At 45.5% G+C, this 129902-nt stretch overlaps 3 protein-coding genes and 1 long non-coding RNA gene across 4 annotated transcripts; 1 reads left to right on the forward strand and 3 right to left on the reverse strand.

Moving 5' to 3' along the window:
* The first annotated feature begins 31237 nt into the window (after positions 1-31237).
* Positions 31238-71620, forward strand: LOC138638419 (dysbindin domain-containing protein 2-like). Its single transcript, XM_069727677.1, has 4 exons — positions 31238-31367; positions 32078-32213; positions 51002-51139; positions 70828-71620. Exons 1-4 carry the CDS (start codon positions 31350-31352, stop codon positions 71025-71027), a joined length of 492 nt encoding a protein of 163 aa, XP_069583778.1. The 5' UTR covers positions 31238-31349; the 3' UTR covers positions 71028-71620.
* A 17647-nt stretch (positions 71621-89267) lies between these two features.
* LOC138638420 (uncharacterized) lies at positions 89268-90822 on the reverse strand. Its single transcript, XR_011312497.1, has 3 exons — positions 90314-90822; positions 90058-90208; positions 89268-89977 (listed from the first exon to the last, which is right to left on the reverse strand). It is a non-coding gene; the product is annotated as an uncharacterized lncRNA (long non-coding RNA).
* Positions 90823-96240: 5418 nt separating this feature from the next.
* Positions 96241-101475, reverse strand: POLR2D (RNA polymerase II subunit D). Its single transcript, XM_069727678.1, has 4 exons — positions 101116-101475; positions 98820-99000; positions 97741-97836; positions 96241-96997 (listed from the first exon to the last, which is right to left on the reverse strand). Exons 1-4 carry the CDS (start codon positions 101186-101188, stop codon positions 96919-96921), a joined length of 429 nt encoding a protein of 142 aa, XP_069583779.1. The 5' UTR covers positions 101189-101475; the 3' UTR covers positions 96241-96918.
* An 18236-nt stretch (positions 101476-119711) lies between these two features.
* On the reverse strand, positions 119712-123004 carry LOC138638422 (uncharacterized). The gene is made up of 2 exons (XM_069727679.1): positions 120797-123004; positions 119712-120322 (listed from the first exon to the last, which is right to left on the reverse strand). The coding sequence occupies exons 1-2, from the start codon at positions 121214-121216 to the stop codon at positions 119795-119797; spliced, it is 948 nt and encodes a 315-aa protein (XP_069583780.1). The 5' UTR covers positions 121217-123004; the 3' UTR covers positions 119712-119794.
* Between the last annotated feature and the right edge of the window lie 6898 nt (positions 123005-129902).

The following is a 129902-nucleotide window of genomic DNA, read 5'->3' on the forward strand; positions in this document are numbered from 1 at the left end:
AATAAGAAAATAAAGTGATTTGAACAAACGATATGGGAAAAAGTGGCACCCATAGCTACTCCATATAAAATATGAAAATATCTAAATAAATCAATTAATAAATACCATGTGGCAATTTAAATGATACCATCAGTATATGCAAAACATGATAAGGTAATGACAGTCTTATTTAATTTGATGATAGAAAATGAAAAAAGTGAATATCATCATAAAAAATTAATACTCATGCAAAGTAGCTAAAGTGCACATTAAATAACAACCATATGGCCAGCCATAGTAAATCTTATAAAGTGCAATTAGTAAAAGTGCAACAAAAATCCCATATCAACCAGTCTGACACTCCACTGCCCCCACACACACCACTCCAACGCGTGTTTCACTTCCGCTTCGAAGCCTTCCCTATAATCTCAATGTACTGTAGTTATGCATAGATTTATAGTTGTATTTTACCCCCTGTACTATTTGTATTGTATTTTTTTGTACTTTCTAAACATAAAAATAAAAAACTTGAATTTGGAAAAAAAACGGAGAAAAAGATGCAAATTGGACATAATTTCACACAATGCCCCAAAAATGGGCAGGACAACATTGTTGGCACCTTTAACTTAATATTAGGTTGCACACCCTTTGGAATAAATAACTGCAATCAATGGCTTCCTAAAACCAGGGCTGTATTTAGCACTCATGCTGCCCTAGGCACTTTTAATGCACACTGCTCGTAAATCAGCATACAGCCTCATTCAGTTTGTTTTTTTAATACAAGAAAAACATTTTTATCAGTGTGCCTGATTTTCATCTATTTGTGGTCCAGGCATCAGTTTTTACCATCAGTGCTGAATCCATTTTTTCTTGCAATACAGCAAGACAAAAAAAAAAAGATCGACAGTAAAAAAATAAACAAAAAAAAACAAACAGCACGTGGATGAACAGAGCAGAGTTAGAAGTGGAGTTTCAGGGCAGAGTGACAGGGAAAAGTGACCAGATTGCAACACCTGCTAGGGCCGTGGGGTACTCGGAATCGGGTTGGACAGCTCTTAAAGGGGTGGTCACGGCAGCAGTGACCCGGTCCGTGGCCCTGGGCGCGCAATAAAAGGGATGAGAGAAATGTTTGTAGAGGATTATTCGTGATGCAACCTGTGATGTTCGGCTAGAGATGGCCGATGCTGCTTAAAGGGACTGCTGGGACCGGTGGTGTTGCAGCTGAGATGGTTTGACTCCCCACAGGTGGAGTGGAGCCCCAGGGCTACCAGAACAGTCTATGAGGGGGATGTAGATGTTGGGGTGCAGGAATAATTGGAGGACACAGGGACTGTAGTTTCTTTACCTTGGTGGTATTGGAGATCCGGGCAGCCTGGAAGCAGTTCAGAATTCCCCTAGCCAGGTGGGGTTGGAAGCCTCCCTACTGCACTGATCTTTGGGTTCCTGATGCTTGTAGTTCTCCTCAAGTCCCTCTCTCAGTCTGTCGACTTAGTGAAATGCTACTCGCATGGCAGGCAGCTTAAGCCTTTTCCAGGTGTCACTCAATCGTGGTGACTCCGGGCTCTGGTATGCTGCTGTGCCTTCGGGTGTCAGTTGTGGCCAGGAGACCTGCAATCTCCTGGCCTCCCGCAGCTGCACTCCTAGACTCTCCTCACATGCTTCCTCTCCCTTCACTGTCTCACACTGAAGTCTTTAACCCTGCCTCCAGGCCAGAACGTATAGGGAAGCTCCCCTGAAATATGTCAGCGTACCTGCTAAGGGAATCCCTTCTTGCTTCCAGGCATGGCATCACCCTCTGTGAGGGAGGCAATGTCACTGTGGCAACCAGACTTCTGGGGTGCCACATGAGCATTGTGGCAGGGAAGAGTGACCAGGCAGAGTAATAGAACAGTGTCACAGACTTGCATATCCCGGAACTTCCCCTCCCCCACCATCATCGTTCATGACCACTAGAATATAATCGTGCCCTCATGCAGACTTAACTAAAGAACCTACAGTACTTGGTCCCTGGTAATTTGCTCGAATGGGATCTCTATTACCGGTAATGGGACTAGAGGACTTTGGAAGTGAGAAAAGGGGGTGATTATCTGGCAAGTGGGGCAAGACCTACAATAATTCAGGATCTCCTGGTAACATTCCGGCCAATAGAACCTCTGCAATATACTCTCCTGCATTTTCCCCACCCCCATATGGCTCCCCAAAACATGTGAATGGGCCATGTCTGGAACCCTCCGCCGGTATAGCCCTGGAACCAACAGCTACTCCACTGTTTCTCCTCCCCTCAGTGTAGTCACTCGATACAATAGTTTGCGATTGACTGATAAGTGTGAGTACCTGGTGTCAGCCCCCGGCTCTTGAGCAACCCCATCGATCACAGACACATTTTCAAAGGCCCCTTTTAGGGTAAGATCCCGCATTTGAGCAGTCCCAAAATTTTCCCCAGACACCCTCCAGCTCAGGAACTTCAGCCTCACTGGTCACCGATTCATCTTCATCGTGCCGGGGATGCATCAGGGTGCGCTGGCTCCTGCCTGAGTCATTGGGCACCCCTCCCTTTCCCTACAAGTCTCAGAACAGGCTGAAGTCCTGCCCGATTATCACAAGGTGCAGAAAGTCTCTAACTACCCCGACCTCATGAACTCCGTACCACAGCTAATTTTAATCAACACTCTGGCAAAGGGCAGTCTTTGGCATCCCCGTGGATACAGCAGATGCCCAAATGTTTCCCAGGGTTCAACTGGTGGGGAAGCGTGGCCGTTTCTCACGATCCATTTCTGGATCTGTGGCAGATCTGGCTTTTCATATTTAATACTTTTTTCCTTTCAGGTCATCAGGGGTTAATGCAGTTTTCCCTGGTGGCCTGCTGGTGTAATTGCATTGCTGCTGGGTCAGCTGATGTGGGTGGTGAACACTCCCACCATCCTTCAAAAGGTCACCTGATGCATCAGCTGACTGTTGGTTATACAGGTCCTTTCGGATACCAACTGTGCTGAAAACTGGAGGTTGCTGGTGCGGTGGTGCTTCAGTTGAATGCTGTAACTTGGTGCCTTAATCTGCTGTGTGGTGCATTTCAGCAGAAGAAAGCTAAGTGTTGTTTTGTGTTTCCTTTTCCCATGGTGTTTGTCTTACCTTACCATGTGTTGTTTTAGTGCAGCGGTGGGACCAGTGTCTTCACCTGCCAATTCCCTACTTAGGGATAGGAGCAGGGCAAGTGAGGGATTAGGTATCCTGCTCAGCGACGGGGTGAAAGAACCTGTATAGGGACATTAGTAAGAGCAGGGCACATCTTCAGATGAGTGCAGGAGGTGTCCATTTCCCCGTTCTCTATTGTCAGGGACCACCGTTGTTATTGTGTCCCCGAAGTACCCTTGTGCGTTTCACCGTTTTGTGACCGTCCTCTCGTCACATTGGGTCACGCTAGGACAGTCTCTTCGTGACACCCTTATCAGGGTCACCAAACTCCGGGAGTCCAAGAGTCTTGACAACAGTACTCCGTTTATGGTCGCGGGACATGACGGCGCCGCCTCTCCAGGCTCATAGGCCACACTGCAGGGTAGGTAGGCATAGTCCAAGCACCACCTGCCTAGGCTACAATCCATCTGCTCAAAAGACATAGGACAACAGGCCGCTATGTGTCCAGGACCATGACTCTGCCAGCCGATTAGATCTTTAGCAGCAGCCTTTGGTAGCCTCCCTGGGGCTCTATACCCGCTTCTCTGTGCATCGTTTGGACTTCCTTTTTGCTCACTGGAAAACATCCCTTCATAAGATTTACCCTAAATAATTGACAACATAAGTCTGAAGAAGGTCAATATGAAAGACGGAAACGTCAAAGATTTTGGGATCTCTAATAAACTTATTGCACATGCAACAAATTGAGTGCCAGATTAATTTAATTAGTTTGGTAGCCTCTCAGCAGCTCCTGGGGACCGCTAACTCTCCCCAGTGGTGTCTCTGTTACCTCTCTTTTGGGACTCAGGCTTCTGCTGGGTACCCCAGTATGGAGATGTACCACCCCCAGCTTCCTTAGGGACCTCTCGACCTAGGCCTACCAAGTCATCCGCATTCCGGCGGTCTCTCTGAGCAACTCAGGTCTGCACGGGCCTGGGGAGGGATTGAAAAAACCTGTCCATAGCCACTCGCTCAACCATTTGAGCTGGAGTGGAGGACTCTGGCTGCAACCATTTCTGGACCAAATGCAATAAGTCAAAATTTGTGAGCGGGGAGGTTTATCCCCATAACACGCCCAGTGATTAACCCTTCGGGGTCTGACAGACATAGTGACCCCTGAGCGTGCCAATATCTCTATTTTCAACATGGCATATTCCTGGGCATCTTGTAATGTCAAATCATAATAGGTCTTCTGAGGCTCACCAGTGAAATAAGGAGCCAGTACCTCTGCCCACTGCTCTGGTATTAGCTTCTCATGCTCCGCCACCTGCTAGAACACTGTAAAAAATGCCTCTACATCATCCCTTGGGATCATCTTTTGCATGGCTCATCTTACCGCTTTCCGGACACAGGATTCATCACCTTGATGTGGGGGAGGGGCGGTTTCTCTGCTGTGGACATCTCCCGCCAGGAGTGCCATCTGCCTTTGTTGCTGTTGAATTTGCTGTATTAGGAGTTTATTAGTTTTCTGCTGTACCTGGTGCTGCTGCTGCTGTTTGCTCAGGATCGGCTGCTTGAGTAGCTGCTCCATTTTGTCTGACTGCTGTCACATCCCTGTAGCTGCCTTCACCCAGGACATATGGTTTATCCACCACTGCTACACATGTTCCTGGGCCATTGCCTGCATTCTCCACCAATTGTGAAAAGTCAGCTCACTTACCTGCTCCTCGAGGTAAACACAGGCACACGTGTCGTTACAGTCTCTGGGTTGTTTATTGCATCATAAACCAAAAACCCAAACTGGTAACAAAAAAGCAGCCTGTCCGTCTCAAATGAAAATTAAAAGTTCACATACAGTCCTGCCCAGTTCCTCTGGGACAACACGTATAGCACCTTTCGCAGGAGCTAGCAGTCAGGAGACTTCCTTTCCTCCACATAAAGAGAGGACAAACTGGCTGGAAATTTAACTCTCTCCAGCCACACCCTGGAGGTGAAGATATGGTGGGTAGGCATCCCTCCCATCTCTGACCTACCCACCATATGAGCCATACCCATATAGCGACTGGATTGCTCTCAGCCAGGGTCGGACTGGCCTGGCGGGATACCGGGGAAATGCCCGGTGGGCCCCAATGAAACAGAATAGGTGGTGGGCCTTTTAAAAGCGCGTCCGAAGTTAATGCAGGGCTGCGCGCACGTACCATCAGCTTGGACTCTGACCGCAGCGACGCTCCCACTGTCTCAGGATTGAGGAGATTGACGTTCTTTGTGGGCGGTGACACACACCGCGCTCCGCTTTCCCGCTTTCTCTGTTGCTGCCTAATATAGCAATGGTTGCGCTGTGCTCTCCCTCCTGTCTTGCCCTGTAATGCCAGCTGTGTGGTGTGACACCCTCCCCGGAAGCCTCAGCAACAGCTCTCTCTCCCTGCTTGGACTGCTGCCTGCTTCTCAAGTGCAATACATTTTTTCTAGGTAAGCATAGCTCCCAACCGTCCCTCATTCTGCGGGACTGTCCCAATTTTCAGGCATTGCCCCGCAGTCCCGTACGGGACTCTGCTTCTTCCATAGACAGCAGGAGAAGCAGCCGACACGCCCCCTTGCATGAGGCCATGCCCCTTCCCCTGCAGACTGTTTATCTTCCAGTGTGTGCGGTACAGCTCAGAGGGAGAGAGAGGGGACATTTTTGAGGTACATGTTACGGAGGGTGTGTGTGTGTGTAGGTGCTGAAATCTTTGCCTGCATTGTAAGCAGAGCTGCTGGGAGTGGGACACATCTACAGCCGGGAGCCCCGCCTGTACACTGGCATCTAACACCAGGGCTCTTACCTACCAGACACAGCCTGGGCGTCAATGTAAGCAGCAGTGGCACTAATGCCTGGCTTATCCTGCGTGGAATGAGTGGAGATGAGCATGGTGGGATGGACACTGAAAGCCTCCTCTGTTACTGGCCTCTGCTGCTGTGATTGAAAGACGGACGTATCAGGTATGGAGAAGTCTGTGCAGTTAGCCATGTGTGTACGAGGTGTATGGAGCAGAGATGAATGTGTATGGGGTGTATGGAGGGGAGCTGAATGTGTACGACTTGTATGGAGCGGAGCCGTGTGTGTAGGAGGTGTATGGAGTGGAGCTGAATATGTACGAGGTGTATGGAGCAGAGCCGTGTGTGTATGAGGTGTACGGAGCGGAACTGAATGTGTATGAGGTGTAAGGAGCGGAGCCGTGTGTGTACGAGGTGTACGGAGCGGAGCCGTGTGTGTACGAGGTGTATGGAGTGGAGCCGCGTGTGTATGAGGTGTATGGAGTGGAGCTGAATGTGTACGAGGTGTATGGAGCGGAGCTGAATGTGTACGAGGTGTATGGAGCGGAGCCGTGTGTGTATGAGGTGTATGGAGTGGAGCTGAATGTGTACGAGGTGTATGGAGCGGAGCCGTGTGTGTATGGAGCAGAGCTGAATGTGTACGAGGTGTATGGAGTGGAGCCGTGTGTGTATGAGGTGTATGGAGTGGAGCTGAATGTGTACGAGGTGTACGGAGCAGAGCTGTGTGTGTACGAGGTGTATGGAGCGGAGCTGAATGTGTACGAGGTGTACGGAGCGGAGCCGTGTGTGTATGGAGCGGAGCCGTGTGTGTATGAGGTGTAGGGAGCGGAGCTGAATGTGTATGGAGCAGAGCCATGTGTGTACGAGGTGTATGGCGCAGAGCTGAATGTGTATGAGGTGTACGGAGCAGAGCCGTGTGTGTATGAGGTGTATGGAGCGGAGCTGTGTGTGTATGAGGTGTATGGAGTGGAGCTGAATGTGTACGAGGTGTACAGAGCGGAGCTGAATGTGTACGAGGTGTATGGAGTGGAGCCGTGTGTGTACGAGGTGTATGGAGCGGAGCTGAATGTGTACGAGGTGTATGGAGCGGAGCGTGTCTGTATGAGGTGTATGGAGCGGAGCCGTGTGTGTATGAGGTGCATGGAGCAGAGCTGAATGTGTACGAGGTGTATGGAGCGGAGCCGTGTGTGTATGAGGTGCATGGAGCGGAGCTGAATGTGTACGAGGTGTATGGAGTGGAGCCGTGTGTGTATGAGCTGCATGGAGTGGAGCTGAATGTGTACGATTTGTATGGAGCAGAGCCGTGTGTGTACGAGGTGTATGGAGCAGAGCTGAATGTGTACAAGGTGTATGGAGCGGAGCTGAATGTGTACGAGGTGTATGGAGCGGAGCCATGTGTGTATGAGGTGCATGGAGCGGAGCTGAATGTGTACGAGGTGTATGGAGCGGAGCCGTGTGTGTACGAGGTGTATGGAGCGGAGCTGAATGTGTATGAGGTGTATGGAGCGGAGCTGAATGTGTACGAGGTGTATGGAGCAGAGCTGAATGTACGAGGTGTAAGGAGCGGAGCTGAATGTGTACGAGGTGTATGGAGTGGAGCTGAATGTGTACGAGGTGTACGGAGCGGAGCCGTGTGTGTATGAGGTGTATGGAGTGGAGCTGAATGTGTACGAGGTGTACGGAGCAGAGCCGTGTGTGTACGAGGTGTATGGAGCAGAGCTGAATGTGTACGGGGTGTACGGACCGGAGCCGTGTGTGTATGGGGTGTATGGAGCGGAGCTGAATGTGTACGAGGTGTACGGAGCGGAGCCGTGTGTGTATGAGGTGTATGGAGTGGAGCTGTGTGTGTATGAGGTGTATGGAGTGGCGCTTAATGTGTACGAGGTGTACAGAGCGGAGCCGTGTGTGTATGAGGTCTATGGAGTGGAGCTGAATGTGTACGAGGTGTACGGAGCAGAGCGGTGTGTGTACGAGGTGTATGGAGCGGAGCTGAATGTGTACAAGGTTTACGGAGCAGAGCTGTGTGTGTACGAGGTGTATTGAGCGGAGCTGAATGTGTACGAGGTGTATGGAGCGGAGCCGTGTGTGTATGAGGTGTATGGAGAGGAGCTGTGTGTGTATGAGGTGTATGGAGTGGAGCTTAATGTGTATGAGGTGTACAGAGCGGAGCCGTGTGTGTATAAGGTGTATGGAGCGGAGCCGTGTGTGTACGAGGTGTATGGAGCGGAGCTGAATGTGTATGAGGTGTATGGAGCGGAGCTGAATGTGTACGAGGTGTATGGAGCAGAGCTGAATGTACGAGGTGTAAGGAGCGGAGCTGAATGTGTACGAGGTGTATGGAGTGGAGCTGAATGTGTACGAGGTGTACGGAGCGGAGCCGTGTGTGTATGAGGTGTATGGAGTGGAGCTGAATGTGTACGAGGTGTACGGAGCAGAGCCGTGTGTGTACGAGGTGTATGGAGCAGAGCTGAATGTGTACGGGGTGTACGGACCGGAGCCGTGTGTGTATGGGGTGTATGGAGCGGAGCTGAATGTGTACGAGGTGTACGGAGCGGAGCCGTGTGTGTATGAGGTGTATGGAGTGGAGCTGTGTGTGTATGAGGTGTATGGAGTGGCGCTTAATGTGTACGAGGTGTACAGAGCGGAGCCGTGTGTGTATGAGGTGTATGGAGTGGAGCTGAATGTGTACGAGGTGTACGGAGCAGAGCGGTGTGTGTACGAGGTGTATGGAGCGGAGCTGAATGTGTACAAGGTTTACGGAGCAGAGCTGTGTGTGTACGAGGTGTATTGAGCGGAGCTGAATGTGTACGAGGTGTATGGAGCGGAGCCGTGTGTGTATGAGGTGTATGGAGAGGAGCTGTGTGTGTATGAGGTGTATGGAGTGGAGCTTAATGTGTATGAGGTGTACAGAGCGGAGCCGTGTGTGTATGAGGTGTATGGAACGGAGCCGTGTGTGTATGAGGTGTATGGAGCAGAGCTGAATGTGTATGAGGTGTATGGAGCGGAGCTGAATGTGTACGAGGTGTATGGAGCGGAGCCGTGTGTGTATGAGGTGTATGGAGTGGAGCTGAATGTGTACGAGGTGTATGGAGCGGAGCCGTGTGTGTATGGAGCAGAGCTGAATGTGTACGAGCTGTATGGAGTGGAGCCGTGTGTGTATGAGGTGTATGGAGTGGAGCTGAATGTGTACGAGGTGTACGGAGCAGAGCCGTGTGTGTACGAGGTGTATGGAGCAGAGCTGAATGTGTACGAGGTGTACGGAGCAGAGCCGTGTGTGTATGGAGCGGAGCCGTGTGTGTATGAGGTGTAGGGAGCGGAGCTGAATGTGTACGGAGCAGAGCCATGTGTGTACGAGGTGTATGGAGCAGAGCTGAATGTGTATGAGGTGTATGGAGTGGAGCTGAATGTGTACAAGGTGTACAGAGCGGAGCTGAATGTGTACGAGGTGTATGGAGTGAAGCCGTGTGTGTACGAGGTGTATGGAGCGGAGCTGAATGTGTACCAGGTGTACGGAGCAGAGCCGTGTGTGTATGGAGCGGAGCCGTGTGTGTATGAGGTGTATGGAGCGGAGCTGAATGTGTACGGAGCAGAGCCATGTGTGTATGAGGTGTATGGAGCGGAGCCGTGTGTGTATGAGGTGTATGGAGTGGAGCTGAATGTGTACGAGGTGTACAGAGCGGAGCTGAATGTGTACGAGGTGTATGGAGTGGAGCCGTGTGTGTACGAGGTGTATGGAGCGGAGCTGAATGTGTACGAGGTGTATGGAGTGGAGCGTGTCTGTATGAGGTGTATGGAGCGGAGCCGTGTGTGTATGAGGTGCATGGAGCAGAGCTGAATGTGTACGAGGTGTATGGAGCGGAGCCGTGTGTGTACGAGGTACATGGAGCAGAGCTGAATGTGTACGAGGTGTATGGAGCGGAGCCGTGTGTGTATGAGGTGCATGGAGCAGAGCTGAATGTGTACGAGGTGTATGGAGCGGAGCTGTGTGTGTACGAGGTGTATGGAGCGGAGCTGAATATGTACGAGGTGTATGGAGCGGAGCTGAATGTGTACAAGGTGTATGGAGCGGAGCCGTGTGTGTATGAGGTGCATGGAGCGGAGCTGAATGTGTACGAGGTGTATGGAGCGGAGCCGTGTGTGTACGAGATGTATGGAGCGGAGCTGAATGTGTACGAGGTGTATGGAGCGGAGCTGAATGTGTACGAGGTGTATGGAGCGGAGCTGAATGTACGAGGTGTAAGGAGCGGAGCTGAATGTGTACGAGGTGTATGGAGTGCAGCTGAATGTGTACGAGGTGTACGGAGCGGAGCCGTGTGTGTATGAGGTGTATGGAGTGGAGCTGAATGTGTACGAGGTGTACGGAGCAGAGCCGTGTGTACGAGGTGTATGGAGCAGAGCTGAATGTGTACGGGGTGTACGGAGCGGAGCCGTGTGTGTATGGGGTGTATGGAGCGGAGCTGAATGTGTATGAGGTGTACGGAGCGGAGCCGTGTGTGTATGAGGTGTACGGAGCAGAGCGGTGTGTGTACGAGGTGTATGGAGCGGAGCTGAATGTGTACAAGGTTTACGGAGCAGAGCTGTGTGTGTACGAGGTGTATGGAGCGGAGCTGAATGTGTACGAGGTGTATGGAGCGGAGCCGTATGTGTATGAGGTGTATGGAGTGGAGCTGTGTGTGTATGAGGTGTATGGAGTGGAGCTTAATGTGTACGAGGTGTACAGAGCGGAGCCGTGTGTGTATGAGGTGTATGGAACGGAGCAGTGTGTGTATGAGGTGTATGGAGCAGAGCTGAATGTGTATGAGGTGTATGGAGCGGAGCTGAATGTGTACGGAGTGGAGCCGTGTATGTATGAGGTGTATGGAGTGGAGCTGAATGTGTACGAGGTGTATGGAGCGGAGCTGAATGTGTACGAGGTGTACGGAGCAGAGCCGTGTGTGTACGAGGTGTATGGAGCGGAGCTGAATGTGTACGAGGTGTATGGAGCGGAGCTGAATGTGTACGAGGTGTATGGAGCAGAGCTGAATGTGTATTAGGTGTATGGAGCAGAGCTGAATGTGCACGAGGTGTACGGAGCGGAGCCGTGTGTGCATGAGATGCATGGAGTGGAGCCGTGTGTACGGAGTGGAACCGTGTCTACGGAGCAGAGCCATGTGTACAAAGTGTACGGAGTGCAGCCGCGTGTGTAGGAGTAGCTATGTGTGGCCATTATACGGTACGAAGTTGGAGCACCCCCAGACGCAGGGCCGCGGGTTACTCGGTACCGGTCCTCTCTGGCTCAGTTCTGGGGTTGTCACGGTGGCTGGACCCGGTCCGTGACCCTACTAAGGGGCATCCAATAAAAGGGATGATGAAAGTCGGCTAAGGTTTCGTGACGCCACCTGTGGTATTCGGTCAGGGTGACCGACGCTGCTTGGGGTCCACTGGGGTGATGTGATGGCAGCTAGATGGTATACCTTCCCACAGGTGAAGTGCTTCCCCAGGGCTTCCCAGTAGTGTAGGTGGCGATGATGTGAGGCGCAGTCAATAACGAGGACACAGGGTTGCAGTCTCTTTACCTTTTACTGAAGGCTTCGGGATCCTCAATCCAGAGCACTGTCAACAGGGCTGTCTGAGACTGGCCGGTCCGAAGGCACATCCAGAGTTCCCTTTGCAGGTGGAAATCGTTGCCTACCACTAGCGCCTGTCTGTTGTAGTTCTTCCCTGCTGAGCATTCGGGATAGTCCTCACAACTTCTGTTCACGTTCTTTCTCGTTCTCTCTTTCCGTCCCCCAAGTTTGTTATGGCTGGGACGCACCCGTTTGACGGGAAGGCTCGGAGCTATTCTGGGACCCTAGAGACGTCCCTCTCCACGCTTGCCCCCTATGTCTGCTTAGGTTGATGTATGGTAGACAGCCAACCTATAATTAACTGTCCTGCGGTATTTGAAGTAAGGTATAAAGTCAGTTACTTCCTCAGTGTTCCGGTCACCGGCTACGCGCCTCAATAGGATGTTGCTGTTCTCGGGGCACTACTCCTACTGGCTCTCCTTTGTGCTTGATCTCGTTTCTCACTGTCCACAATATCCTTCGCTTCGTGTCCTCTCTTTAGATGCCGCCGCAAGGTAGTGCAGGCGCGGCTCTGTAACGATCTGTCCTTGTCGCTAAGTCTCTGCCAGGTTCCCACGCCTGACAGGGACCCCTCTGAAGTCGCCCCCGCAACACCCCCTGCCACGGGATGTTGCCTGGGCAAAACCGAGTCAGTTTCTGCCTAACTTCCTATCCAACACCCAGTTTTACCAAAGTGTGAGGAGTGGCCTAATAAATAGAACCTTTTGCTCCCCCTAGTGGCCGAAGTGTGAAGTGTAATGTGTGCTTGTGATACCTGGTCAGGTGAACTCCTTTAGTGCCATCAGACGTACCATCACTCCCCTTAGTGGCAGAGCGACACCACTGCAACGACCAGGTCTCTGGGGCGCTGCAAAGTATCATGTGCGGCCAATATACAGTATGGAGCATCATGTGCAGTCATTATACAGTATGGAGCATCATGTGCGGTCATTATACAGTATGGAGCATCATGTGTGGTCATTGTACAGTATGGAGCATCATGTGCAGCCAGTATACAGTATGGAGCATCATGTGCAGTCATTATACAGTATGGAGCATCATGTGCAGTCATTATACAGTATGGAGCATCATGTGTGGCCATTATACAGTATGGAGGATCATGTGCGGTCATTATACATTATGGAGCATCATGTGTGGTCATCATACAGTATGGAGCATCATGTACAGCCAATATACAGTATGGAGCATCATGTGCAGCCAATATACAGTATGGAGCATCATGTGCAGTCATTATACAGTATGGAGCATCATGTGTGGCCATTATACAGTATGGAGCATCATGTGCGGCCATTATACAGTATTGAGCCTCATGTGTGGCCATTATACAGTATGGAGCATCATGTGTGGCCATTATACAGTATGGAGCACTGTGTGGCCATATTTTTTTGTTTATAATTATTCTTTATGAAACAGTGTGATCAGCAGTGCTAAATGGGTGTGGTTGGGACGTGGATATGGGTGTGACTAGTTATGAATGGGTGTGGTCAGAGGCGTGGCCTAAAATTTGCCGTGGCGCGCATTGCGTGCCGCAAACTCTATCCCTTTTTCCCATCTTCAAAAGTTGGGAGGTATGGGTAAGTGTTCAGCAAATGTGTGTGCATGCATGCCTATGTGTATGTGTGCATGCATGCCTATGTGTATGTGTGCATGCATGCCTGTGTGTATGCATGCCTGTGTGTATGTGTGCATACATGCTTGTGTTTATGTGTGCATGTCTCTATTTATGCATGCCTGTGTGTATGTGCATGCATGCCTGTGTGTACAGTATGTGTACATACATGTGTGTGCGTGTGTATGCATGCCTGTGTGTGCATGCCTGTGTGCATACCTGTGTGTATATGTGCCTGTGTGTATGTGTGCCTGTATGTATGTATGCTTGTATGTATGCCCGTGTATATGTGTGCATGTATGTGTGTGCATGCCTGTGTGTGTGCATTCCTGTGCATTTGGGCATTCCTGTGTGTGTATGTGTGCATGCATGCAGGGTCGGACTGGCCTAGCGGGGCATCGAGGAATTACCCAGTGGGCCCTTGTCTCTGGGGGCAGGAGAGGAGGAAAAAAAAGGAAAAAAAAAAGTCTGCGTTTTTTAGGGGCGCGGGCCCTTTAAAAGCGCAGACAAAGTGCAGGGCACGCGCACGCAGCAGTCATTAGCTGAACCGCTGCGGCCCGTGCCCCTATCCTCTCTGACGACAGGTGTGCGCCCATCATCACCGGCGTATGACATCAGTGTCATGCGCCGCATGTGACGGGCGCACATCAGCCGCCGGCCTCTGCTATGTCGGCAGCCATTTTATTATGTGCGCGCCCACCTGCAGAGGAGGAGGACGACGACGCCGGGAGCGCAGGAAGGTAAAGGAATCTTCTGTCTGTCTCCGTCTGGCTGTCTCTGTGGCTGTCACTGTCTCTGTGGCTGTCTCTGCTGCTTTCTCTGTCTCTATGGCTTTCTCTGTCTCTGTGGCTGTCTCTGTGGCTGTCTGTCTCTGGCTGTCTGTCTGGCTGTCTGTCTCCAGGAATGGATATATGGTAGAGCCAAGATGCATATATATATATATATATATACTAGATCAGGGGTGGGCAATTAATTTTGCCATGGGGCCGCATGAGAAAGTGGAATGGTTTTAGAGGGCCAAACTAATATAATTACCGTATTTTTCGGACTATAAGACATAAGGCGCACCCCAAGTTTGGGGTGAAAATTGCAGAAAAAAATATTTTTTATAAGAAGGGGGTCCGTCTTATTGTCCGAATTTACAGTATCTTACGGTAAGATTCTTACCTGAGGGCTGGCGGTGGCAGGGCAGGGTCACAGGAGGCATGGTGTCGGCAGAGGTGGGGTGATGCGGTGTGGCGTGCACCCGAGCAGGGTCCCTTCCTGCTTAGGCGGGCGACGCCATGGCCTGGTGTCCATGGGGGGGTTGCAGCAGTGGTGGTGCGGTGGCAGAGGTGTGGTATGGCGTGTGCAGGGTCCCTTCCACCGGTGAGGTGATGCAGCAGCCAGGAATGCAATGTGAGCAGCAGAGCCGGGTTGAATATCGGTGGCGGCGGCCATCTTCCCGAGGCCGCATGTGCGCAGATGGAGTGCTCTGCTTCATGGGGCTTCAGGAAAATGGCCGCGGGAGGCCGCGCATGCGCAGATGGAGATCGCGGTGGCCATTTTCCTGAAGCCGAGATCTAAATCTGCAAACTCGGCTTCAGGAAAATGGCCGCCGCGATCTCCATCTGCGCACGCGCGGCCTCTCGCGGCCATTTTCCTGAAGCCCTGTGAAGCAGAGCACTCCATCTGCGCACGCGCGGCCTCGGGAAGATGGCCGCCACCACCGATAAACAGGTAATCAACCTGGCCTTCACTCCAGCCACCAGCGGTCCTCCTCAGAAGCGGCTGGCGGCTGGCCGAGCGGTGCCAGGGGAGGCTGTCAGAAGTGACAGCTAGCTGGCGGGCGGCTTAAAATCATCAGGCGGGCCGGATGCGGCCCGCGGGCCGCATCTTGCCCAGGTCTGTACTAGATGGTGGCCCAATTCTAATGCATCAGGTATTCTAGAATATGTATGTAGTTTATTTATGAAGATTTCAGAATAATGCAATGAATACACAGGATTCGGTCGGCTGGGCGCGACCAATTAGCAAAGTGTGGTTCAAATCACGCGCCAATTCGCGACCGGACTGTGTCTGTCGCTGATTGGTACCAGCCGGCCGCGCACAATCAGTGAAGCCAGGACCAGCTCCAGGTTTTTGAGGGCCCCGGGCGAAAGAGTCTCACTGCCCACGTAGCATAGAACACAGCCCACGTAGTATATAGCACAGCCACGTAGTACTGTATATAGCACAGCCATGTAGTATATTGCTCAGCTACGTAATATATTGCACAGCCACGTAGTATATTGCACAGCCACGTAGTATATTGCACAGCCACGTAGTATATAGCACAGCCCACACAGTATATAACACAGCCCACGTACTATATAGCACAGCCCACGCAGTATATAACACAGCCCACACAGTATATAACACAGCCCATGTAGTATATAGAACAAAAGAGGAGAAAACACCGAACTGTGAAGACAGAAAATGAACACAGCTGCACATATGTAATACAAAAAATATATATTTATTGATGATATGTATGAACAAAGAAAAAAAGAAGAAAATGGCAATATGGTACTAGTCACACAGTGTGTATCCGCCCATAAACAACCCACACCAACCAACGTTGCAAATGATGGATAATAGACACAGTAATGAGTAAATAAGCCTATGCACAGGCACAATATAACAAATATCCAAATAATTGATTATGTGTCCGTATCAAAAATGACCCAATATATATGCACTGCATATATATACAGACCCCTGAGGAAGCGGTGATAGACAAATGCGAAACGCGCGTTGGGGTAGTAAATTCAGGATCCAGACGGGTACTACGGACACTTATGGGTAATTAACCCTTTTACCTTTGTACTAATTCTCTATATGTTGCGGGGTGCTTTGCTTGTGATGCGGGATATGGTTAGCGCGATTGTGCTATTGCAACATCTACTTTAGCTGCTACGCATCAGCTGTAATTGCACATATGCAGGGACTACAGGTATTCACTACCGCAATACTTAGTTCACTATTGTCCCGTCTTGTGAACCTGTAATTTTGGTTGCACGTATGGATATAGTCACTATTCATTGTTTATAACATAATTTTCTACTATATATGATATTTTATGGTGGTAATTGACTTTTCAATAAAAATGTTTCTATGATTTATCTGGCTAGTTTTTGACTCTTGTTTCTCCGGTGTTAGCTATTCGTTATTGAGTCGCCGTATATGTATGTGATTGAACTGACGTTTATTTTTTCACAGCTGCACATATGTAATACAAAAAATATATATTTATTGATGATATGTATGAACAAAGAAAAAAAGAAGAAAATGGCAATATGGTACTAGTCACACAGTGTGTATCCGCCCATAAACAACCCACACCAACCAACGTTGCAAATGATGGATAATAGACACAGTAATGAGTAAATAAGCCTACGCACAGGCACAATATAACAAATATCCAAATAATTGATTACGTGCCCGTATCAAAAATGACCCAATATATATGCACTGTATAACAAATGAAAAGAAAGCTCATATTCAAGTATCAAAAAAAATATATAAAAGACATCCAATGATAACTTAGGGCATATAGATAAGAGTATGGATGAAAAAAAACAGTGTCAAATGCACTCTATGACAGGTAATCCAAATACATTGAGCTGAAAAATAACTACTGACTAGCAGGAGTGCATGTATATACAGTATATATTGTAGCGTGGCTAAAGGTTGTATAGTTGGCGGGAGGTATGTGTCACATAGGTGGCTTGTCGCTGTAATGTAACCTGGAGTGTTTTCTTTGATGCACATAAAGCAATGAGAGGGTCTGACTACCCATATACCTCACCCCTGGGTAAGGCCTCTTTCACACGTCCAGATAATTTCGGTACCGGAGAAATCGGTACCGGAATTATCTGTGTCCGTGTGTCTGTGTGCTCACGTAGCACATCAGTGTGGCACACGTGCGGCAGCCGTGTGCCGCCCGTGTGCCAACTGAGGACCACACGGACCGTGCAGGAGAGACAGCTCTACAGTAAGCGCTGTCCCCTGCTTTGGGTGCTTAATCCAGAATTCATTCCTTCCTCCCAGCAGCGTTCGCTGGAGAGAAGGAATTAAAAATCTTTTTTTTTCTGTTCCCCTAAAAATAAAGTTTGTGGCTCCCCTCCTGCCTCCCATCCCCTGTGCGCCAAACCCCTCTCCCCCCATCCTGGTTGCCAGGAAATACTCACCCAGCTCCTGTGATGTCTCCTCTCAGCGCCGGCAGCAGGTCCTGTGTGAGCGGTCACGTGTTACCGCTCATTACAGTGAGGAATATGCGCATATTCCTCACTGTAATGAGTGGTACCACGTGACCGCTCACAGAGGACCTGCTGCCAGCGCTGAGAGGAGACATCGCAGGAGCTGGGTGAGTATTTTCTCGCAAGTTTGGGGGGCGCACAGGGGATGGGAGGCAGGAGGGGAGCCACAAACTTTATTTTTAAGGGAAAAGAAAAAAAAAGATTTTTCATTCCTTCTCTCCAGCGAACGCTGCTGGGAAGAAGGAATGAATTCCGGCTTCAGCACCACACGCAGGGGAGACAGTGCTTACTGTAGCGCTGTCTCTCCTGCGGGCGGTACGTGCACACGGAGGAGAGTGCACACTGTTCTCCGTGTTCACGTGTGCGGGACGCTTTGCGGACCGTGCTGCCGGAGGAAAACGGACATGTCTCCGTGTTTTCAACACGGACACACGGTCCGTGAAAACACGGAGACATGTGCATAGACCCATTCATGTGAATGGGTCTACGTGTGTCAGTGTCTCCGGTACGTGAGAAAACTGTCAGTACACGTACCGGAGACACTGACATGTGAAAGAGGCCTAAGAGGCATAACCATGCCTATCTATATGTGTTTCAGGACCTGTGGTGATGTCATAACCACATGTCTAATCATGTGATGGGTTCCTGGGTGTGGTTAGATCTATAAAAGAAAGGCTAATGCTTAACACAGGAGGTGTGTGTGTGGAGGTGGAAGCCTCCAGAGTGTGTTAAGGCTCCAGGACTGAGCCTGAAGGACTGGACACTTGTATTTTATTTTCCTGAGCTAAAGGCTATTTGTTTTCTGTTATTTACAATGTGGTTTATGGAGCAATAAACCCTGTGAACTTTTAATGGAACGTGCCTCCTGAGTGTCAGCCGTCGCACCTGAGCGAGTACAACCCCTACAATCGGTGGTAGACGTGCAGGCAGCGTTCCCAGCGGAGACATAAGTCTGTTATTGAATGTCTTGGGTCAAGTCTGTTGCAAGCCAGCAAGCATTGCCAGGGAAAATGGAGGACCTTCTGAAACACTTGGTCCAGTCGCAGTCACAACAGCAACAGACCAACAGGCTGTTGCTGCAGCAGATACAACAGAGCCAGCAGGAGGAACGGCAGCAGATGCAGCTTCTGGGAACCGCCATCCAGGGCAGGATGAGCGCCCCAACCCCAGGTCTGGCTGATGACACCCACATCTGGAAGACGGTAAGACGCGCATTGCAGAAAATGACCCCCGGGGATGATGTTGAGGTCTTCCTGACGGTGTTTGAGAGGGTCGCTGAGAGGGAAAAACTTCCACCAAAGCAGTGGGCAGAGGTACTGGCGCCATACCTGACGGGAGAACCCCAGAAGGCGTACTATGACTTGACCTTGCAGGATGCCAAGGAGTATCACAAACTGAAAGCTGAGATTCTCGCACGTTTGGGGGTGACACTGACTGTCAGGGCACAGCGAATTCACTGCTGGGCCTATCACTGGGACAAACCACCTCGCTCCCAAATGTTTGACCTGTTGCACCTGGTCCAGAAATGGCTACAGCAAGAGTCCTCTATGCCTGCACAGATGGTAGAACGAGTGGTGATGGATCAGTTTGTGCATTCCCTCCCGAGGCCCATACAGGCTTGCGTTGCCCAGGGTGATCCCCAGAATGCCGACGAACTGATCGGACTGGCTGAGAGATACCAAGGGATGGAAGGCTCCTTCGGGAGGCAGCCCATTCTGTACTGGGGGTCCCAGAAGGGCGCTGAGTCCCAAAAAGGGGTGGGGCATCCAAGGTCACAAAGGGTGGGGGAGGTGGTGTCCAAGGTCCCATCGGGTGATATTATTTGCTGGAGGTGCCACGGGCCAGGATGATTTATGTAAACTAGAAGCTTGGGCTGATAAATGGCAAATGAGCTTTAATGGGGATAAATGTAAGGTCATGCACTTGGGTAGAAGTAATAAGATTTATAACTATGCGCTTAATTCAAAAACTCTGGGCAAAACCATCAATGAAAAAGACCTGGGTGTATGGGTGGATGACAAACTCATGTTCAGTGGTCAGTGTCAGGCAGCTGCTACAAAGGTAAATAAAATAATGGGATGCATTAAAAAAGGCATAGATGCTCATGAGGACAACATAATTTTACCTCTATACAAGTCACTAGTTCGACCACACTTAGAATACTGTGTACAGTTCTGGTCTCCGGTGTATAAGAAAGACATAGCTGAACTGGAGCGGGTGCAGAGAAGAGCGACCAAGGTTATTAGAGGACTGGGGGGTCTGCAATACCAGGATAGATTATTACACTTGGGGCTATTTAGTTTGGAAAAACGAAGGCTAAGGGGTGATCTTATTTTAATGGGTCCTTTCAACATTGCAACCACCGGAAATGGAACCTAGCAGCCTGGGTGCTGAAACCCAGGTCCTAAAGGTGGGGGACTATCGGATGCAGTGATTTCAACCTTACAAAGATCCAGGAAACCTGTCACAAATGCAATCTACAGTAAGGTGTGGAAGACCTTCTTCACCTTTTGTCTTCCTAGTACTCCTGATCCTCTCCGTCCAAATATATAAAAAATATTAGATTTTTTCTTCAGCACGGTTTAGAGTTAGGGCTTAGACCTAGCACATTGAAGGTTCAAGTCTCTGCTCTCAGTGCTGTTTTCGATCAGGAGCTGGCCAACCATCGTTGGATCAAGAGATTTATGGTATCAGCTCTCAGATTGCAACCTGGGAAACAACCAGTTGTTCCCTCTTGGGATTTAAACCTGGTCCTCAAGGGTCTCACTCAAGCACCATTTGAGCCCCTGTCTTCTTGCTCACCTCAATTTCTATCATACAAAGCTGCCTTTCTAGTGGCAATAACCACTGCAAGAAGGATGGGTGAGCTTTAATCCCTATCAGTAAGAGAACCCTACTTGATAATAACAGACAACTCCATAAATCTCCGTCTGGATCCCTTTTTTCTACCTAAAGTGGTGTCTGATTTTCACCGATCTCAAAACATCATCCCTCTCTTTCTGTCAGAATCCGACAAACGCTAGAGAGGAAGAATTCCATACTCTTGATGTTAGACGTATCATCATACACTACCTTGAACAGACAAATTCTTTCAGGACTGACCAAAACCTGTTTGTCCATATGTCAGGTCAGAAACAAGGGAAGAAGGTGGCAAAAAGCACCATCTCTAGCTGGATTAAGAGGGCTATTCAAGAAGCATATCTAGCCCAAAAACTAACACCGCCAACTGGAGTCAGGGCTCACTCTACAAGATCTACATCAACTTCATGGGCTGAAGAAGCGGGCGCTTAGATCGAGCAAATCTGCAGGGCCGCAACTTCGTCTTCACCACATACATTTACCAAACACTGTAGATTGGACTTATTGTCCAACCGGGATCTAGTCTTTGGCCGGAAAGTTCTCCAGGCTATTGTCCCCCCCTAGTGCTGAATTGGTTGGTACTCCTCCTATGCTGTCGTGGAAGGTGACTAGAGAAAATAAAATTAGAACTTACCGGTAATTCGGTTTCTAGGAACCTTCCACGACAGCACTAATTCCCTCCCTTCCTGGGTTTATTAAGGCAGCTAGTGCTGTGGTATCCATTATAAGTCACTGGCAATTTGGAGGTAGGAGGGGCTTTTAACCTCTTTGTGCTTCCTGCCCCCGATTAGGGAATGGAGACATCCTCCTATGCTGTCGTGGAAGGTTCATAGAAACCGAATTACCGGTAAGTTCTAATTCTATTTATTTTTCTAGCCACTGGTTATTTATAGATGGATCTAGGTGACAGACAATTCCAGAATATCTAAGTAGTGGTATAAATAAGATCTATGGTAACTGTTAAAGTAAGAAATATGATAACCGACAGGGAGCAAATTAACATACAAGCATCAAAATACTGTAACATTTTTCAAGCAGATACATACGAGGGGTATTGATACACAGTTGGCCTAGGCTAGAAAAAAGCTACATGTTTTTGAAGTAATACTAATTTATTAAAAAAAAACACCTTTCAACTCTACATGGGATGCATCAACCAAAAAGTATTGCATTTTGAAACTAAAATGTTACCTGTTCTACAAACCACACGTCCACAGCAGCAAAATCCATCTTGTTTGTCGTAAATTTTCCATATTTCAATAAGTTTTTGTTTCAGAAAGATATACCATAATACATCAGATAGGGCCAAATCGGGAGAATATGGAAGATGATTGACAATTTCAAAGCTGATTTCAATGCGTTTTTGAAACATGGGACAGGCACATTATTCGGCAAAAATAAGACGTATTTGGTGAAGGTCCGATCATCACGTGATGGGGTTAATTTTTGTTAACCACAATTTCAAAATGACGTAACCTTTTCTAGCATGTTTTTTTGTCAAAGTTAATACTTGTTTCCATAGGATCAGCAGGATTCATTTTTTTTGTCAATGGCAAACATTTATCAGTACCTCCTGGTAAGAGCTAATAGTAGCAAAAATGGTAATCGAGGAAATGGCTATGATCCCTGCTGTCCTGTCTGTGTACTCTCTTTTGCTTCCTCACTGCCCGGGAACTGTGGTATGATTAGACCATGTTCCTGCACGTTCAGACATGACACGGTACACAGCAGGGGTACAATTATAAGATTATCTCAGCACAGGAACATTTTATTTCATCACATCCAATCGTGGAAATTATTCCAAGATCTATTAATTAAAATGTACTTTGATAGTAGGAAAACTCCTTTAAATTTTAAATGAATCTTGGCCCGAATTGCTGATTTTGACTATTTTCTGCAATTATTGATTGGTCAGATTCTTTAGGACACACGGCTGATTTTACAAAATACAACCCCCACATGTACTTATGCTGGCTAACAGATGTAAATCATTCAGCTGCGGCAAGAAAAACTAAATTTCCGAGTACTAAAAAATATTCGGAGGACCCCCGAGCATGCTCGAGAAATTTAGAGTAACGAGTATATTCGCTCATCACTAATAGATATCACAATCAATAGTTTAGAATACGACTATCCAATCAGATGTTAGACATAAAAAAACTATTCTGTTCCTCGCTGCATTCTGATATTTAATTATATGAGGTTGCAACTATGTAGGAGGGTGGTGCTGTTATGGACAGTAAGGAACACGCTGCTACTTTAAGAGACTGCACCCCCTTGTCTGGCTGGATGGAATGTTCTGCTTCTCCCCTGCAATAGACTGTGTGAATGAACTGGAGTGCAGATGGCAGGGGTGGAGCCTGAACAGCATGTGTGATCTGAGGCTGCTGCACAGAGAACTTTGTGCTGATAGCTGCAAGAGAGGAGAACGGTGTCCTAATTTAGCTGCAAGAAAGGACCCCCAGCCTGTAACAGAGTGGACTTTTGAGATTTGACAGACTTTTCCGGTTGCAGCGAGGGTGCCTGTCCTGTGTTAGTTCGAGGAGCCACAAAGATACTGAGAAAGGGATTTACAGTTTCCAGGAGCACCTCCAGGACCCAGAAGCAAGGAGAAGACCACGTTTCAGGGAGCTGGCAGAAAGCCATGCGCACCACCGTACTAGACTGTTGGGGGCCCCCAGGACTGGATCTGAGTCCCCAACATCACCGTGAGTTTGTTCCTGTTTTGTGCACATGTCAGCGCCTAGTGTAGGCTTCAATAGTCAGAACATGGCAGCCGTGAGACATACTTAGTAAAGGCCAGGGAGGTTATACGTAGAGTAGCATCATTCTTTGTTTATTGTTTGCATTTACTTGTGTGACGTATATTGAGTCTGTAACAGATTGGAGCACCGTGCTATTTTACGGACAAGCTAAAGAATATAACTCTTGGAAATTATCTTTGGCCATTGCATACCGCTGTTTGCATCTTCCTCATCCACTTCATTCCTTGCCTTCCAATAAATCTACCCTTTGTTCTTTGCACCTCATCTTGTGTACAGTAGTCTTCCTGCACCGTGGTGGTCCCCCGACCATCGCTTCAACTATTTGCAGCAATATGGGAAAAATGGACATTAGATGCCACTGAAACTTCACCCATTGTGATGTCCAATGAGTACAACGTTTTGAAATAAAATTGTGCAGCCGTTGGACATCACCGATAGTGGAGTCTCAGATGTCTGCTATTAGCGTCACCCTTACCCATGAGTGCTGACGCTCATATCACCTAATTGATTATTTTTGTTTTCTAATCACTTATCATTTTTATCTTGTGATATTCGTTGCTATCTTTTCCAAAATGGCACACATGACTTCATGAATTTTGTGCAGAATAAAAAATGCTCTTTGGGTCCAATTTATTATTGCATTTGCAGCTAACTTTCGTGTAATAAACGCTGTATTCCCATTTTAAAATAAAAAAAACAGATACATAGCACGCTGCTGCTGTTTAGTGACGAATGATGACTTGGTCACAAACATCTGGATTATAAAAAATCATGCTCATAATGACGAACTGAAAACAACAGATGAACAAATAGAAAATAGACTTCAGAATACCAGCAACTTAAAGTGATTTTCCATTACTTGGATAATCCTTTTGGTCGGTTTTACATGTCTGTTTTTTTTCTTGTACAGGAAAAAAACTGTATCGGAGATGTCAGTGTCCATGTGTGTAATACTTGCGGCAAACGTGTGGCAACTGTGTGCTTCCCGTGTGCTGCATCAGTACCACATGCACTGGTGCCTGAGAAGCAGCGGTACAGTAAGCGCTGTTCCCAGGTGCCGGGTGCTGAAGACCGCTCTAATCATTATGCTTTCTTGGCAATCAGCACGAGTAGGGGAGAATGATGAGAGTTATATTCAACTGATAATAGTGACAGCAGGCAGCGGCTGATAGGACTGTTACTCCCATCAGCCTACACCTGCTGCCTCTAATAACAGCGAGTGCAGGCGGAGACTGATGGGAGTATTCATCACCTGCTGACTGCGCTATAAATAAAAAAAATCATTAAAAAATCCAGTGTGGGTTCCCCTGTATTTTTGATAACCAGCCAGGCAAAACTGCCAGCTGGGGGGGCTGCAACCCTCAGCTGTCAGCGTCAGCAAGGCTGGTTATCAAGAATAGAGGGGTCCCCACGCTGTTTTTTTTTTAAATTAAATAATTTAAAAAATGGCATGGGGTCCTTCCCATTTTTGACAACCAACCTTGCTAAAGCAGACAGCTGGGGGCTGGTATTCTCGTGCTGGTAAGGGCCATGGATATTCCCCCCCGCCCCCAGCCTAAAAATAGCCTCCCACAGCTGCCCAGAAAAGGCACATCTATTAGATGCACCAATTCTGGTGCTTTGCCGACTCTTCCCACTGGCAAGTGGGGTTAATATTTGTGGGGTTAATGTCACCTTTGTATTGTCTGGTGACATCAAGCCCACTGCTTAGTAATGGATAGGTGTCAATAAGACACCTCTCTACTAATCCTATTGTTGTTTTGTAAATAAAGACACTGCAAGTATAAAGTCTTTTATTTGAAATAAAACAAAACTCACTTTTCCCAGGTCGTAATCCATGTCTGGGGGATAAATAGGTCCTACACTTTCCTTTCCTCGCTGAGAATAAACATCTTCATCTGAATTTCGTCTCAGAAGAGGTTTCACAGGTACCCATTCAGATGAAGACGTTTATTCTCAGCGAGGAAAGGAAAGTGTAGGACCTGGTATACGAGAGATGCCCTAATGTGGCTACCAGGTACACATGAATTGGCCAATTTATGTGCTAAACGCTCTCATTTTTTCATATTTCTAGTGCAGTAATGCAGTTCAATTTTCATGTTTCATGTTTGCATGTTTTGGCGCCGCAGTGTGCTGCCTTATTTATTTGACTGTATATGAGTTGGCGACTCTAGGTTCAGCATCTGTTCACACTTAGTCTATGTTTGGATGTGACGGTCAGTTTTTTGAAACTTATATTCACTACAGTTTATAACGCAGAGCCGTGAAAATAACAATTCTTTTTTTTTTCCACAAAAATAATTTTGTAGCCCCCAGTTTTGTATTTTCCTAAGAGTAACAGGAGAAATTGGACCCCAAAAGTTGTTGTCCTATTTGTCCTGAGTACGCTGATACCCCTTTATGTGGGGGGGAACCACCGTTTGGGCACATGGCAGAGCTCGGAAGGGAAGGAGCGCCGTTTGGAAGGCAAACTTAGATGGAATGGTCTGCAGGCGTCACATTGCGTTTGCAGAGCCCCTGATGTACCTCAGCAGTAGAAATCCCCCACAAGTGACCCCATATTGGAAACTAGCCCCCCCATGGAACTTATCTAGATGTGTTGTGAGAACTTCGAACCCCCAAGTGTTTCACTACAGTTTATAACGCAGAACCGTGAAAATAAAAAATCTTTTTTTTTCCATGCAAATTATTTTTTAGCCCCCAGTTTTGTATTTTCCCAAGGGTAACAGGAGAAATTGGACCCTAAATGTTGTTGTCCAATTTGTCCCGAGTACGCTGATACCCCATATGTGGGGGAACTACCGTTTGGGCGCAAGGCAGAGCTCGGAAGGGAAGGAGCGCCGTTTGCAATGCAGACTTAGATGGAATGGTCTGCAGGTGTCACGTTGCATTTGCAGAGCCCCTGATGTACCTAAACAGTTGAAACCCCCCTACAAGTGACCACATATTGGAAACTAGACTCCCCAAGGAACTTATCTAGATGTGGTGTGAGAACTTTGAACCCCCAAGTGTTTCACTACAGTTTATAACACAGAGCCGTGAAAATAAAAAAACCTTTTTTTCCACACAAATTATTTTTTAGCCCCCCGGTTTTGTATTTTCCCAAGGGTAACAGGAGAAATTGGACCCTAAAAGTTGTTGTCCTTTTTGTCCTGAGTATGCTGATACCCCATATGTTGGTGTAAACCTCTGTTTGATTTACTTTTATAGCGGGGTTTTTTTGTGGATTTTTATGATTGGCAGCCGTCACACTAAAAGATGCTTTTTGTTGCAAAAAATAGTTTTTGCGTCTCCACATTTTAAGAGTTATAATTTTTCCATATTTTGGTCCACAGAGTCATGTTAGGTCTTGTCAACTCATCCCACAAAAAACGTTTTTATTGGTACCATTTTCGGGCACGTGACATTTTTTGATCGCTTTTTATTCCGATTTTTGTGAGGTAGAATGAACAAAAACCAGCTATTCATGAATTTCTTTTGGGGGGGCGCTTATACCGTTCCACGTTTGATAATATTGGTAAAGCAATTTTATTCTTCGGGTCAGAACGATTACAGCGATACCTCATTTATATAATTTTTTTATGTTTTGGCGCTTTTATACGATAAAAACTATTTTATGTAAAAAATAATTATTTTTGCATCGCTTTATTCTGAGGACTATAACTTTTTTATTTTTTCGTTGATGATGCTGTATGGTGGCTCATTTTTTACGGGACAGGATGACGTTTTAAGTGGTACAATGGTTATTTATATCCGTCTTTTTGATAACGTGTTATTCCACTTTTTGTTTGGCGATATGATAATAAAGCGTCGGGTTTTTTTTACGGTGTTCACAGAAGGGGTTAACCAGTGATACAGTTCTATAGGTCAGGTCGTTACGGATGCGGCGATACTAAATATGTGTACTTTTATTGTGTTTTTTTTTAATTTAGATAAAGAAATTTATTTATTGGAACAATATTTTATTTTTTTCTTTATTTAGTAATTTATTTATTTTTTTACACATGTAAATATATATATATATTTTAACTTTTTTACCTTGCCCCAGGGGGGGACATTACTATATCTTATCAGATCGCTGATCTGACACTTTGCAATGCACTGTGTCAGATCAGCAATCTGACAGGCACTTCAGGGAGGCTTCCCGGCACCTGCTCTGAGCAGGCGCTTGAAAGCCACCTCCCTGCAGGACCCGGAAGGCCCCCCGTGGCCATTTTGGATCCGGGCCTGCAGGGAGGAGGAGGTAGGAGACCCTCGGAGCAACGCGATCACATTGCGTTGTTTCGAGGGTCTCAGGAAAGTGTTGTGAATTCTGCTTTTGGGTTCCCCCCAGTGGTTGTAGGTGGGAATGCAGTTGTCTCTGAGTCGCAGTCCTGGCTAGGTGTTTCTGCTGATTGCAGTTCTGACTGGGATATTTAGGTATGCAGGATTCATTAGTCCTTGCCAGTTGTCAATGTTTCTTGGGAAGTGTTGGATCACTTTCTGGCTTCTGCTTAGCTGCCAATTCAGCAAAGATAAGTGTCTGTTTCTTTTTCTGTGGCACACATGCAGTGTGCTTATATTCTGTGCTATTCATTTGTTTTTCTCTTGTCCAGCTTAGACTGTGTCAGTGTTTTCTCAGTCTTGTTGGATTCTCTGGAGTTGCAGATATACGCTCCCCATCTTTAGTTAGATGGTGGAGTTTTTGTATTTTCTGCTGTGGATATTTTTGGAAGGATTTTTAATACTGACCGCTTAGTATCCTGTCCTATCCTTTCCTATTTAGATATTGTGGCCTCATTTGCTGGATCCTGTTTTCTGCCTGCGTGTGTCTTTTCCTCTACTACTCACAGTCATTATTTGTGGGGGGCTGTCTATTCTTTGGGGTTCTGCTCTGAGGCAAGGTAGAATTCCTATTTCCATCTATAGGGGTATTTAGTCCTCCGGCTGTGTCGAGGTGTCTAGGTTTTGTTAGGCACACCCCACGGCTACTTCTAGTTGCGGTGTTAAGATCAGGGTTTGCGGTCAGTATTGTTACCACCTACTCCAGTGAAAGTTTTCATGCTGCTCCAAGGTCACCTGATCATAACAGGGAAGTACGGGGGGAGCCCGCCCCCTCCCTGCGCGATGCTTCCCTATGGCATGGGAACGCTGCGATCATCTTTGATCGCAGTGTGCCGGGACTTAATGTGTCGGGAGCGGCCCGTGACCGCTCCTGGCACATAGTGCTGAATGTCAGCTCCGATAGTCAACTGACACTCGGCCGCGCTTTCCCCGTGAGCGCGGCCGATCCACTATGACGTACTATCCCGTCACTGGGAATTAAGTCCCAGGTCACCTCGACGGGATAGTATGTCATATGGGTAAAGGGGTTAAGCGTTTTTTCAGAGATTTTCACCCATTGAAAGCATTGGGTGGTGCAAAAAACGCTTATAAGTTTTGCACTAAACTTTATCAGCATGCACATGGAACGCCCACCAGGGCCTCGGGGTACTCGGTACTGGGTCCAGTACTTAAAGGGATGTGTCACGGCGGCGGTGACCCGGTTCATGGCCCTGGGCACCCATGTAAAAGGGGTTTGGAATGGGAAATAAAGTTTATCGAGAAATGTTCGTGACGCCACCTGTTGTATTCGGTCAGAGGGGACCGACGCTGCTTAAAGGGGTCCGCTGGGGTGATGTTATGGCAGCTAAGATTATATAAATTCCCACAGGTGAAGTTGGGTCCCCAGAGCTCCCTGTGTGTAGATTAAGATGGTGGATGGTGCAGTAAGAAACGGAGGACACAGATTTGCAGTCTCTTTACCTGGTTTACTGAAGGCTTCAGGCAGCCACAGTCCAGGGCACCAGATCACAGGTACATGCAGGGTCCGGCCGGCATGCAAGCGAGTTCAGAGTCCCCTTTACCAGGTGGAGTTAGGAGCCATCCTACTAGTGCTGTGGTGTAGTCCCTTGCTGCCTATTGCTTCTGTCAAGGTCCTCACTGTTCTCTCTGTCTTCCTTAAAGGTGGGACACCAAGCCCTATGACAGGTGGCTTGAGCCTTTATACAGGGTCTCTATCATGACCCGGGCTCTATGCGCCACTGTGTCTCCAGGTGTTAGGGCAGATAGGTGACGTGTAGTTCAGCTGTCCTGCCGGTTTCTGCTGTGCCACTTTGAGTACGACACAACCCCGGTCCTCCGGCTACCGGTATCTGCACTCTGCAGGGAGGTAGCTCAGCCGCAGCTCTTCTCCCCAGGTCTCACTCTCCTGTGCTCCGCTCTTCTACATGCTCACTACAATGCGTTCTTCTTTCTATATTATCTCTATCCAGGAGCTGCAGCACCTTCTTGGCTGCACGGCCCCCTCAGTCCTTCCGACACTCACTGTCTGACTGCTCTCTTCTCTGTCTCTCTGACAGACTGTCTGAACTTCCCTACAGACCTGAATATATATAGGGATCCACCCATAAGCTGGATCAGAACTCCCCCTTCTGGCCTGGAGTATGAACATGTTGTATGCTTGTGGTTACCTGTTAAAGAAGATCCTCCTTTGCTTCCAAGTGTGACATCACTCTCCCCATGAGGAAAGCAATGCCACTGTGACAACCAGGACCCTGGGGTGTCACACACCCTGACAAAAGGGCAGCAAAAAAAAAAAATGCACCAAAAACTAAGCAAAATCTGATTTTTTTTTTTTAAGGCATGTTTTTTACTGCCAAGAGAGGTTTTTCTTTATGAAAAAAACGCATCCAAAATGCAACGTGTGAACATAACCTTAACCCCTTTCCGACATCGGGTGTATATTTACGCTGATGTCGGACTTCCTCCCTTTGATGATGTGGGCTCAAACGGTGAGCCCACACCTTCTGGCACATGACAGCTGTTTTGAACAGCTGACATGTGCCTGGAACAACCATGGGTGGAATCGCGATCCACCTGCGGCTATTAACCCATTAAATGCCGCTGTCAAATGCTGACAGCGGCATTTAACAAGCGCTTCCGGCAATCATGCTGGAAATCCGCCCACCGGTGACCCCGTCATGTGATCGAGGTCACCGATGAGTTGGCATGACAACCAGAGGTCTCCTGGAGACTTCTATGGTTGTCACTGCCGGCTTGCTGTGAGCGCTGCCCAGTGGTTGGTGCTCATAGCAAGTGAGGAATTTAACTACATATAGGCGAACTGATCATCGCCTGTATGTAGCTGAGCCAATCGGGTTATGGCAGCTTCTAGTCTCCCATGGAGACTATTGAAGCATGCCAAAAGTAAAATAAGAAATGTTTTTAAAAATATTAAAAAAATATAAAAGTTCACCCCCCTTTTGCCCCATTCAAAATAAAAAAAATCAAACATACACATATTTGGTATCACCGCATTCAGAATCGCCCGATCTATCAATATAAAAATTAACCTAATCGCTAAACGGCGTAGCGAGAAAAAGTCAAAACGATAGAATTACTTTATTGATTGCCACGACATTGCATTAAAATGCAATAACTGGCGATTAAAAGATCGTATCTGCACCAAAATGGTATCAATAAAAAGGTCAGATCGGCATGCAAAAAATAAGCCCTCACCCAACCTGAGATCACGAAAAATGGAGACACAACGGGTATCGGAAAATGGCGCAATTTTTTTTTTTTAACAAACTTTGGAATTTTTTTTTCACCACGTAGCTAAAAAAGAACCTAGACATGTTTACATGTTTGGTGTCTATGAACTCGTAAAGACCTGTAGAATCATAATATCAGGTCAGTTTTAGCATTTAGTGAACATAGTAAAAAAGCCAAAAAACAAGTGTGGAATTGCACTTTTTTTAGCAATTCCACCGCACTTGGAATTTTATTTACCCGTTTTCTAGTACACAAAATGGTAAAACCAATGGTGTCGTTCAAAAGAACTACTTGTCCCGCAAAAAATAAGCCCTCACATGGCCATATTCACGGAAAAATAATAAAGTTATGGCTCTGGGGAGAAAGGGAGCGAAAAACGAAAACGCAAAAAAGAAACTACTTCCTGGGGTTAAGGAGTTAAAGAAGAGGTTGGCAAACAGCCACAAGACAAAAAAAAAAAAACAGGTACAAATGCAATGATGAATAGCGCTATCACAATGTTATACGAGAACTCCATATAAATCTATTACTTTATCTTACCCAAAAGAGTTAAGAACAAGCCCTAAAGAGTTCCATGGCACATTGAGCTCTGCTCCATCTGTATATATAGTCAGCAGTGTGTGACACTCCATTCTCTGCAGATGAGTAATAAGACGCGAATGTTTCCGCCCAGCTCTGCGCACACATTGTCCTGAACTCCTGACAACTTGTGTACTAGGAGGGAGCTGCCACACTGCACAGCGGCTCAGACATGACAGCCAGATCCCAGGTATGTTCATTCCCCCATATATTGTGCTTTATACGCCATCTCCCGCTCTGTGAGTGACCACCATACATTTATCTGTCCCCCCAATAGCAGCATGCATGAGCCTGGCGGTGACAGTGGGGGCTTCCTGTGTGACTTCACATGACGTTTACTTTTGGAACCATTGTCTATAATCCAATGACATTTTGCTATAAGGATCGTCTGTATTTTTCCATGTAGGAGCGATTTTATTTTTCAGTTTTACGTTGCTCTGAATTGGAGAATCAGCAGAAAGGCAATGACTGACTTTTTAGGCATTTTTTGTATATTTTTCCGACTAGTCGAGATAATTGTTTTATCATAGGTGCTTGGATTACCCGGTATTGGTGGTTGACTTATGACTAGTGATGAGCGAGTGTACTCGTTGCTCGGGTGGCCTCCCGAGTATTTGTAACTGCTCGGAGATTTCGTTTTCGCCCCCGCAGCTGCATGATTTGCGGCTTCTAAAGTAGCTTGAATACATGAGGTGATACCCTAGCAACCAGGCAACCCCCACATGTACTCAGGCTGGCTAGCAGCTGTAAATCATGCAGCTGTATCAACAAAAACTAAATCTCCAAACACTAACAAATACTCGGAGACCACCTGAGCAACGAGTACACTCGCTCATCACTACTTATGACCTTAAAATGTGCATCTCCTGTAACCCCAATTTCCCCTCTGTCTTCTTGCAGGGTCATCCTGTCTTCCAGAGCCAGAACTCCGGCACGCAGCACCTTAGGGATCGTCAGCGCTTCTTTGAGGATGTCCTGGCGCATGATGTAGACATGTACTACCCCCATATCCACGTGCTGAACGAGCGATGGAGACGTGAGTGCAGGGTGGTGGGCTGCGGCTGGACTTCTGACGTGGTCCTGTAGGGTTAGATGACACATAACTTCTGCTTTTCACTTTTGCATTATATGTTAATGATTGGCTACATAGAGTTCATAGTTTGGGTTTTATACCTGATTTTTTTTAACATATGTATGCATACAACTATAGTCGAAATCTTCTTCTCCACCAATATACAATGCTGCACATTGTGAGAAAAGAAAAGGAGAGATTGCAATTCCCAACACCTCCCATGTAGCACTGAATTAGTAATGCTGCTCCCAGGAATTAGATCTGGAAGGAAGAAGTGCAGAATAGTCTGAGAATACGAGGAATAGGGTGATATACGGGAATTTTACCGAGGAATGAAGAAGAGCAGGCGAGAACAAGCCGGAGTTTCCAGTCAATGTGAGGTATAGAAAGATGCTTGAGAGCAGGTTCATGTATGATGGCCCTAAAAGAAAAAAATATGGAAAGGAGCATCTCTTAGGTTAGGGAATCTATAGCTTATCCTGTAAGTGTCTATGTGCACCCTCCCATAACAGAATTAGGATCTCATGACCTCCATCCTGCCGCCTGCGGAAACTTCCAGGCTGGGGGTGAATGGAGCAGTGGTCACGTTGAGGGGTAAATGTCGGCTTCCTAATGTAATGGATTTACATGGAGAGGCCATGGTAAGGTATGAATGATATATGAATACTAGTAATTACTGCAATATTTCTGTAAAATGAGAGGTGTGGAGTCGGGATTAGTGGGAGTGGGCAGATGGTGGGGGAGGTTGTCGTGTGGGATAGACATTGACATGAAGGTTACAGTAATTACTATTCTTATGAAATTTCCATCAATTTGAGCGAATGTCAGTGTGTCAGGTTTATGGGTGGGTTAGAGAGCACTGGGTGGAGAGAGGACTTGTAGGACAAAGACTCCTGTACCCACTTTACTCTCGGGGTGTGTCTGCGCTCATCACCACTGTTATACCATAACAGCGTGTATTGTTTGTTTAGAGTCACATTCACACCTTAATCACCACATCAGTGAAATTACTGGATGACTTTGAGTCTTGTTTGAAGGGGTGGTCCAGAATTATAACAATGTTTGCCTATTCCTAGGATAGGTCATCAATGTCTGATCGGTTAGACCGCCAATCAGCTTTCCTGGTGGAGGCCGAACTGCTCAGTTACGGAGCTGCACAACAGCTCCGACGAGGGAATGGTGGCAGCGGCCAGGTACTGCACATTCACCCCCTATTGACCTGAATAGGTAGCAGATGTGCAATACCCGGCCGCGGCCACTATTCCATCGAAGGAGCGGTGCAGCTCCGTAACTGAGCAGTTCCGGCCAGTGCCGACACTGAGAACAGCTGATCGGTGAGGGTACCAGGTGTTGCACCCCACCCATCAGACAGACATTAATGACTTATTTAAAGGGTAGGTCAACAACATTAAAGCCGTGGACAACCCCTTTAAGAGTTTTTTTCTCTTAAACGGAATTTGTCATCTAATTTATGTTACCTAAACCACAGGCAGCATGAATCAGAGCCGAGCTTCATGATTGCAGACAATATATATTTTCCTCTGAACCACACCAGCATTTCAGAAAAGGTACTTTACAGATCTGGCCGGGGACCAAACGGTGAGATGAGACTAGTCCGGCCGTGTTCTCCCAGTGCTGCCTTAGGTGATTGACAGATCTCTTACGATGACAGTGATTTGTCCGTTACCTGCAGTGGTGCTGGGAGAAGTGGGATGGGGACGGCATCTGACTATTCAGGTCTCTGACTATCGTCCTCGGAGAAAATCAGGGGAAAATGTACCTGAATGCGATCGTGCAGCCAGGTTGTGATCATGCTGTCGCGATATGGGCAGCATGTATTGCGTGTCAGCTCTCTATTGTATTGTCTAGTTTAGCAAAATGGAATATTACTCAGCCAAGGGCACATTCAGCTATCCCCCCGACCCTTACCCCAATTCATGTGTTTAAATCCCCCACACAGTTTTTTCGATATTGGCTTTTTAATTTCATGTTAATTGTTATGGTCTCTAGGGGGCAATGCTCATAAGGTAATTATGCAGAGCAGCCTTTAAAACATGCCCTCCCCCGAGAATCCTGTGAGCCACACCCCATTGTAAAGACCAAAAAAGTTATGACTAATCAAAAAGGGCCATATCTTTGAAACCGTATGGCGCATTTAAAACGTTGGAATAAAATAGTAGCAAAAACTGTCTAAATGATCTGGTCTCAGGTCCTCTTTAAAGGCAATCTGTCAGCAGCTTTTTGCTGTGTAATCTGAAAGCAGCATAACGTAGGGCAAGAAAACTGTTTCCAGTGATATGTCACCTATTGGGCTGCTTGGTGCAGTTTTAATAGAATTCCTGTTTCTTCTGTTGTAGATGTAGCAGTGGTCAGAATGCTGAGCTCTGCATATCACCCCAGATTGACAGCTTCCTGTGTGCATTGTACATTGTCAACAAGCTGAAAATCAGTGGTTGGGGCAGGGCTACACATATTAGCTGGACTGGTTTGCATGTGAGACCTAGCAAGGCAGTGATAATCTCCTGCTGATAAAACATTGATTGTATTGAAACTACACAGAGTACAATAAGTGACACATCACGGGAATCAGGCTCATGCTCATTATTATGCTGACAGATTCCGTTTAAGTGTATGTACTGTATATCATACAAGGTATTCGGATAAATACTGTACTGCTCTCAACTTTGCTGCCAAAAGAGACAAAAAAATACAGAATGGAATGTTATATATTCCAAACATCACTGAAAAAAATGTGCAGTACCTCAAATTATGCTGAAAATGTGAAAACATGCAGGGTGCTCCTGAGGTGTAGATCTGTAAGGAATGCCTGTAAGATCAGCTGCTCATACATTACTGTGATATAATGCTGAAACCACACGGCGTTCACCTGTGGAGGCCCAGCGATGGTTTTCAGATGAGCAAAGTGATAGGAAGAGATAATATTCCCTAACTCAAATATGTCATATCGAACACTGGATGACATATTCTGGAGCTCGATATGTGATGCTGATTTACTTACTGTTTTGTGGATAACAGTCAATATCAACTGATGAGCACACCGGGTGGTCCTGCTCCATGACGGACAGCTATGTCTTTATATGTGCCAATTTTTTTTGAAAATTTTCAATGTCTGGTGTCACCCACTGAACTCATCAATTATAAAGAGCAGCTACAACTTAAACCTAAAAGTGTTTCCCTATAAGTGCAAGTTATCTCCCACCCATTGGGGTCCATCTGCTGGGAATCCCAGTGATCCCAGGTCCATGGCTCTGGAAAACAGTGAATGGAGCAGAGGGCACATCACCGCGAATGAAGGTAAATATAGATCAGTGACCTACATTACCTTCATTCGCTGGGGTTTTACAGCCACGAGCACAGCTGCATTAGCAGAGCTCCTGGCTGTAAAATATTTTAACCCCTTCAGATGGATTTACATCGTGGGACGTTACAGATCTTCGGAAGGTATGTATATTGTTGGTTTATTATTTTTTCTTTGTTACAGAGCGAGGGTCTTCAGGTGGATTGAGAGTACAATAAAATATTACAACAACCTTTGTGTTTATTTCATTAAAATACTTTTTAATTATGTGTTTGTGTTTTTTTTAACCCTTTACTACTATTGGATTAATAATGGTTAGGTGTCATATTTGACGCCTCTCCATTATTAATCTGGCTTAATGTCACCTTACAATAGCAAGGTGACATTAACCCTTCATTACCCCATATCCTACCGCTACACGGGAATGGGAAGAGAGTGGCCAAGTGCCAGAATAGGCGCATCTTCCAGATGTGCCTTTTCTGGGGTGGCTGGGGGCAGATGTTTTTAGCCAGGGGGGCCAATAACCATGGACCCTCTCCAGGCTATTAATATCTGCCCTCAGTCACTGGCTTTACTACTCTGGCGGAGAAAATTGCGCGGGAGCCCACGCCAATTTTTTCCGCCATGTAACCCTTAAATTTAATAGCTAGAGCGCACAAACTTTGCACATACACACTAGTAACATTAGTAGTGTAGAATATGCAAAAAAAATGGGGATATGAGATGGTTTACTGTATGTAAACCATGTCTCATATCATGTCGGGTTTAGGAAGGAGATAGCAAAAGCCGGCAATTGAATTACTGGCTTTAAAGCTATCTAGCGCTGTATGTGTCTCAATGACATATATATATATATATATATATATATATATATATACCTATTCTATGTGTACACATTTATTCTACCTATTCTATTGTAAGCTGTCAGTGTGATTTTACTGTACACCGCACTGAATTACCGGCTTTTCTCTCTAACACCGCTGCGCATTTCTCACAAGTCACACTGCTGGTCCGTGTGTAATCCGTATTTTTCTCGCCCCCATAGACTTTCATTGGCGTATTATTTGCGCAAAACGGTGACAAACGCAGCATGCTGTGATTTTGTACGGCCGTAGAAAGCCGCATAATACGGATGCGTTATATACGGCTGATAGGACCTGACCCATTGAGAATCATTGAGCCGTGTGTAATGCGTGTTTTACGGACGTATTTTATGCGCTCATACGTCCGTAAAACTCGCTAGTGTGACGCCGGCCTTAGAGTGAAGTCCCCGCTGGGGCTCTTCCATGGGTGTTAGTGGAAAATGGCGTTCCATTTTCCATAGCACCACGGATGGCATTGGGTACGCCATTGTCCACTAACACCCATGGAAGAGCCCCAGCGGGGACTTCACTCTAATTCAGTGAGGTTTGACGAATACTCGAGTAGGGTCGAAACGTAACCTTGCCTTTGCTTTTTTCGACTCTCTGTGGTGTTTTTTTCCTGTATGTATAATAAACACAGATACTTTTTACAACCTAAATCATTTATTGAGTGCGGCTGTTTCCTCTCTCGTTCAGCGGAGAGGTGTCCTAACCCGAAAACAGCAATCAGGGTTACCGAAAGGAAACAGCCGAACCATCAGACTTCACTCTGTAGATACAAGCATTTCTTTCATTTCCTCACACTGAGCCGAGACTAGGAATAAGGAATTGAAACATAAAGTATATTAAAGATTTACATAAATTGTCACTATGCAATGATTAAGCTTTCTGTATGGAAACCCCTATTTGAAAACACTCGGAGTTTCCCTTTTCTTTCATTTACTTTGTTTTTATACAGGACAAAAGAGTGGAACATTTTCAAAATTTAGTAATGTAGTGCCCTCTAGAAGTTTAAGGTTTTGTTTTTTTCTTAAAGGGAACCTATCATGTGAAAAAACACTATTAATCTGCAGATATGGGGTTAATCTGCAGATTAATAGAGTTATGAACCTGCCCGGCGCCCGCACTGAGAGCCCCATTGCTGGGAGGAAATTAACTTTATTCCTCCTGGTGACTGTAAATGTGCAGCTACAGCCATCGCTTCTATACACAGACCGGAGACCGAGCTCGCGCCAGCATCACCCCTATAGCTGGAAGCCCAATGCTGGGGGGAATAAAGTTACATTTCTCCTGGCAGCGGGGCTCTAAGTGCGGGCACCGGGCAGGTTCAGAACTCTCTTAACCTGCAGGTTAACCCCTTATCTGCAGGTTAATAGCGTTTTTTTTATGTGACAGGTTCCATTTAAGAAACAGCTCAACCCTTTCTATAGGAAGTGCCTGGTATTCTTCATCAGTGGATAGGAGTCAGCTGCAAGACCATTGTCTGTTACTTCATATAGATGGTCTACTTTTGGATATGTCATTAGTATCACATCGGTGGGGGTATGACAGCCCGCGTATTCAGATGAACGGGAGTGGATCTTCAGTACCCTCTGCTGCCAGTATACAGTTGAGAAAGCTGTGTAGTTTCACAGCTACGCAAATCTAGCCGATGGCAGGACCAAGATCAGCTCATTGGAGGGAGTGTCAGGTGTCGCACCTCCACCAATCTGATCTTGATGACAAACCCTTTAAATTTCGCCTTTCTTTTTAACCTCCTTCCAGCTCCCGTATTTTATACAGTAAAAAGTAATAAAGGGTCTTCTGGGGGTTGCTGCTGTTCCATTCTATCCCCTTTGTTTATCTGCCTGCGTGATAATGTAGATAATGGTAGACCTGACAGTAAAGAAACACTGACCAATCCAACTTTATTTGTTATATATATATTTTTATATATATATATATATATATATATATATATATATATATATATATATATATATATATCGCAAAATAGAAGAAAGGAGCGCACTACCTGGACATCCGATGCAGTAAAGCTTTATTCCAAATGCATAAAAAACATCTTCACGACCGGGGGTGCTGTGAAAGGAATGCGGCTAGGCTTGACGACGGCCGTTTCGCGCCCGGCTGGCGCTTCAACGGGTCAGTAAAGATGTAATCAGTAACGCCAGAAGAAATAGGGCCAGGTGAGACTTAAGCTCCCCCTCCCCACTTCCTCCCGCAATAACCGAGCACATCCCACTGCATGACGAGTCACTTAAAAGCAAAATTAAAAACATGTCAATAAACATCAGACGAAACAAAAAGAAACTAGAACCTATACGGAAAGGAAATTATCGCTAACATTACTTTGTCACATAAATAGATATTTAACGCCAACATAAAGATCTAATAAAGAGCTAATATGCAAAGTTACACGGAGGTGACTACTGAGTTGAAAAAAGCTCAAAATGAGTTAAGAAGCAGATTAACAGACAACCAATAGTCACAGTTGAGTAAAAAAATGGACACTAAGATAATCCCATTCCAAGCTGAGATTAAAGCGCGGAAAAGAGACAAATTCATACGCGACAAGAATGATTTTGAAAAGGGGCAAATCTTTACCTGGAATAAACAACAAAGTGGGGCGAATAAGGGCCCCCAACAGACTGGTTCGAGGAGAAAGTTTTTCAAAAGACGCAAGATAGGGGCCAGGAGAGACTATTACACAACGGACTCCGATTCTAGTCTTAGTGATGGTGCAGCGACTTCCGTGGATGCAGAGATTGACTCTATGCTCATAGGTGACAACCAACCAACAGGTATCCCTTTAGAAGGAGAACGAGAAGAGGGGGCAGGAGGAGGGGACAATTACGACCTCCGCCGCAAACGGAAGACAGTATCATGGAGGGGGAGACGTCAGTTATAAACTCTGAACAAAACGTATTGAACTTGACTAAGCACCATTTGCGTCCGGAACATTGTACACTACTGAGCAGAGGTTTATCATATTGCATTCCTGAAGAGTTCAACTTTATTGATTTTAAAGTTGAACTATTTAAAGCTGTTCGTAAGATACATCTATTTAAGACCTTTTCGTCTGATAAGTCCACCTCTAGTAATATCGTTAGGGAAGGTGAAAAACCAGTTAGCATTGGCCCTTTGGGCTTTTTAGCATCTGCAGAATGTCAGTCTTTAGCTAACATGAGACAGGATGGGGCTCTGTTGTTGAGCTTATCTGAGAATGTGGCGGAGGCTGCGGGGTCGTCTAGTTCCACCATAACTCCGTTCATGGGGGGTGTTCCTTCCCAATATATGCCACCTACGTCGCCGGGGAATGTGATCGACTTGTTCGAGACACTGGTGATTAAAGACGTGGAGGCGTTATTATATACTAAGGCACCGTCCAATTTATCCGATATTGAACGAATGGCATTGAAAGAGATTTCAGGTTGGTCAGATACCATCGTTAGACAGGCCGACAAAGGCGGAAAAATTGTGCTGATCCCCAAAGAGATGTATATAAAGGAAGCGGAGAGACAATTAACAGAGGAGAACACTTATATCAGGCTCACACAGGATCCAACTTACAAGTACAAGGGAGCCCTGCAGGCATTGCTTAAACAAGCAGTAGAGAAAGGTGTACTCTCTCGAAACAAAGCGGAGAAGCTGCTGCCGGAGTTCCCCCTCAAACCTCATTGGTATTACGTACCCAAAATACACAAGTCCATAGAAAACCCCCCCGGGCGCCCTATTGTTTCCGGTGTGGGTTCACTAACTGAACCATTGTCTAAGTATGTGGATTGGTTATTACGTCCAATACTGAACAGCATACCGTCGTATCTGAAGGACACTGATGCATTTCTTAAGAGTATAAAATACTTTCAATGGCAAACGGGTTTTGCTTTAGCCTCAGTGGACGTGACCAATTTATACACGAGGATCCCCCAGCAATTGGGTGTTGAATCCGTTAGGTACATTTTGGAGTCCACTGATCGGTCTCAGTCCTTCATTGATTTCGTCTGCGATAGTTTATCATTTATATTAACACACAACGCGTTCACGTTTAGGGATTTGTGGTACAAACAAGTTACTGGTACCGCGATGGGGACTCCGGCAGCATGCACCTTCGCAAATTTGTTTCTAGGGCTTTTTGAGGAGAAATATATCTATGCTGACCAGAATCCATATTTTAAACACATTAAACATTACGGTAGATATGTCGATGACATGTTCTTCATTTGGGACGGCAATGCCGATATGTTTTCCTCTTTTGTAACATACCTAAACAATAACACCATGAACATGCTTTTCACATCTGAATATGGGGATCAGCAACTCGATTTCTTAGACGTGTCGGTCGAGGCTAAGAACGGGACATTAGTGACTACACTTTTTCGTAAGCCCGTGGCCACAAATTCAGTTCTCCACTATAATAGCTATCATCCTGCTCATGTAAAACGTTCTCTACCTTATAGCCAGCTGTTGCGGGTAAAAAGGGTGAATAGCACAAAAGAGGGGGCTTTGTCACAAACCAACGAATTATGTCAGAGGTTTAAAAGAAGAGGTTATCCCGAGGAGGTCTTACAAACAGCTAGGGATAGGATACATGCGAACAGGTCAGAAAGACAGGGAACAGTAGGGAAACAGTTCACCTTCAGTTTCCGTTTTAGTCCGGTAGATAACCTCATCAGAAGCGCCATAAAGAACAATTGGCATGTCCTTGATAGAGATAAAGACTTAACGGAAATGGTTAGGAAAGGTCCGTTGATATCTTATAAACGTAGCAAAAATTTAAGGGACATATTGGTACACAATAGGTTGCCCCGAGAGAATAACAATTGGTTGGCTTCTAGTGCCCCCAAGGGAAATCATCGCTGTGGCCAATGCTCGCAATGTAAATTCCATATTACAGGAAGTTTTTTACAAATAGGTTCAATCAGACATGAGGTCAAGGTGTTTATATCTTGTAAAACTAAATACGTAGTGTATATAGTATACTGCCCGTGTGGACGTTTCTACATCGGGAAGACTATCAGATGCTTGCATATGCGTTTCCGTGAACATTGTAGCACCACCGGAAAAGGAGTACCGCGGTTAATAACACATGTCCGAGAAGCACACCAGGGAGATCCCAATGTGCTGACATTTGCTGGCATTGAAAAAATTAGTTTACCTCCTAGGGGGGGTAATCTCCATAACACTTTATTGAGAGCCGAAGTGAGGTGGATTATGCGTACTAACGCGATGGGTCCCTTGGGTTTTAACGACCGTGTGGACATGTCCATTTTTCTATAAGATTTTTTGTCAGTCACCTTTATTGTGAATAGGTATATAAGGGTTTCGAGGCTAATGCCATCCGTGCACAACAGATATGGTGGTTTGATCTTAATGTTGGCGTTAAATATCTATTTATGTGACAAAGTAATGTTAGCGATAATTTCCTTTCCGTATAGGTTCTAGTTTCTTTTTGTTTCGTCTGATGTTTATTGACATGTTTTTAATTTTGCTTTTAAGTGACTCGTCATGCAGTGGGATGTGCTCGGTTATTGCGGGAGGAAGTGGGGAGGGGGAGCTTAAGTCTCACCTGGCCCTATTTCTTCTGGCGTTACTGATTACATCTTTACTGACCCGTTGAAGCGCCAGCCGGGCGCGAAACGGCCGTCGTCAAGCCTAGCCGCATTCCTTTCACAGCACCCCCGGTCGTGAAGATGTTTTTTATGCATTTGGAATAAAGCTTTACTGCATCGGATGTCCAGGTAGTGCGCTCCTTTCTTCTATTTTGCAATATATTTGTGGCTGCTTTCTTGTGGAGTCGTTGCACCCTGGACTGAGCCTTTCCTCCAAGACACAGGTGAGCGGTTCACTCAGCGTCAGTTGTCGGAGGTGCCGTCCGGCTGTTTTCTTTTTTTGGTTTGAATATATATATATATATATATATATATATATATATATATATATATACAGTGGGGCAAAAAAGTATTTAGTCAGTCAGCAATAGTGCAAGTTCCACCACTTAAAAAGATGAGAGGCGTCTGTAATTTACATCATAGGTAGACCTCAACTATGGGAGACAAACTGAGAAAAAAAAAATCCAGAAAATCACATTGTCTGTTTTTTTAACATTTTATTTGCATATTATGGTGGAAAATAAGTATTTGGTCAGAAACAAAATTTCATCTCAATACTTTGTAATATATCCTTTGTTGGCAATGACAGAGGTCAAACGTTTTCTGTAAGTCTTCACAAGGTTGCCACACACTGTTGTTGGTATGTTGGCCCATTCCTCCATGCAGATCTCCTCTAGAGCAGTGATGTTTTTGGCTTTTCGCTTGGCAACACGGACTTTCAACTCCCTCCAAAGGTTTTCTATAGGGTTGAGATCTGGAGACTGGCTAGGCCACTCCAGGACCTTGAAATGCTTCTTACGAAGCCACTCCTTCATTGCCCTGGCGGTGTGCTTTGGATCATTGTCATGTTGAAAGACCCAGCCACGTTTCATCTTCAATGCCCTTGCTGATGGAAGGAGGTTTGCACTCAAAAGCTCACGATACATGGCCCCATTCATTCTTTCATGTACCTGGATCAGTCGTCCTGGCCCCTTTGTAGAGAAACAGCCCCAAAGCATGATGTTTCCACCACCATGCTTTACAGTAGGTATGGTGTTTGATGGACGCAACTCAGTATTCTTTTTCCTCCAAACACGACAAGTTGTGTTTCTACCAAACAGTTCCAGTTTGGTTTCATCAGACCATAGGACATTCTCCTAAAACTCCTCTGGATCATCCAAAAGCTCTCTAGCAAACTTCAGACGGGCCCGGACATGTACTGGCTTAAGCAGTGGGACACGTCTGGCACTGCAGGATCTGAGTCCATGGTGGCGTAGTGTGTTACTTATGGTAGGCCTTGTTACATTGGTCCCAGCTCTCTGCAGTTCATTCACTAGGTCCCCCCGCGTGGTTCTGGGATTTTTGCTCACCGTTCTTGTGATCATTCTGACCCCACGGGGTGGGATTTTGCGTGGAGCTCCAGATCGAGGGAGATTATCAGTGATCTTGTATGTCTTCCATTTTCTAATTATTGCTCCCACTGTTGATTTCTTCACTCCAAGCTGGTTGGCTATTGCAGATTCAGTCTTCCCAGCCTGGTGCAGCGCTACAATTTTGTTTCTGGTGTCCTTTGACAGCTCTTTGGTCTTCACCATAGTGGAGTTTGGAGTCAGACTGTTTGAGGGTGTGCACAGGTGTCTTTTTATACTGATAACAAGTTTAAACAGGTGCCATTACTACAGGTAATGAGTGGAGGAAAGAGGAGACTCTTAAAGAAGAAGTTACAGGTCTGTGAGAGCCAGAAATCTTGATTGTTTGTTTCTGACCAAATACTTATTTTCCACCATAATATGCAAAAAAAATTATAAAAAAACAGACAATGTGATTTTCTGAATTTTTTTTTCTCAGTTTGTCTCCCATAGTTGAGGTCTACCTATGATGTAAATTACAGACACCTCTCATCTTTTTAAGTGGTGGAACTTGCACTATTGCTGACTGACTAAATACTTTTTTGCCCCACTGTATATATATATATATATATATATATATATATATATATATATATATATATATATATATATATACTAGATTGTGGCCCGATTCTAACGCATCGGGTATTCTAGAATATGCATGTCCCCGTAGTATATGGACAATGATGATTCCAGAATTCGCGGCAGGCTGTGCCCGTCGCTGATTGGTCGAGGCAACCTTTATGACATCATCGTCGCCATGGCAACCATTATGACATCTACGTCGATACTGTGCCCGTCGCTGAATCAGAAACGTGGGATTTCTACGTCCTTTATGACATCATCGTCGCTGTGCCCGTTGCTGATTGGTCGAAGCCTGGCGGCCTCGACCAATCAGAGACGCGGGATTTCTACGTCGATGCTGTGCCGGTCTCTGATTGGTCGAGGCCTGGCGGCCTCGACCAATCAGAGACGCGGGATTTCCAGGACAGACAGACAGACAGAAAGACAGACAGACAGACAGACAGACAGACGGAAAAACCCTTAGACAATTATATATATAGATATATATATATATATGTATCTATATATCTATATATATAATTCTATATATCTATATATATAATTGTCCCTTAGACAATTATATATATACAGTATATATGTATCTATATATCTATATATATAATTGTCTAAGGGTTTTTCCGTCTGTCTGTCTTTCTGTCTGTCTGTCTGTCTGTCCTGGAAATCCCGCGTCTCTGATTGGTCGAGGCCGCCAGGCTTCGACCAATCAGCAATGGGCACAGCGACGATGATGTCATAAAGGACGTAGAAATCCCACATTTCTGATTCAGCGACGGGCACAGTATCGACGTAGATGTCATAATGGTTGCCATGGCGACGATGATGTCATAAAGGTTGCCTCGACCAATGAGCGACGGGCACAGCCTGCCGCGAATTCTGGAATCATCATTGTCCATATACTACGGGGACATGCATATTCTAGAATACCCGATGCGTTAGAATCGGGCCACAATCTAGTATATATATAATTGTCTAAGGGGTACTTCCATCTGTCTGTCTCTGTCTTTTTGTCTGCAACTTCCCTAACGGAAATCCCGTGTCGCTGATTGGTCTCGCCAGCTGCCTGTCATGGCTGCCGCGACCAATCAGCAACGGGCACAGTCTGATTAGTCCCTCCCTACTCCCCTGCAGTCAGTGCCCGGCGCCTGCATACTCCCCTCCACTCACCGCTCACACAGGGTTAATGCCAGCGGTAAGGGGCCATGAGTACCGCACTCCATAACCGCTGCTATTAACCCTGTGTGACCAAGTTTTTACTATTGATGCTGCATATGCATATGCAGTGCAAGCAGCAGGTTCCGGTGCTAAGGATGCTACACGAGAAGGACCTGCCATGACGTCACGGTCATTTGACCGTGACATCATCACAGGTCCTGCGCTCATACCAACCCTGGGACCGGAAGCTGCCGCGTGCACCGCACACAGGCGCCAGGACTACAAGAGCCCTTCAGAAGGTGAGTATGTTTATTTTTTATTTTAAGTCTTTTTTTAACCTGTTACATATGTGGCTGGGCAATATACTACGTGGCTGGGCAATATACTACGTGTCTGTGCTGTATACTACGTGGCTGGGCAATATACTACGTGACTGGGCAATATACTACGTGACTGGGCAATATACCACGTGGCTGGGCAATATACTATGTCGCTGGGCAATATACTACGTAGCTGGGCAATATAGTACATGACTGGGCAATATACTACATGGCTGGGCAATATAGTACGTCGTTGGGCAATATAGTACATGACTGGGCAATATACTACGTGGCTGGGCAATATACTACGTGACTGTGCTATATACTATGTGGCTGGGCAATATACTACGTGGCTGGGCAATATACTATGTGGCTGGGCAATATACTACGTGGCTAGGCAATATACTACGTGGCTGAGCAATATACTACGTGGCAGGGCAATATACTACGTGGGCTGTGCAATATACTACGTGGACATGCATATTCTAGAATACCGCGTTAGAATGCGTTAGAATCGGGCCACCATCTAGTGTGTGTATATAGAAGAAAAAAAGGAAAACAGCACACACAAAAAATAGAAAAAGTGGGCTTTTAATGCCTGTACGGCGTGGCAACGTTTCGGATATACAATCCTTTTTCAAGCCTTTTTCTATTTTTTTGTGTGCTGTTTTCCTTTTTTTCTTCTATGATTGGAGCCATTGGAATATTGGTTTGGAGAGCTTTGCACTACAATTTTGGTAATATGATGCTGTTCTAATTTATATATATATATATATATACATATATATATATATATATATATTATATATAATCTCAAATAAAGTTGGGTTGGTCAGTGTTTCTTTACTGTCTTTTGTGAGGTCTACCATTATCTACATTATCACGATCCCTCCCTGTAGAGCTCACATTTTATGAGGGACCACAGGTTCTCTATGGGGTTCAGATCAGGTGAACAAGGGGGCCGTGTCATTATTTTTTCTTCTTTGAGACCTTTATGCGGCGCCCCAGGGTCCTGGTCGTCGCAGTGGTATTGCTTTCCTCTAGGGGAGAGTGATGCTATGTTTGGAGGCAATGAAGGAGAACTTTGTCAGGTAACACAATGCATGCAACATGTTCACACTCCAGACTAGAAGGGGGAGCTCTAAGCCTTTTTAAGGTGAACTCCCCTATAAGAACATCCTGATCTGGAGGGAAAGAGTTCAGCTCCTGTCAGAGAGACAGGAAGGAGAGGAGCCCTGTGGCCTAAAGTGCTGCAGCTCCTAGGAAACAGACGGATAGAAAGCCGAACAGATTGCAGAGAGCATGAAGGAAGTCAGAGCAAAGGAGTGGATATCAGAAGGCTCCCTACACAGGCTGCCTCCTTCTGAGGTGTAGAATCCCGGTAGCTGGAACACCGAGGGAGTAACGACCTTTATGCCTTGCTCCAGAGACCGGCAGTACAGCTAATTTCACGTTACCTGTCCCCCTACACCCAGGAGGCACGGTGGCACCCCTTAGAGGCTGGGGCATGATAGAGTCCCTATAAACCGTCTCAAGCTACCAGTCAAACGGGTTTGTCCTATCCTATCTGGGGGACTGAGAGAGAGACATAACATCTACAACAGTTGTGAGGACCTTATGAGAAGCTTAGCAGTAAGGGACTACAACACTGCAGCGCAAAGGAAGGCTACTGATTTCCACCTGGACAAGGGGACTCTGGACTTACCTCCAAAGCGGCCAGACTCTGCCTGCCCTGTGATCTGGTGCCCTGGACTGTGGATGCTGAAGTCTTCAGTAAAGGTAAAGAGACTGCAACCATGTGTCCTTGTTCTTCACTGCGCCACTCACCATACCACCATCTACACACCGGGAAGCCCTGGGGGCATACTTCACCTGTGGGAAGGTATACCATCTAGCTGCCATAACATCACCCCAGCAGACCCTTTAAAGCAGCGTCGGTCACCCTACCACATACCATACCCATACCACAGGTGGCGTCACGAACACAAACTTTATGCCTTTAAAGACCTTTCCCTTTTACACGGACGTCCCAGGGACACAGACCGGGTCAGCCACCGTGACATCCCCCTGAGAACCGCAGGACCCGGTACCGAGTACCCCACGGCCCCATGGGGGCGCTCCATTTACTCGCCAGCCACGCTGTGGAGTAGTTGGAGGCATGTGATGGAGCATTATCCTGCATAAAAATCATGTTTTTCTTGAACGACACCGACTTCTTCCTGTACCACTGCGTGAAGAAGTTGTCTTCCAGAAACTGGCAGGCAGTAGGTCTGGGAGTTGAGCTTCACTCCATCCTCAACCCGAAAAGGTCCCACAAGCCCATCTTTGATGATACCAGCCCATACCAGTACCCCACCTCTACCTTGCTGGCGTCTGAGTCGGAGTGGAGGTCTCTGCCCTTTACTGATCCAGCCTCTGGCCCATCCATCTGGCCCATCAAGAGTCACTCTCATTTCATCAGTCCATAAAACCTTTGAAAAGTCAGTCTTAAGATATTTCTTGGCCCAGTCTTGACGTTTTATCTTGATTCTTGTTCAAAGGTGGTCGTTTTTCAGCCTTCCTTACCTTGGCCATGTCCCTGAGTATCGCACAACCTTGTGCTTTTTGTTACTCCAGTAACGTTGCAGCTCTGAAATATGGCACAACTGGTGGCAAATGGCATCTTGGCAGCTTCACGCTTGATTTTCCTCAATTCATGGGCAGTTATTTTGCGCCTTTTTGCCCAACACGCTTCTTGCGACTATGTTGGCTATTTGCCATGAAACGCTTGATTGTTCGGTGATCACGCTTCAAAAGTTTGGCAATTTCAAGACTGCTGCATCCCTCTGCAAGACATCTCACAATTATGGACATTTCAGAGCCCGTCAAATCTCTCTTCTGACCCTTTTTGCCAAAGGAAAGGAAGTTGCCTAATAATTAAGCACACCTTATATAGGGTTTTGATGTCATTAGACAACACCCCTCCTCATTACAGAGATGCACATCACCTGATTTACTTAATTGGTAGTTGGTTCTCAAGCCTGAACAGCTTGGAGTAGGACAACATGTATAAAAAGTATCATGTGATCAAAATACAACTTGCCTAATAATTCTGCACACAGTGTATATATATATATATATATATATATATATATATATATATATATATATGTAGAAAAATGTTGCGGCAGCACTCACCAGTCCTTGAGTGGTATAAATCCTTTATTCAAGCAAGTATAACATCATGTTCACGGCTCAGGGGTGTCGGTGAAACAAGGGTCGACCCCTGCACACCCTTGTTTCATATATACATATATATATATATATATATATATATATATGTATATATGTATATATATATATATATATATATATATATATATATATACCACATTTGTGATACATATATATAAAAAATGTCAGTGTTATTTACTTGGTTATTTTCATCATTTGCAACTTTATTTATAGGTGACTTTTCTTTTTCATCTTATGGTTTTTGTTGCTGTCTTCAAAATGGAGCGTGTCGGTTGATGAATTTTGCACTTTTACTTTTCTGTGACCTATTAGAGCAAGAAGTCATATCATCCTTTAAAATGTCGCACATTACTCTTCAGTCACACAAAAATACAATAAAACAGATTTTGTACTAAAAAAAACAAACAGAGGAAGCAAAGTGAAGTTTCCAAAACGAAAAGGCAGTGAGAATGAAGAGGTGGCACTCTTCGTTACGTAAAATTCTCCTTTATAGTAACACAATAAAACATGGATTCGGGGAGCGGGTGACCTTGAGAACTGCCAATTTCCAAATTATTTGTTCTTGGGTGGAGCACCTCCTGGTCACAGTGTCTGGTAAGCTGCAAGCAGTTCCATCTGACCTTTCCGAGCTATGCATGATTTAATGGTTCTGGTCTTTTATTTTGTTAGAATTTACTAAAGAAAGGCACAAACATAATAACGATTAAGGTGCAATCATAAGAGTCACCATTAGAAGCATGTTTAACTGTAACAGGGTTACCGCAACAGATAGGAGCCAGTGATGAATGAATAGCATTGTTGCTCGGGTGATCTCTGAGTATTATGGCGTGCTCGGAGATTTAGTTTTCGTAGCCTCAGCTGCATGATTTACAGCTGCTGGACAGCCTGAATACATGTGGGGATTCCCTAACAGGCATTCCTCACATGTATTCAGCCTGTCTAGCAGCCATAAATCATGCAGCTGAGGCTACGAAAACTAAATCTCAGAGTAGTTACAAATACTCGGAGATCACCCAAGCATGCTGGGGGAGATCCGAGCAACGAGTATACTCTCTCATCACTAATAGGAGCCAGAAGACCACAGCATCTGATTTCTCCTACTCCTGCACTGAAAATAAGCACTTCACCTTCTTCTTAGACAGTGTAAAATTCTTTTGGCAGTACAGGGGTTAATAGGCTATGTTGGGCGCTCTGGGAATTTGAGCTCTCAGCTGAGAACGGTTAGCCACTCCTATCCCCTATATAATCTGGGTCCTGACTGACGCACATCGTCAGAGAAGCTTATTCTGCTTGGCTGGGAGGATAGTTGTTTGGTGGTTATATGAGAAGGCGTTTGGTGGGTTATCAGTGACTGTTGCTTGGGTTAGTAAGTGTGATAATTCCCTTTCCTTCCCTACTTTGGTTTTTCCCCATCCTCCACTCCCCGATGCATTCCTCTGTTATATGTGATTGAATATTTGTATGCCTGGAAGTTTCCGTTGCCCCTGTTCGTGCTTCCTTGTTCGGCTGGTTGGTGTACTGAAGTGCACAGCTGCTCCCCTCTTCCCTGGGTAGGGGAAGGGAACAGACGGAGGGTGGATTAAGGCGATAAGGCAAGATACGTGGCCCTGGCATCTTCACCTTCAGAAGTAACTCAGGGTAACAGGGTGAGCTAGGGTGACCCTAGCGTTAGGGACAGGGAAGGAGCCCCTGGTCCTGGGTCACCAGACATGAGAGTTGACATCATCTTTATTCTTTGCTGCTTTTATGACCATATTCTGTTGTAAATAGCTTTCTAATGTCACTGAAATTTTGCAACTTTTGGCGTTTGCTAAGAGTAAGTGGGTGAACTGAGGCAGTTCAGGGGCATGGTGACCGACATCAAATTCATGATGAGCAGCACAGAGACAGGAGTATGATTTGTGGCCAGGTGCACACAGAGGTGTAGGCCACTCATCCCCCAGTCCTGATTTGTGAAGATGCATATGCCTCTTCATGAATCAGAATCGTCTGACTCCAGCACTTCTCATCAAGGCTGGAGTGAACAATGCCAGTCTTGATAAATTGGGCCCAAAGACTGTGGTGAATTGGGACCCTAGTGTTTATCATGTGACAACGGTAACTAGACATTTACAACCTGTCCATCATAAAAGAAAGAATGCACATCATGAAGATGCCAAAACCCCCAAAAATGGAACATATAATGCTAGATACAGAGATATATAATCTGTTTCATTCATCAGATATGTCATATTTTGTGCATTGTTCATAGTAAAGTTTAATCCATCTTATCTTATCTGCAGCTCCACTGGACAGTGTATCATCGATGGAAGTGAATATTGACTCACTGGAACTGTCTGAACCACTGGACATTAGTGAGCTTGAACCCAGTGATGCTTTTCACCAGTCTGAAGACCCCATGAGCCCGTTAGTTACTCCTGGTTAGTAATATTCTCTTTAATTAGGTTATCAAAAGTTTAACATTAAAGATACAGGGCACAGAGTAATATAAAGTAACAGCAAATAATCAACTTGCACAGAACTAAAATAATAATACTGTAATGGCAGTCTAGCAGTGTAATATATACCACCTTGTATAATAGCTGTCACAGGTGTGTCAGAGGCTGCAAACCGTTGCTGTGCATCTGATGTCAGAAGGTCTTATCAGTTTTCCTTGCAGACTTCTTCCTGGGCCTTTTGGCTCTAGGACCCAGTGCCAACCTCCCCTGGCTCTAGTTGACATACCTAGATCGGGGTGTATATAACTCCCAGCTGGATGCTGGGAAGTGGTGGTTGATATTTCTATTTCCAGTTTCCTATTGCGGCTTGGAGCTTTAGCAGTTGGCTATCTTCCTCTCTGGTGTTTGGAGGATGTCTGTGTTTTTCTCTGGGTCTAATGAAGCTAATTGTTTTCACCCTTGTTTGTGTATCCCATTTGTCTTTAGTGGTAGTGGGGATTGACTATGACTTATCCTGTCCTTCCCGATTCAGCACTTGTCACCAGGGTCAGGCAGGAATTAGGTATCCTGCTTGGCGATAGATGTGGAACCTATATAGGGACAATAAGGCAGACAGGGTGATGTTAGATCTGTCTTGGGGTCTCCACTCCCCCCTTCCCTAGTGTTTGGTTCCCTTTCCCTTATCTCTTTGTGTTGCACTTAGTCTCCCTTCACTGTGCATGACAACAGCAGTCTAATGGTGTATTATATACCACCCTGTATAACAAAAGTCTGGAAGTATATTCAATACCTCCTATATAACAGCAGTCTGTCTGTGTATTCTATATGACCATATATAATGGTAGTTTGGCAGTGTATTCTATATCTCCTATATAACAGCAGTCTGAATGTGCATTCTTTACCACCCTGCAAACAGCAGTCTTGCACTGTATTCTATACCTCCCTGTATAACAGCAGACTGGCATTGTATTCTATAGCACCATATATAACAGTAGTCTGGTGGTGTATTCTATTTCACCTTGTAGCGAAGCCAGTTAGGCTAGGGTTAGATCCTAGCCTACAGGTTCTGATTCGATCCCCTGGCAGGCCCTGCATATAACTAGACTAGCTGTTCTCCTTAATCAATATACAAAAAAGGCCTGGCCATACAAAAGAGTTGGTAAGTTAGCTTACTGACCGAGCACTCCGACCTCCACCAGGTGGTGATTTTAATTGCAGCAGGTCCCTAGCTTACCCATAAATGCAGGCATTTCTGACAGAGGTGTCCACATTCACCCAGGAATTCAGTCATCAGCCTTAGAGAGGTATTCACACAGGCCAGGAACCCATCAGACTGAGACCACCTTGACGTTGGTTGAAGGGCACATAATATTTGGCCAAATTTATGCTAAGCGTCTCATATTTTTTCCTAATTCTCCAAAGCCATATTGCTATTCAAATTTCACATATTCCAAATTGACATGCTTTAGCATGATAGAGTGCAACCTTTTTTGTATATTGTATATGGAGGTAGCTCCTCCTGGTATGCACCTATACACACTAGTCTGGATGTGCCAGTCAGTTTTTTGTCTTTCGTTCTCCTTAATCAATCAGCTCACGGAAGCTTACCTGACTGGATGTGTCTTGGAGTTGAAGAGAGACAGAACAGTATCCCTCTCTGAGAAAAGTCTGCACAGGCTGTTTGCAGAAAACCACAAGGATTAGTAGTTGCTATGTTATTTAGCTGTTTCATCACTCTTTCCAATTCATATATAATCCTCATTCAAACTCACATTCACCACTATCCAACTTATTCTCTAGCACATCCAGCACTTCTGTAATAAGGCTAGAATCAATCCATTTTTTATCCTATAACTTGATGTAGAAGCCATTCACCTCCTTTATCACATTCTCACCTGACACACACAAGCCATTCCTAGCCCCGACTTCATTCTTATCAACCTTCCTCCTATTCATTTTCTTTAAAAAGAACTTTGTGCACCTCTCATTTTTCTCAGGAAGTTCTACTTTGATACAATAAATTATTTCTTTCCCTTTTTCATCCGTAACATGCTTTAATTCAATCTTTGGCTCAACCAGCAACTCACACATCCATCCCACTTGCTCCACACTTTCTTAACCAGTCTATCCACCCGTTTACTGATACTCTATGGCTAAGGGCACACTTAGTGCCAGAAACGCGTCAGAGTGTTTTATTATCTACATGTGGAAATTTTACTCTTCGTTTTTGATCTGAAATAAAGTTTGAAGATTTTTAGGCTGCCGTCACACTAGCAGTATTTGGTCAGTATTTTACATCAGTATCTGTAAGCCAAAACCAGGAGTGGAACAAACAGAGGAAAAGTATAATAGAAACATATGCACCACTTCTGCATTTATCACCCACTCCTGGTTTTGGCTTACAAATACTGATGTAAAATACTGACCAAATACTGCTAGTTTGACGGCAGCCTTAATCAGAGGTGCCTTCCTATTTCATACATTTTGGTGGATTTCTCTGCAGGTCAGCAGCTTTGGATATGGCACTCAGGCATGCAATGATTTAGTACGTCACTTTTTTCTTTCTAATATTCGCCTGTTTAAATAATTAAATCTGCTCCCATAAATAGCACATTTTTTATAGTCCCGTTTTTTGAAGAATTTTTTGCAACACGCCTTAACCCAGATCCACCATTCAGGTATACAAGCAAAATTCCTCTTTATACTTTATTTTTAATTCATTCATAACATCCTCATCTTTCAACAATCTTATGCAGCACCCCAGATGACCGGTTGCTGCAGTGATGTTGCTTTTCCTTCAGGGAGAGTAATGTCATGCTCAGAGGCAATGGAATTCTCTTCACCAGGTAAGGCACACACATGTGTTATGGAAATTTGGTTTGGATAAATCTATCCCTGTGTGTGCTGCTGCCGTTCCCAATAAGACTGAGTATTTTGAGCGCTCATCAAGAATGGACTGTACATCATTGTGACAGAAAAACATTCCATCAATACTGATGATTTATTGTACATACATAGTTTTATAATTGCATATAGAAAGGAGGTGGTTAGGGGTGGTTAGTTAATTATCATATTGACTAGCTCTTCTGTTATTTGTTATCTTAATATATATGGAATATTGTGATTAATGCACATATGAATGCTGATTAAGCAACTAAAATGTAGCTCTCTGCATCTTTCTGCACCTAGGACAAAGTTGAGACATCTGATCATCACTTAATACATCTGGTGCTGTTCCGCATTCTGCTGGAAATCACCAAACAGTCTGTCTGGCTTATATCAGTTTATGTCAGCCATTTTAAGCAATTGATTATAATATATATATTAGCTGTGAGTATATATGAATATACATGCAAGTGAGATCTACATGATATATATATTTCTATTACAGGCAACACATTCTGAATCCAGGCCAGGAGGGGGAGCTCAGCATCCGGATTCAGGGGAGCTTCCCTAGGCTTTATGTATCCTGACCTGGAGGAGGAGCTAGTTAGTTGTTCAGAGTCACTAAAGTAGAAGGAAGTCTGGAACTGAGTGCAGACAGAGAGGCCGGGCAGCCACGAGGGAGCTGCAGCCTCTGGAAGGACAGATACCCTGGAAGGGTTGAATGTGGAGTAGCCGGAGGGAAGAAGCACAGGAGAGGAACAGTGCTCAGAGGGGAACTGTGGCAGGGCTCCCTCAGAGCTGAAGTGCATTACCGGGAACCGGGAACCCGAGGCTTTTGTGGGACTCTAGAACACAGAGCAGAACCGGAGGGCACGACACTACACGTTAACTGCCCGCCCGACGCCTGAGACGCAGCAGCACCTGAGGAGCCCGGGGCATGATAGAGTCCCTGTAAAAAGGCTCAAGCTTACCCATCTTGCAGGTACCTGTCTCAGGACAGGGGGAATAGAGGACTCTGCAGGAAGCTTCAGGCAGCAGGGACCTCACTTTAACGGCGCTAGTTGGAAAGGCTCACGGACCTCTACTGGAGAAGGGAACTGTTGTGAATTCTGTTGTCGGGCTCCCTCCTGTGGTCATGAATGGTACTTCGGCTGGTTCTGTCCATGGACTTCCTCTGGTGGGTGTTTCTGAGTTTCACAGGTGACTAGGTTAATTCGTTAGCTGCTGCTCTATTTAACTCCACTTAGATCTTTGCTCTATGCCACCTGTCAATGTTCCAGTATTGGTCTAGTTCACTCCTGGATCGTTCTTGTGACCTGTCTTCCCATCAGAAGCTAAGTTCCAGCTTGTATTTCTTTGGTTTTCTATTTTTCTGTCCAGCTTGCTATTTAATTTGTTGTCTTGCTTGCTGGAAGCTCTGGGACGCAGAGGGAGCGCCTCCGCACCGTGAGTCGGTGCGGAGGGTCTTTTTGCGCCCTCTGCGTGGTCTTTTTGTAGGTTTTTGTGCTGACCGCAAAGTAACCTTTCCTATCCTCGGTCTGTTCAGTAAGTCGGGCCTCACTTTGCTAAATCTATTTAATCTCTGTGTTTGTGTTTTCATCTTTACTCACAGTCATTATATGTGGGGGGCTGCCTTTTCCTTTGGGGAATTTCTCTGAGGCAAGGTAGGTTTTATTTTTCTATCTTCAGGGCTAGCTAGTTTCTTAGGCTGTGCCGAGTTGCATAGGGAGCGTTAGGCGCAATCCACAGCTATTTCTAGTGTGTTTGATAGGTTTAGGGATTGCGGTCAGCAGAGTTCCCACGTCCCAGAGCTCGTCCTTATTATCAGTAACTATCAGGTCATTCCGTGTGCTCTTAACCACCAGGTCCATTATTGTCCTGACCACCAGGTCATAACAGTACAGGTGGCCAAAAGTACTAATGCATCTCAATAGAGGGATAAGAGAATTTCTGAGACCATTTTTTTTTCTTTGCAGTGTGTTTTGTCTCTATTTTCCCCTTTACCTCTGGGTGGTTCAGGACACTGGTGTAAACATGGACATTCAAGGTCTGTCCTCTTGGATGGATAATCTCACTACAAGGATACAAAACATTCAAGATTTTGTGGTTCAGAATCCAATGTCAGAGCCTAGGATTCCAATTCCTGATTTGTTTTTTGGTGATAGATCTAAGTTCTTGAATTTCAAAAATAATTGTAAATTGTTTCTTGCCTTGAAATCTCGCTCCTCAGGTGACCCTGTTCAACAAGTAAAGATCACTATTTCTTTGTTACGTGGTGACCCTCAAGACTGGGCATTTTCCCTTGCGCCAGGAGATCCGGCATTGCGTGATGTTGATGCGTTTTTCCTGGCGCTTGGATTGCTTTATGACGAACCTAATTCAGTGGATCAGGCAGAGAAAATCTTGCTGGCTCTGTGTCAGGGTCAGGATGAAGCGGAGATATATTGTCAGAAGTTTAGAAAGTGGTCTGTGCTCACTCAGTGGAATGAATGTGCCCTGGCAGCAATCTTCAGAAAGGGTCTCTCTGAAGCCCTTAAGGATGTCATGGTGGGGTTTCCCATGCCTGCTGGTCTGAATGAGTCTATGTCCTTGGCCATTCAGATCGATCGACGCTTGCGTGAGCGTAAAGCTGTGCACCATTTGGCGGTACTATCTGAGCATGGGCCTGAGCCTATGCAATGTGATAGGACTTTGACCAGAGCTGAACGGCAAGAACACAGACGTCGGAATGGGCTATGTTTTTACTGTGGTGATTCCACTCATGCTATCTCCGATTGTCCTAAGCGCACTAAGAGGTTTGCTAGGTCTGCCACCATTGGTACGGTACAGTCTAAATTTCTATTGTCTGTTACTCTGATTTGCTCTTTGTCATCCTATTCTGTTATGGCATTTGTGGATTCAGGCGCTGCCCTGAATTTGATGGACTTGGAGTTTGCCAGGCGCTGTGGTTTTTTCTTGGAGCCCTTGCAGTATCCTATTCCATTGAGAGGAATTGATGCTACGCCTTTGGCCAAGAATAAGCCTCAGTATTGGACCCAATTGACCATGTGCATGGCTCCTGCACACCAGGAGGATATCCGCTTTCTGGTGTTGCATAATCTGCATGATGTGGTTGTTTTGGGGTTGCCATGGCTACAGGTTCATAATCCAGTATTGGACTGGAAATCTATGTCTGTGTCCAGCTGGGGTTGCCAGGGGGTACATGGTGATGTTCCATTTTTGTCTATTTCGTCTTCCACTCCTTCTGAAGTTCCAGAGTTTTTGTCGGATTATCGGGATGTATTTGATGAGCCCAAAGCCAGTGCCCTACCTCCTCATAGGGATTGCGATTGTGCAATTAATTTGCTTCCTGGTAGTAAGTTTCCTAAGGGCCGATTGTTCAATTTATCTGTGCCAGAACACGCCGCTATGCGGAGTTATATAAAGGAATCCTTGGAGAAAGGCCATATTCGCCCGTCGTCATCACCGTTAGGAGCAGCATTCTTTTTTGTGGCCAAGAAGGATGGTTCTTTGAGACCTTGTATTCATTACCGCCTTCTTAATAAAATTACAGTCAAATTTCAGTATCCTTTGCCGCTGTTGTCTGATTTGTTTGCTCGGATTAAGGGGGCTAGTTGGTTCACCAAGATAGATCTTCGAGGGGCGTATACCGTATATACTCGAGTATAAGCCGACCCGAGTATAAGCCGACCCCCCTAATTTTGCCACAAAAAACTGGGAAAACTTATTGACTCGAGTATAAGCCTAGGGTGGAAATGTAGCATTTACCGGTGAATTTCAAAAATAAAAATAGATCATTATTTCCCCATAGCTGTGCCATATAGTGCTCTGCACCGTTCATATTGCCCCATAGATGCTGCACAGATGCCCCATATAGTGCTGTGTGCCGTTCATACTGCCCCATAGATGCTGCACAGATGCCCCATATAGTGCTGTGTGCCGTTCATACTGCCCCCATATAGTGCTGTGTGCCGTTCATACTGCCCCCATAGATGCTGCACAGATGCCTCATATAGTGCTGTGTGCCGTTCATACTGCCCCCATATAGTGCTGTGTGCCGTTCATACTGCCCCCATATAGTGCTGTGTGCCGTTCATACTGCCCCCATATAGTGCTGTGTGCCGTTCATACTGCCCCCATATAGTGCTGTGTGCCGTTCATACTGCCCCCATATAGTGCTGTGTGCCGTTCATACTGCCCCCATATAGTGCTGTGTGCCGTTCATACTGCCCCCATATAGTGCTGTGTGCCGTTCATACTGCCCCCATATAGTGCTGTGTGCCGTTCATACTGCCCCCATAGATGCTGCACATAAATCTGTGCTGCCACTGCTGCTGCTGCAATAAAAAAAAAAAAACACATACTCACCTCCCTTGATTGCAGCTCCCAGCGTCCGGTCCCGGCGCCTCCATCTTCCCGGCGTCTCTGCTCTGACTGATCAGGCAGAGGGCGCCGCGCACACTATATGCGTCATCGCACCCTCTGCCTGAACAGTCAGAGCGCAGACGCCGGGAAGATGGAGGCGCCGGGAAGATGGAGCGACGCCCGGCGGCTGGAACGCGGACAGGTGAATATAACATACTTACCTAGTCCCAGCGATCCTCGCGCTGTCCCTGCCTTCCTCCCCGTCTTCTGTGCTGCAGCATCTTCCTGTCAGCGGTCACCGGCACCGCTGATTAGAGAAATGAATAGGCGGCTCCGCCCCTATGGGAGGTGGAGCCGCTTATTCATATCTCTAATGAGCGGTCCCACGTGACCGCTGAAGAGGGGAAGACGCTGCAGCACAGAAGACGGGGAGGAAGGCAGGGACAGCGCGAGGATCGCTGGGACTAGGTAAGTATACCTCAGTGCCCTCTCCCCCTCACCCGCCGACCCCACCACTACCGTGACTCGAGTATAAGCCGAGGGGGGCACTTTCAGCCCAAAAATTTGGGCTGAAAATCTCGGCTTATACTCGAGTATATACGGTAATCTTGTGCGCATTAAACAAGGCGATGAATGGAAAACTGCATTTAATACGCCCGAGGGCCATTTTGAGTACCTGGTTATGCCATTCGGGCTTTCCAATGCTCCATCAGTATTTCCGTCCTTTATGCATGACATCTTCCGAGAGTACCTGGATAAATTCCTGATTGTGTATTTGGATGATATTTTGGTCTTTTCGGATGATTGGGAGTCTCATGTGAAGCAGGTCAGAATGGTGTTCCAGGTCCTTCGTGCGAATTCCTTGTTTGTGAAGGGGTCAAAGTGTCTCTTTGGAGTTCAGAAGGTTTCATTTTTGGGGTTCATTTTTTCCCCTTCTACTATCGAGATGGACCCTGTTAAAGTCCAGGCCATTTATGATTGGACTCAGCCGACATCTGTGAAGAGCCTGCAAAAGTTCTTGGGCTTTGCTAATTTTTATCGGCGCTTCATCGCTAATTTTTCTACTGTTGCTAAACCGTTGACTGATTTGACCAAGAAGGGTGCTGATGTGGTCAATTGGTCTTCTGCGGCTGTAGAGGCTTTTCAGGAGTTGAAGCGTCGTTTTTCTTCTGCCCCTGTGTTGTGCCAGCCAGATGTTTCACTTCCGTTTCAGGTTGAGGTTGATGCTTCTGAGATTGGAGCAGGGGCTGTTTTGTCGCAAAGAAGTTCTGATGGCTCGGTGATGAAGCCATGTGCTTTCTTTTCTAGAAAGTTTTCGCCTGCTGAGCGTAACTATGATGTTGGTAATCGTGAATTGTTGGCCATGAAGTGGGCATTCGAGGAGTGGCGTCATTGGCTGGAAGGAGCCAAGCATCGCGTGGTGGTCTTGACAGATCACAAGTATTTGACTTATCTTGACTCTGCCAAACGGTTGAATCTGAGACAGGCTCGATGGTCGTTATTTTTCTCCCGTTTTGATTTTGTGGTTTCGTACCTTCCGGGCTCTAAGAATGTGAAGGCTGATGCCCTGTCAAGGAGTTTTGTGCCTGACTCTCCGGGTGTTCCTGAGCCGGCGGGTATTCTCAAAGAGGGGGTAATTTTGTCTGCCATCTCCCCTGATTTGCGGCAGGTGCTGCAGAAGTTTCAGGCTGATAGACCTGAATGTTGTCCAGCGGAGAAACTGTTTGTCCCTGATAGATGGACTAGTAGAGTTATCTCTGAGCTTCATTGTTCGGTGTTGGCTGGTCATCCTGGAATCTTTAGTACCAGAGATTTGGTGGCTAGATCCTTTTGGTGGCCTTCTTTGTCACGGGATGTGCGTTCTTTTGTGCAGTCCTGTGGGACTTGTGCTCGGGCTAAGCCCTGCTGTTCTCGTGCCAGTGGGTTGCTTTTGCCCTTGCCGGTCCCGAAGAGGCCCTGGACGCATATTTCCATGGATTTTATTTCAGATCTCCCTGTCTCTCAAAGGATGTCGGTCATTTGGGTGGTTTGTGATCGCTTCTCTAAGATGGTCCATTTGGTACACTTGTCTAAATTGCCTTCCTCCTCTGATTTGGTGCCATTGTTTTTCCAGCATTTGGTTCGTTTGCATGGCATTCCGGAGAACATCGTCTCGGACAGAGGTTCCCAGTTTGTTTCGAGGTTTTGGCGGTCCTTTTGTGCTAAGATGGGCATTGATTTGTCTTTTTCTTCGGCTTTCCATCCTCAGACTAATGGCCAAACCGAACGAACTAATCAGACTTTGGAAACATATCTGAGATGCTTTGTTTCTGCTGATCAGGATGATTGGGTGTCCTTCTTGCCTTTGGCTGAGTTCGCCCTTAATAATCGGGCCAGCTCGGCTACTTTGGTTTCGCCTTTTTTCTGTAATTCTGGTTTCCATCCTCGTTTCTCTTCAGGGCAGGTTGAGCCTTCAGACTGTCCTGGTGTGGATACTGTGGTGGACAGGTTGCAGCAGATTTGGACTCATGTGGTGGACAATTTGACATTGTCCCAGGAGAAGGCTCAACGTTTCGCTAACCGCCGGCGCTGTGTTGGTCCCCGACTTCGTGTTGGGGATTTGGTTTGGTTGTCGTCTCGTTATGTTCCTATGAAGGTTTCCTCTCCTAAGTTTAAGCCTCGTTTCATTGGTCCGTATAAGATTTCAGAAGTTCTCAATCCTGTGTCATTTCGTTTGGCCCTTCCAGCTTCTTTTGCCATCCATAATGTGTTCCATAGGTCGTTATTGCGGAGATACGTGGCGCCTATGGTTCCCTCCGTTGATCCTCCTGGACGCATATTTCTATGGATTTTATTTCGGATCTCCCCGTCTCTCAAAAGATGTCGGTCATTTGGGTGGTTTGTGATCGCTTTTCTAAGATGGTCCATTTGGTACCTTTGTCTAAATTGCCTTCCTCCTCTGATTTGGTGCCATTATTTTTCCAGCATGTGGTTTGTTTACATGGTATCCCGGAGAACATCGTTTCTGACAGAGGTTCCCAGTTTGTTTCAAGGTTTTGGCGATCCTTTTGTGCTAGGATGGGCATTGATTTGTCTTTTTCCTCGGCTTTCCATCCTCAGACAAATGGCCAAACCGAACGAACTAATCAAACTTTGGAAACATATCTGAGATGCTTTGTTTCTGCTGATCAGGATGATTGGGTGTTCTTTTTGCCGTTGGCTGAGTTCGCCCTTAATAATCGGGCCAGCTCGGCTACTTTGGTTTCGCCGTTTTTCTGCAATTCTGGTTTCCATCCTCGTTTCTCTTCAGGGAAGGTTGAGTCTTCAGACTGTCCTGGTGTAGATACTGTGGTGGATAGGTTGCAGCAGATTTGGACTCATGTGGTGGACAATTTGACATTGTCCCAGGAGAAGGCTCAACGTTTCGCTAACCGCCGGCGCTGTGTGGGTCCTCGACTTCGTGTTGGGGATTTGGTTTGGTTGTCGTCTCGTTATGTTCCTATGAAGGTTTCCTCTCCTAAGTTTAAGCCTTGTTTCATTGGTCCGTATAAGATTTCTGAGGTTATCAATCCTGTGTCATTTCGTTTGGCCCTTCCTGCTTCTTTTGCCATCCATAATGTGTTCCATAGGTCGTTATTGCGGAGATACGTGGCGCCTGTGGTTCCATCCGTTGATCCTCCTGCCCCGGTGTTAGTTGAGGGGGAGTTGGAGTATGTGGTGGAGAAGATTTTGGATTCTCGTGTTTCGAGACGGAAACTCCAGTACCTGGTCAAGTGGAAGGGTTATGGTCAGGAAGATAATTCCTGGGTTTTTGCCTCTGATGTTCATGCTGCCGATCTGGTTCGTGCCTTTCATTTGGCTCATCCTGGTCGGCCTGGGGGCTCTGGTGAGGGTTCGGTGACCCCTCCTCAAGGGGGGTACTGTTGTGAATTCTGTTGTCGGGCTCCCTCCTGTGGTCATGAATGGTACTTCGGCTGGTTCTGTTCATGGACTTCCTCTGGTGGGTGTTTCTGAGTTTCACAGGTGACTAGGTTAATTCGTTAGCTGCTGCTCTATTTAACGCCACTTAGATCTTTGCTCTATGCCACCTGTCAATGTTCCAGTATTGGTCTAGTTCACTCCTGGATCGTTCTTGTGACCTGTCTTCCCATCAGAAGCTAAATTCCAGCTTGTATTTCTTTGGTTTTCTATTTTTCTGTCCAGCTTGCTATTTAATTTGTTGTCTTGCTTGCTGGAAGCTCTGGGACGCAGAGGGAGCGCCTCCGCACCGTGAGTCGGTGCGGAGGGTCTTTTTGCGCCCTCTCCGTGGTCTTTTTGTAGGTTTTTGTGCTGACCGCAAAGTAACCTTTCCTATCCTCGGTCTGTTCAGTAAGTCGGGCCTCACTGTGCTAAATCTATTTCATCTCTGTGTTTTTGTTTTCATCTTTACTCACAGTCATTATATGTGGGGGGCTGCCTTTTCCTTTGTGGAATTTCTCTGAGGCAAGGTAGGTTTTATTTTTACTATCTTCAGGGCTAGCTAGTTTCTTAGGCTGTGCCGAGTTGCATAGGGAGCGTTAGGCACAATCCATGGCTATTTCTAGTGTGTTTGATAGGTTTAGGGATTGCGGTCAGCAGAGTTCCCACGTCCCAGAGCTCGTCCTTATTATCAGTAACTATCAGGTCATTCCGTGTGCTCTTAACCACCAGGTCCATTATTGTCCTGACCACCAGGTCATAACAGGGAACCCTCTATTGCCTCTGAGCCGGCCGGACCACCATCACCAGTGCCTGGTACCTTGGACTGTGGCCAGCAACCTACAGTAAACCAGGTAAAGACTTACAACTTGTGTTCTTCCCTTATTTACCGGCTATACCATCCTCGCCCTACACGATAGGACTGCTGGGGACCCCGCTTCACCTGTGGGAAGTGTAACATCTGTGCTGCCGCAACATCCCCCAGGGGACCCCTTTAATGCAGCATCTGTCCAACTACTGACCGAACTCCACAGGTGGCGTCACGACAGACTTTGAACATTTTCCCCTTTAAAGACCTTCCCCTTTAATGTTGAGGCCCAGGGCCACGGACCGGGTCGCAGCCACCGTGATATCCCCCTTGCGACCGGACCCGGTACCGAGTACCCCACTGCCCTGTGGGCGACTCACATTCAACTTCCATACCTGCCTTTCCTCCTGAACTCCTGCAGGTGTATTATCTCAGACTTCAGAATCTTTAGGATGTCATAAATCACCATGTTGGCCAAATATCACAGAGAAAAGTGCATCTTCATATCTTCAGCTATGTCAATCCTGAATTCATTTTTGACACGGGTATCGCCAGTCCCAGAGAACTGAAACTTGACTCCCATCATCCCCAACTTCCAGGATCTCCCTTCTGATTCTTCCTGGCTGTCTCCCAAAACAGCGTCTGGCTTGAGCCAACAAAGTGGTGATGCCGGAAGGCCAAGAGACTACACTGAAGGTGTTTCTGACTTTTTGCACCTCGTCAGTACAAAGTCTGAGATCTGATTTTAGCTAAGTGAGAAGCTAAGACTGGAATCTAAGGGGTGGAGAATGTGAAGAATGACATGCCAGGTCTGGCAAACCAGTATGAGGAGACTTAAACTCCATGCATGCTCCTATGGGAAATTAAATAAGCAAATTGTCTCTTCAGAGAAGAATAACTTGAACTCTGGACTTGAACTCTAGCACCACCTACTTCCAAAAGGTGACTGCACCGTGTCTGCAAATTGAGATTCTGATTTGGCTTTTATCCTAAATCATATTCCAAGGCTTGGTAAATGGTCGATGTTGACTTCTAGGACTACTACTTCAGATAGGTGACGCTAAAGTTCAAGTCCTCTTTCTCTCTGAAGAGATAATTTGCACAAGTGATTTGTGTAACCTTTGCCAGAGGCCACAGGCTCAAAAGGCTACCTTAGACAGACCTGGCACAAGCCACTCCATTTGGCAGACTCCAGAGAAATCCCAATACCCTTTAACACCTGTAAAGGATCTGGTTTCACAATGGAACCCAGTGGAATGCTACCATGGAAGAGCTGCCATCCAGAAGTAGGAATGGTCACCAAGCATGGGTCAGAGCTGAGGGGTCATGTCAAGAACAAAATCAGGATCTGTAAGAATAGTCGGAAACATACCGAGTCAAAACAGGAATACATTAAACCAATCAGGAGGACAAGGCACACATCTAACCAAGAAAACAATAATCTATATCTGGAAGCTATCAGCAGCAAGCTGGAAGCCTTAGTGGGAAGTGATGCTCTCCAATTGGCTGATAACTTCAGCTGGACAGGAAACACACCCATTCTGCCAGACTGGACTGCACTACAGGTCCCAGCCACTCTAACCTTAATGGCTAGACAGAGCATGCCGTCCAGGGCTTCTGGTTCTGATATCTCTATCACCAATGCCACTTAAAGAGTGAATACAGCAGGAGTCGCAGGAACAGGCTTTGATGGGGATATGACAACAGGACTTCTGGACTGGCAAGGGCCACACTTCCGCATCTGCTAGTCTCTGGGAATGTGGTAGTGGTAAGGTGTATCTATGGGGACACCAAGAACTATCTCATGATCCAGGACAACATACCCACAGGCTGTTGTTCGGTGTCCTACCAAGTGGGAGTGGTAAAGGACTTGTTGCATGCCATTATTATCGGTTGAGATTTTCCTTTGTTCTGGAACTTTTAGGCTAAAGCTGTAGCATCCAGTAGTCCAGTATGTCACCAGGTATTGGCTATGGTAAGAAAGACACACAATTTAAATGGTGAATTTCTGTTCACTGTACTGGCTAGAAAGGAGGATAAGGAAGCAACCCCTAAAGCCAATGTCCTTGACCTGGAGGAATCCCAGGATAATTTGCCCAGCTCAGAGACTTAACAGTAAAAGGTACTCTGGAAAATGTAATTGGGGCTCCCCAGGAGCTGGTATCTGATAGTCAATTTCTGCAAGGGGCCAGACATAATGATTTGTAGTGTCGTGGGAAGAAAGTGAAGGGACAGGTAATAGAGCACCTCCTCAAGGCCCAAGAGGAAAACTCCAAGGGGTATAATTAGTCAGCTTGAGTGAGACCATGTAAGCTTAGGGATCAGGTACTTGTGTTAGCTCCCACAGGGGAGAGAAAGTTCCTTACCCAGTGGCAGGGGAACAATAGGATGGTGGAAAAGGTGGGAGAGATTAACTACAGTGGGGCAAAAAAGTATTTAGTCAGTCAGCAATAGTGCAAGTTCCACCACTTAAAAAGATGAGAGGCGTCTGTAATTTACATCATAGGTAGAACTCAACTATGGGAGACAAACTGAGAAAAAAAAATCCAGAAAATCACATTGTCTGTTTTTTTATCATTTTTTTTGCATATTGTGGAAAATAAGTATTTGGTCAGAAACAAACAATCAAGATTTCTGGCTCTCACAGACCTGTAACTTCTTCTTTAAGAGTCTCCTCTTTCCTCCACTCATTACCTGTAGTAATGGCACCTGTTTAAACTTGTTATCAGTATAAAAAGACACCTGTGCACACCCTCAAACAGTCTGACTCCAAACTCCACTATGGTGAAGACCAAAGAGCTGTCAAAGGACACCAGAAACAAAATTGTAGCCCTGCACCAGGCTGGGAAGACTGAATCTGCAATAGCCAACCAGCTTGGAGTGAAGAAATCAACAGTGGGAGCAATAATTAGAAAATGGAAGACATACAAGACCACTGATAATCTCCCTCGATCTGGGGCTCCACGCAAAATCCCACCCCGTGGGGTCAGAATGATCACAAGAACGGTGAGCAAAAATCCCAGAACCACGCGGAGGGACATAGTGAATGAACTGCAGAGAGCTGGGACCAATGTAACAAGGCCTACCATAAGTAACACACTACGCCACCATGGACTCAGATCCTGCAGTGCCAGACGTGTCCCACTGCTTAAGCCAGTACATGTCCGGGCCTGTCTGAAGTTTGCTAGAGAGCATTTGGATGATCCAGAGGAGTTTTGGGAGAATGTCCTATGGTCTGATGAAACCAAACTGGAACTGTTTGGTAGAAACACAACTTGTCGTGTTTGGAGGAAAAAGAATACTGAGTTGCATCCATCAAACACCATACCTACTGTAAAGCATGGTGGTGGAAACATCATGCTTTGGGGCTGTTTCTCTGCAAAGGGGCCAGGACGACTGATCCGGGTACATGAAAGAATGAATGGGGCCATGTATCATGAGATTTTGAGTGCAAACCTCCTTCCATCAGCAAGGGCATTGAAGATGAAACGTGGCTGGGTCTTTCAACATGACAATGATCCAAAGCACACCGCCAGGGCAACGAAGGAGTGGCTTCGTAAGAAGCATTTCAAGGTGCTGGAGTGGCCTAGCCAGTCTCCAGATCTCAACCCTATAGAAAACCTTTGGAGGGAGTTGAAAGTCCGTGTTGCCAAGCGAAAAGCCAAAAACATCACAGCTCTAGAGGAGATCTGCATGGAGGAATGGGCCAACATACCAACAACAGTGTGTGGCAAGCTTGTGAAGACTTACAGAAAACGTTTGACCTCTGTCATTGCCAACAAAGGATATATTACAAAGTATTGAGATGAAATTTTGTTTCTGACCAAATACTTATTTTCCACCATAATATGCAAATAAAATGATTAAAAAAAACAGACAATGTGATTTTCTGGATTTTTTTTTCTCAGTTTGTCTCCCATAGTTGAGGTCTACCTATGATGTCAATTACAGACGCCTCTCATCTTTTTAAGTGGTGGAACTTGCACTATGGCTGACTGACTAAATACTTTTTTGCCCCACTGTATAAAGTACACCGACCAGGGAGAAGGTATATCACCTTGCTAGCCCTGAATTTAACTAGGCTAGTTGTTCCCCTTAGTCAGTCAGCTCAGGCAGACCAAACTGGATGTGTTTTGGAGCTGTAGAGAGAGACAGGACATAATGAGTCTCTGAGAAGAGTCTGCACAGGCCATGTATAAGTAGCCAGGGTCTGTTCTGTTTAGTTAGCGCCTGACCAAGTCTAGGGATTTATGTTTGAGTTTGTTTTGGCGCTGTGCAACCTATGGAAAGCAATAAAAAAATGCATGTGTTTGGACTAAATCTGCATTGTCTGTGTGAATGTTACCTAAGGCCTAATGCCTACCAGAGAAAGTGAATCCCTACACCCTGTATAACAGCAGTCTGGCAGTGTATTTTATACAACCTATATAACAGCAGTCTATCTCACTAATATACCATCTTCTATAACACCAGCCTTTGTGCGTTATATTGCTTCCCTATGGCAGTAATCTGTGAAATCTCTTTTGTTTGTACATGTCCCCGCTTAGTTATAAAGTGCTGTGGAATATGTTGGCACTATGAAAATCAAATTATTATTATTACTATTTTATTATTATTATAATAACTCCTCTCCGCCTCATATAATGATTATGTACTTTAAACACAATATTTTATGTACATGGTTTATTTAGTATTACTTTGCAGATCTCCCTGAGAATCTGCCTCCAGAGCTTATGGTAAATGAAAGGGAACATTACCAGTGTGAGACATGTAATGACTGACAGTCTGCTCTCCTGATGTACATGTCTCACACTGGTGACACTTTCATTTACAATAAGCTCTGGAGGCAGATTCTCAGGGAGATCTATGACCGGCCCATAGATCTTAACAGCTCATTTACATATTAAGAAAAACATGGATATCTCTGGAATAAGACATCTGATCGCAGATATGAAAGTATAATTTTGTTCAGCTTCCTATGACCTTCATGACCATATAGTCGGCTTAAGAGGGTTGATGATACTGACAGATTCCCTTTAACTGCTGACAATAATTTCCTTCAGTGCACTCATCTTTTTAATGAACGTACTGTGTCCTCACATAAATGCGATTTGCTTATAAAGAGTTGAGGCAGCCAGTGCTCCTCTATGTGGTTGTATAAGTAGAGATGAGGCAGTGTCAATATCCTTGTACTTAGATTACAAAGCAAAGCTCTTAAATATGCAAGATATATGCATTAGGCAGCATGAAGTCACTTGGCGCACATAGAAGATATGATTAGTGGTTTTTACTCTCAGTAACATGCTATTTCACTAAGACTGCAGACGTTGGGATCATTTTCTAGATTGATCATAATAGAAAAAGTCATTTAACCAGCGGATGGCTTGCCATGATATAGGTATGGGTCGCCCTGCCTGGGCCGTGGGGTACTCGGTACCGGGTCCGGTGTTTCACAGGGGGATGTCACGGTGGCGACCCGGTCCGTGGCCCTGGGCACCCATGTAAAAGGGAAAGGTCTTTAAAGGGAATAAAGTTTTTGTTCGTGATGCCACCTGTTGTATTCAGTCAGTGGGGACCGACGCTGCTCTAAGGGGTCCTCTGGGGTGATGTTATGGCAGCTAGATGGTATAACGTCCCACAGGTGAAGTATATCCCCAGGGCTCCCGGTGTGTAGATGGAAGATGGTGAATGGTGCAGTAAAGAACGAGGACGCGGGTTTGCAGTCTCTTTACCTTGTTTACTGAAGACTTCAGGCAGCGACAATCCAGGGCACCATATCACAGGGCAGGCAGGGTCCGGCCGGCTTGGAGGCAAGTTAGGAGTTCCCTTATCCAGGTGGAAATCAAAGCCTTCCTCTAGCGCCATGGTGATGTAGTCCCTTACTGCCTATGGCTTCAGTTAAGGTTTTCACAGATGCTCTCTCTCTCTGTCCCCCATATAGGATAGGACATACTGGTGACTTGAGCCTGTTTATAGGGACTCTAGCACGCCCCGGGCTCTAAGGGTGTCACCGTGCCTCCTGGGTATTAAGGCGGACAGGTATCTAGGAGTTCAGCTGTCCTCCCAGTCTCTGTTGTAAGTCGTAGAGGCCCTTACAACCTCGGTGTTCCGGCTACCGGCCTCTGCGCCTCAGAAGGAGGCAGCCTGCTCGGGGCTGGTCTACCGCTGGTATCCTCTCCTGTGCTTCGCTCTCCTACATGCTCGCTGCAATATATTCGGCTTTCTGTATGTCTCTTTCCAGGAACTGCAGCACCGTGGCTACACAGCTCCGTAAACTCTCCTCTGCCTCAGACTGATCCAGTCTGTTTCCTGGCAAAAACTGTTCTCCTTTCCCTCCAAAACTACCATATATATGGGGAGTCACCTAGTAAATAGGATCAAAAGCTCCCCCTGGTGGCCTGGAGTGTGAATGTGTTGTATGCTTGTGTTTACCTGGTGACAGTTATCCCTTCTTGCCTCCAAACGTAACATCACTCTCCCAGTGAGGAAAGCAATGCTACTGTGATGACCAGGACCCTGGGACGCCACAGGTACAACAATCCTTTGAGGTTCACTCAGTCTCTGGAATGATGATAACATGAGCTAAAAGTAGTATTTTTCATCAAGGAGGAATTAAAGGGAACCTGTCATTAGGATTTAATAGCCCAAAATAATGGCATGTATTTATTGCTTATTAAAGCCTTTCCTTTCTTGTAGAAAGCTGTTTTGCTATTATAGAGAAATCCATAGCTGAAGATATATGCTAATGAGCTGCAAGTGCAGTGGGCGGAGCCCTGCACTTACACCTCTCCTTCCTCTCTCCTTATTAACCGTCCACTGCTCTCTGACTGACAGGTCACTGAGATATGAGAGACAGGAGGCAGCAAGCGGGAAGGGAACAGGGAAGAAAAGAAAAGTTAAGATTTACTCAGCAATAAAGAACCTTCACATACATGCCGTTAGTTTGCGGTATAAAATCCTGATGACAAATTATCTTTAAAGGGTTTTTATTCCCTTTCAAATATGATTCGTCCCTCGCTACATTTTGATTAAAAATAAAAAAAATACGTTCTACTCACCATCCCTGGGTCCAACAGCGAGTCTCCGCTGCTTCTCCCGGTATGTGACATTGGCTGCAGCTCTGTTGTCACGTGGACAGTGTGGCAGTTGATGAGCGCATTATGGGGCTTTGTGAGTGGGATTCCAGTGTTGATCGGCTGTGCCGCCCTGTTTTTGAGATGTCAGTACTGCAGTCATATGCCAGACACTGGGAAGAAGCGGACCTGGGGAAGCCGAGTCTTTTAAAATTATATTTGTCAGAACCTGTCTGGAGGTCAGAACAAATGAAAACATCAGTGCTGGACAAGGCAGGTTTACACAAGAGTATAAAAAATTATCTCTGCCTTAAAATCAGAACCTGGAACCGGTGGTTCTCCATAAAGGAAGGCGCCGTCTGCTGCACTTTACTAAACGGTTGAATAAACTGTATGTACACGTGTTCATACCAAGCAAAAGCCAAAAGGACAGTCTTTTGGCCTCGTCTGAAAAAAAGAGGGGGAAATATGGCAGCAGAAAAGTATCAGTTTGGAACTTTACCGAGCTGTTGTTTTTGGCTAAGTGCTCAGACTGTTCTTATATTGCTTTGCATTTGGAAAACTAGTGTAAGATGTGTTTTTTTTTTCCATTTTTGTTCCAGGGGACTTCCAAGGACTTGACTATTTTCGACTTCGCTTCCCATTTTCTCCTAGTCCCGGCCAGCAGTTACCAGCACAGGACAGTGGTGACAATGGTGACCGACAGGAGGAAGCTGCAGATGATCAACCCAAAGAAAACCTCCGCCATCTGGGATCTGAACACGGCGACCACAACAAGGCGCCCTTGTCTGAACCCCAGTAACCTGCCGCCTCCTCTGAAAAGACTATGGTGCTCGCCTGTGCCCACCAATGGTAGTTTATAAATAGGGAAAATGCTCAGCGTTCCCCATGAATTGTTATTGACGGCTGTATAGGATGGGCATTTAATAACAGTCAGCGCCGCACAAAGTTGTATTTTAATAAGAAGGGTCTTTAATGCATTCCAGTGTTTTTTTCACAGCACATGTCTGTTTGGATTTGTTGGCGAGTAAGTTCAGGCTGCCCTTTCAGGGGCCCCATCTATTAATAATCATGTTCTAGGAAGATTGGAACAAAAGTATAACATCCTTCTATTTCCGTCCGCACCATGTGAAGTCAGATGAGGCTGTAACATGATCATAATCCCCAAGTGATTATAAAAGATTACAATCTACCTGTGGAGCCCCCTAGTGGAACTACTAATGATGACAAGTGGCAATTCTGAGTATTCAGCTTCTTTCGGGTATGGATTGTTAAACTGTGGATTTGTTTTTTTATTGAAACTCTATTTGCAGTAGAGAAGCTTTGTATATTGTATTTCTTCTTGGAAAGAAATAAATGGAGCATTTAATAAATGTCAGTGGTAAACAGGTTAAATGAACCCAGGCTGATTTTTCTCTCCTGTAGCGGTGATATTCTAATAATTGGTCTTCTTGATACAATGTATTTGTCATTGGTCCAGGGAATAACTCTTGGATAAACAAATATGTGAAATTTCATCTACGTGCCATCTGATGTCGCAGAAAGTCTGAAATCTGGCACTGGTGTCTAGTGAAAAGATGAATTTAATAGTAGTCTGTAACCCAATATTCATAATAAACAAGCCGTACACGGATCTAGAAAGCTTAAAGGGACACTGTCACCTGAATTTGGAGGGAACAATCTTCAGCCATGGAGGCGGGGTTTTGGGGTGTTTGATTCACCCTTTCCTTACCCGCCGGCTACATGCTGGCTGCAATATTGGATTGAAGTTCATTCTCTGTCCTCCGTAGTACACGCCTGCACAAAGCAATCTTGCCTTGCGCAGGCGTGTACTATGGAGGACAGAGAATGAACTTCAATCCAATATTGCAGCCAGCATGCAGCCAGCGGGTAAGGAAAGGGTGAATCAAACACCCGAAAACCCCGCCTCCATGGCTGAAGATTGTTCCCTCCAAATTCAGGTGACAGTGTCCCTTTAAGGTGCCGTTACACTAAACGACTTACCAACTATCACGACCAGCGATACGACCTGGCCGTGATCGTTGGTAAGTCGTTGTGTGGTCGCTGGGAAGCTGTCACAGACAGCTCTCTCCAGCGACCAACGATGCCGAAGTCCCCGGGTAACCAGGGTAAACATTGGGTTACTAAGTGCAGGGCCGCGCTTAGTAACCCGATATTTACCCTGGTTACCATTGTAAAAGTTAAAAAAAAAAACACTACATACTCAGATTCCGATGTCTGTCACGTCCCCTGGCGTCAGCTTCCCGCACTGACTGTGTCAGCGCCGGCCGTAAAGCAGAGCACAGCGGTGATGTCACCGCTGTGCTCTGCTTTACAGCCGGCGCTGAGTCAGTGCAGGGAAGCTAACGGCTGGGGGAAGTGACAGACATCGGAATGTGAGTATGTAGTGTTTTTTTTTTTTACTTTTACAATGGTAACCAGGGTAGATATCGGGTTACTAAGCGCGGCCCTGCGCTTAGTAACCCGATATTTACCCTGGTTACAAGTGAACACATCGCTGGATCGGCGTCACACACGCCGATCCAGCGATGACAGCGGGTGATCAGCGACCAAAAAAAGGTCCTGATCATTCCCCAACGACCAACGATCTCCCAGCAGGGGCCTGATCATTGGTCGCTGTCACACATAACGAGATCGTTAGCGGGATCATTGCTACGTCACAAAAAGCGTGACGTTGCAACGATATCGTTAACGAAATCGTTATGTGTCAAGGTACCTTTAGCCAGCACTGAACATTTTTTTTTTTTTGGAACAGCGCCTGAGAAAATAACTTTTCATTCAAATGTAAATGAGTGGGCTTTTTTGCCCCCTTGGCCAATGGCTCAGTGAGCTGTGACGCCCCCTCAATTTAGGGTGTTCCTCCTGCTGTAGAATAAATTTGGAGCCAATCAGTGGCCTCCCTGTTGTTACGCATTGTCTTTTACCATGTGTCATGTGGAGCCGTCGTCTTCATAACATTTTCAGAGTATTTACACGTTCATTCAGATTCTTCTTGGCAGCTTTCAGTCAGAGTATTGAGGCCGGATGGAAGTGTACAGGAGAAAACAGCCGGATCTGGATTTCCTTCTCATACAATAAGCCCGCAGGAGGAGAGAGCGCTGTATACTTACTCTGCTATAGTTAGATGTCTGGTGATTATATCTGAGAGTTTTTAATGGTTTTTTTTATTCTTGAACGATATGTATACAATCAACATTTTTGCCCCCCCAAAAAAATATAAGAATAACGTCTTACCGTTGTGAGTCTACAGCTCCTGTGCAAACCTATGTATCTCCATGGTGCTTACTACAAACAAATCCAGTGTAGCAGTAATAAGCTGGCAATACGCGTGGTCATGTGGCCTAGAGTTTTTCTTCCCCCAGATCCTACTATACAACATGTTGATGAAAGCTTCTTTGTATAGTGTTGCCTGATTTAAAGGGGGGAATCTGTCAGCATAAAATGACTGTTCAAACCAAACACAGGCCTTCAGGATCCACTTGGCTTGGTTGAACTGTTCAGCCCTACCTACTTGTTTTCCATCCATCTTGCTATCCTTTGCCTTGATAGACAGCTCTGACTTTACAGGAGGCAGAGAATGGCAGCAACAGATACACAACAAATAGATGGGAAGGTGCACTGAACTGCATGGCCATGCCAGGAATGAATTTAGAATTTTGCTTGGTTTGAACAGTCATTTTGTGCTGACAGTCCTCTTAAAAAATAACCGTGGCCTTAGAATGATTTCCCTAACCTGTTGTCTTATCGGCCCACATTTATTAATGAGCTTTCCACTAGTAGGACAACCTCTTCTCAATCAGAATGTTTGCCTCTGTTAAAATAAAAACACCTATACTCCCCTTCCGTGCGCCATTCCAGCGGTGTCGGCACTCACGTTCCCGCGGCTCGCAGTTGGTTATTGTTGCAAGTCACATGAGCCCTGGGCCCAATCAGCGCTGGTGTCACCATTCCCGAGAGGGAGTCAGTGGAATAAGTAATCAATAGTATAAGTAATCATCAAGAGGACGTGGACAACCACTTTAAAGTGTTTCACCAGTTTTTAGTGTAAAATTCACGTTTCTAATAGATGCATTGGAATGTGCAGTAAGTTTGTGCTTTTTCCCCTCATTCACCAACTTTTTAAAGTAGCGAGAAATCTGAGCTTGGTACCCCAAGATAAGGGCCATTTTGTCAAAGCTGACTGTCAGCAATCGTGGGTAAAACTGCTTAAATTGTGCAACGTTTCTTGCATAACTGGTATTAGAATTGTGGTGTTTTATGGCACTTTTTACAAGTGAGTGGATCTTAGTAAAATAGTGGCCAAGCAAGGCCTGCCAAATTCATCAGAATAAATGCCACAAAGAGTCCCTGCCTGGAGAAAATGTATTATTTTGGTCCTCAGTAGCTGAAAGAGGCACCAAATTCATTGTGACAAGTGCCTCTTAAATCTCTCATCAGGACCATCCATGTTATATCGAAATTTATCATGATGACTTAATGAGAACCAGGCTGCGGATTTTTACACCAAAGGAATATATTAAATCAGTATGACAGCGCCATTCTGCCCACACCTTTAGTTTAACATGGATGATCCTGATGACAGGCTCTCTTTAAAGGGAACCTGTCACCCCGTTTTTGAAAGATGAGATATAAATAGTGTGAAATAGGGGCAGAGCTGGGCTTTACATTAGTGTCCTTTTGGTGCCTTTATTCCCCCGGGATGCTGCTGAAATACCTTTGTGAAGTGTCCGTTTTGTCCTGTCAGTCAAGTTGGTCAGGTCGAATGGGCGTTGTAAAATAGCGGTTCCTCCCCCTGATTCTCGGCTTGTCTTTCGTAAACGCGATCTGTGAATAGCACAGATCGCGCTTTTTCTTAGCGCCTGCGCAGTGAATTTGCCTCCGGCGCCTGCGCATTATGTTTTGCCCATCTGTGGGCAAAGCATAATTGACATCATTGCGCATGCGCGGGCCTTCACTTTAGCCGGGGTGCCCCGGAAGTTGTCATATCGGCAAAGTGTTATTCTGGATGCCGTATCTCATCCCACACTGCGAGCGTAAGGCAGGCGAGCGATCTTGGCACAAAACTTACGCTCGCAGTGTGGGATGAGATACGGCATCCAGAATAACACTTTGCCGATATGACAACTTCCGGGGCACCCCGGCTAAAGTGAAGGCCCGCGCATGCGCAATGATGTCAATTATGCTTTGCCCACAGATTGCCGGAGGCAAATTCACTGCGCAAGCGCTAAACATAACGCCAACGGCGGAACTAAACTTCGCAGGGAATTGCATGAGGTGGGGGAGGAACCGCTATTTTACAACGCCCATTCGACCTGACCAACTTGACTGACAGGACAAAACGGACACTTCACAAAGGTATTTCAGCAGCATCCCGGGGGAATAAAGGCACCAAAAGGACACTAATGTAAAGCCCAGCTCTGCCCCTATTTCACACTATTTATATCTCATCTTTCAAAAACGGGGTGACAGGTTCCCTTTAATGAATGTGGTGTCCATTACTGCAGTGGCCCCTTTATAAAGACTGGTGTGTAAATCTCATGGCAGTGTATAAACTTTTCTAAGAGTTCATAATGTATCAGAATTGTTAGGGGGCTAAGTCCCCTCTTTACGTCGATCAGTATACCTTATATCATGGTGAGTAGTTCACCGTCTGTCTATATTTCATCTTTATGACAAGAGGAACAACTGAGCATCGATGAACAATTTCAATAAACTTTATTCAAAAAGGTTAAAAAATACCATGTAATTTCAAATAAGTATATCATAAGGTAACATGAAACAAAGATGAAGATCAAGGAAATGCTGAAGACATAGCCCCCATACCCCTACTCCCCCACCCTGAGATGACTACCCGGCATAGATGTGCAAACCAGGCCCCTGCCTACCCCCTCCCCCCCTCCCCTAGAAAGTACAGAGGAGGGACAGAGAAATAAAGTACTGGATTTAACTAGCAATATAGGTATATACACTAGTATGTCCCCTCAGACCGACCCCTTTCCCTATGTGTCATGTGGCATAATTCATAGAAACACCATATAGTATCAAGATTCATAAGGCTGACATGAGGGCAAAAACAGGGCTAATTCGGTCTATAGACAGATAAAGGGAACTACCAGCATAGCTAGTCTAGGGGGTAAGCCCCCATGCACTTTCTTACAACGGTGCTAACCCTGCTGGCACTGTGAGTATCAAATAACACATAACAAAAAACGCCAGCATGGGAGCAGAAGCTTACCGAATAGCAGGGCAGGGTGGAGCAGGGCCGGCTCCAGGTTTTTGAGGGCCCCGGGCGAAAGAGTGTCAGTGGGCCCCCCCTTTAACACATACCACGATTCATGATCGCATATAAACACAGCCATGTAGTATATAACAGCCCACATAGCATATAACACAGCCACGTAGTATATAGCACAGCCCACATATCATATAACAGCCCATATAGTATATAGCACAGCCACATAGTATATAACACGGCCCACGTAGTTTATAGAACAGCCATGTAGTATACAGCACAGCCCACATAGTAGTATACAGCACTGCCCACACAGTAGTGTACAGCACAGCCCACACAGTAGTATATAGCACAGCCCACACAGTAGTATATAGCACAGCCCACACAGTAGTATATAGCACAGCCCACACAATAGTATATAGCACAGCCCACACAGTAGTATATAGCACAGCCCACACAGTAGTATACAGCACTGCCCACATAGTATACAGCACTGCCCACATAGTAGTATATAGCACAGCCACAAAGTAGTATACAGCACTGCCCACGTAGTATATAGCAGCCCACGTAGTATATAACACTGCCAATGTAGGTATATAACACTGCCCACGTAGTATATAACACTGCCCACGTAGTATATAGCAGCCTGGCCCACGTAGTATATAGCAGCCCATGTAGTATATAGCAGCCCACGTCATATATAGCAGCCCACGTAGTATATAGCAGCCCATGTAGTATATAGCAGCCCAGCCCACGTAGTATATAGCAGCCCATGTAGTATATAGCAGCCCATGTAGTATATAGCAGCCAACGTAGTATATAGCAGCCCACGTAGCATATAGCAGCCCATGTAGTATATAGCACAGCCCACGTAGTATATAGCAGCCCACGTAGTATATAGCAGCCCAGCCCACGTAGTATATAGCAGCCCACGTAGTATATAGCAGCCCACGTAGTATATAGCAGCCCACGTAGTATATAGCAGCCCATGTAGTATATAGCAGCCAACGTAGTATATAGCAGCCCACGTAGCATATAGCAGCCCATGTAGTATATAGCACAGCCCACGTAGTATATAGCAGCCCACATAGTATATAGCAGCCCAGCCCACGTAGTATATAGCAGCCCACGTAGTATATAGCAGCCCACATAGTATATAGCAGCCCAGCTCACGTAGTATATAGCAGCCCACATAGTATATAGCAGCCCAGCCCACGTAGTATATAGCAGCCCACGTAGTATATAGCATCCCAGCCCACGTAGTATATAGCAGCCCATGTAGTATATAGCAGCCAACGTAGTATATAGCAGCCCACGTAGCATATAGCAGCCCATGTAGTATATAGCACAGCTCACGAAGTATATAGCAGCCCACGTAGTATATAGCAGCCCAGCCCACGTAGTATAAAGCAGCCCACGTAGTATATAGCAGCCCAGCTCACGTAGTATATAGCAGCCCACATAGTATATAGCAGTCCAGCCCACGTAGTATATAGCAGCCCATGTAGTATATAGCAGCCCAGCCCACGTAGTATATAGCAGCCCAGCTGCCCATGTAGTATATAGCAGCAGCGCCACTCACTCAGGCACTGGTAGGAGCTCCTCCGGAATCTGCCTCATAAGTTCAGCAGCACTGCAGCCAGCAAGGGGCAGAGCAGGAGAATGTGCTCTCTCCGCCCACAAACAATGTCACACTGGCTGCCTTCTCTTAACCCCTATGTGTCCCTGCCTGGCTGCACTGACTGAGTGAGAAGATGCTTGTGTCAGAGCTGGCACATAGGGGTTAAGAGAACGCAGCCAGCAGTGACTTTGTGGGCGGAGAGAGCATGTTCTCCTGCTCTGCTCTCCCAGCTGTACCTATGACAGCGTGAGTGGGCCCCCCTCTCTCTCTAGGGCCCCGGCATTTGCCCAGGTGCGCCGGGTGCTGACGCCGGCCCTGGGGTGGATAGTCAGGAGCTGGTCCCCAACGCGCGTTTCGCGGCCTCAAACCGCCGCTTTCTCAAGGGGATAACTCTTGTGTGCCCAGAAGGACCTTAAAGTAGCCCCTGACCCCGGTCACATGGCGCCCGGCGGCCAATGACAGTGGCGCTGTCGGCGCATGCGCACTGCGTCCGCGTCCGGCAGGTCCCGGCAGTGCAAACCAGCGTCAAGGCAAGCACGCACATGCGGGGAAATAATAATAATACTTTATATCTACATTGGTGGCAGTGCGTATCGCGCTCCGTTCCGCCTTGTCCCGGTGTGCACCGGCATCTTTAGGGCTCGCTCGCAGCAGCTGCCAAGGCAAACAGGATCATGGGGTACATTAAAAGAGGTCTGGATACACATGATGAGAGCATTATACTGCCTCTGTACAAATCCCTAGTTAGACCGCACATGGAGTACTGTGTCCAGTTTTGGGCACCGGTGCTCAGGAAGGATATAATGGAACTAGAGAGAGTACAAAGGAGGGCAACAAAATTAATAAAGGGGATGGGAGAACTACAATACCCAGATAGATTAGCGAAATTAGGATTATTTAGTCTAGAAAAAAGACGACTGAGGGGCGATCTAATAACCATGTATAAGTATATAAGGGGACAATACAAATATCTCGCTGAGGATCTGTTTATACCAAGGACGGTGACGGGCACAAGGGGGCATTCTTTGCGTCTGGAGGAGAGAAGGTTTTTCCACCAACATAGAAGAGGATTCTTTACTGTTAGGGCAGTGAGAATCTGGAATTGCTTGCCTGAGGAGGTGGTGATGGCGAACTCAGTCGAGGGGTTCAAGAGAGGCCTGGATGTCTTCCTGGAGCAGAACAATATTGTATCATACAATTAGGTTCTGTAGAAGGACGTAGATCTGGGGATTTATTATGATGGAATATAGGCTGAACTGGATGGACAAATGTCTTTTTTCGGCCTTACTAACTATGTTACTATGTTACATTGCAGGCTTTCCCCGCATGTGCGTGCTTGCCTTGACGCTGGTTTGCACTGCCGGGACCTGCCGGACGCAGTGCGCATGCGCCGACAGCGCCACTGTCATTGGCCGCCGGGCGCCATGTGACCGGGGTCAGGGGCTACTTTAAGGTCCTTCTGGGCACACAAGAGTTATCCCCTTGAGAAAGCGGCGGTTTGAGGCCGCGAAACGCGCGTCGGGGACCACCTCCTGACTATCTCTCCACCCTGCCCTGCTGCCCTGCTATTCGGTAAGCTTCTGCTCCCATGCTGGCGTTTTTTGTTATGTGTTATTTGATACTCACAGTGCCAGCAGGGTTAGCACCGTTGTAAGAAAGTGCATGGGGGCTTACCCCCTAGACTAGCTATGCTGGTAGTTCCCTTTATCTGTCTATAGACCGAATTAGCCCTGTTTTTGCCCTCATGTCAGCCTTATGAATCTTGATACTATATGGTGTTTCTATGAATTATGCCACATGACACATAGGGAAAGGGGTCGGTCTGAGGGGACATACTAGTGTATATACCTATATTGCTAGTTATATCCAGTACTTTATTTCTCTGTCCCTCCTCTGTACTTTCTAGGGGAGGGGGGGAGGGGGTAGGCAGGGGCCTGGTTTGCACATCTATGCCGGGTAGTCATCTCAGGGTGGGGGAGTAGGGGTATGGGGGCTATGTCTTCAGCATTTCCTTGATCTTCATCTTTGTTTCATGTTACCTTATGATATACTTATTTGAAATTACATGGTATTTTTTAACCTTTTTGAATAAAGTTTATTGAAATTGTTCATCGATGCTCAGTTGTTCCTCTTGTCATTATGATATGTTTTGAGCAGATTTTGTGAGTCCGGAGTTCATTGGCGGTATTCTCGCCAGAACCCGTTGCCTCACAGTATGTATTTGGGATTGTTGTTCTCTATATTTCATCTTTGCAGAATTTATCCTATTTCACCAATAGAATTTCCATAGTGATAAATGTAAGAGAAAATACAATATTAGGAATATAACATTAGGATAAGTTTGACATTTGCATGATTGTGCACAAAGGGCCGTAATGTCCGTGCCCTTTTATTACAAGTCAGGGAACGAAGGAGGTTATCTCTGATTATTCTGTTAAGGCCGGCGTCACACTGGCGTTATAAACAGCCGAGTGCAATGCGCTAAAAAATCGCATTGCACTCGGACCAATGTTTACATATGGGGCAGCTCCCAGCAGCCGACTTTTTGTCGGCCGTTTTCCTCGGTCCGAGACAATCGCAGCACGCTGCGATTGTCTCGGACCAAGGAAAACTCTCAGCTCACTCGCACCCATATAAGCCTATGGGTGCGAGTGAGACAGCACACACCACTCGGATATCATCCGAGTGATGTGCGCTATAAGCAGACCCCAGCAATGGAGGAGATGGAGAAATTAATTTCTCCGCCTCCTCCGCAGCTGTGCTCCGATCCTCCCTGTGCGAGAGAATCGGAGCACAGACGCATGACACTCGGCTCCTGCTCTGCTGCGAGCAGGAGCCGAGTGTCATTAGCATATTGCATCCGATGTTCTCGCATTGGATGCGATACGCCAGTGTGACGCCGGCCTAAGGGCACGTGTCCACGATTAAGAAATATCATGCAGTTAAATCCACGTGTTCATTGAACAATGCAGATTTATCCAACACATTCTATTGTAGACATTTCTGTTGCAACATATATATGATCCAATGCCATAGACGAAGAAAAAGAGAAGGCACTCTCTCATAGATCTAAAATTCCAACTTTATTCAATCTTCATGTTAAAACTTCGTGGCCGGGGGAGTGAGGAATGGAGCTCTAGTGAGCAGGAGAAGACGACGGCCGTTTCGCGCTGTGCTTGCGCTTCCACGGGTCATGCAGACTTCTGTGAAATCAAACTGTCCACTTAAGAAGCAAGACTGTTTGACAATAAATTTCACATGCTGTTGTGCAAATGGAATAGACAACAGATGGAAATTATTTGCAATTATCAAGACACACTCAATAAAGGAGTGATTCTGCAGGTGGGGACCACAGACCACATCTCAGTACCAATGCTTTCTGGCTGATGTTTTGGTCACTTTTGAATGTTGCTTGTGCTTTCACACTCGTGGTAGCATGAGACGGACTCTACAACCCACACCCAGTGGCTCAGGTAGTGCAGCTCATCCAGGATAGCACATCAATGTGAGCTGTGGCAAGAAGGTTTGCTGTGTCTGTCAGCGTAGTGTCCAGAGGTTGGAGGCGTTACCAGGAGATAGGCCAGTACACCAGGAGACGTGGAGGGGGCCATAGGAGGGCAACAACCCAGCAGCAGGACCGCTACCTCAGCCTTTGTACAAAGAGGAACAGGTGGAGCACTGCCAGAGCCCTGCAAAATGAAATCCAGCAGGCCACAAATGTGCACGTGTCTGCACAAATGGTTAGAAACTGACTCCATGAGGATGGTCTGAGTGCACAGATGGGGGTTGTGCTAACAGCCCAACACCGTGCAGGAAGATTGGCATTTGTCACAGAACACCAGGATTGGCAAATTCGCCACTGGCTCCCTGTGCTCTTCACAGATGAAAGCAGGTTCACACTGAGCATATGTGACAGAGTCTGGAGACGCCGTGGAGAGCGATCTGCTGCCTGCAACATTCTTCAGGATGACCGGTTTTGGCAGTGGGTCAGTAATGGTGTGGGGTGGCATTTCCTTGGAGGGCCGCACAGCCCTCCATGTGCTCGCAAGAGGTAGCCTGATTGCCATTAGGTACCAAGATGAGATCCTCAGACCTTTGTGAGACCATATGCTGGTGCGGTTGGCCCTGGGTTCCTCCTAATGCAGGACAATGCCAGACCTCATGTGGCTGGAGTGTGTCAGCAGTTCCTGCAAGATGAAGACATTGAAGCTATGGACTGTGTTCTGTCTTCATACACGTTGATACGGTGTGTGATCCGACATACGGCATAAACCACTTCTGTCTCTCAAATAAGCAGACTGTTCTCTGTAGTCTAACTTGTTTATTGGTAAACATGAGCGCGGTAAAACTATAAGAATACAAATGATTTGTATAAGTATTGGGCAAATAATAACATGACTGCAACTAACAGGGAAAGCATACAGGATGATGCAACTTCTAATATATAATTGCCTAGAATACTACTTCCTGCAATTTGTGCCAACTTCCTGTCCGGAGCTAATGTCCGGAGCTAATGTCCGGAGCTAATGTCCGGAGATAAGTGATGTCAACAGTGTCCAGTGTCTGATTGGTTGCCGCCTGCTGCGAGCGACCAATCAGAAACGTGCCGTACTGTGACACACTCCACCCGCCATTTTGGTGTGATTTTTGAATTTTTACCTCACAGCAAGTTTCTACTGCGTGGAGGCGGGCCCAGTGACGTTGCTCTTCAAGCTCCTGACGAATTTCGTCAAAAAAATGATAATACCATTTACCAAAACTATATATATTTAGTTGTGAAGTGGTTCAGTGACATTTTCACACCAATTTTGAACTTTTGTTTGGTGTTTTTTCCATATACTGCCTATTATTTTTGTTCTTTCTTACTATTATTTATTAATTGTATTATTCTTACATTTGAATAAATAAAGTATATATGGATTCTAGACTCCCGATTCTTTAGAATCGGGCTGCCATCTAGTCTATAATAACTACATACAGCAGGTAACCAAAAATCACATTTCCTGTGTACTAGCTGCTATACAGTTAATCACACTCTGTACAACATTACATAGCAAGAACAGGGATAATGGTCTTACCGGATAATCTTAACCGGAATGGCAAGTAAGTGAGGTAGTTCAACACAGCAGATTAACACGTGTGTCCAGGGAAATACACAGAGAGAAAATGGAGTTTCCCCTTCCCATGATACCTTGGTGAATCCCAGAATGCAACACTCTAATAGTTGCTGAAAAACACAGGTAATAAATTTAACCACCACTGGGTGGTGCTATAACACAGCAAAACCAAAACTATGGTATTAAACCTTTTTAAAGCTAGATACGAAACCTGACCTTCGCTAGAATGGGCAGAACAGACTGCCCCGCCCGTTCTCCAGACCTGAATCCGATTGAACGTCTTGCATCATCCACCAACATCACGTTGCACCACAGACTGTCCAGGAGTTGGCGGATACTTTAGTCCAGGTCTGGGAGATCCCTCAGGGCTCAGACCATCCGCAGCCTCATCAGGAGCATGCCTAGGCATTGTAGGGAGATCATACAGGCACGTGGAGGCCACACACACACTACTGAGCATCATTTCCTTGTCTTGAGGCATTTCCACTGAAATTGGATCAGCCTGTAATTTGATTTTCCACTTTGATTTTGAGCATCATTCCAAATCCAGACCTCCATGGGATATTCATTTTGTTTACATTGATCATTTTTAGGTTTTATTGTTCTCAACACATTCCACTATGTAATGAATAAAGATTTGCATCTTGAAATATTTCATTCAGTGATATCTAGGATGTGGGATTTTAGTGTTCCCTTTATGTTTCTGAGTAGTGTATATCAGGATGGGGACAGGATGAGGGACATACCTACATGGCCTCCAGACATAATGATTTACTGGTAGAATAAAGGTCTGCTAAATGAGAAGTTTCTGAAAGCTGAATCCAAAGTTTCAGGTCATTTAACAATAGACGCTTGTTGACATTGGGAATAAATTACACAGCGTTACAGATCGTGAGATCCACAAATATTTACAGAGTGGTAATCCTACTTACCTTGTAAGGCATTGCGCTTGGATCTGGGTTTAGGACTTCACATAAATCTGTCAGACTTCATGGCTGTCCAGGAGAATCATGTTTGCACATTGGTGCCTGGATAGTTTAGCTGCTTACTGTTCGCCATCAGTGTGAGTAGATTACACGATGTGCACGCTGCACTTACACCAGATGATTTTGTGCTATTAAACAACTGTTGATCAGTAAATTACTTAGTTGAATCAATGACATTCTCTTAAGATTTTGTGTACACATATCCACTGACACACAACTTAACAGAAAATGGACTAATTAAAAGTGTTCATCTTAAGGTACCGTCACATTTAGCGACGCTGCAGCGATATAGACAATGAGCCGATCAAACACTGGAACAGCAGAACGATGCAGGAGCGATCCAGTGCCATACTTATCATTCTCACTGGTTGTTTCTCCATTGAAAACCATTGCAGGCATCGTTGCTTTTGCTGTCAAACATGACGAATCACGCCGACCTGACGACCAAATAAAGTTCCGGACTTTCAGCTCCAACCAGCGATATCACAGCAGGATCCTGATCGCTGCTGTGTGTGAAACACAACGAGATCGCTATCCAGGACGCTGCAACGTCAAGGATCGCTGGCGTTCTCGTTGGAAAGTTGTTCAGTGTGAAGGTACCTTTAGAAGCATTTATGGACGTTGTGACACGCGTCAGTGTACAGGACAGGTTCAGGGAATGTCGCAACATTGACGGAAGACATTTTGAGCACTTACGAGATTAAGGCTACGTTCACATTCGCGTCTTTGGACGCAGCGTCGCGGACGCAACGCACGAAAGACGCAAGTAAAACGCAGGCTTTTTTTACGCATGCGTTCAACCTTTTTTTTTATATATATAGGGTCTTTTCAGTGCCTAGACACCGTCTATACAAGAACGCATGCGTCATACAACGCACAACTCAAGTACTTGCGTCTTCTGCGTTGCCAATACACTTCAATGGGGTTTTTGACGCATCGACGACGCAAATGCAACGCAAGTGCGACGCATGCGATTTTTTAAAAATTTTGGACGCAGAAAAAATGCGTTGTTGTTGCGTTTGCTGCGCCCTGGCAGGTGCGTCGAAACCACGCATGCGTCGCGAAACGCACCAAAACGCATGACAACGCATGCCCATGCGTCCCCAATGTTAAAGATAGGGACGCATGCGTTATTTTGCGGCGACAACGCTGCGTCCAAAGACGCGAATGTGAACGTAGCCTAAATAAATGTAATAAACAAAGTCACATATGCAACTACATGTCTTCTTTTTTTTATCATTGTGTATATTTACCCATGTAATCAGTTGTGATAAGTTTCATTGATCCCTACTTTTGGGCCTTCCTTATCTACAGGTGGATGGACATCAAACAGCCGCTCTCAGAACAATCTGTGCCCACAGGCTGCCATTGTTCAGCAATGTGCTGCTGAGAACCATTATCTTGTGCACAACCCAACCTATCATAAAACAAATGTTCCTAAAGCTGTTAATAGCTGTTAAAGACACCTAATAACCCTCCATGTCGTCTGCATCAGGGGTAGTCTCGTCCTTGGAAGACCAACAGAGCTTGTCTTTCAATAAAAAAAAAAAACTTCTTAAAAACATGACTCTCAATATGTGACAATATGCCCAAAAAAATGTTCACGCATGGCATCCCAAATCTCATACAGTCAGCATAGATATAATCGACAGAACAATATATTTTACCTTCTTGGCGATGATCTAACACTACTCTACAACTAGTCAATATAGAAACTAATGGTGGCACTGGTGGGTGCTGGTAGGAGACACCAGCGTCAACATGGGTCTAGGGAGATTCTTATACAAGAAAACATGAAGTAGTCCATCCATAAACAATAGTTATTTTTATTAGACATACAGCTTAAAAATTTACATATAATAAATAGGATGTATATGCAGACAAAAGCATAGGCAAGATACAGGTGGCAATATAGTACATGCCGTATAAATATATATATATTTGGGTAGGAAAGAGATCAACATAAAATGGAATCCAATGAAATATAGTTGCTCATGTAGTGTAAGGGTATGTTCACACGTTCAGGATTTCCATCCTTTTTTTTTCCTGACTGAAACCGCAGGTCTCTGCAGAAAACGCAGGTGCGTTTTTTTGTGCGTTTTTGGTGCGTTTTTGGTGCGTTTTTTGGTGCGTTTTTTAGTGCGTTTTTTGATGCAGTTTTGTCTGCAGATTGTCTGTGTTTGACAGAAATAAAGTTTACTGCAGTGGGGGGAAGAAAAAAAAAAAAAATGATGTCATTTCCTTGTCCAACCCTTTTCTTCTTCCATCCTCCATTTTGGAACTTACACATCAAAATGAGTGGACGTGCAGAGCGTCGTCCAGATGACAGCCCACGGATCCAGCTCCGCACGCCACACCGGATTGCGATCCTGGGGTTGATGCTTCTAATTCTGAATCGACATGCACGTCAGGTAAGCAGATGTCTGTTTGTTTTATATATTGGGTTATGGGTACTTGTCCACATTCTGGAAACGTTGTATGTTTGGCGCTGCGTGTGGCCGCAGCGCCAAACATGCAGCGTCCACATGTCAGCATACTGGAGGTGATGTCATGAAATCACGTGTCCACTGTGTGTCATCCGTCAGCCCTGCGACTCCGGACATGCTGCGCGTCTTTTATGATCACAGCATGTCTGTGTTCCTTGTTGTGAAACTGCGGCTCCGCAATGAATAAAAGAGGACCCTATACGTCGGGTGTGATGATGCTGGATTTGTACAATGAACACATCTGGCATCATTGCGTACTAGAATGGGGTGGGCCTTCCTGAATGTGGACACGTATCCCTACATAATCGACATTGTTTTCCTTGCATGTTTGATATATTTTTCTAATTGTTGTGTTTACGAAATATTTTTTTATTTTTCTATTTAGCGGCGGCAGAGAAGACGTGTGCAGAAACGATTGTGGGTGCACCCGCTTGTAGAAGACCGAACTGAGAAGGGGCACTTTCATGTGCTGTACAATGATTTGAGGAGGTAAGTAGAAATATATAGAATGACTAATTTACCTTTTTTGGCTAGCAATACTTGTGAAGTAACCCTTTTTTGTTGTTCTTTTGCAATTTTCAGATATCCTGAAAAATTTATATCGTTTTGTCGGTTACCAATTATTGCCTTTGACAGACTGCTTACCATCCTGGCACCCCATTTAACACTGCAAGACACGGTAATGAGGAAGTCCATCTCTGCTGAAGAAAGGCTGCTCATCACCTTGCGGTAAGTAACAATTTTTGGGGGGAATGTTGTTAGGTCTGTATTTTACTTGTGTGTGTGTCCAGTATGTGTGATTAAACCCACCCAGTCCTCTTTTTGGACAGGGGGCACACATACACACACACACGTGAGATACGGGCGAGTGTTGCATGGTAAACCCCGGCTCTGCCGCCTGCACTCTGGAGCGGAGTCTGCACCCACATACCAATACATGGAGCCGCACGCTCCACAACGGAGTGCATGCAGCAGGTCCGGGGATTACCATGCAACACTTGGTCATATCTCGCATGCGTGTGTGCACAAGTCCCATCAGGCCTTTTATTAATGTTTTTTACACCCTTTGTGTTGTGCTGGGTGTTAATGCCAGCATTATTGAATGGTGCTGGACGCATATAATAGCGGCCTTAACTTGTGACATGTTGTAATTACCTTTTTGTGTGACATTTCTAATTTTCTTTTTTGTTTCTTTTCAGATTTTTGGCCACAGGAGAGAGCTATACATCCCTGCACCTCCAATTTAGAGTTGGTAAATCTACCATCTCTAACATTGTGAGGTGTACATGTACCGTCATCTGGCAGAAGTTGCAGCCCATGGTGATGCCTTCCCCAACCGAGGAGACTTGGCTGCAGGTTGCAGCAGGCTTTCAGTCTGTGGCCAATTTCCCAAACTGCATAGGTGCAGTCGATGGTAAACATGTTCGGGTTCAGCAGCCACCACGATCAGGATCACGCTTCTTTAATTATAAGAAGTATTTTTCAGTGGTCCTGATGGCGGTGGCTGATGCCCATTACAAATTTGTTGCCATTGACGTTGGTGCCTATGGTAGTACTGGGGATTCTCGGGTGTTGCGAACGTCACAGATTGGGATGCAAATTCGAGATGGCGGCACGCTCCCAGCCCCACGACCTTTGCCGGGTTCCACACATCCAGTGCCGTTCGTGATGGTATCGGATGAGGCGTTTCCCTTAACGACAACCCTGCTGCGCCCATACCCACGAAGGGGACTGGATGCCCGACGGAGGATTTTTAATTATCGGCTGAGTCGTGCACGCAGATATGTGGAATGCACCTTTGGGATCATGACTAGTCAGTGGAGGATCTTTCACACTGCCATTCAGTTGGACACAGACACCGTTGATGCTGTGATAAAGGCTTGCTGTGTACTCCACAACTATGCTCGTGAATACAACACTGACGTTGATGTGGAGTACCAGCAGCCAGTATTTAATCCAGTTGACAACGGGGGTCTGGGTAGGCCGTCCAACTCTGGTGTGCGTGTGAGAGAATCCTTCACTGACTACTTTATGAGTCCTGAAGGTGCCGTGCACTGGCAATACTCCTGTGCTGGTGTTGAGCAGCCTGACCAGCAGAGAAGGATGCATCTACACTGACCCCCCCAGAAATGTTGCCGACATCGCTGATAACAGTTTTGACAACATCCCGAAGAATGAGAAACGCCAGCAACCAACACAAAAGTTTGAAAAAAAATTTTTTTGTTTCATGTTACCAAAAAAACTGTGTTAAATAATTGATTGTAATATCAATAAAAAATCTATTTGGGTGTAATTAATTTTTTTTTTTTTTTTGGCTACAAAAAATTGGGTGTTTTATGAAAATAATAGCAGTATGACGTATACAATTGTTAACACATCAACACATAAACCACTAATTGATAGCCCATAAACCCAGGATAGCGGCCTTGACCGCATTGTAATAAAGAAGAGAATAGTCTGTTTGAAATGTAATATATTTAAAAGAACACAAATTCTTTGCAATATTTACAAAAGATTTTTCAATTAGAAAAAACAAAAAAAAGCCCCTTTCAAAGCCAACCGGCAAGTGGAGCTAAAAAACAAACCAAAAAAAACTCGGTGCCACTGAAAATTTTTGCCCATGTTCAATTCAGAAAAGTATATTCTGGAGAATAGAGGAAATTTGATCCCTCTGATTGATATGATGCTCCCCCCATATGCTGCGAACTTCCTCTATCTCCAGAAGTAACTTGGCTGTGGGCCAAATACTGGGGTCTGGTAGCTTGTGTTTCCGGTGTTCGGTGTCGGGGCCTGAAAAGTCCCAACACCCCCATCAGAACTTCATTGTATGGAGATATCGGAGCAGGGTCCTCCAGAGCAGTGAGGGACATCTGGACCATGGACATGAAAAGAGATTGTCTATCCGGTGGCAGGGAGCGTGTTTTTCTTGCCACAGTTATTGCGAAGGAGTCGCAGTGGTCATCAGAACTAGATTTTTTTAATAGATCTAACGTGTCGCAAGCGATTTGGACAGTTTGGTCATCTTGGTTTTTCTTTGTTTTTTTTTTTTTTTTTCTCTGCTGCCACCGGATAGACAGCTCTCTTCTCCACTCTCACAGCTTCTGCGGAATCAGATGCTTCAGCAGCTGCTGAACTAGATGTTGATGCAGCAGCTGCTGAAGTGGATGCTGATTCAGCAGAAGCTGTGGGAGTGGAGGTAGAGATGGTCCCTCCCACTCCAGAGGAACTGCCTGCTCCATCCTCTTTGTCGCTGTCCTCCAAATCAGCTACCGACATGTTTCCTTCCGTCCTGTTGGAGAAAAAAAAAACATCAATTTTTCGCACAACATATTATATTTAAATAATCATGTGGAGTGGATTTTAACTTACTTTCTCAATGTCCTACTGGACACAAGAAACTGCAGCTCTTCGCTAAATGGAAATTTACTTTTGCTCGGCGAAGAGTCACTCTTAGAACATTCGTTCAGGAACTTCGTGAAACGGTCTCTGATTGAGCGCCACCGTTTCCTCACATCGTTATCTACCAAAAAAAGGTTACAAAATACAACAACATTTTTTGTGAGATCTAAACAAATTATATTTTTAATATACTCAAGGTTTACTAAATAAATTTAATTAAAATTACCAATTTGCTGCTGTGTACTCCCTGGATACTTGTCCCAATCTGGGATAAGGTCTCGTACAATTTTGGTCCAGGCTAGTTCCCGGAAATATTTATCCTTGTAGGATTCATCGGCTGGGTCCCACAAGGCCGGATAATCCCGAACCTACAATAAATACAATAGTGTCATCTCATAATCTATAGCGCGACCAAGTAATGTTACACAATTGCTGGAAATATTTCAAAGTAACCCCTAATAACTGAACACAAGCACAAACTGAAAACACAAACACCAATAAAAACGCTTGTGTGCAGTTGTTTTACCACTAGCTCTGTCGCCGTCAATCCTGAGTGGTTCGTGCGACAATCAACAACATTCATTAAAAAACACACTATAAAGTGAAATAGTTAGGGTAGGGTTAGGGCTCATAACCCTAAGCACTCTACCCCAAAAGGGATCCTAAACATAACACAACCACAAAAGGGATCCTAACCCTACAGGGATCCTAACCCTAACCCTACAGGTATCCTAACCCTAACCCTACAGGGATCCTAACCCTAACCCTACAGGGATACTAACCCTAACCCTACAGGTATCCTAACCCTAACCCTAACCCTAACCCTACAGGGATCCTAACCCTAACCCTAACCCTACAGGGATCCTAACCCTAACCCTAACCCTAACCCTACAGGGATCCTAACCCTAACCCTACAGGGATCCTAACCCTAACCCTAACCCTACAGGGATCCTAACCCTAACCCTACAGGGATACTAACCCTAACCCTAACCCTACAGGTATCCTAACCCTAACCCTACAGGGATACTAACCCTAACCCTAACCCTACAGGTATCCTAACCCTAACCCTACAGGGATCCTAACCCTAACCCTAACCCTACAGGGATCCTAACCCTAACCCTACAGGGATCCTAACCCTAACCCTACAGGGATACTAACCCTAACCCTAACCCTACAGGTATCCTTACCCTAACCCTAACCCTACAGGGATCCTAACCCTAACCCTACAGGGATCCTAACCCTAACCCTACAGGGATACTAACCCTAACCCTACAGGTATCCTAACCCTAACCCTAACCCTAACCCTACAGGGATCCTAACCCTAACCCTAAAGGGATCCTAACCCTAACCCTAAAGGGATCCTAACCCTAACCCTACAGGGATCCTAACCCTACCCCTAAAGCTATTGTAAGGTGGCATTAAGCACGGTTAGTAATGGCGAGGCGTCAATAAGACGCCGATCAATTATTAATCCTAAGGTTTACTATAATATATGTGGACCCCCCTAAAAAAAAAAAATGTGTTGGGGTCCCCCTATTTTTTTAGGCCAGAAAGGCTAAGCAGACAGCTGTGGGCCAATATTTGACGCCCGGGAAGGGGTTAAAATACCCATGGCTGTTCCCAGGCTATGAATATTAACCCACAGCTGTCTGCGTAGCCTTTCTGGCACTAAAAAATAGGGTGACCCGAAAAAAAAAAACGTGTTGGGGTCCCCCTATATTTTTAGGCCAGAAAGGCTAAGCAGACAGCTGTGGGCCAATATTTGACGCCCGGGAAGGGGTTAAAATACCCATGGCTGTTCCCAGGCTATGAATATAAGCCCACGGCTGTCTGCGTAGCCTTTCTGGCACTAAAATATAGGGGGCCCCGAAAAAAAAACGTGTTGGGGTCCCCCTATATTTTTAGGCCAGAAAGGCTACGCAGACAGCCGTGGGCTTATATTCATAGCCTAGGAAAGGGGCCATGGATATTTGCCCCCCCCTGGCTACAAATATAAGCCCGCAGCCGCCCCGGAAAAGGCGCATCAAAAAGATGCGCCAATTCCGGCACTTAGCCCCTCTCTTCCCACTCCCGTGTAGCGGTGGGATATGGGGTAATGAGGGGTTAATGCCACCTTGCTATTGTAAGGTGGCATTAAGCCCGGTTAATAATGGAGAGGCGTCAATGAGACGCCTATCCATTATTAAGCCAATGAAAGGGTTAAAAAAAAAAACACAAACACTAGAAAAAATATTTTAATGAAATAAAGACACACACTTTTTGACAATTCTTTTATTGCACGCTCAATCCATCCTGAAGACCCTCGACCTGAAAAAAAGGCAAAACAAAAAAACAAATTCATACTCCCTGGCCCTGTCCGCAGAAATCCATCGAGGGTCCCACGAAGATCTTCCATGGAGAACAGACACATCCAGAGATGTGTCTGCTCTCCACGGCTGCAGCAACACACTGACAGGAGCCATAGTTCCTGTCGGTGTGTCACTGCGCATGCGCGAGCGAGTTTACCGGCGGTCATTGACCCCGGTACTCTCGCTTAACGGCAGTGCTGCGTGGGAAAGTTCAACGCAGCTGTACTGCCGTTAACCGAGACGCCGGCGCCATTGAGCTCCGGGACAGTACGCGATACACTGCTAGGAGCTTCGCTCCTGGCAGTGTATCACCGGAGAGCAGGAGATCGGCGTGGGACACTCGGTTATGGATTCTGCGGACAGGGAGTATGGATTTGCTTTATTATTTTGGGATTTTTTCATTGAGGATCGAGGGCTTCGCCTACAAGTGTGGTGTATGGTGAGTATATACTCTATGTTATGTGTTGTATGTACTGTACTGTGTGTCATGTTTGTGTATTGTGTGTTTGTGTTTGGTGTGAACTTTAGTATTGTGCTAAGTCGCCGGACACAGGGACAACTCTCCCATCCTAAATACCGGATGGGAGTAGTAGTCCGATACGGCGACTTAGCACAATAGAGGCATATCGTCGCATGGGGACGGACACACAGACTTACCAAATCAATCAGACGCCCGACATCGATCCCCATGCGACGGTATGCCTCCATGGTGACAGTCTCTTCGGGATACAGTCAGGACCACACACGCCGCCCACGGACTTCCGCCCACGCACTTCCGCCCGCTTCCCCGAACTTCCTGCAGCAGCGGTTCTGCACATCAAACCGCAGTAAAACACGCAGATATATTTTTGATCTGCGTGTTTTACTGCGATTTTGACCTCACAATGGAGGTCTATGGGTGCAGAACCGCTGCGGCTCCGGAAAAAGAATTGACATGCTCCTTCTTTTTTCCGGGAGCTATTCAGCGCGTCTTTTTTTTAACAATTTCCGGACCATGTGCACAGTGTGTCCTGTTTTCCATAGGGTACAGTGTACTGTACCCTGCATGGAAAACAGCTGCGGAACCGCAGCGGCAAAACCGCCGCGGTTCCGCGGTAAAAAACGCACTGTGTGAACATGGCCTAAGAGTCTGTATGTCATACCACATATTTAGAATGCCAGCATCACATAACATTGTATCAGTACAGACACACACCATGTAAACCAATCAGTAAGGTAATTCATAGTGACTGTATTGCAAAAAAAAAAAAAAATGATGATCCCCCGGAAACAGAATTACAAAACGGATTCCTAATATCCCTTACCCATCTGTCACCGACTTGGTGCTTCAGAGAATTTTATACCATTGGACGGTGAAGAACGAATATACTACATTTTTAACACTAATGTTGTTTTAATTCCAAGTGTTTAATTTTTCTAAGGTCTAATATGAAAAAATGCACCTCAGTTTGTTGCAAAAAATTTGTTTTCTTTCACAGAATTTTATATCATTGGGCAGTGAAAAATAATTACATTTTTACCACCAAAATTTTGTTCTATCCCCAGATTTCACATGGGGAAATGGGTAGAAATGGCCCCAAAATGTGTCCTACAATTTCCGCTTAATGTAGAAATACCCCATATGTGGCTGTACAGTATTACTTAGCCACACGGCGAGACTCTGGATGGACGGAGCGCTAATTTGCTTCCTGGAAAACAGATTTTCCTAGAATAGTTTGCGGACTCCATACACAGAGCCCCCAAGTGCTAGAAGAGCAGAATCTCCTGTTAAGTGACCCCGTTTTGGTAATTATACCCAGTTGGGAATTTATCTACAGATGTAGTGATGATTTTGACTCCATGGGTGTTTTCCAGAAACAAACGGTAGTAGAGGTTACTGAAAATTGCAAACTGCCGTTGTAGTGCCCAGTATGTTGTAGTGCCCAGTGCATTATGCCCAGCCCGTGCTTCTGGAGACACGCACCTGTAGATTAGGTGGGCTCTCATTACTACAGAAATGCCAAACATGTGGGTGCTAAATGTGGTTTAGACACACTGGGGCTCAGAAGGGAGGGGGCATTTGGATTAGGGAGCGCAGAATTGGATTTATTTTGTTAGGCAAGGAGCCATAACGCTTTTCAAGAGCCTTTATACTACCAGTAACGTGGAAGCTCCCTATATTTCCATTAACAGATGACGGACCAGAGTGGGGACTTTTTTTTTTGTGGATTGAGGTGAAGTTTTTATTGGGAACATTTTGGAACATACTTATACGGCGCTGTACGCTGAGCATTTATATCAGGGTTTCCATCTAAATCTCCAAGGGGTAGTTTCTCCTTGTGGAAAGTGACATGCCAAGGATGGTGAGGTGAGGAGACTTAAGCTGCAATGCTCAAAAACATTTACAGAAACAAAAATATTTTTGTATCGCATTTTTCTGCTGATGGACCTGTATGGCAGCTTGTTATTTGGGGGTCAAGATGACGTAGTCAGAGATACCATTTTTATTTACATTTGTCTTTTTGATTGTGTTTTATTCCACTTTTTGCTCGGCGGTATGATGAAAAAGCATTATTTTTTTTAATAGTGCTCACTGAAGGGGTTAACTAGTGGGACAGTTTTATGGGGCAGGACGTTCAGGATGCGGCAGGACATTCAGGATGCGGTGATAAACATGTGCTGTTTTTTTCTTTTTTAATAAAAATATAAATCAGATATATATATTTATTATTTTTAAATATTTTTCCAACTTTTTATTTATTTGGTCCCACTAAAGGACTTTCAGAAGGCTAATCGCAGTTTTAAAGCATAACAATGCAGGACCATCGCTATGCTTTGTAACGGTCGGTTCTGCACTGACAAGTTAGTTAGGTCACACTCTTGCTATCGATCACGGAATTTAAGGGGTTGAACTGCTGTCAGCGAGTCGGGTGTCAGCTATATTAGTGTGCAAAATCGCCTGGACGTACTCAGTACTTCCAAAGTCAGGAGACAGTTGTCAACCTGTGTACATCCAAGGTCGGGAAGCTGTTAGAGGGGACATCCGGATCTTTGGTTACTTTTCTCATATAGGATTAAGAACTTATATGTAGGTAATTGCAAACTATGTACCTGTTCTATCCAGCAACGCTCTCTGTGGGCTCAGAGCAGTCATAAACTGCTCCTGCCAATTCTCAAGCTTCTGCTGATGCCACTCTGCTGTGTCAATAGGACGTCATGGTGATTAACAGCCAGCTCCACGCTGCCCAACAATGGGGGGGATGGTTGTCATTCAGCATGACATGATCAGTCATGCAATCCACAGAGCAGACCAGAAGAGAAGAGACTGCTCTGTTTACATGAAGTGAAACGAAGTAGGAGAGTCACCACTCCAAGCTAGCAAAGATCGGCACCGGGCAGAACAGGTCGGTAGTTAGCTTTACATCAGCACCATTTCTAAAATGTTCTTTTATTTTGCTAAGCTGCTAGAAGTTCTAAAATTGTAGCAGTCTCATTTTTTCAAGGAAATTTACAAACTTTTTTTTTTTTTTTTTTAGGGACCTATTCAGCATTGAAGTGACTTTGGGGGGCCCAAATATTAGAAACCCCCCCCCCCCCAAAAAAAAAGTGATACCATTTTAAAAGTAGCACCGCTCAATATATTCATAACTGCTGCCAGGCAGTTTATTAACCCTTCAGGAATTCATGAAAAGCTGAAATGAAGTAAAGGTTATTAACTATTTTGTATGTTATGACTATACTGGACTAAAGGGATAATCCATGCAAAGTTTTCAAATTGCAAATTCTTGGACAGTTTTCAAAATTTAAAAAAAAAAAAAAAAAAAAAAAAAAACACAAAACATGTGAACCTAAGTTTATTATTAGCAAAGTACAATATGTCACACAAAACTCTCAAAATCAATGGGATATGTTGAAACATTCCAGAGTTATTGCCATATAAAGTGACATCACTAAGGGTGTTAAGTATTCTCTTTGAGGTTTATCTAAGTTTGATTGATCACCATAACATAGAAATGGTATTTTGCAGGAAGATGAAGTTTCATATTTGAAAGGTCAGTAATCTAGTGTGGGTAAAACTAGAGGTTGATAACAATAAGACAACATTTGGCATCAGAGTCATTTGGTCAGTTTCCACAGTGTCTTACAATCTAAGCCCACTCGGAAGAGTAGCCATCCTTTTACCCTTTGGCATCAACAGTTTGTGCCCAACCAAAAACCCAGCCAAGCTACAAGACAGCATGGTGTAACTTTAAAAACATGGTCCCCACCTACAAAAAAAATAAAAAAGTGAAACAACGCACCCTTTTTAAATTATTTTTCTTATTAAAAAAAACCACCATATTCATACATATGTACAGAAACATTTCTACCCGACATCCTTCTTACATAAAATAAATGACGAACACAACAGGTACAGAGTCTCTGCTGGAAATTGGGACACTGATGTCAACTGCAGACCGATGCTGGTGGAGAATGAACATGGCTGATGACTAGGACTCGTTCTTCAGTACTGAAAGCTTCTCTTCGTCTGAATGTCATCTAATATTTGCTGCAGCTCCTCCTCTTCAAAACGGCCTTCAAGACTGCAGGAAGGTGGGAGGCAAAGTACAAAGAAAAGTTGCATTATTTTGAAGAATAATCACAAGATACAATCTACTTCTGCACCATAAAGTTTTGGACTAAGGCTACGTTCAGACACATCCTTGGCAAAAGCTATGCGCAGACTTTTCTTTCCTCCCCAGTTTTAGAAGCCCATTTCACGTGTTGTACAATAATTGTGAGCTGTGAGTGCAAAGCTTTCAAAAACATCCACACCATTTCTTGCTATAACGAAGTGTCAGATAAAAAGGGGGACCTGCACATGTCAGGCAAAAGGCAAGGCACAGACCGGCTGAGAGTCTCCTGACTCAATCAGCCTCTTGTATGCCCATGAGGCTGTTAGTTTAACTCAAAACTTTGTAAAGAAAAAGATTCAAAATAAGGATTTTGGCCTCAAAAGGGAGAAAGGCGGATACCCCCCTCAACGAGTGCATGGCTCACCTGCCTCCACAGCGGCAGGGTTCCACCGATGGCTCACATTACCTGCTCTATGATGCTGATGCACTACAGCGCTTACAAGCAGTGATAGGAACGGCATGTAAGTGCTGCACTCCTTGTACACACTTCATACAGGCAACAAACAGTAAACCAAATTAAAAGAGACTTTCCATTCTTGAGAATGAAGATGATTTTAAAGAATTAAAAAAATGTCAGTTTGCACTTTCCACTTTTAATTTAAGAATGTGGTCTGGACACGGAAAAATTCTAAAAAACAAGAGCCACGTACCTTGGAATTAATGCTTTGGCTTCATCCGCTGTTTCCGGACATAGATTGGCTAAACACGCCAACTCGAACCTGTGCAGCTTCTTCTGTAAGAGCAGGCTGTGGGAAGAGAGGTGCCAGATCAGTGCCACAGTATGGACAAATATAAAGTGTAGTTACATTTCATCTCTACACGCAAGTAAAAGCGTCTCTAAAGATCTTATACCTTTGACTAAAACTATGTAAGGTTATATAGGATTTACCTACAGAATGTAGACAAATATATGGACAAACTACATGTCAGATTGCAGTAAACTACTTACAATTTAGACATACAGTTAAGCTCATTTTTGGGAAGGAGTTAAGAAATGTGAAAGAGCCGAGATGAATTATGATAATGTAATTTGCCACAGATCCCCTGTAGAGGTTTTGGCGTGGTCACCCCCATGGCTTCAGAGTAGAACCTGCCCTTTCTTGGATGTATTACCTCTGCACCTTCCAAGAGTTCAGCATTTCTAGTTAGAGCACATTCAGACGTCAGTTTTTCTAGTACGAGTGTAATCATGTTTTTCACATAAAGCACTTGTACCCATGAAAGTCTACGGTGCTGTTCACAAGTCCGATCTATTCCTCGGACCTAATGGTCTGTGCAAAATCACTGAGACACGTCCGATATTGATCTGTGTGTTAGATCAAAACTCGGCAGTGAAACTCACTGACCAATAGATAGAAGGTGAGAAAAACTTATGAAAAAAAAAAAAAAACAACCTGATGAAACTCGTAACTCACCAACGAATCTCAGTCTGTTTTCCTTGTATGTATAAAAAAAAAAACAAACAAAAAAAAAAAAAAACCTGTTGTCTGAATAAAGCCAAGAGTGTTTCTTACAGACAGAACTCGCACTTATTATACTATATGGTGCTGCCCACATGTCAATCTCATTTTGCAGATTTTGGTGCGGTCCGCACCAAAAGACTCAGACATGTCCAATTTTGATCCAAGTCACTTAACTCTGCAATGCAAGTCTTTAGGTCCATCAAAACAAATATAAAATGTACGCTATATATAAAGTTGTTAAAAATTATATACATTATAGGGGATACCTTCTGACGCTGGCAATGGTTTCTCTGTTCTTGAAGCGGCTGAACCTGGCGGTGTAGTTGAGCGTTTTCATAAAGACTTCGGATAACTCCTGTTCCTCTTCTGCGCTCTCATTCTGCTGCTTTCTGTGCTCCAGTAACATGTGCACTTCTGAATTCAGCAGTGTCTCCGCAGTCTCAAACTCTGCAGAAAAACAAAGTGTTCACATGATTCCTCTACTGTTACAGGAATGTTCTAATCTGTGCTCAGGAGCGCACGCTCTCTGCTTCCTACATGCGGGGGGCAATGTCCTCCTGAGGATTGGGCTGGTGGCTTGGCAGGGCTGCAAGCAACACAGAGGGTGGGTGGAATCTGGACAGCACGACCCATGTTCTTGTGAACAGAGAGGATTTGGAACAAGAGGTAAATTGAACAGATGCCGGTTTTTACAAGCACTTTACAATTTCAACCATTTAAGAATTTCAGACATTCCCTTTAAAAAGGTATGTTCCAATATCTGGGTTTCTATTGTTAACCATTTTTAGTATAAGTGCTTGCTGTTATTGAATGGAAACATTAACCTTTTATATTCTGTCTGCTAAACCATCAACTATCAATGTTCTCACAGTGAAAGATCGTTCACATGACCGTATTTTTGGTCCAAGTGCTGTTCGCAAAAAAAAAAAAAAAAAAGGACTGCACTTAGACCAATGTTATTCAGTGGGGAGGGCATATGAGCATTTTTTTTTTCTTCAACAGACCAAATCTGCAGGTGGAAACACAAAAATGCAGCATGCACCAGTTTCTTCCGTAAATCGGATAATACTCGGCCACTCAAGCAAATGGGTGCACAAAATAACGGATTACATATGTATTACATCCGATTTTAACGGAAATATTGTAATTCTTTAATGTAGGAAATTATAAATAGTCTTGTAAAAAATAAACCAAAAACTCGGATGACAAGTGAGAAAAAAAAAAATTGGCTACGTTTTCTGAATGAAAGACTGATGATTTGGCGCTGTGCTGGAGTACCGGGCAGTGGCCCCTGCACTTTGAAAAGAGCCGAGCTAATATTACTATTATACATTGCTTATATAGCACCACCATATTCCGCAGCACTTTACAGACATCATCATCACTATCATCACTATCAGTAGGTCTTTGGAGTGTGGGAGGAAACCGGAGAACCCGGAGGAAATAATAATTATCTTTATTTTTATATAGCGCTAACATATTCCGCAGCGCTTTACAGTTTTGCACACATTATCATCATTGTCCCCGATGGGGCTCACAATCTACATTCCCTATCAGTATGTCTTTGGAGTGTGGGAGGAAACCGGAGTGCACGGAGGAATCCACGCAAACACGGGGAGAACACACAAACTCCTTGCAGATGTTGTCCATAGTGGGGTTTGAACCCAGGACTCCAGCGCTGCAAGGCTGCTGTGCTATCCACTGCGCCACCGTGCTACCCGATGGAAACAGACATGGTGAACATACAAACTACTTGCAGACGTTGTCCATGGTGGGACTTTAACCGAGCACTGCAAAGCAACAGTGCTAACCACTGAGCCACCGTGCTGCCCTCTGCGGTCAGTTTTTACCTCTGGATGCCGTATCCAATTAGATCGGTGAAGGTGCTGGACCCACTGATCTGCTATTGATGACCTATCTCCTAAATAATAACTTAAATGCCGCTGTCATTGTAAATCTATGAACGCCGGCGTGTGGCCAGCGTTCACAGGATTTTTGCAACATCTAGCAGGGCTCGGCTATGTGTAGCACGGGCGATCAGATGATCGCAGCTCCATATCTCCTAAAGAGACTATTGGAGCCAGCAAAAAAACAAGCTTATATCACCCTCTTTTACCCTATTCAAAATAAAAGAATTAACAAAAAAAAAAAAAATACAAATATTTGGGATCGCTGTGTTCAGAAATGTCCAATCAAAATAATTAATCTAATCAGTGCAATGAGAAAAAAAAAGAACCGCCAGCATTATGATTTTTTGGCAACATTGCAATTATGGGATATCAGAACAGTGTATCTACCCTAACATGGTACCAATAGAAAACGTCAACTTGGGGTGCAGAAAATAAGCCCTCACCCAGCCCAGATCCTGAAAAATGGAGATGCCATGGTTTCAGAAAATGGCTGAGCGCTGGGGGGCTGGGCAGTCACCCTCCCGGGGGTCCGGACTGCGGACAGGGAACCCCCCAATAACAAGCATGAGTTGCTGCGGCTCCCTGCTCTGCCACACTGACATTACACACACGGCCCGGGCTCCGATATTCCGTCCCGGGGCCACGGTCTCACCTTTGGGGAACAGCAGCTGGGAGGCGTCCTCCTCTACGTCCCCCGTGCGCACCTCAGCACCGCCAGCCGCCATCCTGGAGCCCACTGGAATGACGTAAGCGGAGTACCACAGAGTATAAGAGGCTGGATGTCGGCGCTCTACCCGGAGGTCACGCCTCTATGGTGAAGGGAAAACACTGGACCCGGAAATGTGGTGGAAAGAATCACGTGACCGGACCTGGAGAACAGTTGTCTGCGCCTCACACTCATGCTAGAGGGAATATGGTACCGGGGTCACACACTGCGGAGTCCTCGCTGCAGGTCTGGAAGGTGTTAGGGCAGAAAACCTCCTGAGATAGTTCTGCTGTACCTGCAGCCACCACTAAGGGGAGCCACAGCATAGGGATTTGCACCTATCTCCACAGTCAGTGAACGCCCCTAGTGGTGTCAGTAAGAATATTATTTAAAGGGGTACACCACTCACACATCCACTCACCCTTCCATGGTTTTCTTTGGGGGAGCGCTGATCGAAAAATGCAAATTCTGGCATTTTGATTGCGATTCCCATAGTTGCCATTACGTGACCTCTGACCCCGGAGAATCCTGACAGCGCATTGTGCGAGCTCTGAGCATTCAGCAGTGCGCAGTCACATAGAGCGGCCGCAGACTTTCATCATAAACATTAATACTCCTGACGGAAGAATGAAAATAACAAAAGGCCGGCAAAATCAGAAGTCTGGTGTGTACAGGGGCGAACTAGGAATTGCACTTCACACTAGACACGTAGGTTCCCAGCAGATCCGAGATCGCCTCATTGTTGGCTGCTCAGCATGCATACATGTTATGTGTCTCCATTCTGATTATCTAGAGCAGCAATGCTATTCATATTTCATATATTACACATTTACTTGCTTTAGCACTACAGAGTGCAACTTTATTTGTTGTAAATGAAAATGTATTAACTCATAGTGGATGCTTTCCTGAAACGGAAAGTACTTGCAAGCAGCATAATACAAAGAATAGCAGGTTTACCCAGAATCCTTTGCAGTAGGCGGAGCTATGCAAATCATCTTTCCACCCCAGTCTAATCCACAGCGCTTGGAATCGCCAAGCGTACAATGCTGCGGATTAGTTTCTAAATTTACACAGCCAACCAATTCCTACCTGTGGACACGTGTTTCGGGCTTTAGGCCCTCATCAGCACAGAACTAATCCGCAGCATTGCACGCTTGGCGATTCCAAGCGCTGTGGATTAGACTGGGGTGGAAAGAGATGATTTGCATAGCTCCGCCTACTGCAAAGGATTCTGGGTAAACCTGCTATTCTTTGTATTATGCTGCTTGCAAGTACTTTCCGTTTCAGGAAAGCATCCACTATGTATTTCCTTTAAGTAGAGGGCTTTTCGGTCTCTTTCGTCCCGCTACATTTAGCCCAACTTGGGTCTCTCCCTAAGGTGGCTAGCATGTATGTAATGTATTAACTCATCAGACGGCACAATACTTTATTAACATAGCTAATCTTAAAAGTAATGGATTGTTACATCTGTACAGGATCAGAACCAATAACCGCACAAAAGTAAATCACCAGAACCACCATCAGTACATGAATACATTGATCACCAGCAGTACAGAAATACATCACCAGAACCACCATCAGTACATGTATACATTGATCACCAGCAGTAGAGAAATACATCACCAGAACCACCGTCAGTAGATAAATACAACACAAAGCTTACTACAGGAATCATTTGTAATGTCATATAATGCCCCTTCTCTATCTTGACCCCCACAGTACCCAATCACTATACTGTGCCCCATCATACTTTTCTCTCCCCATGCTGTCTCAAACTGTTCCACTTAATACTGTTACCTCCAACATGGGTGACCTCAGATGGGGCTGGGCCATGGGACGCTGCTCCGATCCCACATAATTATGAGATTCCCAACCTTCAGAATATCTGCCCCCCTGGGATCCCACGCGGGCCATATTAATGCCATATTTCCTATCATGATTTTAGCTCTACATGGATAAGATACATGGCATATATAATGTTATCCATTGGTCGATATTAATTTGGGGCTGGTGCGCATACTGCACAGTGATGTAAATAAATGCGTTACGTTCGCCTCTTCGCTAAAATATGTCTAACATAACCAGTGCTGGACTGGGGTGCCAAGAGACCACCAGTAACATTGACTCTGTTGGCCTACTGATCAGCTACATGCAAATATCACATTACTCTCATTCACAAGTTTTCCTATTTTTCTATATAATAATAAACAGGGTAGATTGTTAAATGAATGTTGAGATCATGCCCTTGTCTGAACATAGGAAAACAAATGTATAGTGCCAGCTACTTCTCATAAAGGTTGAGTGGAGAGCACATTCCTGCATGGGGGCCCACCGGAGGATTCTCCTGTTCTCCTGTGGGCCAGTCCAAGCCTGAACATAACTATGGAACCTACGCCTGTCACAAAAAAACACAATATTCATAACTTCTGCTCCAAAGAATCTGCGTTGCGTTTTTGTGAACATAGGAAGCCTTATCTCCACAGGCATTAAAAGTGTCAACTCCCAGACTTCGGTATAAACATTGTGTTTGCTCTCCATTGGATATCCCACTTCAATTACTTGTTCTCAGTAGGGGGTGTGGTGCAGCGGTGTCCACACTGTGCAGGGATGAGACAGTGACCCAGGAAAAGTTCAAAATAAAGTCTCTTTAATAATCAACGTACTCACAAACAGAAAGTAAATCGGATCCTCCGGATCGCAGCCGGGAAAACAAAGACAGTCCATGACCGATTGTCATGTGCGACTGTACCGCCGTGTATGCTGAGGGTGCCAGGCCTTTTGACCCTGTATTGCCTCACACAGGTTGTGCTCTGCAGAGCCTTCTTCTCTGCCTGCTTGCAAGACCAAAACTGACACACCCAACCCTCTGCTGCAGGGGTTTTTAGAAAAGAACCTGTGGCTGTCGGCCACATGGAAAACCTGGACCGGGGGAGGAAACTGACTGCCCTACTATCATCCTGTAGTCCGTTTAAAAAATAAAAGCCCAGAGCAAGTTTTCTTAAATCTGCCTTGGACAAATAGCTTGCCCAAGATCAACACTTCTATTCTGCATTGCAATCACAACTACGCCTGTGACTGCAATGCACTCCCATGGCCTCAATATGCTTGTGTGCGCATCCTGGGGGACACATAGCGTCCCTCACATATAGCACCGGTCACTGCCTCACAGGGGTCATATGGAGTGTTTAGTGTGCTAGCTCTTGTTCCCTTTTAAGGTTGGCATGAAGCCATGTTTCAATCTTCAATATGAAGGTGATACCATGTGACCCATTGTCTACTATATAATTGTCTAAGGGTCACTTCCGTCTGTCTGTCTGCCTTTCTGTCACAATATTCATTGGTCGCGGCCTCTGTCTGTCATGGAATCCAAGTCACTGATTGGTCTCGCCAGCTGCCTGTCATGGTTGCCGCGACCAATCAGCGACGGCCACAGTCTGATTAGTCCCTCCCTACTCCCCTGCAGTCAGTGCCCAGCGCCCGCTCCATGCTCCCCGCAGTCACCGCTCACACAGGGTGAATGCCAGCGGTAACGGACCGCGTTATGCCGCGGGTAACTCACTCCGTTACCGCCGCTATTAACCCTGTGTGACCAAGTTTTTACTATTGATGCTGCCTATGCATGTTTATTTTTTATTTTTTAACCTGTGACATACGTGGCTGAGCAATATACTACATAACTGGGCAATATACTACGTAACTGGGCAATATACTACGTGGCTGGGCAATATACTACGTGGCTGGGCAATATGCTCTGCTGTATACTACGTCGCTGGGCAATATACTACGTGGCTGGGCAATATACTACGTGACTGGGCAATATTCTACGTCGCTGGGCAATATACTACGTAACTGGGCAATATACTTCGTAACTGGGCAATATACGACATGGCTGGGCAATATACTACGTGACTGGGCAATATTCTACGTCGCTGGGCAATATACTACGTGACTGGGCAATATACTTCGTAACTGGGCAATATACGACATGGCTGGGCATTATACTACGTGACTGGGCAATATACTACGTGACTGGGCAGTATACTGCGTGACTGGGCAATATACTACGTGACTGGGCAATATACTACGTGACTGGGCAATATTCTACGTCGCTGGGCAATATACTGCGTGACTGGGCAATATACTTCGTAACTGGGCAATATACGACATGGCTGGGCAATATACTACGTGACTGGGCAATATACTACGTGACTGGGCAATATACTACGTGGCTGGGCAATATACTACGTGGACATGCATATTCTAGAACAGGGGTCCCCAACTCCAGTCCTCAAGGCCCACCAACAGGTCATGTTTTCAGGATTTCCTTTGCATTGCACAGATGATGCAATTATTACCTGGGCAAGACTAAGGAAATCCTGAAAACATGACATGTTGGTGGGCCTTGAGGACTGGAGTTGGGGACCCCTGTTCTAGAATACCCGATGCGTTAGAATCGGGCCACCATCTAGTTACTAAATAATGATGTACTTGGGATATGGTTTCTATCAGTCTGTCCTGTTGACTGGATCTCTGCCTCCCTTCCCTCCATTGCTATCATGTAGCATTGTATTTAAATTTGTTTTTGTCTTAACCCATAGATAGGTAAGTCACTCACATAATTGGAGTTGGCAGTGAATGGTTTAACCAGAGGTCAGATTTGAGCCTTTGGCTTATCTTTTATTTTAATAGTGGTTATTGTTGGTTAATTTTAATCTAACCTTTGATAAAAGAGGCTGGTGGCTAATTTCCTCCACTATTAGTGGCCATGTGTGTTTTTATATATCTGTACACAGGGCTGTATTTATAGTTAGTGCTGCCCTAGGCACCGAGATCTCCTCTTTTACAGGGTCCCCCTGTGCATTTTGGGAGAATTGGCAAGTATACTATTAATTTAAAGGGGTTTTCCACTACTGGGGCAACCTCTTTTCAATCAATATGTTTCCCCCATATAAATAATAACACCTATTCTCACTTCTGATGGAAGTGCTGTTCCTGTGACTTTGGCACCTGGTCTCCCAGGGGTCAAGTGACATTATGTTGCTTAAGCCCTCCAACCAATCTGTTCCCATCACTCTTAACAATCCAGCATTACAATATTGAGTCAGTTTGAAGTGCCTCAGTACTGGTTTCAATGAGGAGACATCATCCACATCACGGGCGTTCCTGATATCTCACACGACTCTTTAGTGGTCTTGAGGTCAACCCAACATAGATTTTTTGACACGGGCACATCGCATAGTAAACTACACCTTCAGTGTTACAGGTGATACGTTGAGTGATGGTGAAATTCTGTGTTGCATCCCTGGAGACAAAGGTTGATGTACGAGACATATTAGCACAGGCTATGCAATTATTATATTGAAAGAAACCCTATTTTGGTCCCCTAGAACCAAATGCTTTTTCCAAGCTGGGTCCTGCATAGTAACTGTGAGCCAGGAGATCTTTAAGATTACGCATTCTCCTGTAGGTAATTGAGGAATGGTTACATGTGTATCTTGCTAGTGTCTGATCAATTCTTAAGATAGGCCAATACTACCCATGTGCGTTTCTAACATCCGACCACTTTTCATTGCAAGTTGATACGAACCTCACCTGTTGTTCAGGCATGGAGTTAGTCCTGGGCTTTAATAATTCACCTCTTTTAGCTGAAGAGGCTCTCTTCAGACCCTTCTTGATACTCCATCTGGAATAACCTTTTTCTTCAAATCTTGAGGCAAGATCTTTGGCTTGTTCATGAAAAGAATGGTCGTTACAACAAATTCTTCTGGTTCCCAGAAATTGATCAGTGGGTAATCCTTTGATTAATGGACGTGGGTGTGATGAAGATGCATGAATTAGGGAATTGACGCTGTCAGCAGCCATAAAAAAAGCTCACATCAACCCCAAACCTATTACCCCACTTGCCACAGCACCAGGGAAAGTGGGAAGAGTCAGGGTAAGCGCCAGATTGTCGCATCTTATGGATACGCCATTTTTGGGCAACCTAGGGCTGTTGTTCCTAGCCTGGGAGGGGGGCCAATATCCCTGTCCCCTTCTCAGGCGATTAAGATCAACCCACAGCTGTCTGTTTAGACTTTGCTTGCTAGAAATTATAAAAGGCCCCTACGTCAGCTTTTTCTGGGGTTCCCCATAAACTAACCAGTAAAGGATAAGCAAACAGCAATAAGCTGTTATTAATAACCTGGGAACCTTTTGGGATAATCGCCCTCTTCCCAGATTATTAACATCAGCCCCCAGCGGGTTGTTCCATTTCAACAATTCCTTTCCCCAAATGAGGACTTGCTGCTGAATAAGTGTTAGTCATGGGGGTAGCTGCAATCATCTGTTTTTCCTGGAGCAACTACCGTATAAGACGACTGGGCGTATAAGACGACCCCCAACTTTTCGGGGGTCATCTTATACACTGGGTGTCGTCTCATACGGCATGTGCAGGGAGCAGTCCCGGATGCTTCCCAGGGTCTGGAGGACAGGAGACTCTCCTTCAGGCCCTGGGATCCATATTCGTGTAAAAAAAAAAGAATACAAAATATGGATATACTTACCTCCAGACCCTGGGAACCACCCGGGACTGCTCCTTGCACCATATGCGGCGACTTCAGAGCTCCGCACATGCCGTACCCGGCGTATAAGACGATCCCCGACTTTTGAGAAGATTTTCAGGGGTTAAAAAGTCATCTTATATGCCGGAAAATACAGTAATGAACTCTCGAGGACATGAAGCTTTTTCAAAAGAATGGGTTTGTACATAATACATAGTGTTTTTCAGAACAAGATACTGGAAGATGAGTAATTATTCATTACTCATCAGTCATTTTGTCCTTTAGCACTCACTACGGTAGTCCTCACACGCATTTGGCTGATTTCACATCTATTAGGAGCCTTCATCGCAAATGTCCTCTGACAGAAAAAAAGAGCCCTGCATGTACCTGTTATTCCTGTCAAATAATGTACTATCTTGGCTGCACATCCAACTGAGTATGCATGTGTATAGGAGAGTCAAGAGGAATAGCTATCAGACAAATGAGTCCTCAGCTGACTGTTACATGGACATTGTTTACATGCGCTAAACCGAAGTTTGAGGTACACATCTTGAGGTCTCCTGAAGGTACACGTCTGGAGGATCTCCTAATCTACGACATGTTTGAGGTACGCATCTGGAGGATCCTCTGATGTATACATGTAGAGGATGTCCTGATATATACGTCTTGAGAGTCTCCTGATGGACCTTATGCTTGAGGTACACATCTTGAGGATCTCTTAATATAGCATAAGCTTGAGGTACATGTCTGGATGTGTACCTCAAACATATAGTGCATCAGGAGAGCCTCCACATCTGGAGGATCACCTGATGTACCTTATGTTTGAGGTACAGGTCTGGAGGCTCTCCTGATGCACTATATGTTTGAGGTACACATCTGGAGGATCACCCGATGTACCTTATGTTTGAGGTACAGGTCTGGAGGCTCTCCTGATGCACTATATGTTTGAGGTACACATCTGGAGGATCACCCGATGTACCTTATGTTTGAGGTACAGGTCTGGTGGCTCTCCTGATGCACTATATGTTTGATGTACACATCTGGAGGATCACCTGATGCATCATATATTTGAGGTGCACGTTTTATTAATACATGCAAAAACCACATATAGAAATTAAAAACAAAGATTACAAAAATTCACGACCAAATAGGGCAGGAGTATTGGAATTCCCATTGACACCTATAGATTATAGAGATACAAATGATCTTGCCTGGTAAAGAAAAAAAAATATAACCAGAGATATATAGTATCTGAGTCAAAGTTACAGAGCAAGCAGACTTGATGCAAAATTTAATATCAAAGAGACAATGAAATAACAGCAGATTTTGAGGCAGGGTATATATAGTAACATAGTAACATAGTTAGTAAGGCCGAAAAAAGACATTTGTCCATCCAGTTCAGCCTATATTCCATCATAATAAATCCCCAGATCTACGTCCTTCTACAGAACCTAATAATTGTATGATACAATATTGTTCTGCTCCAGGAAGACATCCAGGCCTCTCTTGAACCCCTCGACTGAGTTTGCCATCACCACCTCCTCAGGCAAGCAATTCCAGATTCTCACTGCCCTAACAGTAAAGAATCCTCTTCTATGTTGGTGGAAAAACCTTCTCTCCTCCAGACGCAAAGAATGCCCCCTTGTGCCCAGAATGACAAGCAGTGAGTGACACCCAATATAAGAAAAGGACTGTCAAACAGTCATTATCATATAATCACATTCGTAATAGCCCTAATGCTATAGCTGCCTGATGAAAATAGACCCGAAGACCTGGACAAAAATAGTTCCATACACCCTGGCAGCATGTAGAAAGTCCCTTGCCCACTAAGAATGAGTTGGCAAGTAAGCACGAATCTAAAGGTAATGATAGACGCGCTCACAAAACCTGACTCATAGGCAGCAATGAAGGTGCAGTGGCAGGGTCCAGCCCCTATAGGCCCAACACGTGTCGTCATGGATGTGACTTCATCAGGGTCAGGCGAAGTGGTCATCCCATATACCAGCATCAATATATATACAAAGTCATCATGACTGCACCGCTGTGTATGCTATGGGTGCCAGGCCTCCCAGCTCCCTTAGCTGTTTGGCTCCGCTTGCCTCACGCAGGTGGAGCTCTGCAGAGCCGACAGCTCCGTACTCCTGCAAATACCAGACTGACACTGACTCTCACACACCCAACGCTTTACTTCAGGGATTTTAGCAGAAATCTGTGGCCATGAGCCACATAGAAAACCTGGGCCGGGAATTAAATGGACTGCACCACTACCATCCTGTAGTCCAATTCAAAACACAAAAGCCTAGAGCAGGTTTTCTTAAATCTGCCTTGGACAAATAGTTTGTCCAAGGGCTCATTCCCATTTGCGAGAAAAAAACAGACGAGTGCCATGTGAGTGTCATGCGAATACAATGCGATTTCTCTCACATAGCATCCGTATGACATCCGTATGCAATGCGTTTTTTTTTCTCTGCAACTATTTTTGTCCAATCATTTACAGGACCATTTACAGTGTTCTATTCCACAGAATGGTAAGGTATCTGTAAAAAACGGATGGCATACGGATGGTCCGTATGCCATGCGATTTTTTTCTCGCACCCATTGACTTGCATTGGCGAGTCTCATGCGAGATACGCAGCAAATCGCAGCATGCTGTGATTTTTTCTCAGTCCGATTTCAGCTGAGAAAAAAAATCGCAGATGAGATGTCACCCATTGAATAAGATTGGTCTGAGTGCAATCCGGGCTGTGTAAGGGCTATTTGACCAAGAAGGAGAGTGATGGGGTGCTACGCCAGATGACCTGGCCTCCACAGTCACCACACCTGAACCCAATTGAGATAGTTTGGGGTGAGCTGGACCGCAGAGTGAAGGCAAAAGGGCCAACAAGTGCTAACCATCTCTGGGAACTCCTTCAAGATTGTTGGAAGACCATTCTCGGTGACTACCTCTTGAAGCTCATCAAGAGACTGCCAAGAGTGTGCAAAGCAGTCATTAAACCAAAAGGTGGCTACTTTGAAGAACCTAGAATGTAAGACATATTTTCAGTTGTTTTACACTTTTTTGTTAAGTATATAATTCCACATGTGTTAATTCATAGTTTTGATGCCTTCAGTGTGAATGTACAATTTTCATAGTCATGAAAATACAGAAAAATATTTAAATGAGAAGGTGTGTCCAAACGTTTGGTCTGTACTGTATGGTAAGGTTTTAATACTAGAGGTTGGGACCGTCCTGAATAGGGTCACCATGACGTGTTGGGATGGCTTATAATGATAATGTTAGCTAAGTACCCTTTGTTATTTTCATGCTATTTACGTACTGCAGAGTATTTGCTCACTTTGTTTTTATCTTAGGTTTTGTATTTTACTGATAAAGCAAAGCTGACAGTGCACAGGTCAGCAGTCTCATTGAGATACAAAGATTTCAGGGTCACTTCATGCCATTGTCAGATAAAATCACAGGACTTTAAACTGATTTCTAGTCCTTGAACAAACGTGATCTGAGACCAAGGCTGGCCATACACATTATATGGCTGATCAATGCTTCAGCCGACAGCCATCGCAGCTGACTGATCCATACGACCTCTTTCACACTTCAGTTGTTTGGCGTCAGTCTAAAACCGCCATTTTCCTCAACGGATCCGTCAATTTTTTTTGACAGATCCGTTATTTTCCCATAGACTTGCATTAGCGACGGATTGTGACGAATGGTCGTAAGTTCCATCCGCCATGCGAAATTTGGCGGACGTTTTCTGAAAATAGATGGACATTGAAACTTTTTTGTCAACGCCTAAATGGCGGATCGCGACGGATCCGTCGCGTCCGCCATTCCATAGAATGGCCGCCTATGGGCGACGGATCCGCCGCAACCGTTTTTTCGGCGGATCCGTCGCCCCAATCCGTTTTTTCAATTGTGCATGCTCCAAAAAGTAGATACTTTTCCCAGACAACCCCAAGTAACGGATCCGTCAAAAAACCGGATCCGTTAGAACCGTTTTCTCAATAATTGTGACGGATCCGTCAATCCGTCACTATGTCGGTAGTGACTGACGCCAAACAACTGAAGTGTGAAAGAGGCCGTACACAGGATCACTCACAGCTGAATGCTCCTGTGTTCTCTGTGAGAAAGCTGCCAACTGACTGGTCAGCCAGCGGCTTATCTGAGGGAGAACAATGCAATCGATATCTCTCCTGTACATCAATCAGCCAGTCCCCCATACACATTAAGGTACCGTCACACAGTGCAATTTTGATCGCTACGACGGCACGATTTGTGACGTTCGAGCGATATAGGTACGATATCGCAGCGTGTGACACGCTCCTGCGATCAGGGACCCCGCTGTGAATCGTACGTCGTAGCACATCGTTTGAAACTTTCTTTCGTCGTCTAGTGTCCCGCTGTGGCGGCATGATCGCATGGTGTGACAAAGGTGTGCACGATATTGTATACGATGTAAAGGGCGGAGGAGCTGGCTACGTAGGAGCGCTGAATTCTCCACCTCCCGTGTGCTGATTGGGCGGTACAATACTGTGAGCTCATTCGACAAAGGACTATTGTTCCCAGCGGATAAAACCGGAGCTCTCGAGCGCGCTATTCATTTCTCTCTAGCACGTGCTGTAAACAGAACTAAATTCGCTGGATTCCCTGGACTTTTAACTACTAGACTTTTACCGCTAAAGGTATGTATAACGCTACAGCGTAGCATATGTTGCGCTTCAACGGGGATAAACGTTGGAGTGTGGTTGATTGTTCCTTTGAGTAGGCCTGAGAACCTCAGGTACACAGCTGTAGCGTGGCCCAATTAATTAATCCTTTTACAGATCGAGATGGTTGACTGCCCCATTTAATACCAGTAGTAACATATATAGTTATTAGATCAATGGTCAGAAAATTGTTTTGTAAGCACGTGTATTTATTGTACGTTTGTTTTCTTTTTAGGAACTATGCTCACTTCCGATGAGAGTTCTGTTGTTGCTGCTGCCCTGGTGTTTGAGGCAGCACGTCTCCAAGAGGAGAGACGTCCTAAACGAAAACGTCGCATGTGGACCCGGAGCTGGCTGCAGAAAAGATCCACATTGTCACACATGGGTCTCATAAGAGAGTTACGTGACAATAACCCTCAAGATTTCCGAAACTACCTTCGGATGTCCGAGGAATCCTTCAAAATAATACTGTCTGCTGTTACGCCACTCATACAAAGGTGTGATACGCCGATGCGTGCAGCCGTGCCCGTGGAGGAAAGGTTGGCGGTGACACTGCGCTTCCTGGCAACAGGAAGGTCTCTTCAGGATTTGCAGTTTTCCGCAGCTGTTTCCAGACCTTTCCTGAGCGTTGTGATTCCGGAGACATGCGAGGCCATTGTGCAGAGCTTAAGGCATTATATGGAGGTACTACTATATTTTTTTGGCTGCTGTGTTATGTCGATATATTATACTAGCTATTGAACCAGTTCTACGCCCTGATGGCGAGCATTTCTATAGGTATATGTTCTACATCCTATCATGTGCTGCTCCCATCCTGCGCCCCCATTCAGACATGTGCTGCTGTGATCCTGCGCCTCCATTCTGACATGTGCTGCTACCATTTAGCGGCTCCATTCTGATATGTGCTGCTCCAACCCTGCGCCACCCTTTTTTATTTGCTGCTCCCAACGTAATTTTATTGATTCTATTATTTAGATATATTGTTTAGCACCCCCTCTGAGTCACCGAAGCCATCTGTAAAAAAAATGGCTGCCTGCATACTCTGTGTTGTTGACTTTGTTATACTAATCCATACTGCGCCTCAATCACTGTAGGATGTCCACATGAGAGTGTATGTGCATAATATATTTGACCTAATTTGTACATGTTTCCTTCTCATCTTGCAGTTTCCCAAGACGGCGGATGACTGGAAGAGGATTGGTTCCGATTTTGATGAGCTGTGGCAGTTTCCAAACTGCGGTGGTGCATTAGATGGAAAGCATGTGCGCATCACGCAACCAGCCAACTCTGGATCATTTTTTTTCAACTACAAAGGATATTTCAGTGTGATCCTCATGGCCCTTGTCAATGCAAACTATGAGTTTGTCGATGTGGATGTTGGCATGAATGGTCGAGTCTCCGACGGTGGTGTTTTTGAACACACTTCATTTGGGGAAAGCTTGAGGAACAATGAACTGCTGTTGCCACTAAATGAAGACACAAAAGCAAACCTAAATTTTGTCTTCATCGCTGATGAAGCTTTCCCTCTTCATCCACATTTGCTGAAGCCATTTGCACAGAGAACACTCACACCGGAGCGCAGAATCTTTAATTACCGGTTGTCGAGGGCCCGTCGTGTGGTTGAAAATGCCTTTGGGATAATGGCAAATCGGTTTAGAGTGTTCCACACAGCTATCAACTTGAAGCTGCCGTCTATAGACATTGTGGTTTTGGCATGCTGTGTGCTCCATAATTTCCTGAGACGTCATGATACGAACTCCTATTCTCCTCCTTCGTTTATTGATGCAGTGGACGCACGAACCGGAGATATTGTGCCCGGGGAATGGCGTACACAACCTGAAAATTTTACAGCTCTTCAAGCTCTTGGATCTGGCAGACAGGCAGACGATGCAAGGGACTGTCGCGAAAAATACTGTCAGTACTTTAATGGTTCTGGAGCTGTACCGTGGCAGGATCGCGCCGTATAACATAAAAATTTGTTTTTTTGCTTTGCTGTCATATAAACCTCTCTAAATAACTTTAAATGTGATGCCTATACAATGGTGCTGTTAACCCTTATAGCTTGGTAAACATTAAAGAAAGATTGCGAAGATTTTTGGTTTTTTTTGTAACACTTCTTGGTTTTAAATTATTTTACAACAAAATATAACATAACCCCCCCACCAAAAAAAATATTATCTCCTGCCCAAGAGGTGTCGCAGCGTCACGCCCTGCTGCTCCACTTGACTCTGGAGGAGCGCTGCTGTCTGCTGCAGGAGCGCTGCTGTCCGCTCCAGTCGCAATTGTCTCGCCAGGAGCTCTCTTACGGTGGCCGTTTCTGTGGATAGAAGAGGTTGGAGAACCAACGTTGATTCCTCTGAAAATACATCTCGACCTCTGGGGCAGGACCTAATTTTCTGTGTTGTAAATTTCTATTTGGTCTGGCACCACAGGGCGATGTAAATTTTAATATATTTTACAGTTTTGGTTGTCTATGGTGACATCCAGCAGAAAACCACTCGCATTATCTTGATACTTACGGAGAAGGGACGCCGGTTCCTCATTGGCAGAACCAGAGCTGCTAATGTCCCATCCCAGCGATCTGGCCACTGCTGCAGCACCTAAAAGCAAATAATAACAGATCTGGTTAACTATGGAACACGCCGTTGGGAAGCGCTCGCAGTTTTGGTCACTTACGTATGTTAGCTTCTGGGGAGAATGCCGCGGACCCGGGGGAGGAAGAGGAGTGTCGAAAGGGAGGTGTTGAGGGTGGTGTAGGGGTGCGAGGCCGTCTGCTCTCTGGTGGTGGCGTGGTAGGCCGCTGGGTCATTACTGCGTCTGTAATGTATTCAAATATTTCCGCTACCCTCTTATGTCCCGTATGCAGTTGAAAAACTGTAATCTATGATTGTTAACTTACGTGACGTCACGGACTGTGGGCTCCCGCTGGTGGTGGATGCTGTGGTGCTGCTGGCAATGGCAGGTACCTGTTGCCGCCGCTGTCTCTCTACACAGAAAGTTTACAAACGCAATCTTTAAAAACACATGTAGAGTGCTGCAGATCAAAGCTAACAATATACTGAAACATAAAATTTATATCACACTTCACAGGGGTGCGAGGGTGCATGGTCGCAACAGATGGTGGAGGTGTGGTAGGCCGCTGGGTCATTACTGCGTCTGTAATGTCTTCAAATATTTCAGGTACCCTGTTATGTCCCGTGTGATGTTAAAAAAAATGCAATAAATGATTGTGAACTTACGTGATGTCCCGGACTGTGGGCTCCCACTGGTGCCTGAAGATGGGGTACTGGTGGCAATGGTGTGTCTGACTTGCCGCCGCTGTCTCTCTACACCTAAAGTAAAGAATCACAATGTTTACACACAAATGTTGAGTGCTGCAGAGCAAAGCTTACAATATACTCAAACATAAAATCGAGATCACACTTTACAGGGGTGCGATACTCTGACATGTCTGTGGGCTCTGGGGTTCAATGGTCTTCCTGTCTTTGGAAAACGTATTGTTTCATCTGTAGGCCAACCTCCTCCGTTAATATTTATGGGAAATTGAGAAAGTAAAAATTATGGACATCTTAATAATTTCAAGATGGAGGTTGAGATTAGGGAACCCGACAAGTTTTCTCACGGACAACGCATATTCTGCTTGGAGAATAACTAAATTGTACAAAAACGGGGCATGTGTTTTAATGCATTTGAGGTCACGTTGGCAACCATGAGCGCAAGACTCCCTCCCAAACCCCCCCCCCCCCCCTCCTGACAGCATGCATCTCCCAATCCCCCCATACTAGTACTTGCCTCGCCTTGCCTCCGCACGCAACTCCGCAAACATTTGTGGCGTTTTATAGCGGAGGTCAGCCCATTTTTTACGCAGCTGAAGCTGACTGCGGCAGACACCAAACCTCCTCTCCATCATTCTTGTTATTTGTCCAAGCACTTCTCGCTTGTGGATGTGTGGGTGGGCAGGGCGGCTCTCCAGACCCTCGTAATCCATGGCATCCATCTGGGAAATAAAAAAAAGGAGTTCTGGCTGCCCCAGAGGAGCAGAACGCATTCTCGCCGCCATTTTAGATGGAATGACCCTGAAGAGCAACGCCCAGAGGAGGAGCTGCGCTCCGCCGTCCTGCCGCGCCATTGGCATCGCAATAGCGTTGCCGTTTATGAACAGCGTCACATTTGTGACGACTGAGCGTTAATAAAGGAACGCACATAGTAAATGCCGTTCGAAGTATCGTTATATAACGCCGGAGCGGCACGTTAAGTACGCTCGTGGTCTATGACGGCGTGATGACGTTACAGCGTTCCTGCGTGCCTGCCCTAGCTTGTTTTTGTCCCCTGACATCGTGATAATGGCTGCCAGTCGCCGTGGTCCACCTATGGGCATCCCAGAGCTCAAGTTCCTTATTGGAACAATGGATAGGATGCAGTATGAAACCACAGGGATGGTGCTGCACCGCAACCAGCACAAGGAGGAAGTTGTCCGTGTGGTGTCTGAGGGCCTCGGGAAGCGGTTTGGGATAACTCGGACCAAGGCCCAGATTGTTAAAAAATGGGGCGATCTCAAGTCGAAAAGGCCAGAGCGCCTGCAGGAGCTTCGCCAGGAGATTAGCAGAGGTTAGTACTCAGGTACCCAAAAGTATGTTGGACAGCTATGGGACAGTTTGAACGTTGCAGAGCCACTATGTGCCACAGCTATGGGACAGTTTCAACGTTGCAGAGCCACTATGTGCCACTGCTATGGGACAGTTTGAATGTTGCAGAGCCACTATGTGCCACAGCTATGGGACAGTTTGAACGTTGCAGAGCCACTATGTGCCACAGCTATGGGACAGTTTCAACGTTGCAGTGCCACAGCTATGGGACAGTTTGAACGTTGCAGAGCCACTATGTGCCACAGCTATGGGACAGTTTGAACGTTGCAGAGCCACTATGTGCCACAGCTATGGGACAGTTTCTACGTTGCAGAGCCACTATGTGCCACTGCTATGGGACAGTTTGAACGTTGCAGAGCCACTATGTGCCACAGCTATGGGACAGTTTGAACGTTGCAGAGCCACTATGTGCCACAGCTATGGGACAGTTTCTACGTTGCAGAGCCACTATGTGCCACAGCTATGGGACAGTTTGAACGTTGCAGAGCCACTATGTGCCACAGCTATGGGACAGTTTCTACGTTGCAGAGCCACTATGTGCCACAGCTATGGGACAGTTTCAACGTTGCAGTGCCACAGCTATGGGACAGTATGAACGGTGAAAAGTACTATGTGGCACAGCGAACTGCTGACCTACCTTTTTTTTTTCCTTCACAGAGGCAAAGAGACAGCGCCGCCGCCACGAGGCATCCCGCCCAGCCTCTTCTGGCTCTGTGCCCTCAGGGTCCAATGTCCCGGAGCCCTCCGGGTCAACTCCTCCAGATCCTAGTAGGTTCCCACAATCATGTGATTTGGATTTTGTTTCAGGTCCCCTTCACGCCCCGGCAGCCAGTGTTGCCATATATGCTTACCAACCTTTTTTTTTTTTTATTTTTTATTTTTTATTTTTTTCCTTCACAGAGGCAAAGACACAGCACCGCCGCCGCCACGAGGCATCCCGCCCAGCCTCTTCTGGCTCTGTGCCCTCAGGGTCCAATGTCCCGGAGCCCTCCGGGTCAACTCCTCCAGATCCTAGTAGGTTCCCACAATAATGTGATTTGGATTTTGTATTAAGGTCCCCTTCCCCCCCCGGCAGCCAGTGTTGCCATATATGCTTACAGACCTTTTTTAAAAAATTTTTTTTTTTTTTTTTTCTTCACAGAGGCAAAGACACAGCACCGCCGCCGCCACGAGGCATCCCGCCCAGCCTCTTCTGGCTCTGTGCCCTCATGGTCCAAAGTCCCGGAGCCCTCCGGGTCAACTCCTCCAGATCCTAGTAGGTTCCCACAATCATGTGATTTGGATTTTGTTTCAGGTCCCCTTCACGCCCCGGCAGCCAGTGTTGCCATATATGCTTACCAACCTTTTCTTTTTTAAATTTTTTTTTTTTTTTTTTTTCCTTCACAGAGGCAAAGACACAGCACCGCCGCCGCCACGAGGCATCCCGCCCAGCCTCTTCTGGCTCTGTGCCCTCAGGGTCCAATGTCCCGGAGCCCTCCGGGTCAACTCCTCCAGATCCTAGTAGGTTCCCACAATAATGTGATTTGGATTTTGTATTAAGGTCCCCTTCCCCCCCCGGCAGCCAGTGTTGCCATATATGCTAACAGACCATTTTTAAAAAAATTTTTTTTTTTTTTTTTTCTTCACAGAGGCAAAGACACAGCACCGCCGCCGCCACGAGGCATCCCGCCCAGCCTCTTCTGGCTCTGTGCCCTCAGGGTCCAATGTCCCGGAGCCCTCCGTGTCAACTCCTCCAGATCCTAGTAGGTTCCCACAATAATGTGATTTGGATTTTGTTTCAGGTCCCCTTCCCCCCCCCGGCAGCCAGTGTTGCCATATATGCTAACAGAACTTTTTTAAAAAATTTTTATTTTTTTCTTTTTTCTTCACAGAGTCAAAGACACAGCACCACCGCCGCCACGAGGCATCCCGCCCAGCCTCTCCTGGATCTGTGCCCTCCGGGTCAACTCCTCCAGATCCTAGTAGGTTCCCACAATTATGTGATTTGGATTAAGTTGCAGGTCCCCTCTTAACACCGCCCCCCTCCCCCGGCAGCCACTGTTGCCATATATGCTGACAGACCTTGTTTTTTTTTTTTCCTTCACAGAGGCAAAGAGACAGCGCCGCCGCCGACAGCACGAGGCATTCAACAGCGACTCAGATCCAGAAGTGCCCTCCGTGCCTCAACATCCTAGTAGGTTCCCACAATTAAGTTATTTTGATTTTGTTGCAGGCCCACTCTTTCACCCCCAACCCAAACCCCCACCCTCCCCCCCTTCCCCCCCAAGTCAGTTTTGCTTCCTTTTTTTTTTTTTTTTCATTCACAGAAGCAAAGACACATCGGGAGACTACTGTGTTATTAATGTTATGTTTTTTGACCCACAGCTCTCGTCACTGTCAACAAGGAGGATATTGAAGCCGGCATAGACAAGTTACTCCACACTATGGCACATATTCAGGAGCAGCACAATGTGGCAATGGAGGAGCTGCAGAAGCTGCGGGACATGTGCCAGCAGTTGTAGGCGGGCCAATAATCCATTTTTTGTTGTTCCAATTAAAAGATTTTGTTAAACTTTCATTCGATTTTTTTTTTTAGTTAACTGTACATGAATTTGTTACGTTAATTTGTTCCCTCATACAGTGCTGTGATTGAGACACACCAATCAAAAAGTAGTGATAGAATTTATAATAAAAGCTTTTATTTGAAACATTATTTTAACAAGACAATAAAAAAAAAGGAATGTAAAAGTAGTTAGGAAATCACAAGTTATGATACGACGATTGTTCCGGCTGAAAATTTTGGTGCCTGATGGGCGAAGCCATATGTAAAGGTATTGGTGTGTAGGAGTTATTAGGGGGTGGCTGGCCGAAGTGGGAAACGTGAGGATTGTGTCGCATCGATGTCTGACCCTGTGACCAACCATTGAAATTTGATGGCTCTGTCCGCTGTATTGGCCGGGAAGAGACCAAACAAGTGTTCTTGTCCAAATCGCCATCAGTACCCTTGTTTACTGCTTCCAGAATCAGACGCTCTGCTAGTATTCTTTGGTTGTCGTCCATTTTTGCCAGTTTGTCAACCACATAGTGTCCAAACCCCTCTAACGCAGGGCTAACATTTCTTGTCAACACCTTCTTTGCCAGGCTCAATAGTTCATTTGAGGCGTCTGAGGTGGCTTTCCGTTTTCTTGTACCTTGCCTCGATTGACTCCTGGCAGGTGCAGCCTCCACTAAATCTGTTGTTGTGCAGTCCTGTGAACAGTCTAGTGTACTCTCCTGCGCACTGTCATCCTGGGGGGGGGGGGAAAAAAACAAGTTATGAACCCGGCAACAAAAAGTAGTACCACCATAACCGCATCCAAACTATATATTCGTAGTAGGTAACAAAAAGATTATAATATATTTGATGCTTAGTAATATTCTTTAACCCTCCCTTTTATTGAATACTTTGAACTACACTGTTCTGACTGCTATGGGAACCTGACCAATATTTTATAGTCTAAATAGTCTCAACAAGAGTACATCGGCAGCTTGAAGCGATACTATTTTCTATATTGCTTAGATGGTATGGTTTACATATATCTCCATTTCATACATATTAAGTTCCCCATATAATACTTGACTGCGACAGGGTTACTTATGTGTACATGTTTTTGTAACAACTTCAAACTGATGTGATACTCAGAAGTATAAAACCTAAAATGCAGAGAAAAATTATGTAATTATAGGACACATTGGTGAACTTTCGTCCAAAGAGCTACTTACTTGTTGCCCTTGTGACTCCTGCTCGGCGTGGTTCTCCGAAACTATTGGTTCCACAGGTGCCAACAATCGAAGACACGTTGAAGTCCGTGGCACCTCTTGGTCCCTCAGAAAATTAAGATGCTCAAAATACCACAGTTTTGGCACATAAACTTCTTCAGTGGAAGCTCCGGACCTTGTAGTCTGAAGAACCTTGTTCAGCTCCTTCCTCCAGACCGTGCGGAGTGCCTGGATTTTCTTTTTAATAACTGCTTCGTTAGCTGCCTCATCTGGTGCCTGACGATTGTAAAGCTCAATGAGCTGTAAGTAACCCTCCCTCCTCTTTTCCCTGTTACAATACTCAGGAGATTTTATTTTCCAGAGGCAGGGAAAAGACTGATAAATCTCGATGAAATCCCTGATGAACTCCACACGATTTGACATCTAAAAAGTAATTATAAAAAAAAATTACATGGTTGACAAAGAGTCCTATTAACAATACTTTTGCCAGTGTGCCAAACGCTTAACAACAGCAGCCACACAAAGCGCTCATGCCTACCATCGCTTCTTCCATCTGCCACGCCATAGGCCACCATAACCCAAAACAGTGTACCGCCCGCTTCCCTACAGCAGCCACACAAAGCGCTCATGGTGACCATACATTGTACCATCTGCCACGCTCTAGCTCAACAGACACAACCGGTCATAAGCAGTCACAACAGCGTACCATCCGCATCGCTTCAGCGGCGGAACGAAGCGGTCATGCCGAACAAACTGAGTTCCATCTACCACGCTGTAGCACACCAGTCACGACCAGTCACAACAGCGTACCATCCGCATCGCTTCTTCCATCTGCCGCGCCATAGGCCACCATAACCCAAAACAGTGTACCGCCCGCTTCCCTACAGCAGCCACACAAAGCGCTCATGGTGACCATACATTGTACCATCTGCCACGCTGTAGCGCAACAGACACAACCGGTCATAAGCAGTCACAACAGCGTACCATCCGCATCGTTTCAGCGGCGGAACGAAGCGGTCATGCCGAACAAACTGAGTTCCATCTACCACGCTGTAGCCCACCAGTCACGACCAGTCACGACCAGTCACAACAGCGTACCATCCGCATCGCTTCTTCCATCTGCCGCGCCATAGGCCACCATAACCCAAAACAGTGTACCGCCCGCTTCCCTACAGCAGCCACACAAAGCGCTCATGGTGACCATACATTGTGCCATCTGCCACGCTCTAGCTCATCACACACAACCGGTCATAAGCAGTCACACCAGCGTACCATCCGCATCGCTTCAGCGGTGGAACGAAGCGGTCATGCCGAACAAACTGAGTTCCATCTACCACGCTGTAGCCCACCAGTCACGACCAGTCACGACCAGTCACAACAGCGTACCATCCGCATCGCTTCTTCCATCTGCCGCGCCATAGGCCACCATAACCCAAAACAGTGTACCGCCCGCTTCCCTACAGCAGCCACACAAAGCGCTCATGGTGACCATACATTGTGCCATCTGCCACGCTCTAGCTCATCACACACAACCGGTCATAAGCAGTCACACCAGCGTACCATCCGCATCGCTTCAGCGGTGGAACGAAGCGGTCATGCCGAACAAACTGAGTTCCATCTACCACGCTGTAGCCCACCAGTCACAACCAAGCACAACAGCGTACCATCTGCCACATTGTAGCCCTCCAGTCACAACAGTGTACCATCCACTTCGCTTCAGCGGTGGAACGAAGCACTCATGCCGTCCATACAGCGTTCCATCCACCACGCCCAAGCGGTTTACATACCTCGAAGCAGCGGTGCAAAGCGTGGTATATTCAGCGAGGTACAAAATTCCGATGTCCAGGTCCACCAAGTGTCCAAGTACGAAGTGAAGAAAGGAAATTTTGAAAGCAGTGAAGTGGCATTGGGAACAATAGCGCTCAGGTGACAAATTTTCCAACCAATTGTGTGCACAGAACCTTTAGCCTATCACCACACTAACTAGTGGCACAACACGCCCCTTGTGAACAACGTCACGCACAGATTATGCAAAATTTGCTCTGAATCGTCGTGTGTGACACGACCGTACGACTGTCCCATACGACTTCTACATCGCAAATACGTCATGAATTTATCGCTTCAGCGTCGTGCATCGTGTAGTGTGACCGCAGTCTACGATGTTTGAAACGATAATTAAGCGACGATGCAACGTCACAAATCGTGCCGTCGTAGCGATCTAAATTGCACTGTGTGACGGTACCATTAGACTGCTGGCTGAACCCATCAATATTGGCAGATTTGGCCGACATTATTCTATTAATCACCTGTAAAACTAAATACGTTATCTATATTATGTTTTGCCCCTGTTCTTTTTATTATATATGAAAAACGATAAGATCAATGTTTGTAATATTCCGTGAACACTTTCATTCTATCTCCACAAGTAAAGGCTCTCCAAGATTTATAAGGCACACTCAGGAAAAGTATGGGTCAAATCCTCGCTGCCTGCGATTTGCAGGGTTAGAAGTAGTTAAATTCCCACCAAGTGGGGGAGATCACAATAAAATTCTTTTAAGACGAGAGGCAAAATGGATCATCAAAGCAAAAGCGCAAGGTCCCTTAGGACTTCATGAAAGATTTGACTATTCTTGCTTCCTGTGAATGTGCTCTAATAATGTCAAATCAAGTCATAGAAATGATCAACGAAAAATTGTTTTTTGTAAGAATGTTTGTAATTTTTAATGTATAGGTCTATTCAGAACTTTTTTCGTTGTATTTTAATGATATGCAAATACTGTCACGTGATGAGGCATAAAAGGAAATGACATATTACTTGTTACACCTGGACTCGTAGAAGCGTATCTAAACGCGAAACGGCCGTCGTCCTGTCCTTTTGCCCGTTTTATCTGCACTTCTCCTGCCTGTAAAACCATGTCCATGAAAAACTTTTTGTAATAAAGGACTAAGGTTTACATGCCACGAAAAAACTAAGTGTTGCTGCTCTTTTTTTTCCCCTTTCATTGGATTAGTCTAATATGTATTGGGGCCTTAAGGGCTTATTCAGTCTACCTTTTTTTCACACTTGCGAGTTCTGTCTGTGTTTATTAAGGATAGAATTTGTATAAGGGTATGTTCACACGTTCCTGATTTCCATCCTTTTTTTTTCAGGACTGTTTTTTAAAAAACTGCAGCTCTTGGCAGAAAACGCAGGTCCTTTTTTTGGTCCTTTTTTTGTCCTTTTTTGATGCGTGTTTTGATCCTTTTTTTGATCCTTTTTTTATGCAGTTTTCTATGCAGAGTCTGTGTGTTTTCTAGGAAGTTTTTTAGGGTTAAAATGACTGACCCTAACCCTACCCCTAACCCTAACCCTATTCTAACCTTAGTGGAAAAAAAAAAATTCTTAATTTTTTTTTATTGTCCCTACCTATGGGGGTGACAAAGGGGGGGGGGGGGGTGTCATTTACAATTTTTTTTTATTTTGATCACTGAGATAGGTTATATCTCAGTGATCAAAATGCACTTTGGAACGAATCTGCCGGCTGGCAGATTCGGCGGGCGCACTGCGCATGCGTCCGCCATTTTGCAAGATGGCGGCGCCCAGGGAGAAGACGGCCGGACTGACACCGGGACGCCGGGTAAGTATAAGGGGGGGGAGATTAGGGCACGGGGGGGCATCGGAGCACTGGGGGGGGCATCGGAGCACGGGGCCGTGGGATTGGAGCACGGGGGGCGGGATCGGAGCACGGGGGGCAGCCACACTCCGCCCACGCACTTCCGCCCGCTTCCCCGCACTTCCTGCTGCAGCGGTTCTGCACCACAAACCGCAGTAAAACCCGCAGATATTTTTTTTCATCTGCGGGTTTTACTGCGGGTTTGACCTCACAATGGAGGTCAATGGGTGCAGAACCGCTGCGGCTCCGAAAAAAGAAGTGACATGGTACTTCTTTTTTCCCGCAGCTATTCAGCGCGGCTTTTTTTTTGATTTTCCGCATTGTGGGCACAGCAGTTCCTGTTTTCCATAGGGTACAATGTAATGTACCCTGCATGGAAAACAGCTGCGGACCCGCAGCGGGAAAATCGCGGCAATTCCGCATGAAAAAAAGGATCGTGTGAACATGGCCTCAAAGTCTGTGGGGCTGGGCATATGTCCAATTTTATTTGTGCGTACCGAGTGGTCAGTGCAAAATACGAGACTTATCCAATATTGATCGGAGCGTCGAATCAAAATCGGCAATGCAAATGTATACATCAGTCTGTCAAGTTCGCATCATGGTGTCATTTTAATCTATTGAAAAAGGGCACCTTTTAGAGAAAGCCATACAGTACAATTAACCTATTTTATCTTTTTATTGCCTTATTAATTGTATTTTAACCAAAAATCAAATGTACTGTACCTTCTTAAGTGAATTACCATAATAATGATACCATATGGGACACGTACACCATCTTGGATGCAGTAATATTTTAAAGTAGTGACTTGTTTTGTGTTAAGCCTCACACATTATTAAAGAAATAGGGCAGATAGACTTTTACTATGGTGTACTGCACTATTAGACACGTCCAGGATAGAGGCATGGGGACCTTTTGAGTCTTACCTCAAGTGGAGACCTGATCACAATGGAGGTGTACAAAGTTTAGGCTAAATGCCCACTATGAGCAATTGGTATTTTTTTCCACTGTGTATTTTTATGCACAAACTCTGCCTCTAACCGCACCAGCAAAGTGAATGAGATTTATAGAAATTCCATGCTCATTGTGCGTTTTTTCGCGTAGCGTAAACTGACCTAAAGTGTAATTTTGAAAAGTGCAACCAGTCAATTTCTATTGCAGTTACCTTGTTTTTTATTTCCCCATTTTCCCCATAGACTTGAGAGATGAGGAGAATCCGCAGATAGAAAAAAAGCACATGGTTTTATTACCTTTCTGCTGTGGTAACGTACTAAAAATGCATGTAGTCTGCACATGAATTTATCAAAACATTTGCAATGCTAAGTAATAGAAGGTATCCAAATAAGTTTAATTTAAAGACATGACATAACAAAAAGAGATGAACACCAAAACATAAAAAACCCCACTAAAACAACGCACGAAAACGCACAAAAAAAATGCAATAATATTGCAAATTGATGCAAAAATTCTGCTGAAAATGTTGAACATAAAAAAACGCACCAAATCGTCATTGCGGGAACTTCGCCTTAGGCCTCATTCAGACGTCCTTAATTTTTATGTATCTAAAAAATGGTGTTACATCAGTGTTTTGGATTCAGTTTTCTACAGTGTTTGCTCATCTGTCAGTTTTTACCATCAGTGTTTCATCAGTGGTTTTTAACCCCTTACCGACCTCCGCCGTACTATTACGGCGGAGGTCGGATCCCCTGCTTTGATGTGGGCTCCGGCGGTGAGCCCGCATCAAAGGCGGGACATGTCAGCTGTTTTGAACAGCTGACATGTGCCCGCAATAGCGGCGAGTAGAATCACGATTCACCCGCCGCTGTTAATTAGTTAAATGCCGCTGTCAAACGCTGACAGCGGCATTTAACTACCGCTTCCGGCCATCAGGCTGGAAATGAGCACATCACCGACCCCCGTCACATGATCGGGGGTCAGCGATGCGTCGGCATAAAAACCAGAGGTCTCCTTGAGACCACTATGGTTGTTGATGCTGGATTGCTGTGAGTGCCACCCTGTGGTCGGCGCTCATAGCAATGCAGTAAATCTACTACATAGGGGCGATCTGATGATGATCGCTCCCATGTAGCTGAGCCGATCGAGTTGTACCGGCTTCTAGCCTCCCATGGAGGCTATTGAAGCATGGCAAAAGTAAAAAAATAAAAAAAAAGTTTTAAAAAATATGAAAAAAATAAAAAAATATATAAAAGTTTAAATCACCCCCCTTTTGCCCCATTCAAAATAAAAAAAAAAAAAAAAAAAATCAAATCTACACATATTTGGTTCTCCGTTTTCAGAATAGCCCGATCAATAAAAAAAAGGATTAACCTGATCGCTAAACGACGTAGCGAGAAAAAAAATTTGAAATGCCAGAATGTTTTTTTTGGTCGCCGCGACATTGTATTAAAATGTAATAACAGGTGATCAAAAGAACAACTCTGCACCAAAATGGTATCAATAAAAAAGTCAGCTCGGCGCGCAAAAAATAAGCCCTCACCTGACCCCAGATCACGAAAAATGGAGACGCTACGGGTATTGGAAAATTGCGCAATTTATTTTTTTTTTAGCAAAGTTTGGATTTTTTTTTTTACCACTTAGATAAATCATAACCTAGACATGTTAGGCGTCTATGAACTCGTAATGACCTGGAGAATCAAAATGGCAGGTCAGTTTTAGCATTTAGTAAACCTAGCAAAAAAAGCCAAACAAAAAACAAGTGTGGGATTGCACTTTTTTTTCAATTTCATCGCACTTGGAATTTTTTTTCCCAGTTTCTAGTACACAACATGCTAAAACTAATGATGTAGTTCAAAAGTATAACTTCTCCCACAAAAAACAAGCCCTCACATGGCCTTATTGACAGAAAAATAAAAAAGTTCTGGCTCTGGGAAGGAGGGGAGCAAAAAACGAAAACCAAAAAAGGGCAAGGTCTTGAAGTAAGAAAAAAATAAATACATAGAAAAGTTTCTCCCATTCATTACAACATTAATCCAGGACAACACGCGGACTGTACACAGATGCCATCCATGTGCTGTCCATGATTTTCACAGACCCATAGACTTGGATAAGTAATTATGATTTGTGAGTCGAATCAAAAACAAACATCTCCAGGTTTTGTTTTTTTTGTTTTCTTTTTTTTCTTACAGACATTCGGTCTGCAAAAAAACAAGAATGTGATCAGAACCACAGACTACAGGTCCTTCTCAAAAAATTAGCATATAGTGTTAAATTTCATTATTTACCATAATGTAATGATTACAATTAAACTTTCATATATTATAGATTCATTATCCACCAACTGAAATTTGTCAGGTCTTTTATTGTTTTAATACTGATGATTTTGGCATACAACTCCTGATAACCCAAAAAACCTGTCTCAATAAATTAGCATATTTCACCCATCCAATCAAATAAAAGTGTTTTTTAATAACAAACAAAAAAAAACATCAAATAATAATGTTCAGTTATGCACTCAATACTTGGTCGGGAATCCTTTGGCAGAAATGACTGCTTCAATGCGGCGTGGCATGGAGGCAATCAGCCTGTGACACTGCTGAGATGTTATGGAGGCCCAGGATGCTTCAATAGCAGCCTTAAGCTCATCCAGAGTGTTGGGTCTTGCGTCTCTCAACTTTCTCTTCACAATATCCCACAGATTCTCTATGGGGTTCAGGTCAGGAGAGTTGGCAGGCCAATTGAGCACAGTAATACCATGGTCAGTAAACCATTTACCAGTGGTTTTGGCACTGTGAGCAGGTGCCAGGTCGTGCTGAAAAATGAAATCTTCATCTCCATAAAGCATTTCAGCCGATGGAAGCATGAAGTGCTCCAAAATCTCCTGATAGCTAGCTGCATTGACCCTGCCCTTGATGAAACACAGTGGACCAACACCAGCAGCTGACATGGCACCCCACACCATCACTGACTGTGGGTACTTGACACTGGACTTCAGGCATTTTGGCATTTCCTTCTCCCCAGTCTTCCTCCAGACTCTGGCACCTTGATTTCCGAATGACATGCAAAATTTGCTTTCATCAGAAAAAAGTACTTGGGACCACTTAGCAACAGTCCAGTGCTGCTTCTCTGTAGCCCAGGTCAGGCGCCTCTGCCGCTGTTTATGGTTCAAAAGTGGCTTTACCTGGGGAATGCGACACCTGTAGCCCATTTCCTGCACACGCCTGTGCACGGTGGCTCTGGATGTTTCCACACCAGACTCAGTCCACTGCTTCCTCAGGTTCCCCAAGGTCTGGAATTGGTCCTTCTCCACAATCTTCCTCAGGGTCCGGTCTCCTCTTCTCGTTGTACAGCGTTTTCTGCCACATTGTTTCCTTCCAACAGACTTACCATTGAGGTGCCTTGATACAGCACTCTGGGAACAGCCTATTTGTTGAGAAATTTCTTTCTGGGTCTTACCCTCTTGCTTGAGGGTGTCAATGATGGCCTTCTTGACATCTGTCAGGTCGCTAGTCTTACCCATGATGGGGGTTTTGAGTAATGAACCAGGCAGGGAGTTTATAAAAGCCTCAGGTATCTTTTGCATGTGTTTAGAGTTAATTAGTTGATTCAGAAGATTAGGGTAATAGGTCGTTTAGAGAACCTTTTCTTGATATGCTAATTTATTGAGACAGGTTTTTTGGGTTATCAGGAGTTGTATGCCAAAATCATCAGTATTAAAACAATAAAAGACCTGACAAATTTCAGTTGGTGGATAATGAATCTATAATATATGAAAGTTTAATTGTAATCATTACATTATGGTAAATAATGAAATTTAACACTATATGCTAATTTTTTGAGAAGGACCTGTATAATAAGGCCAGTCTCACACGTCCAGATAATTCCGGTACCGGAGTTATCCGTGTCCGTGTACTCACATGGCACATCAGTGTGGCACACGTGCGGACCGTGCAGGAGAGACAGCGCTGTGTGTGGTGCTGAAGCCGGCATTCATCCCTTCTGTCCTGCTCGGCTGAAAGCTGCGATTGCAGGAGAGAAGGGATGAAAAATCCACTCATAGGGGTGGAGCCGCATATTAATCACTGTAATGAGCGGTCTCACGTAACCGCTCACACAGGACAGGCTGCCGGCGCTGAGAGGAGGCATCGCGAGAGCTGGGTATTTCTCTGCAAGCGGGCGGGCGCACGGGGGGTGGGAGGTGACCCCAAACTTTATTTTTAACAACAAAAAAACCTTGATTTTTCATTCCTTCTCTCCAGCGAACGCTGTTGGGGAGAAGGAATGAATGCCAGCTTCAGCACCAAAAGCAGGGGACGTGCACACGGAGGAGTGCACACTGTTCTCCGTGTGTACGACGCTTTGCGGAGCGTGCTGCTGGAGAAACGCGGACATGTCTCCGTGTTTTGCACACGGACACACGGTCCGTGAAAACACGCTGACATGTGCAGAGACACATTTCTTTTGATGTGTCTACGTGTCAGTGTCTCCGGTACGTGAGGAA

The sequence above is a fragment of the Ranitomeya imitator genome, chromosome 5, assembly GCF_032444005.1.
Source record: "Ranitomeya imitator isolate aRanImi1 chromosome 5, aRanImi1.pri, whole genome shotgun sequence".
Lineage (NCBI taxonomy): Eukaryota > Metazoa > Chordata > Amphibia > Anura > Dendrobatidae > Ranitomeya > Ranitomeya imitator.

What these genes read in the sequence shown, in the direction of transcription:
- LOC138638422 (XM_069727679.1), bottom strand. Translation starts at nt 121,216, where the DNA reads ATGTCAAATCGTGTGGAGTTCATCAGGGATTTCATCGAGATTTATCAG. An exon ending in AGGAGTCACAAGGGCAACAA is followed by an intron (nt 120,323 to 120,796) that starts GTAAGTAGCTCT and finishes CCCCCCCCCCAG; the next exon opens with GATGACAGTGCGCAGGAGAG.
- LOC138638419 (XM_069727677.1), top strand. An exon ending in GCTGAACGAGCGATGGAGAC is followed by an intron (nt 32,214 to 51,001) that starts GTGAGTGCAGGG and finishes TCTTATCTGCAG; the next exon opens with CTCCACTGGACAGTGTATCA. An exon ending in GAGCCCGTTAGTTACTCCTG is followed by an intron (nt 51,140 to 70,827) that starts GTTAGTAATATT and finishes TTTTTGTTCCAG; the next exon opens with GGGACTTCCAAGGACTTGAC.
- POLR2D (XM_069727678.1), bottom strand. Translation starts at nt 101,188, where the DNA reads ATGGCGGCTGGCGGTGCTGAGGTGCGCACGGGGGACGTAGAGGAGGAC. An exon ending in CCAGCTGCTGTTCCCCAAAG is followed by an intron (nt 99,001 to 101,115) that starts GTGAGACCGTGG and finishes GTTTTTCTGCAG; the next exon opens with AGTTTGAGACTGCGGAGACA. An exon ending in GCCAAAGCATTAATTCCAAG is followed by an intron (nt 96,998 to 97,740) that starts GTACGTGGCTCT and finishes ACCTTCCTGCAG; the next exon opens with TCTTGAAGGCCGTTTTGAAG.